This window comes from Lethenteron reissneri, chromosome 22 (assembly GCF_015708825.2).
Source record: "Lethenteron reissneri isolate LAM-NWPU_2019-01 chromosome 22, ASM1570882v1, whole genome shotgun sequence".
Taxonomy (NCBI): Eukaryota; Metazoa; Chordata; class Hyperoartia; order Petromyzontiformes; family Petromyzontidae; genus Lethenteron; species Lethenteron reissneri.
Window position 1 is genome coordinate 14731402 of NC_083800.1, and position 144179 is coordinate 14875580.

At 48.7% G+C, this 144179-nt stretch overlaps 6 protein-coding genes and 1 long non-coding RNA gene across 14 annotated transcripts; 1 reads left to right on the top strand and 6 right to left on the bottom strand.

The window, feature by feature from the left end:
- Nucleotides 1–10661: 10661 nt before the first annotated feature.
- LOC133345418 (arylamine N-acetyltransferase, pineal gland isozyme NAT-3-like) lies at nucleotides 10662–22671 on the bottom strand. 2 transcript variants are annotated; one of them, XM_061556145.1, is made up of 5 exons: nucleotides 19251–19338; nucleotides 18352–18551; nucleotides 15559–15683; nucleotides 14167–14467; nucleotides 10662–12752 (listed from the first exon to the last, which is right to left on the bottom strand). In XM_061556145.1, the coding sequence occupies exons 2-5, from the start codon at nucleotides 18520–18522 to the stop codon at nucleotides 12372–12374; spliced, it is 978 nt and encodes a 325-aa protein (XP_061412129.1). In that variant the 5' UTR covers nucleotides 18523–18551; nucleotides 19251–19338; the 3' UTR covers nucleotides 10662–12371. The 2 variants fall into 2 exon arrangements, with proteins under 2 accessions (XP_061412129.1, XP_061412128.1); XM_061556144.1 differs by lacking the exon at nucleotides 19251–19338 and adding an exon at nucleotides 22462–22671 and having other exon boundaries at nucleotides 10663–12752.
- A 9507-nt stretch (nucleotides 22672–32178) lies between these two features.
- LOC133345682 (transforming acidic coiled-coil-containing protein 2-like) lies at nucleotides 32179–83679 on the bottom strand. Of its 5 annotated transcripts, XM_061556644.1 has the most exons (22): nucleotides 83517–83679; nucleotides 80391–80559; nucleotides 78771–78809; nucleotides 74770–74981; nucleotides 70029–72116; nucleotides 67648–67755; nucleotides 59819–59946; nucleotides 55657–57145; nucleotides 48094–48148; nucleotides 47384–47585; nucleotides 46398–46453; nucleotides 44707–44807; nucleotides 44014–44140; nucleotides 43533–43622; nucleotides 41668–41760; nucleotides 40079–40228; nucleotides 39628–39704; nucleotides 38760–38803; nucleotides 37161–37321; nucleotides 35801–35907; nucleotides 34336–34456; nucleotides 32179–33059 (listed from the first exon to the last, which is right to left on the bottom strand). In XM_061556644.1, the coding sequence occupies exons 2-22, from the start codon at nucleotides 80556–80558 to the stop codon at nucleotides 32994–32996; spliced, it is 5682 nt and encodes a 1893-aa protein (XP_061412628.1). In that variant the 5' UTR covers nucleotide 80559; nucleotides 83517–83679; the 3' UTR covers nucleotides 32179–32993. The 5 variants fall into 5 exon arrangements, with proteins under 5 accessions (XP_061412628.1, XP_061412631.1, XP_061412633.1 ...); XM_061556647.1 differs by lacking the exon at nucleotides 70029–72116; XM_061556649.1 differs by lacking the exons at nucleotides 67648–67755; nucleotides 70029–72116; nucleotides 74770–74981; ... (1 more) ...; nucleotides 80391–80559; nucleotides 83517–83679 and adding an exon at nucleotides 63176–63780.
- Nucleotides 83680–95529: 11850 nt separating this feature from the next.
- Nucleotides 95530–96498, bottom strand: LOC133345716 (platelet-activating factor receptor-like). Its single transcript, XM_061556696.1, has one exon. The coding sequence runs from the start codon at nucleotides 96496–96498 to the stop codon at nucleotides 95530–95532; it is 969 nt and encodes a 322-aa protein (XP_061412680.1).
- A 10629-nt stretch (nucleotides 96499–107127) lies between these two features.
- On the bottom strand, nucleotides 107128–115194 carry LOC133345419 (proteinase-activated receptor 1-like). Of its 3 annotated transcripts, none has more exons than XM_061556146.1 (3): nucleotides 115090–115194; nucleotides 109167–109426; nucleotides 107128–108180 (listed from the first exon to the last, which is right to left on the bottom strand). In XM_061556146.1, exon 3 carries the CDS (start codon nucleotides 108159–108161, stop codon nucleotides 107226–107228), a length of 936 nt encoding a protein of 311 aa, XP_061412130.1. In that variant the 5' UTR covers nucleotides 108162–108180; nucleotides 109167–109426; nucleotides 115090–115194; the 3' UTR covers nucleotides 107128–107225. The 3 variants fall into 3 exon arrangements, with proteins under 3 accessions (XP_061412130.1, XP_061412131.1, XP_061412132.1); XM_061556147.1 differs by lacking the exon at nucleotides 115090–115194 and adding an exon at nucleotides 115026–115064 and having other exon boundaries at nucleotides 109167–109385; XM_061556148.1 differs by lacking the exon at nucleotides 109167–109426 and having other exon boundaries at nucleotides 115090–115103.
- LOC133345718 (platelet-activating factor receptor-like) lies at nucleotides 109414–122124 on the bottom strand. The gene is given in 5 exon segments (XM_061556697.1): nucleotides 109414–109426; nucleotides 112155–112260; nucleotides 120419–120493; nucleotides 121223–121703; nucleotides 121705–122124. Coding segments are annotated over 5 exon segments (1095 nt in total).
- A 9100-nt stretch (nucleotides 122125–131224) lies between these two features.
- On the top strand, nucleotides 131225–139409 carry LOC133345422 (uncharacterized). The gene is made up of 4 exons (XR_009755440.1): nucleotides 131225–131364; nucleotides 136607–136741; nucleotides 137804–138023; nucleotides 139295–139409. It is a non-coding gene; the product is annotated as an uncharacterized LOC133345422 (long non-coding RNA).
- LOC133345421 (platelet-activating factor receptor-like) lies at nucleotides 132605–139635 on the bottom strand. Its single transcript, XM_061556149.1, has 2 exons — nucleotides 139232–139635; nucleotides 132605–134352 (listed from the first exon to the last, which is right to left on the bottom strand). The coding sequence occupies exon 2, from the start codon at nucleotides 134329–134331 to the stop codon at nucleotides 133387–133389; it is 945 nt and encodes a 314-aa protein (XP_061412133.1). The 5' UTR covers nucleotides 134332–134352; nucleotides 139232–139635; the 3' UTR covers nucleotides 132605–133386.
- Nucleotides 139636–144179: the final 4544 nt, after the last annotated feature.

Here is a 144179-nt window from a genome sequence, read left to right on the forward strand (position 1 = left end):
CTGGTCTGAACAATGCATCAATGCTCCTCCACCAAACCATACTGAACAAAGGGTGGACGTTCAGGCATCGCCATCTCCACTCCGAATAAACATGAATGCTGTCTACAGGAATGGTGGAAATGCATATCCCGCCCTGGCAGTTAGTCGCCAACTCAGCGTCGCGTACGTGGGGTCAGACGTGGATGCACCAAGTCAGACCCACATTCCAGACAGTCACATAAGGGGATCCAACCAACGTGATCGAAACCCTCTGGGCCCACAGTCCAACGCCATTGCAAATGACGGCATGCTAGGCAATACAGCCAATAATGCCGCCTCACAAGCGCCAGTATGGACACACCCTGGATCAGCAGGACTAGGAGACTTTGCTAGGTACCTGGCTCACCGCGAACTAATCAACACAGGACTCGTTAAGTTTGATGACCACTCTGAGAATTATCGAGCCTGGAGATCTACCTTCAGGAATGCAATCCGAAATGCAGACATCTCTGCAAGTGAAGAATTCGACCTGTTGGTGAAATGGTTAGGAAATGAATCTGCAGAGTACGCAAAGAGGATCCGGTCAGCAAACATTGACGACCCCGCCTCAAGCCTGCATGCGGTGTGGGAGAGGCTCGAGGAGTGCTATGGTAGCCCAGAAACCATTGAGAAGGCTCTCTTCAAGAAGTTGCAGAACTTTCCAAAAATCTCTGGTCGAGACAATAAAAGGTTACGGGAGCTTGGAGATCATTTGATGGAGCTTGAATCAGCCCAGGCTGATCCCTACTTACCAGGTCTCATTTTCTTGAATACCTACCATGGCGTGAACCCCATCGTAGAGAAATTGCCATTTGACATGCAGGAAAATGGAGAACAGCGGGTTCAAGATACAAGTCAGAGCATCAGGTTGCATTCCCCCCATTCTCTTTTTTCTCAAAGTTTATCCGCAACCTGGCTAAGACTAGAAATGACCCGAGTTTCATGTTTGGCACCACGGGGATTTCCAGTCCAGATCTCCCAAAAATGGAAAGGACAACGGCGAAACGAGGAACAGCGAGAGTGCCAATTTCCGTACACAAGACTGAGGTCTCTCCTGCGACATTCGCAAACTCCGTCCAGGCAACCACCACAAAGAAAAAGATAGAGGATCCAGAGAAGCAATGCCCATTGCATGATAAACCTCACTCCCTCCAGAAATGCCGTGAGTTCAGGAGGAAGCCATTGGAAGAGTGGAAGAACATGCTGAAAGAATTTGGAGTGTGCTTCAAATGCTGTGCTTCTACAAACCACCTTGCAAGGAATTGCAAGGCAGATATCAAGTGCGAGGAATGTGGCAGCGACAAACACGCAACTGCTCTGCACACATTTTACTTGAAACCCAGTAGCACTAAGGCTTCCGATCCCGAAGCAGAGCACGGCGGCGAGCAAGGCGAGACCGCCGCACTCACTTCGTCAATCACAACCAAATGCACAGAAGTCTGTGGAGAAGGCTTCAAAGGAAGATCTTGCTCAAAGATATGCCTCGTCCGAGTCTATCCCAAAGGACATCCTGAAAGGGCAGTAAGGATGTACGCCATAATGGACGACCAGAGCAACAGGTCTTTGGCAAGGTCAGAGTTCTTTGATCAGCTAAGTGTAGGTGGGAATTCCTTTCCATACACGCTCAGAACATGCTCAGGACTGATGGAGACAGCGGGAAGAAGAGCGAGCGGTCTCATGGTGGAAACCATAGATAGCACCATGAAGCTAGCCCTTCCTACGGTGACAGAGTGCAACGAGATACCGGACGACAGGAGTGAGATTCCCACACCCGAAGTTGCACGTCACCACCCACACCTGAAACCCATAGCAGAGTTCATCCCGCCATTGGATCACGCGGCACAGATTTTACTTCTGCTCGGCAGGGACATGCTGAGAGTCCACAAGGTTCGTAACCAACGCAATGGACCTCACGACGCTCCCTATGCCCAGAGACTCGACCTAGGATGGGTCATTGTAGGTGACGTTTGTCTGAAGGGAATACACAAACCAGACCACATTAGCACATTCAGAACGAGTGTGCTCACGAATGGACGCACGTCGCTCTTCAAACCGTGCCCCAACCACTTCACGCTGAAAGAGAAACTCGGCGAGAGAAGTCAAGGCTGTACCGTGCAGACTTACGAAGAAACCACCACGACTTCGCTTGTACATCCACCGTCTTCGCTGGATTTTGTTCCTCCACGTTTCTCCAAGCCAGCCCTCACTGACAAGAGGAAGCCAAAGACGAAGCCGCTGCTCGTCGCTCTGCTGGTGGTCGTGGCGGTGGTTGCTGCGGCCGTGGCCTCTCCGTTCCTAGACCCGGAGCTGTTGTCCGAGTGGGAATCCTGGAAGAAGTTCCACGGCAAGGCCCCACAACCATAACATACCATCTCAAGGCTCGAGCTGTGCGGAGCTGTTCTTGCTACAGAGGTGGCGGAACTGATCCTAGACGAATTTGACGTCAAACTGGACGCGGTCAAGTTCTACACGGACAGTAAGGTCGTACTAGGCTACATAAACAACCAAACCAGAAGGTTCTACACCTACATCAGCAACCGGGTGGAGCGCATCAGGAGATCGACGCAGCCGGAGCAATGGAATTACGTTCCAACTGACCAGAATCCAGCAGATCTCGCAACTAGGTCTGTCCCTGCATCTCTGCTGAATCAAACCATCTGGCTGACGGGTCCAGCGTTCCTGTTATGACGTGACGGTGGCCCTTTGGACTCTTAGAGCCCGAGTCCGACAAGGAGATTCGTCCTCTAGTGACAACTTTCGTAACAAGTGTGCGACCAAGAAGTCCACTGAGTCCACACCATTTTGAACATTTCTCGAAATGGACTACGCTCGTGCGAGCGATAGCACATTTAACGCATATCGCAGACTGCTTCCATCGCCCGATGAGAGGCACCACTGGTAGCTGCAATGGATGGCATTACTGCACAGTGCCACACACTGAAGACGAGCTTTCCAGAGCAAGGAAATCAATCTTCCGCTGTGTGCAACAGGCAGCTTATGCAAGTGAGATCAAGGCCATCAACAAGGGAGAAGACCTTCCTAGGGTCAGCACCCTCAGGAAGCTAAACCCCGGGATGGACAAAGACGACTTGCTCAGGATCGGTGGTCGGCTAGGGAATGCAAAATTAGATGAGAATGAACGAAACCCCCTCATAATCCCAAGCCAGAGCCACATCGCAATCTTACTCGTGCGCCACTACCACGAGAAGGTCAAGCACCAAGGTCGGCACTTCACAGAAGGAGCAATCCGATCTGCAGGGCTGTGGATCGTTGGAGCAAAGAGGTGCATCGCCAGCACAATCCACAAGTGTATCCGGTGTCGCAAGCTACGTGGAAAACAGGAAGAACAGAAAATGGCAGACCACCCAGCCGATCGACTCAGTGTGGAACCTCCCTTCACCTCTGTAGGGATTGACGTGTTCGGACCGTGGACAGTCATCTCCCGCCGCACCAGAGGAGGGCTCGCGAAGAGCAAACGTTGGGCAGTGCTGTTCACCTGTATGAGTACACGAGCAGTGCACATCGAAGTCATCGAGTCCATAGACTCTTCGAGCTTTATAAATGTGTAGTGGTGATACGCGCTGGGGTAGGGATCGTGTGCCAGCGCGTAGTGATTGGCTGTGTATGTGGTGACGCGCGCTGACGGTGGAGGATCAGGGGTCAGCGCGGGGTCGTGGGTTACGTGGTGCTGATTGGCTGTGTGCCGGTGACGCGCTGAGAGGGAGTGATCGGGTGGCAGCGCGGTGTGATTGGTTGAGTAGTATTAACACGCGCTGGGGAAAACGGATCGTAGAGATAGCGCGTCGTCATTGGTTAACTAAGGAGCGATGCTCACGTCGACGTCCGCATCAGCTCCGTCTCCCGTGAGCAGGGGCTATAAAAGGGGATGCACACAGGCGTAAAGGCAGTATGTAACTAGCGAAGAATGAAGACGGGGATGAAGAGATAGGGCCCTGCGGTACCTAGTCCCGCTGTCCTAACGGGACCGGGACTCTGTGTAACCCAGAGGCGAATGCATTGTGTGTAGCCATAGGCATAGGGTCTACACGAGTCGAATGCATGGTGTGTAGCCAGAGGCATAGGGTCTACACGAGTCAAGTGCATTGTGTGTAGCCAGAGGCATAGAGTCTACACGAGTTAAGTGGAGTGTATAGTCAGAAGAATAGAGACCACACGTTGTATTGTGACACGTCAAGATTTAATAAAAGTGGGTTACCCGTCAAGAAGTTCCTGCCGTCATTTCCAATACTTCAACTGGCATCAGAAGTGAAACGGTCTTCCAAGCATGGATACAAGGAAGACCCGTCGGACCCACGGGATTGACCGCGGGGACAACCTTGACGACTCGGGCCAGCTGGCATCGGGGGGTGAGGACGAAGAATTGCCCACGCTGCAGGATCCGCCGACGGCGCCGGACGAGCGACGGGGGACCGATGCCGTGCTCCGCGAGGCGCACTCCCGTCTGGCGGAGCTGCTGCTCGCCGCCGCGTCCATCCTGGCGGAGATCAGCTCGTCGGGAGGAGCGGGGACGGCGGCGGACATTCTACAGGGTCGCCCCGCAGATTCCCGCCAAAATGACTTAGCGATTCCCGCCATTTCATCTGCGCCGACTTTTGGCGGGAACGGACACCACCACGTGGCAGCAGTTCTCCAAGCGCGCCCGCTTACGTCACCAACACGTGCTGCGGACCGCCATCAGACACCCGCCACTGGGGCCGCCATCTTACACACCGACGGGGCGGCGGAGAGGAACCACGAGGCGGAGGACGACTTCATCTTTCAACAGCGCCTTCCCACATTGTCAGCCTTCAAGGCGGAAGGCGGGGACTGGGGCCAATTTCAGCGCAGGTTTTTGCGCATCAGGAGATGTCCGCCTGATCCGACGCTACGGCGCTGCGGGCACTGCCTGCCATGCTGGACGACAACGCGCTCGCGGCCTTCACGTCCGCATGCAGGTCGGACCGCTCCACGCTCAAGGATGCGCTGGCTCTCATGGCCAAGGTCTACGGTCCTCCCTCGGCGTGTCGCCATCATTTTTATGCAAAGCGGAAGGCGGACACGGAGACCGTGCTCGCCTATCGCACGGCGTTGCTGGCTCTCGCCGACGCCGCGTTCCCTCGTATGGACGAGGAGGGCCAAGATGCGATGGTTTTGGAGCAACTGCTCAAGTTGGCGCAGGACCTGGGGGTCCCCATCAACACGGCCGACGAGATCGATATTTCTTCCTTGCGGGTCGCTACAAGTATACAAGCGCACGAGGTCCTTCAACGTAAACAGGGGGTCGTCTGCAACGCTGCCGTGGCCTCAGCTCCGGGCCCGGTAGTCACCGAACCCCAAGTCGTCAGCCCACAAGAGGAGGCGTTCACCGCGGGACGACCGGGGGACTGGAGGTCGGGGGGTCGTTCGCCTCTGCGATCGGCCCGCAAGCTGGAGCAACCGAGATCTCCGACGACCCTCATCACGTGTTATAACTGCGGCCTCCGGGGCCACGTGGCGTCCGGTTGCCGCGCCCCACGTCAGCGCGCCATGGGACCTCGGCTGGACGACGAACAAGGCCCCAAGTCATCTCTACAAACCCCGGCAAGTCGCGGCACCTCACATGCTCGGCCCGCATACTCGACACGCATGGGCCGTCGCGTTGCGGCGGAGGAGAGCCGGTTAGGGTTCGGGGATTCGGTTCGGCGATGGGGGCTCGGCCAGGACCGGGGAGACATTAAATGGTCGGAGTTGGGGCACAGAATAGTGGCTGCCTCAGCGGGTTCATCCGTCGTTACGGGATCTATTGATGGGGTCGAGGTCAGGGTGTTAGTGGACACGGGGGCATCGGCGACTATTATATCGGACCTCATTTACAACATTCTCCCTGTACAATGTCGTCCGCTGCTTCCAGTGGATGTGCCATTTTACGCCGCTAATGGGGGATCGTTGGGCATTATCGGTCAGATTAGGGCGTCCATTTGCATTGGAGATATCAAATTGTCGGGACCCGTTTTCGTTTCGTCCTCCCTGGCGGTTCCTTGTCTATTGGGCACTGATTTTTTGGCAAAAATGCCCATCAAAATTCTCATTGATCAGCGTTGCATTGAACTACCATCGGGTCGCCGTATTTCATTTTTGATGAACCCTACTGAAATTCGGACGGCGTGCGCTACGATACAAGCGTTAGCAACACAGACCGTGCACGTGCCCCCGGGTTCACAAATGTTAATTCCCCTCCGGTTGCGGAAACCATGGGTGAGGGAGACCTCGGATCAAGGCATGCTTTTGGGTCCTTCTAATAGGGCTGTTGGAGGTCTCGATTTGTCGGTGGCTCACACTTTGGTTGGGGCTGACAGGGATCCGTTTGTGATGGTTTTAAACGCTGGGTCGCGGCCGGCCGTCATTCAGCAGGGCACCGTGCTAGCTCACGCAGCACGGGTCCCTGCGGAAGAGCGGCTGGTTGCGCAGGCTGATCCGAGCCCCACGCAAAACGTTAAACCAAAGGAGGACCTCGAATGGGTCGATTCGCTGTGCGCGGACTCTGACGATTTGTCAGCGGGACAGATGGGTGCGCTGCGCGGGTTGCTGATAGAATTTTCGGATGTGTTCAGTAAACATAAGTATGACATTGGGTGCACGGACCTGTTACGCCACCACATTGAAACGGGCGATGCGGCACCGGTCAGGCTAAATCCCTTCCGACTGAGTCCTGCTGAGAAGGAACATGTTCAGTCGGCCGTTAACGATATGCTAGAAGCCGACATTATTTCGCCTTCTTCCAGTCCTTGGGGAGCACCTATTGTGCTCGTTAAAAAGCAGGACGGGTCCTTGCGATTTTGCGTAGATTTCCGCCGCCTGAATAAGATCTCTGTGGCCGACGCGTATCCGCTCCCCAGGATGGACGAGTCCCTCGATGCATTGTCCGGTGCGCGATACTTTTCGACTCTTGATTTATTATCCGGATTCTGGCAGTTGCCACTCGACGAAGAGTCTAAACCTAAGACAGCATTTCGGACTCCAGGGGGCCTGTTTCAGTTTAACCGGTTACCCATGGGACTTCACTCCTCTCCTGCGACGTTTCAGCGCCTTATGGAGTTGGTTTTGTCGGGCTTGCAATGGGATACGTGCTTGATTTACCTTGACGATGTCATTGTTTTCAGTAAAACGTTTGAGGAACACCTCCAGCGATTGAGAGGGGTGTTCTTGCGAATGCGATCGGCTAAATTAAAGTTTAAACCGGCCAAATGCCACCTTCTTCGTAAATCCGTTAGATACTTGGGTCACATTGTCGACTCTTCGGGGATTTCTACTGATCCCGCGAAGACGGACTGTGTCAGTTCATGGCCGACGCCCACGTCAGTCTCGGACGTGCGCAGTTTCATCGGTTTTGCTTCTTATTATCGCCGATTCGTTGAGCACTTCGCCACCATTGCAAAACCCTTGCACGCTCTAACGGCGAAAGGAGTGAAGTTCCGATGGGGACCGGAGGAGGAGGCTGCATTCTGCTCCCTCCGGGACGCCTTGGTGGGTGCCCCACCCTTGCGCTATCCTGACTTTGCGAGTCCCTTCTTGCTAGACACGGATGCTAGCAACACGGGCATTGGGGGGGTGCTGTCCCAAGTCGTTGGGGGGGTCGAACGGGTGGTCGCCTATGGTAGCAGGGTGTTGTCACCGGCAGAGCAGCGCTACTGCGTCACCCGTCGCGAGCTGCTTGCCATTGTTTTTTTCGTACAACAATTCAGACCATATCTCTATGGTCGTCACTTTACGGTCCGGACGGACCACGCGGCGCTCTAGTATTCATTGCGGGTCGCCCAGCCCTCGGGCCAATTGTCACGGTGGTTGGAAGTCCTCCAGGACTATCAGTTCACGACTACATACCGTAAGGGGTTGCGACACACAAATGCCGATGCTCTGTCGCGATTGTTGCCTTGTCACAAATGTGCGTGCTTATCGGGATCGGCGCGCTGTAAACCGCCAGTCACGGAAGGTGTGGGGGCATTGGTTGCGACCGCGGGCACACCAATTGGGGATGTTCCCGCTACCCCAGGGGGTCAGGACTCGCTGCTCTCACTGTCGCTGATTGAGTGGGGCCGTCTCCAAATGGCGGACAGCTCCCTGCTAGCATTGCGCCGCAGGACGGGGGGTTCCGAAGGGGACCAGGAACGGACTGGCTCCTACGTACTTAAGCAAGGCCTGTTAATGAGATGGGACAGTTTGTCCCGGCGGCACGCGATTGTGGTGCCTTCTGCTGTGAGGGGGAAAGTTGTCTTGGCCGCACACGAACGCCTCTTGCATTTGGGAGTAAACAAAACGCTTGCCCTGCTTCAGCGTGACTATTATTGGCCGGGGATGGGGAGTGACGTGGTGAATATTCTGAAGGGATGTGTTGAGTGCGCCAGACGGAAACCACCGCCCGTGGCAGCTAATCCACCGCTGCAATCTATTCAGGTCTCGCGCACTAACGAGCTCGTTGCGCTCGATATTCTGGGGCCTTTTCCAGTCACGCCTAGGGGTAATAAGTACCTGTTGGTGGGGGTCGAATATTTTACCTGGTGGCCTATGGCGTGGCCACTCGCCAACCAGTCGGCGGCGGCTGTGACGGACACCTTTGTCCAGGGCTACGTCCTGGACAAGGGGGCTCCCGAACACTTGCTGACCGACCAAGGGAAAATTTTTTCAAGTAAATTGCTGCAAGAGGTGTGCGACCTGTTGGGTACTAAGAAGGTGCGTACCTCCCCGTACCACCCGCAGACGGACGGGATGGTGGAGAGACTCCACAGGACATTGACTTCTATGCTGTGCCAGCAGGTGTGTGAGGCACATGTTGATTGCGACCTGCAGGTCCCTGGGGTCCTCGCCGCGTATAGAATGGCCCCCCATGCAGCTAAGGGATTTTCCCCGTTCTATCTGATGTACGGTCGGGAAGCCGACCCGCCCATGGAAACGCAGCTGGGCCTGCCCGCACCATGAACTAATTCGAAATTGGCAGAGCATATTAAATTTAATATTCATAAGCTGATGGAGGCAAGGGAGGCCGCACGGCTTAATTCGCGGGCTCGCCAAATTGCAAACGAGCGGTTGCGTGCACGGAAGGTGTCCGTGCACAACTGGGAACCAGGTGACAGGGCCTGGTTGCATTGCCCTCAGGCACCTTTGGCTACGTCGCCTAAATTGTTGAAGCCATGGCGGGGACCCGTGGAGGTCGTGCGGGTTGCACGCCCCCAGTGCGTTCAGATAAAATGGGGAAAGCGCCGTTGGTACGTCCACCCCTCCCGACTGAAACCGTTCTCGCCTCCATATGGCCTCCCCTTGTGTCGTGAGGGCCGAGCATGTGACGTGACCGACGACCCTAAGGGGGAAATGTCTTTGCCTGATCCTCACATGTCTCCGCCTGATCCGCTCCCAGGTGTTCTGGAACTGACAGCTGCCGACCACCGGCGGCCGGATCTGCGCGGCGGGGCCGGTCCTTCCAGGCCCGATCCGCGCCGTCTAGAGCTGCCGGAGCCACCGGACGGTCGTCAGCGTCCCGTCCCATACGACGGACCGGCCAGACGGACTCGCGCTAGGTCGCGCTACTTTTTATAACCTACCACGGGAGGAGTCGAGGCAGCCGGAGCGCCTCGTCACTGCGTTTAGTCACAGGGACACTTGGCGCGTTCGTTTTCTGGAGTTCGCTTTTATTGTGTTGTTCGTCGGGATGTACATTGCTTTTTTATTAAGTGTTGCTGTTGTGATGTTGTTGTTGCGTTACGGGGCACACTGGGGGGTGGGGTTTTTTTTTTATTGCGTTGACGTTGGGTTGTGTTGTTGGTTAGCAGCCGGGCCGGCTGCGAGCTATGTGGGAGGGGGTGATGTAGTGGTGATACACGCTGGGGTAGGGATCGTGTGCCAGCGCGTAGTGATTGGCTGTGTATGTGGTGACGCGCGCTGACGGTGGAGGATCAGGGGTCAGCGCGGGGTCGTGGGTTACGTGGTGCTGATTGGCTGTGTGCCGGTGACGCGCTGAGAGGGAGTGATCGGGTGGCAGCGCGGTGTGATTGGTTGAGTAGTGTTAACACGCGCTGGGGAAAACGGATCGTAGAGATAGCGCGTCGTCATTGGTTAACTAAGGAGCGATGCTCACGTCGACGTCCGCATCAGCTCCGTCTCCCGTGAGCAGGGGCTATAAAAGGGGATGCACACAGGCGTAAAGGCAGTATGTAACCAGCGAAGAATGAAGACGGGGATGAAGAGATAGGGCCCTGCGGTACCTAGTCCCGCTGTCCTAACGGGACCGGGACTCTGTGTAACCCAGAGGTGAATGCATTGTGTGTAGCCATAGGCATAGGGTCTACACGAGTCGAATGCATGGTGTGTAGCCAGAGGCATAGAGTCTACACGAGTTAAGTGGAGTGTATAGTCAGAAGAATAGAGACCACACGTTGTATTGTGACACGTCAAGATTTAATAAAAGTGGGTTACCCGTCAAGAAGTTCCTGCCGTCATTTCCAATACTTCAAATGCACTCCGGAGGTTCTTCGCCATCAGAGGGCCAGCCAAGCAACTCCGTTCTGATTGTGGAACCAATTTCATAGGAGCATGTAAAGAGCTTAAGATCAATACGGAGAATGTCGAAGATTATTCTGTCAGAAAATACCTTAGTGATCAAGGCTGCACATGGATCTTCAATCCTCCCCACTCTTCGCACATGGGTGGAGCCTGGGAACGCATGATCGGGATTGCTCGACGCATTCTCGACTCCATGCTATGTGATGTCGGGTCCACACGGCTCTCTCACGAGGTCTTGACCACTCTCATGGCCGAGGTCTCAGCCATAATTAACTCAAGACCCCTGATCCCCGTCTCAACCGACCCGGAGTCACCATTCATCTTGACTCCTGCTACACTTCTTACCCAAAAGACAGATGTGCTCACAGCACCTACCGAGGAGGCCAGCACTGCAGACCTCTACAGACGTCAATGGAGACAAGTGCAGAGCTTCGCGAACACGTTCTGACGTCGCTGGAAAAACGAGTACCTTACGACACTCCAAGTGCGCAACAAGTGGCAGTCTAATAGACCAGACATCCAAGAAGGCGACCTCGTCCTACTGAAGGACAACCAAGCCAAACGGAATGAGTGGCCAATGGGCCGCATCCTCAAGTCGATTCCAAGTGCCGATGGAAAAGTTCGAAAGGTCGAGGTTATGATTGCGAAGCAAGGAGTCGCAAGAACTTTCATCAAGCCCATAGTCGAGATAGTACTACTTCTCTCTCGCAAAGATATGGACAAATAAGTCGACCCGTTGAAGTTGTTATATACTTGTTTATGAGATAGGAAATAAATGGTGGTATCTCCTAGATACCAGACGGGGAGTGTCTTGCCTCACGGCAGATGGGGAGCGTACGTTAACAGGAAGTTCCTGTTTTTTGATGCTAATGTTGGTCACGTGACCAGGAAGTGACGATGTTAGATTTCCACTGTACCACGCGGGCGTCAGCCATTACACAGATAAGTCAAGATGGCGGCACGCATCGCATCTCAGTGAGACCACAGCCGCACTTGTCCATTGTGGGAGCTTAAGAAGCATTATCTGTAAGTTGTTTATATTCTTATAATATTGGAAATTCTGTTGTAATGTTGGAATGACCGTTATAGCAACGTAAATGCCTTTATGGTGCCGTTAAGTTGTTGTAGTAAATACGAGGCCTAGTTAGTAACGAAGCCTGTGACTTTCCTTATTGTGGATGTTACTTGTGATTTAGTAGGTCGAGTCAGACTTGTGCCTATGTTGCGATCCTGAGAGTGATGACGAAGTATCTCATCCACAGTTTAGTGTTAAGTGTAATGCTGTACATTTGGGGTGCAGTGGGATGAATACACTATTTGACTGTATGCAACGCACCAGCTTGTGCCTTTGTCTAGTTGTTCAGGGGTAATGTGGGGGCCTGGTCCTTCCAGGATCTATTGTTATCTGAGACAATGTTCTGATGCTGTGGTGTTCATTGTGTGGGTGTTTCCGAATTATAACAGATGCTGTATCTGTGTTTTCTCACCAGTCTTACCTGTTACAATCAATAAATGACGATCGGAGTTGGACGGTCATCCTGGCTTCGAGGGTTTATTGAACACATGGTTGTCTACTCGACTAGCGGTGCAACGCAGCGCACAGCGAGGCCGAGATACATGGCACCCCGACAACCAGCCCCACCACCCCGTATGTAGACCATGCTGGTCTCGCCATGCTCCATAGAACGTGTGCTTAAAGAGGCCTTGGTGGGTGCTCATCTAGTGTCTTTGTGTTTGCGTGTTTGTGTGCGTGCGTGCGTGCATGCATGATGCACGGTAACACCAGATGCACGTTGGCCTTCCCGTGTTACAATTCTAAAACATTAAAACTGATCGCACTCTTCAGGTACAATGGCACGATCTTTTGGCACCAATGGATTTTTGAGAACGACTCCAAAGACATCCCTCAACACGATGGGGATCTCTTCATCGGAAAGCTCACGGACGGCTTTGCTCTTCCTGCGGACTCGATGGTTCCGCGCCGGCTTGACGGTGGTGCTGGTGAGACGTCGGCCCATGTAGGTGACCCGACCTTGAGGCGTGTGAAGGGTGCACAGAGATTTAGACGCGGGCATGGAGCTCGGTGACGTCTGGTTGTACTGGCACATGTCTGAGAATTCCAGAAATCCACGTGCGGTTGTTGTGAACTTGTAAAGCACTGTCCAACATTCGTCTTCTCCCGCACGAGGTGGCTGCAGTTCTACCTGCAATTAACAAACACAACGAGGATTATTTTTAAACAAGAGAAATCATGTGTAATGAGAATATATCCGGCTCACTGATGTATCACACCTTGTCATGGTGATTAGCTCTGCCGGTCCTGGTTTACAGCCAATGGGGGGAAGCCTGGGGGCATGGCCCTGACGTGATGGAAGGGTGACAGCTATGGAGATTGGTTCTGCTGGCTTTGGCCTCAGCCAATGGGGAGATGAGTCAGGGGCGTGGTCCCGGCAGCTGACGAGGAGCCTGGAAGATTCGATGCAGGCTAACGAGGATTGGCTGAAGCGTACCACGTGACCCGGGGATTAAATAGGGGTAGAGAGGAACGACACGTGGTCAGAACGGGAACCAATGGAGGAAGCGCGGGGCTCCGAGTTGCCACGTGGCAGTGCGTCTCTCTCGGTCTATCTGTCCCTTCACGTTGTCTATCAGCAGCGTGAAGTAGATGTAACCCAAAGTGAATAAAAGACGGATTCCAGAAGTCGTCTCAAAGAGTCTTATTACACGTGTAAGCATCTACACTCTGAACATTGATCGACTGCGCCGTCTTGATATTCTGCCTTTGTCGTGCGTGTCAGCTGCATGTTGCACTCTGCGGCTGGATCCACGCCGAGTCAGCGATTGCACAGCCGGTCGCTCACCCGGAGATGGATTTCTGCCTCATGGCATTGGTGCCGTCAACGAGTTAAGAGCCGAGTTCCGATCGCATGCACAGGTTTGCGAACTCTGCTTGGTTACGATCCCGAACGCACCGTTTCATTATCGTTGTAAAGAGGTGGTCGGTACAAAAGTACAACTCGGCTGTCAAATTAAAATGGGGAGAGGTGGCCAATCATGCATTTGGAAGAGTTATTGCGAAAGAGAAATGTGATATATCAATGACAAAACAGTAAAAAAAAACCATTACACATGAGACGACTAAAATGGCCAGCTGTTGAAAAAAAACATGTTTTTGACTGCCAGCACCACAATTACCAGAAAATACGACACACACTTACAAATCCAGGAATTGTTTTGTACAATAACTCGCTGAGATGTATGTACTTTGAACTTCGTTCACACCGTACGTAGCTAACCGTGCTAATCGGAGGTGTGGGATATGGAAAAAGCAGTTTGCAGGTGATTAAGTTACACAACGTTGAGAGCGATACATCACCACCCCCATGCTAACTCCTGAATGGGACACGCCGCTACAAGGAACAATAGCCAGCGTATGACGCTGGCGACGGAATGGCAACCGAAGGAGGGGGAGCGCGATGAGATCAGTTCGTGTGCTGGAGTACGGTGGCTGTGGCAGCACAGCACCTTGAGGGATCGCGATGGTTAGTGGAGTCATTGTATAGACTTGCTGGGAATGTTGCAGGCGCGTGTCGCTGTGTTAGTGTGCAGCGAGCGTACATCTTTCAATTGGATCCCATCACCGCCGGCCTCCTCCACCGAGGCCTCCTCCACCGAGGCCTCCTCCAGGCTCCACCAGCCGGCAGGGCAGTCGCTGCGCAGCCGGTACGTCCCAGACTCCTGCTCGCTCTCCCGCCCACTCTCCATCTCCAGCGGCTCCCGCATGCCGTTCCCAAAGCCAACATCCACCACGAACCTCTCGAGCTGTCGCTCCCCTGAAGGAAGCGCCGATGGACACTTCTGGCCGTCCGTTGCACCCAGTTTCACGAGGATCATGAGATGTTGAAAAGGAGGCCCGTACCTGCACGTGAGGCCACATTCAGGATCTGGACACCGCCGTGGCCACGGCCGCGAATGCTTCCACCGCTACTGCCCCTTCACATTGATGTTAACATTACACAATCATTAATAACATCAACTTAATTGGATTTTATTTCATTTTGCTCTGATTAACCATCGTACACTAATTTCGTTATAACTGCTTTTTGTTTTAAAGCTAAACTATGTATTTTACCAGGTAAACCCCATTGAGCTATGTAGCTCTAATTCAGAAGCGACCTGGCCACTAACGAAGTGGCTTATGACGTGGAAATTTATAGTCGAAGTAAAATACACTAAACACATGTTTCTAAATGTGGAGAGAAAAACTGGAGGACCCGGAGAAAAATCCACGCAATCACGGCGAGACAGTTAGAGATGCAGACTCCAAATATACAGCAGGCGTCAGGGTTGGGATCGAACCCACGACCTCCTGTATACCAGGCGAGGGTTTGTTGTACTTCCCCCACACCTAGGATTAGTACGGTTGGCTACGTATGGTACATTAAACAGTTTAGCGCAATAGGTGAGGAATTTCATTCAAACAAAAGGAAATGACTGTGTCTGTTGGCACAAAGGACATCACGCTTGGACTGCTCTGAGATTATCCGAGTTGTAAGAGAGGTGCGGTCCCAGAGCAAAGCTACAGAATAACAACAACAAAGTGTAGCCTTTGTCAATCCACTGCTGGATGAAGATCTCCACGCCGAGCATACTCCCCCACGCTGGTCAGTGCAGGATTTTTGAAAGCGAGGCACCCAGGATCAGTTGAGTATCACTCGCCACTGATGTTAGCCGTGACCAGGAGTTGAACTCGGGTGGCTGGGTTCGTAGTGCGCTAACCCCTGCGCCACAGCTCCATCTGCACGTCACGTTGATGTTTAGAACGGGAGGCGTGCAGGGCAAAAATGAACAATGTCGGTAGTGCTTGTACGTCCATTGCTGGCCCTATGCCCAATTGTGGAAATTACACATTCCCTTGGCAGAGGGTCAGTGTTTGCAGAATCAATCATGTTGTGTATGGCATAGAGAGAGAGAGACCCACGTCAAGATACGCGTAAAGGTAGGCGTTACCTGTGAGTGAAGGGGCTCAGCATGCGAGCTGAACACAGGGTCACCTGGAATCCCAGCTGCCGCAGCAGCCAAGAGAAGAGGCCGTTGTTCTCGTAGCAGAAGCCTCCTCGCCGCTCCTTCACAATCTGTCGGCACGCAACGGCCTTGTCACGCGGCCCGTGAGCCAGTAGTCAGTTGCAACAACAACAAAAAATCCGCCTAAGGTTTATAGCGCCTTAGATGACAAATAAGATAAATGTGATATTTGTCAATATTTACCAATGTTTCGATTTAAAGCTTTCATGACTGCAGGGATTCATCTTCTTGGTTCTTTCGGTAAAGTCACGTAGAAGGGAAGTAATAAAATAATAAAAATGAAACATAATAAAATAATTCTCACGACATTTCGGCCACAACGCAAGCAGCCGTCCTCAGGTGAAGAATGAAACACCACCAAGCTTGGAGCGTATATTTAAGCTGTGTTGGAGGGGGGAAGAAGAGCGCCTTGACTAAAGAATTTGCATATCAAGAGGAATTTAGCATATTTATGCGAAATGCGTAGGAGGTGGGCGGGGGGGGTTTCAAAGTCATATTATGCCTGTGCATTATGCAGGATTAGCAGCATCAAAGGGAGGGGATGGGGGTAACATTAACAAAGGGGAGGAATGTTAATAGTATGTAGCTGCAGTTGCTAAACAACCACGTAAAAAAAAACGAAAGTATAAACTACATAGTATCATCAGTATACTAAATATACTCTCCAATAAGCTGAGCTACTAAAAGTAAGTAATACATTACAATTCTATGTCGCAAAAAATATAATATGCTTCCAGCTAAACTTTTTTCTCTTACATCACACGGGTCTACCCCGTACTATATACTACCATAGACAAACTCAACATTAAATTATATACTGTATTACTATACACCACTCTATACCTTCGTCTATAATATTACACTAAGTATTATTTTACCCACCCTACTATATACCACACTGCTGTATATTCACTATACAATTACGATACTGTATATTACCTTATAAATTGTATTAAACATTACAATTTTATACTATTTATACAATCTGCTATACACTATACCATTGACCGTCGCGTGAAAGATACTAAGAGGAAGCAACGAAATATGTCAATGGAAGAGTAGTGAAAGGAGACTTGCAGCAGAGCAAAGAATCCATTCCCTGTGGAGAATACAAGATATATAGTCAATGCCATTGAGTGGACTGCGGTCTGAAAGTCACCGTAAACGTGAAGACAATCAGTTAAGATCCGAAATGGTTTATTACGTCCTTCCAATGATTGCTGAGCCAGAATCAATTTTCTCGGTTGAAATTGTCTCTGTGTTTGTATATGTGGATCGCCTCATGAACGAATCTCTCATGGTAGCCAGATGGCTTGCAGAGAACCTCTGTCTTGGAGAAGTCAATGTCATGTGAGCCCACTGAATTGTAACAGTGATCTGCTACGGCTGAGGTGTTTGTCCTACCGTGTTTCAGGTCTGCTTTATGTTCACGGATGCGGTCCGAGATATGTCGTTTGGTTTCTCCAATGTAACTGCTACCACAGAGGCAACTTAGTTTGTAGATGCCACGGTACTGTATGTCTGGAACCACATCTTTTACAGACAGGACTAGATCACGGATTTTATGTACTGTGTTGAATCGGACCTGGATCTTGTGTTTAATCAGGATTTTGGAGATCTTTTTTGTGACCCCAGCAATGTAGGGTAAGGTGATGGTTTTGAAAGGCTCCTCAATACGATCCTTCTTGATGGTTGGAGTGATGGCTTTGCGGATTGTGTAGTCGGAGTAACCATTAGCCTTAAGAGCTTGGCGTACGTGTTTGAGTTCACTGGCAATGTGTTCCTATCAACTCCCCCACCTACAAACTTCTGCTTGATATGCAAATTCTTTAGTCAAGGCACTCTTCTTCCCCCCTCCAACCCAGCTTAAATATACGCTCCAAGCTTGGTGGTGTTTCATTCTTCACCTGAGGACGGCTGCTTGCGTTGTGGCCGAAACGTCGTGAGAATTATTTTATGTTAAATTTGTATTATTTTATTACTTCCCTTCTACGTGACTTTACCGAAAGAACCAAGAACATTTACCAATGTGTCCAGTGTAGATTGTATACAGAGAGAAACTAGTTGTGCGGATGAAATGCATGCAAGTGTCGGTGTAGATAAAAAGTAGATTTCGAGTTGCCCCACTACTGTGAGATTCATGAATAGGTTTTGATTTACTGTATATTCTTTAACTCCAAAAAGTCCGTAAAGTGGGCAGAAGTTGTCACGGTCAGGAACATTCTTGGAAAAGATGAGGTCGCCAAGGGATTGTCTAACAGTCTAAGGGAACACTGAAATATTCGTGGGGTTTTATATACGGCACGACAATATTATGGGCAAGGAACTGTCGTGCTCGAGTAATATCATGGCAACAATGTCCATGTTATCTGAATAACCATCGAGTCCTGACAAATACTTTTCCGAAATCATTAAGAGTCCTCAAATTAAATTAGCACATTATTGCAAACACATTTCTTTAAATTGAAAACGAATTTTTTTAAACCGCTTTTTGTGTTTAGTTTGTTGTCCTCCCCCCACACCTCCGATTAGCGCGGTCGGCTGTATATATGGTGCGAAATAAGTTCAACACATACGTACATTCCTGAAAACACACTCTGAGAGCCATACAGATGCTGCAGTGTAAATCCATCATATTGCTAACTTTTGCGTGAAACCCACATCACCGGAAACTCTCGCGCTGTGCTGATCGCAGTGCGCGCGACGTGCCGTCATCACCTTGCGGTAGATCTTCTCCAGGTCCAGGGTTATGGGCTCCCCACAGTGGATGCTGAGGGTCTCGAACGGCACGGACAGCACATGGGCACGGTGGAGGGCGCGGAGCGATGCCACGCTGGGGGCTGTGCTGCCTACGAAGCAGATCCGCTCCAGGTAAGCGCCCACATCCATGATCGGTCCGCAGTATGGCGGCTGCTCGTCTGCCGGCGTACAAGAAATGAATGCGTGTGCAAAGAAATCATCGTCGCCCGCGACCTTTGGAAAAGGTACTTCTGATTCACGCAGCAGCCTCTCCGCTCACCATGTGGCTCGCAGCTTCCCGAGGCTGTGTGGGAGGATGTGCATCTTGGGGAATTCAACCCCTGTGGAATGCCAGTGTTCTCAAAATCTCCCAAAGATCAGAGACATTCGGAGGCTATTTACCACGCAACTGCTGCTATCAAAATGTCATCTCAACATCTGAGCAGGTCCAATGTGAGCCCGAGGTCACTGTCACGACTCCACGTGGCCTACATCGACATCAAGGTCTCCCTCGACTCCATCGACCGCAACGCCACGTGGACAATTATAGTAGCCAAATACTCGAAACGCTTGATGTTGATTCTAAATGTAGAGGGAAAAACCGGTGGACCCGGAGAAAAATCCACGTGACCACGGGGAGAACATGCAAACTTCAAATATATAGCAGCAGGCGTCAGGGTTGGGTTCGAATCCTCGAAATCCTGCATACCAGGCGAGGGAGTTGACATCTTGCCACCGCGGCGCCCTGGACCGCGTCTGGAGAGACAAGCGAAAAAACCTGCCAGTGCTGCCACAGGGGAGCGAGTCGTGGACGCCGCAGTCTCGGGGTCTGGGCGTACGACTTTGTCACGAAGTCATCTCACGGCACAAGTACTCACAAAGACATCCGCGACACCATGGCAGGTAGACTCCTCTCTGTCTTCGGGTAATGTGTACGGAGACCGGCGAGCGACGCGCTCGCCAAGCCGCGCTGGACTGGCTGCTGGGAGCGCCCTCGCCCAACCCGGGAGCAGGAGCGGCTGGAGGAGCTGGAGCACGGAGCCGTCCAGACAATTCTGGCGGTCGGTGCCAACGAACTAGACTATTTGTTTTACCAAGTAAGGTCCCCTGAGCTATACATCGTTTGTTCAGAAGGGACCTGGCCACTAATGATAGCTCGTGTGGACATCTATAGCAGCAGTGCTCACTGGGCGACGCTGCGGCCCCGTGCTGGTACAGATACATCACCATCATCATCACCATCATCTCATGATGATGGTGGTGATGATTATGCACACAGCGGCGACTTGGCACAGACGCGTGAATTATTAAACGCTTTCTATTAACTCACTCTGTCTGTTCTTTGGTTTTTTCGATAAAGTCACGTATAAAAATAAAATAATAAATTAAATAATAGCATACGACGTATCGATTGCAACACAAGCAATCATCATCAGGTATAATGAAATAGCGAAAAAACCAAAGAATAATTCCTGCAGTCACGAAAGCTCCAAAATTAAGATTGAACCACTTCTACGGGGAAGTTCCAAGTTTACCTTTTTCTCTCTCTCTGGGTTTCTTGTTCTCTCTCTCTGCCTGTATATTTAGTGTAATTTTCTCTGTCTACACTCGTTTTGTATCGTTCTTAGGTTCTGCTCTGTCTGTGTGTCTCCGTTCCTCTTTTTTATGTTTTGTCTTTCTTTGGAATTTTCACACTTAAATTCTAACTTAGCAATCTTTGAAATACGTAATCGACCAGGCAATGCGTTAATTGTGTGTTGACCGACTCTCTGTGTCGTTTTACATAACATTTCGATACTTTGCTAGGTTATTTAATTTAGTGTGTTCTGTCTCCCTCTAAGCCTGCTTACCTTACTCCCCTCCCTTCGTACTCATTGACATGTAAATGTTTTCCCTACCCCCTCCCTCTCTCTGCCTCCGCCCCCCTCTGTCTATTTAAGGCCACCCCACAGAGACGATCACCTCTCTCTGTACCTGGGTTGCTCTCTCTATGTATCTTGGTGATATCTGTCTGCTTATATGTCTGTCTATAGTTTTCTGGTTATATTCTATGTCGCTATTTCATTATACCTGATGATGATTGCTTGTGTTGCAATCGAAACGTCGTATGCTATTATTTAATTTATTATTTTATTTTTATACGTGACTTTACCGAAAAAACCAAAGAATAATTCCTGCAGTCACGAAAGCTCCAAAATTAAGATTGAACCACTTCTACGGGGAAGTTCCAAGTTTACCTTTTTCTCTCTCTCTGGGTTTCTTGTTCTCTCTCTCTGCCTGTATATTTAGTGTAATTTTCTCTGTCTACACTCGTTTTGTATCGTTCTTAGGTTCTGCTCTGTCTGTGTGTCTCCGTTCCTCTTTTTTATGTTTTGTCTTTCTTTGGAATTTTCACACTTAAATTCTAACTTAGCAATCTTTGAAATACGTAATCGACCAGGCAATGCGTTAATTGTGTGTTGACCGACTCTCTGTGTCGTTTTACATAACATTTCGATACTTTGCTAGGTTATTTAATTTAGTGTGTTCTGTCTCCCTCTAAGCCTGCTTACCTTACTCCCCTCCCTTCGTACTCATTGACATGTAAATGTTTTCCCTACCCCCTCCCTCTCTCTGCCTCCGCCCCCCTCTGTCTATTTAAGGCCACCCCACAGAGACGATCACCTCTCTCTGTACCTGGGTTGCTCTCTCTATGTATCTTGGTGATATCTGTCTGCTTATATGTCTGTCTATAGTTTTCTGGTTATATTCTATGTCGCTATTTCATTATACCTGATGATGATTGCTTGTGTTGCAATCGAAACGTCGTATGCTATTATTTAATTTATTATTTTATTTTTATACGTGACTTTACCGAAAAAACCAAAGAATAATTCCTGCAGTCACGAAAGCTCCAAAATTAAGATCACTCTGTCTGGTGTTGTTGTTGTTGTTGTCGTATCCCCAAATCTTGTAACTCAATTTTAACCCACTTCCCAATATGGTATCGACTTGCAAACTTTGTATACTTATGTCATACTGATGACAATACTAGAGTCTATCATTACAAATAAAAAATAATATTTTTAAGAAATCTTTTTTATACCTTATGTTTCGGCTTGGGTCTAATAGTCCACGCTCAACTGACGTTGGCTGTAAATCACCACGGCCCCCTTACGTTGTGGCAAGCCTCGGGGCCACTTCCTGGAGTCATGGAGTTCTGCCATTACTCGTACGGTACATTTCATTAAAGGGTGTTTAAAATAAGTATTTTTAAATATTATTTTTATCATCCTTACTCAGCCTGTGTCCGCATGCAACCCCTTCAACGCGTGTGAAAGTTACAATTTAGCGGAGTTAATCATTAATAATGGGGGCGCCATGGTGGCGAAATGTTAACCATCTCGCCTGGTGGGTTCGATCTCGACCCTGACGTCTGCTGTATATTTGTAGTTTGGATGTTCTCCCCGTGGTCGTGTAGAATTCCCTCTGGGTTCTGCTGGGTTTGAGAGTAATTGGCTGCCGCTATAAATGTGCACGTGGTAAGTCACACGTGAGAGGTCTTGTGGTCAGGTCGCTTCTGAAGAAGAGCTACATCGCTCAGTGCGCCTTACCTGGTAAAACTAAATAAGTAATATTTAGAAATACTTAAAAAAACACACTTTAATGAAATGTATGGTATGAGTAATGGCTGAACTCCACCGACTCCAGGAGGTGGCCCCGAAGCTTGCCACAACGTAAGGTGCCGGGTGATTTACAGCTGTCAGTTGAGCGTGGGCAATTAGACCCAAGCCGAAACATAACATATTAAAAAGATGGTTTAAAAATATCTTTATTTTTAATGATAGAATATAGAATTGTCACCAGTATGACATACGTATACCAAGTTTGCAGTCGATACGACATTGGGAAGTTGGTTAAAATTGAGTTACAAGATTTGAGGATACAACAACAGACAGAGTGAGTTAAATAAAAGCGTGTAGTAGTAATATAAACACGTTGAGTGTAGATTAACAGCATGAGCGAGGCAGTGGGGAATGCTGACATCACGATCTACGTGTTGGCGAGCGTCGCGAGAGGTAACGAAGGGAAACGCAGCGAGCGCTCTACCTGCTGCTTCCTTGGCGACTGCCGCAGCGCTGATCCCACAGCGGCTCCCAGCTCCGACTTGAGACGACTCCCAGCTCCGACTTGAGACGGCTCCCAGCTCCGACTTGAAACGACTGCCAGCTCCGACTTGAGACGGCTCCCAGCTGAGACTTGAGACGACTCCCAGCTGAGACTTGAGACGACTCCCAGCTCCGACTTGAGACGGCTCCCAGCTGAGACTTGAGACGGCCCCCAGTGGGGCTCGTCAGCTGGGACAGGGTACGAGGAGGAGCATCGACAGCATCGCGTGCATTGTCACCGCCTCCCCCACCACCGCGATGTGCCACGGGGTAGTAGCGGTGCCGGTGGGTGGCGCGGCAGGCGGAGAGCGTCGCCTCGGACACCGCGACGCACGCGGCCCCTTGAGCCACAGGCCACATTACGCATCATGGTGTCATTGAAGTTTCGTCGTTAAAGAATGTCTACGCATCCAGCATGCGCTAATGGCTGCCCTCATGACAAGACACGGCATGTTTTTTGTCTGTGTGTGCCACTGCTGGTCGTTGTGTACCAGGGAGCAGCATCGTTGTGTTTCACCAGCCGATTGTTCCCTACTCAGCACGGGCGGAACCAGTTGGGCTGGATTCACGTCAGCTGCTTCGTGTCCTTTGGAGATAATTATAGGTGCATGCTCATTTCATTCATGAAGACTTTTTCACGTTACATTTAATCGGCATCTCCCCATACTATGAAAACAAACACATGCTGTAGAGAGTGTCGTGGGTGCTGTTTCAAACGCTGTTCCATCACAGCTGGACACAGGGATGCTGGGTATATTTTTACGACTGAAACATCAAAATACCCAACGTTTAAGAAACCCACATTTTTCTGATATCAGAAGAAGGCTGCCACTGGGGGCAAATGCGTTTTAGGGTGAAATTACATTTGATAAGATGCATTAATGTACACAGTACATTTGAACAATAAGAATACTCTACTCTTTGGTTCTTTCGGTAAAGTCACGTAGGTATAAAATAAAATAAATCACGTTTCGGGCGCAACACAAGCGTCCGTCATCAGGTGGGAAGTTTCAACGCTGTGGGCTCACGAAATAGATTTTTCCAAAACGGAGGTACTTTGCAAACCTACCGGCTACCTTCAGAGATTTGTTCATGAAGAGTATGGATTCCTGCAGTCACGAAAGCTTCAAATCAATAAGAATACTACAGCATTTATATAAAAGGGAAATTTGTGAATGTGTGTGTGTCTGTTCGAAATGTTGAGCATACTTCCCGACATGCAACAAACTTGAAATTGGGCATGTGGGTAGCTTCCAGACTGTACACAATGCAAAAAGTGTAAAAATAGACTTTTGTATTTTTTTGGGAGGGGGGGGGGCGCAATAATGCATATATTTTGCACGCCAGTGAGCGGTGACGTCACACGTCATGTCACCCGCATGCGGCAGCGTCACGCAGTGTGCCTGCTGACGTCGCGCATCCCCCCCCCCACCCTCCGCGTAGGCCGTCTAATAATCCAAGACAAGAATCCAAGTCTCGGGCGAAGCCGGGTAGTAAAGCTAGTTACTTTATAGACAATTCACCGTAGGAACACAACACCAACCAGTTAGAACACCATGACAACACAACACCAACCAGAACACCATGCCAACACAACACCAACCAGTGAGAACACCACAGGAACACAACACCAACCAGTTAGAACACCATGCCAACACAACACCAACCGGTGAGAACACCACAGGAACACAACACCAACCAGTTAGAACACCATGCCAACACAACACCAACCAGTTAGAACACCACGCCAACACAACACCAACCGGTGAGAACACCACAGGAACACAACACCAACCAGTTAGAACACCACGCCAACACAACACCAACCAGTGAGAACACCACAGGAACACATCACCAACCAGTTAGAACACAGGAACACAACACCAACCAGTTAGAACACCACGCCAACACAACACCAACCAGTTAGAACACAGGAACACATCACCAACCAGTTAGAACACAGGAACACATCACCAACCAGTTAGAACACCATGGCAACACAACACCAACCGGTGAGAACACCACAGGAACACATCACCAACCAGTGCGAACACAGGAACACATCACCAACCAGTGAGAACACCACGCCAACACAACACCAACCGGTGAACACCACAGGAACACAACACCAACCAGTTAGAACACCAGACAGAAATGAACGTGTAGAAGACCTTCACAACCAATGATTATTAATGTTTTGGTCTGATCGTGCAAGCTCTTCAATCTGCACTGGATGTACCACAGAGGACACATCATTGTGACCGCTTCTTAAAATTCAATCTCACATCACCTGATGCGAGAAGAAATCGACATTGGACTCTCTTCATTCATAAAATCCTTTTTGGCAAATGTGCACTATACTTAGCTAATTAATTTACTCCATTGTCAAACCCAGGAAAACCTAAGACGTCTAATTGCCTTCTAACTATCCCTAGGATAAGAATTGGAAGAGGCGACAAAGCCCTTGCTGTTGCAGCACCAACGTTTTGGAACAACCTCGTTTCCTATTCTCTGGGTCTTTCGGTGAAGTCACGTAGATAGGTTCAAAGAAAATAAATACGTTTCTATCGCAACACAAGCGGTCGTCATCAGGAAAAGAAAACGACCGCTTGTGTTGCGATCGAAACGTAGTTTTTTTATTTTCATTGAACCTATCTACATGAAGTCCTGCAGTCACGAAAGCTTTAAATCAAGATTTAACCTGAGTTTCCTCACTTAACATCATAAATATTCCTTAAAATATCTTGAAGCAGAAGATTGGTGCTGGAAACAACCGCATTTGCCAATGTGATTTGTAACGTTGATCCTTACCTGTGTATCGATAGGTAAGGATTTAATGTGCATTTAAATTGAGGGTGTGTTGTCTTGGTGTGCCTTGGGGCTGTTGTTTTACTGCCCTGCCCAAATTTTGATGTAGTGTTGAAACATCGTCAGGAATGTACAGAATGTACTTGTACAATATGTACTTATACAGTATCTAATAAAATATTTGACTTTTTTTTAGTGACCGGCTCACCTTTTATTTACATTTCTCTATCACGTTTGTGTTTTGTGTTTTTTGTAGTAACTTGCTTACCTGCCCCTACTGGACATCTGTGAAAAAGAGCTTCATAGCTCATCGGATTCTGATTATGAAGTGAAATGTCTCGTACAGCCTCCTCCACCTGACACAGCCGGTGAAAAATGTCGTCGTGCGCAAACGTGCCAATGTCTGACTGCCTCCGCAGCACCACAAGTAAAACTGGACATCTGTGAAAAAGTGGTAAGTAAGATTCCGACAGCTAATCGGATTCCTTCAGCTTAAACAAGATTCTGAATGTTGGAGAACAATCCACAATTATGGCAACTACCCGATTATGCTGGTTGTAACTACCAGCAAAACGCTCGTGCACTCAATTATTCAGCGTTGTGTGGATCGCTTTCCAACAACCACACCGGTGGTGCTGCTGCAATAAGAAATTGGCACGTTTGTGTAAGCGAGAGTTCACCAACGATCGCCGATCAGTGGGATAGGCTCCGCCGCCTGGGCCATCAACCAATCAGAGGGATGAGCCGAAATTCAAGGGCGGTGCTCAAAGGCCCTGGGGAGTACCCATCTAGAAGGGTCGGGAAGGGGTGTGGCTGTAGGGGGGGCTTCGTGACATAGGTCAGGGGATATAAGGGGAAGCCGGAAGGGGCTCGGGGTCAGTGTGCGGAGTCAGGGAGCGTGACCCCGTCTCGTGCCTCCGGAACGCCAGCGGCCACGTGGCGGGTCGGAGGCTTCCTCCTTGTGAGCCGCCTGTCAGCGGCGCGCAGGAGCGGGAGAGGGTGTGAGAGAGCTGGCGCGAGCGACAACATCTAACCGCGCGGGAACGGGAGTGCAGCCGTGTCAGATCGAAGAGCGCGGAGCTGTCCAGCTGTCAAGGAATTAATAAATAATAAAGAAGACACAAGTTACAGATCATCGTCGCAGTGGTTTATTACAAGTGGTGTCAGAAGTGACTCTTGAACTTGGACGAAGCAGTCGCTGCAGTAATGTCCAAGCATCTCAAGAAAAAGAACCCACCTGCACCGTTTTCGGACGATGATGACCCGCTCAGCCAAGACTTGACGGCCCCGGGTGCTACGGACCCGGTTGCCGCGACCGCGGCTGGCTCGACCAAAGGACCGGACAAGGACGTCGGCGCGGAAGACGGCTGGCGGAGCAGATCGATTCTCTCCAAGCTGTTCTGCTAAACCTCGTCACGCTGGTCGCCTCGTCTGCGGCACCAGTGCCACCGCGGGAAACGTTGCCGAGTGGAAGCGAGCAGGGCTCCCGTCTGGCGGTCTCGGAAGGACTGGCCGCCATCACGATCACGGCGGGCGCCACGTGGCGCGAATCCGCCATTTTGGGCGCGGTCGCGACACCTCATGCATCTTCCGGCACGCTAAATGTTCCTTCGGTTCGCGACGTGCGTGATGCTGCTGGGGGGCCGCCGCGTACGGCCACTCAGTGAAGAAGGTTGGCGCGCCGTGTCATCGCGGCCTCGTCGGGGTCCTCCACTCTACCGGGTACTATACAGGGGGTGGACGTTCGGATTTTGGTCGATACCGGGGCGTCGGCAACTATTATATCTGACGTCATCTTCCACCTCCTGTCTATTCCGGCTTCACGGGTGCGACCGGCTTTTGACGTGTGTATTTCTGCTAATGGGGGGAGTATGGGTATCATTGGACAGGTGGAAGTTCATATCGCCATTGGTAATGTAGCCGCATCGGGGACGGTTTTGATTTCATGATCGTTAGCGGTGCCCTACTTGTTGGGCACCGACTTCCTTCGTAGGATGCCCATTAAGGTCGTTGTGGATCAAGACTGTTTGGAACTGCCGGAGGGCCGGACAATGTTTTTTTTTAAATCACGGCTGGGTCGCCCATTGCCGTGCTTTGCCGTGCAAGCAATAGCGGATGTCACGGTAGAGGTTCCACCTGGCGCACAAATGCTCATACCCTTACGTTATTGAAAACAGTTTGGGGAAGTTAACGCATCGACTGGAATTCTGCTGTCCCCGTCTAACTCCGTCGCCAAGAGTTTTTCTTTTGTCGCCGCGCAGACGATTGTCCGCGCTGGCCAGTCCCTGTTCTTACAAGTTCTGAATGGGGGCCCGGACGGCGTAGTGGTCCCGGCCGGTGCGGTCTTGGCTCACGCCACCACCGCATTTATGGACTGCGAGGGGAGTGGTCCACATGTTTTGGCCGTGGGGGCAAGCCACAATGCTAATTCCGACGATCGGTGGATCGCAGAGCTGTGCTGGGAAAATTCATTGCTGTCCGGCCGGCAGCGTGAGGCGCTATGGGCGCTACTGATGGACTACGCCAATGTCTTTAGCCGGAACGATCTTGACTTGGGTCGTACGTCACTCTTATCCCATCACATAGATACCGGGGTGGCGAGCCCAATACGAATGAATCCGCACCGCATGAGTCCCGCTGAAAGGGACCATATGCGGGGAGCGGTGGACGAAATGCTCGCTGCCGACATATTTTCGCCATGGAATAGCCCTTGGGGTGCCCCTGTCGTGCTTGTTAAGAAGAAAGATGGCGGCCTCCGGTTTTGTGTGGATTTTCGCAAATTGAATAAGGTGTCTGCCACGGATGGACGATTCCCTGGATGCCTTGTCGGGAGCGAAATTTTTTTCCACCCTCGATCTCTTGGCAGGATTTTGGCAGCTGCCTCTCGACGAGGCGTCGAAACCAAAGACGGCATTTAGTACGCCTCAGGACCTATTTGAGTTTAACTGCCTTCCTATGGGTCTGAACGCTGCTCCCGCCACGTTCCAGCGTTTGATGAAGCTGGTGTTGGCGGGGCTGCAATGGGACACATGTCTCATATACTTGGACGATGTCAGTGTTTAGTCGCATGTTCGAAGAACACCTCCAACGCTTGAAGGTTGTTTTCGATAGAATGTGGTCTGCTAATCTAAAATTAAAACCTAAGAAGTGTCATCTTCTGCAACAATCTGTGCGTTACTTGGGTCACATTGTGAGCTCCGACGGCGTCGCCACGGATCCGGACAAAACCTCTTGCGTTTGTGACTGGCCGACCCCCACCTCCGTGGGGCAGGTGCGTCGATTCGTCGGGTTTGCGTCCTACTATCGTTGCTTCGTTCCAAATTTTGCCACCATCGCTAGGCCTCTGCACGTTTTGACGGGTAAAAATCAGAAGTTTAAATGGGGACCCGAGGAAGAGTTGGCGTTTCGAACCCTCCGGGATAGGCTGATGTCGCCAAGGCCATCCAGACATGCCCCCGAATGTGCTCGGCGGAAACCATCACGCACAAAATATATTCCACCCTTACAATCGATTAGGGTTATGCGAATTAATGAGCTTGTGGCTCTTGATATCCTCGGCCATTTCCTCCTTCCGCCAGGGGTAACAAATTTCTGCTGGTGGGGGTGGAGTATTTTTCGCGTTGGCTAATGGCCTGGGCCCTGCCAGATCAATCGGTGGCATCCATTACGGATGCGTTCTTGAACGGTTATGTGATGGACAAGGGGGCTCTGGAACGGCTGCTCACAGACCAGGGCCGAAATTTTTCATCCAAATTGCTACGCGACGTATGTGACGCTTTGGGCACAAAGAAGATACGCACTTCGCCCTACCATCCGCAAACGGACGGAATGGTGGAACCGTTCAACCGTACCTTGTTTGCCATGCTTTGTCACACGGTGCACAAAAAACAGGCCGATTGGGACCTTCACATTCCTAGCGTACTGTCCGCCTACTGTATGGCCCCGCATTTCTCTACGGGTTACTCACCGTTCTTCCTCAGGTATGGTCGGGAAAATGTGCCGATTGGCGTGCAACTAGGGGCGCCCACCAAGGAACCGGCGCTGACCCTGCCAGAACATGTCCGCGATTCGATTCGCCGAGTCACGGAAGCGCGGGAGGCGGCGAAAGTTGCTACGGCAAAGACCCAGGCCCGTAATGAGCAGTGCGCTCGTCGATCGCGACGCGAAATGCCATGAGTCGTAGGCGACCGGGCCTGGCTCCACTGTCCCCAGGTACCGGGGGTACTTCTCTCAAATTACACAGGCCATGGCAGGGGCCTGTTGATTTGATAGAGGTACGGAGTCCTCAATGTGTACGTATACGGTCGGGTTCACGCCGCTGGTACGTCCACACTTCGTGGTTGAAACCCTTCTTTGCTCCGCGCGTTGCTCCCTCATCCCCATTAACTACCCTGCCGGGGTCAGATGCGTCCGATGGGCCACCTCGGTTGCCGGTTGATCCCTAGAAGGGGTCTGGTTTGTCTTCCAGACTCACAGACCCTAAACGCTCCGGCTGCTGCGGATGACCCTGCTCCGGCGGGACCTTCTTCCGCCAAGTCGGACGCTCAACGTCCCATTCTTCCGCCTCCTGTGACATCAGGATCGGCGGCGTATCGGACTGCGGCGGGGGATGGACCTGCATCGCGTACACGCTCAAAATCTGTTCCTTTTCGTTGATAACCGTTAGACCCTTCTTGCATAATGCGTTCGTATGCATCTTATCATTGCTGCTGTCGTGTGTTGAATGTTGTTCTTACTTACCTTGTGCGCTCGTTAGGCACCCCATTATAGTGTTCTTATTGCTGCATTGTCTTCATTCTCATCGGCTCTCGTATTGTTCGTCGCTTCGTCTTCAGGTGAAAAAGAGGGGGAAATCTACTGAGGCAGGCTGTTTATAAAGGTTTAGCGATGGGCGGGGCAGCTAATGTAAAATGTAAGCTCGGCAAGGGCCAGAGCTCAGCTGGGGCCCGGAAATTTGCTTCTAAATGTAAGCTCAGCGAGGGCCAGAGGTCAGCTGGGGCCCGGAAGTTTGCTTGTAAATATAAGCTCGGCGAGGGCCTAGCTTGGCTAGGGCTTGGAAATTTGAGAGTCGGCTAATATTGGTAGGTAGGAAGGGAACATCAAAGCAGTTAAAACTTTACCTGGTTGATCACGTCTTTCCGATGATTGTTTAATTTGTATCCATCTTCTCGGTTGAAGTTGTCCGTGTTTATAAATCTGGATGGCTTTATGGACAAATCTTTGATGGTAGCCCGAAGGTTTGCAGAGTACCTTGGTCTCGGAAAAGACTAGTGTGTGAGCCCACCGCGTTTAAACAGTGATCAGCCACGGCAGAGGTATTGGTTCTGCCGTGTTTCAAGTCTGCCTTGTGTTCGCGAAAACGGTCCGAGACATGTCGCTTCGTTTCCCCAATGTAACTGCTACCGCAGACACAACTTAGTTTGTAGACACCAGGGTATTGCATGTCAGGAATCACATCTTTCACAGGTGGGATAAAATCACGGATTTTGTGTACTGTGTTGAATCAAACCTGGATCTTGTGTTTGTTCAAAATTTTGGAAATATTTTTGGTAACCCCTGCTATGTATGGCAAGGTGATGGTTTTTATGTTATGTTTCGGCTTGGGTCTAATTGTCTACGCTCAACTGATGGCTGTCAATGACCACGGTCACTTACGTTATGGCAAGCTTCGGGGCCACTTCCTGGAGTCGTGGAGTTCTGCCATTATTAGTACATTTCATAAAAGCGTGTTTAATTTTTTTTTAATATTACTTATTCACCTGAAGACGATTGCTTGTGTTGAGATCAAAACGTCGTGATCCATTATTTTTTCTACCTACGTGACTTTACCGAAAGAACCAACGAGTATGGATTCCTGCAGTCATGAAAGCTTAAAATCAAGATTAGACCAAGGGTATCCGAGGAACACAGCACGAGCTAGTAAACACTCAAGCTCCCAAAGTCAGAAAAAAGTCCAGGGAACAAGCACACAGGTATCCACAACACGAACCCCTGGAGGATTCCTCAGCTGCGCCACGGTGGTGAGATGTGATCTACCTCGTCTGTGATACAAGAGGTCATGGGTTCGATCCCGACCCTGACTATGCCTGCTGTATAGTTGGAGTTTGTATTTCTCTCCCTGTGGTCGGGTAGATTTTTATCCGGGTCTTTCGTTTTTCCCTCCACATTTAGAACCAACACACGTTAAGATTGTTTGGCTGCTATACATTTCCACGTGACGATAAGCCACTTCGTTGAGCTATAATGTGGTCAGGTCGCTTCTGAAAAAGAGCTACATAGCTCAGTGGAGGCCTTGCCTGGTCAAATAAGAAGTTTTTTTTTTTAGTTTAACACAAACACCTTGAGTCCCAGAGGATCCCTGGAGCTGCTCGTACCAGTCCAGTCCCCTTCTAGGAGGCAGAAAACAACAATAAAGCATGGCTCCTACCACTAGCACCAGGCCTGCCAGCCCGGCACAGCAGGCAGATCAACCCAGCTGCTGCCGAGGAAAAAAAACGGGTTATTGTTGTGAGCATTCAATAAATTATAACAATTAAATTGTCGACTGTTGGAAGAAGACAGGAAGGAGTTTGGCAAACGCTGCCATGGTTACCATGGGGAATGCAGTGTGATGCGGCCCAGTGGGAAACTTTGTGCAGACAATGGCATCGAAGCCCACTGACCCATACACACACACTTTCCAAGTATATCATATATTAACTACCACACACCCATGACAGTGATTTAATTCGATGTTTTATTATAATACCATATTTACACTTTTCCCAAAGACTGAGGAGAGGTGTTCAGAAATGCAATACCTTAAGGTCAAGACATTTAAACGAATGTAAAAAGCAACCTACAAATAAAAGAAGTTCAAAACACTTTTTATTATGATGCGAGATGCATGCATTAGTAATACAGAGTAAAACAATATGTCAACGGTGGCACGCCCTACTTCACCAACACATCCACCCACAGGGCTCGCAGCCCGGCTTAAGGCAAAGATGCCAGTGTGGATTCACAAAAAGCTAAATATTACCGCAGACATTTTCCACAAAAAAAATAAACGCTAAACTAAATGAAATACCAACTAACATGTATTCATTCAATCTACGACCATTAATCTTGTATAAAAGCTAGTTACAAAACGTAAACGGCAACCAGCTATTGTTACTTTACCTTGGCTAGTGCATGTGCCATTTAAAACGGCACTGTTAACGTTTGTGTAGACATCTTCATGCGAATCAGTCTTATTAGATACGAAAAAATCAAAAAAATTTGTACAAATATTCAAACCCATAACACGGAAAATCATTTGAAAGATTCAAAGATGTTTAAACCATGCAGTGCTTGGAGCGAGAAGTGAAAGTGTGGATGCTGCTGTGCTTCCCAGGGGACAAGAGAGAGAGGGAGGGGAGGCAACGTGTGGGCTGGGAGCGGCACAACAAGAATAACACGCACGAACCGGCACTACGGACGGAGTGAGGCATTCAAAAGCGTATCCTTCTGTTCTTGAGGTGTGACAAATTCTGTACGTGTTGAAACTGTACAAGTTGTTCTTTGCGCGATCATGAGGCATGATCATATTATGTTTGTCTTTGGACCTATCGAGTCAATGTCTACAATACAAATTAAATTTCATGTGAAAAAACGAAAACTCCAAATCTCAAATCAAACGGTAACTCAGCTTTTCCCCATCTTGGAGATGAGTTCATCACAGATCTTGGTCAATTCTTCAATCTCCTTGGTCTGCAAAAAACCCACAAGTTAGACAAAATTATACTTACTGTATTTTCCCGCATATAACCCACGGGGTAGACCACTTTTTACAAACAAAACTAGACCCTGCGGTGTATATGGAGGTGCGGGCTATTCCAAAAATATTTTACACGTGTGACGTCATAACTCGTTTAATTTTTCCATGGTAGGACTATCCACTATACACTTACCTTTGACTAAAGCACTGCTGAATAAACCACTCACACTAGAATTGCACATGTTATCACGTTTTCAAATATTCTAATTGTTTGTACAATGTTTACATTTGCCCATAAACTACGGTAATACTTTCAGTGGCTGTAGGGGGGTGCAAAGTTTCAGCTGAGGCTATGGATTGCACAATGGGAAGGGCCTTAACAAGCGTCTACCAGACGCGGAATCATAATTGCTGAGCCCGTTAGGCCGCTGCCATTGGCTGAGCACTATACAGTCGCGACCATGAGCTGTTTCAAACTTCCAATGGCTTTGTTGCCAGGAGGCAATGGCGTTACCGTAGTGCCGCTATTGTCTGCGCAGTGCGCAATCTACCAGTGCTAAAACTGTACAGGGGATACTACCGGTCCAGTAGCTGTAATAAGATGAGGTGGAATGCTGGTAAGCCTAACAGTACGCTTACTTACTTATCTACCAGTTATGTGTTACTTATTTATTGGATATTTACTTTTGTTACTTATTTGCTGTTTTAAGTTCACTCATTTCCAGTTAGTTTGTTTTCTTTGTGCACATTATGATTTTAATGTTAACAATTGATAGTGGAATGTATTACAAATGTAAACTTCGTATTAATATGATGGAATTAAGCTGCGGTAACGACGTTAAAGATGTGAATGAATGCGGGGTATATGGAGGTGCAGGCTATCTGAAATTTATTTTACACAAAACGCTATTTTTGCGGGGTATATGCATCTGCGGGCTATATGCGGGAAAATACAGTAATCACTTCCTTTCAGATGCATAAACAAAAGCAAACATCTGATTGTTACAACAGTTGTCGAGGGAGGTACACACATGTGCAGGGCAAGATCAGCAACCTCACAATATGTTTAAATGAAAGAAAATGACAAATGCAGATGTGAGAGAGAAACCAAAACAACGCAATTTAAACAGACAGAAGAAGCATGCAGACAAATGCACGCACGTAGAAAACACAGAGGCATGGAGACTTGATAAGCACAGATGTGAAGAGACGGAGGCAAGTGGAAAGTGATACAGCGACGTATGGTAATTCCAACGGCTGGCTTGATACCTTCTGCTCCAGAGAGCGCTCCAAGGAGTCCACCTTCATCTGCTCCTTGCGCAGAGAGGCCTGCAGCGCCGCGGTCTCCGCCTTGGCTTTGTTCCGCACCTGACTGATCTCCTCATTAGCCCTGTTACCAGCACACGCACAGTACAATGTCTCACCCTACTGTTGGCATACATTTAACCCGTGCAATCTATTTAAAACTAAACTATGTTTTATTTTACCAGTTAAGGGTCACAGAGCTGTATAGATCTTTTTCAGAAGCGACCTGGCCCCCACAAAGACGTCGTGGTTTATCACGTGGAAATTAATAGCAGACAAATCATCAAAACGCATGTTTCTAAAAACTGACGGATCCGTAGAAAAATCCACGCCACCACAGGGAGAAACACGCAAATTCCGAATATAAAGCAGGCATCAGGGTTGGGGTAGAACCCAGAAATTCCTGAACACCAGGTGAGGTAGTTAACATCTCGCAACCGTCGTGAGATCTCTTTAAGCTGTGAATTTCCTTCAGCAAACTTGTAATTTTTTTTTATCAATCATTAGAGATGATGATGATGATGATGATGGTTATGTCTCCACAAGCAATGTCTAGATTTGGGCTATAAGCAAAGAATGATCCGGAGTGGTTAGCGTTAGAGTTCAGGTCACAAAGAATCACTGGCTTTGCAATCATTTGACTAAAATATGGGGAACAAAATATATAAAAAGGGCATTGCATATGTTTTTAATAAACGTGAATGAGAATAAGGTGTGTTGTGTAAGTGAAGTAATTGCTCCGATGTCCGATTGTAAATGCGGCGATGAGAGGCATGAGAGAATGAGAATGGATCAATGTGGACTGCAGAAGTTACAGGAGGCAGCTTTGTTGACGGAAAACACCGCACTCAGACGATACGGCAAGGAACACGTTCAGTGATTTTCCTTTTTACAAAACATTCGTTTTTGCTGACCGATTTGATCTGTACAATTGTCGTAAAGTAATAATTCACTAAGAAAAAAAAGAGCACTAAATTGGTAATTAGGCACCACGTATAGTGTGCGGTGCAGGCTCCCAGTGAGGGAGCGAGAGAGAGTGTCACCCAGCCAGGGTTACGTTGGGGCATGAAAGTAAGTTTTTTAAATGTGGACCGCAGGGTTCGCGAGCCAAATCCTTCGCAAGTTTCGTCCACAAACAGACAGATAAAAAATTACGTTAACAGGAAAGATAACATACACACATGTCCATATACCAACATACACGCATATGTACCTGTATATTAAAACACGTAGTATATACCTAAAAAAACCCGTATCTACTATATAATACACACTATCACTCAAATGACGATCAATAAACATCCACGGTATTCATTTTTTCCTTGTCTCCATCGAACATCCATTGCTTCCCGGCCCACCGTCATCTGGTGAGGAAATGTAAGTTTATGATACTGGACACGAGAGAGACGTTGTACGAGAAATCACCCACTTGTCCAGTTTCTCCTCTGCATGGGCTTTGAGGGCTTGGTAGCGCTGGTCTTCCTTTTTCACGCGCGTCAGGGCATCCTGCGCACACTTCTTCAGTACCTCCTCATTCTAGCAAACGACACCAGGAACACACATATGGGAAGTCACGGTATAGCAATGAAACATTATACGGTAAGTCCTCGCTTAACGCTGTTTTGCAGCAAGGCAGTTCTTTTATTAGGGAACACTTTTCGCACAACGCCAAACAAGCATCGTTGTCATGCGGTTTCTGAGCGGTGGACGACATACTACTTTCTCAAGCTGCGCGGCTGAGCGGAATGATACAGTATGCGGAATGATACAATACACAGCGTCGTACCCTTATCTCAGTCCTGTCCCGCCATGAGATGACCGCGGGCTGATTTACAGTGCACATGCGATCGGTACAGTAATTCCTCGCTTAACGTGGCACTTTCAGGAACGCATCTACCGTGCTAAACGATGGATTCATGTACATGATCTACAAAACCAGGCACTATTCTATTCTTGCATACGGCAATATGTCCAGGAGCTCAATATGCCAATGTCGAGGTCTGATGCTGGCCATGACGAGAGGGCTTCAGTAGAGTTTTTGTCGTTTTGCTGTTCCACCTCCGTTGAAGGAGAGCAGGCGACAATCATTTACTGTATGTTCCATAGTTTGGGTTGAATGGTCACTATGGTGGCTCGTGTCTTTAATTATACATTTAAGAAGAGATGTGTGTTTGATGGATACGCCAGCAGTGTAGATGAGGAATGTCAAAGTCAGGAGGAACTAGGCACTGCGGTGTACTTTGTGGTTTCAAAAACGGTCGCTTATTTTGTTTCAAACAAGCCGCTGTCCGTGTTTACCTTTGGTGCATTCGCGCCGCAACAGGTTACTCGCTAAACAATAGACTGCGTCACAAAAGTGTCCTACAAAATCTCCGACATGAAACAACACAACTAACGACAAGCTGTTCACTTGTGGACAGGCACCACCGTCCCTTGATGACACGATATATCCGCCATCTAGCGACAAGGCAGGAGCTTTTACAACATGAGTGATGTCTCCAGCCCCAATCCCTTACTGGAGGAGACTCCGCAAAAACGGGTCTAAAGATTCAGTGAAACGCTCCTGAGTAACATGTAAATGATCACTAGCAAATGGGTAGACAAATGCTTAATTGCAGTTGTGGATTTGTTGCGTTTCTGCTGCAAAACACAACGCACGACTACGTGTGCAGCATCCGTGAGTGGCACCCTGAGTAACATGGACACGTGTTCCATGCGTGAGCCAAGTCCAGGAATAAACCACACACGTTTAGTTGAGCGTTTTAACACGCGGATTATAAAGCCTTTACCTTCTGATAACCCTCCAACACCTCCTTCATCTTCTCGTATCGGCGGAAGAGTTCTGAAAAGGACTTCTCCATGGAGCTGGAGTCGGCCAAATACTGTTCCTTCTCAGCCATCTCCTGCTGAATTTTCCTCTCCATCATGGCCTTTTCCATCTGGCTTTCCTCTACGCAGCAGCCACAAACAGATATGGGATTGCTTTGATAGTTTTAAAACAGTTATGACATTGATCAAACGTAATTAGTCGTATTTTCAAGCTGCAGAACAGCTTGGTAACTTGGCTATTATCGTTACAAATTTTCCCCATCTCTGATGTCCAGTGACTTGGGGCATAGTGGACACATCAGTGCAGTAAGTAAATGTACTGCACTAATATACCCATCCTCCTCATTGGCTGCACATGAAGGGGAACACTGTGATAGTAACCCCATTGTAATCCACACACAGCCACCACTGTACATTGTCACACACAGACAAGTCCTACAACAGTAGTTTCAAGGGGAATTCCTCCTCATCACTATGGCTTGGAATTCACCGCCCTCCTTGCAATACTCCTAACAGTTGCAACCCCCTCTTGTGGGGCTACGTAGACCATTTAGCAACAGATTAAAGACTGCATTGGTTCAGCTGCAGAAACCAAGTTGCAAGAGTGGGAAGGAACCCCAGTGAATGTGCACAGGAGACGGTGGGGCTGACTAACGAGGGCAACAACACTGGATTGCAGTGGGTGCTGTCTTCTCACAGAGCTCGTAAAGTGACAAGAAAGACGTGTCAACCACACACAGAGAGCAGTGGCCAGCACCACTTAAACCACTCTCTCTATTAAAAATAGTGGCCCAATAAAAGTAGTTTCATGATTATTAAAATAGTTTAATACATATGAAACAATTTTTATTTTACGAGGTCAGCCCCACTTAGCTACATAACTCCTTTTCAGAAGCGACCTGGCCACAAATGAGAGCTCAACGAAGTGGCTTCACACGTGTACATTTATAGCAGCTAAATACTCCAAATGCATGTTTCTAAATGTGGAGGTAAAAACCAGTTGACCAGAGAAAAATCCACGTGACCATGGGGAGAGACATGCAAACGCCAAATATCAGGGTCAGGGTCTGGATTAAACCCACGAACTCCTGTGTACCAGGCGAGGTAGTTCACATCTCGTCACCGCGAGATGCGTGTCAGAAAATAACAAGTTAATTACTCAAACTTATTATTACGTCACCATTGCATCTACAACCCGTCTCCTAGCGATCGAGAGCTTAGTTTACGGGAGACGGCTGTCACTTTGTGGGCGCGTTGCCCCGTCTCGATGCGCAAACTCCTGCAATAAAATTGCGCACCTCACAGTTGAAGGTCATTGTTCCAAGCGGACTGCGACCCTCGTGATCCGTGGATCAAACATCTCTCGAGACACTGGTATGGCAGCTCAAGCAGTTTACGCGAACGCTGTCGCAGGAGGTCACACGGTTGGCACAACGGTCCTACGCCGACTATGCACGATGCATGAAATTACCCAAAAGAACCTATAGGACTGGGCAGTTATGTTTGGGGTCTGTGACCAGGTTTAGGAGATCACTAGGTGAGGTGCACAAATAGCTTACCAATCATTTGGGCAATGGTCTTCTCGTATTCTGCCACAATTTTCCTGCACAAAAAACAAGTTGGTTACAAATAATAAAAGAACACGACGTTTCGGTCGCAACACAAGCGTCCGTCATCAGGTGAGAAAGAATGATCTGCCGTTGTGGCTTTATATAGGCACAGGAGGGGGGAGAAGGGGGGTTGTAGAGTCGTGGCTGCAGGAGTTCACGGGGCGGGGGGGAGGGTTTGTGGCGTGCAGGGACGGGTGGTCGCCCTTGCAAAAGAGGCAATGCCGTTATTTTCCGCTGCACACGCATATGTGGTGTCACGCGTTGAACCAATGTCACACCACCATCTCATCATTGTTCGTACAGCAGAACTCTGTTGTCCGGCATTCATGGGGAATGGAGGGTGCCGGTTAATCAAATATTTCCGGTTATCTGAGAGTTATACTTATAGTTCACCAAATTTTCCAAGTACATTCAACTTTTTGAGAAGGAAGTTAAGCCTACATTTTAACTATGATATAAAAAAGTATATTTTATTTTACAGAGGTGCTCACCAGTCAGTTGTAGCGCATTCTACCTTGATTGCAGAGAAGCAGTGGGGCCGTTTAAGAGTACAGGAGACAACACTGTATGTACAGACTGTCGCTAGTGCCACCACTCGGCAGCGTTCTGAGACTTCCGTAAACAATAGATCTATGAGAAGAGCACGGCAAGATGCCAGATGGCTGTCGGAATATTTCCGGATATGTGAAGAAAGATTAGTATTGCCGTCTATGACAGATGCCGGTTAATAGAGCATTCCGGGTGGTAAAATGCCGGATGGCAGAGCTTTTGCTGGACTATTACACGGGCTTTGCCGACACATTAATTTACACCCCACCTCATTTCTGTGACCTCCCGTTTGTCGTCATCGCACGTCCTCTTCCATTCTGCGATCTCACAGTTTTTCGTCAAAATCTGCAATGAGGAAAGTCCAGCTGTAAGTAAGTGTGCTTGTGACGTATACAGGGGAGATGGAGTGTTAAGAGCTGTAGTGGGAAGGAATCTTATGGGGAGTCTAGCCATGGCAAGGAGGAAAATAAATTATCTTGTGGTCTTCCATGAGAAGTAATGGACTGTAACATTTCTTTAAAAAAAGTATTATAAGAAGGGATGAACTGTGGTACGAGTTTAGTAGAAATATATTTCATGTAAAGTGCATAATCTAATGAACGATAATAAAACGTGACCGGATGACAACCAATGAACAGACAATGCGTGCACGATCAATAAAGGCAGGGTTCTGGTCTAGTGTGCACCGTGTCACCCAGCGGCATCCCGAGGGTGCTCACCTCTTCGCGGGCCCGCTGCAAAGCGCCGTCCAGGTCCGTCTGCGTGTACCGCAGCAGGCTCACGATGGCATTCTGATCGAGCATGCCCACCGGTGGGGTGTACACCGGGCCCTTGTGGGCAGGGACTTCAGGGACTGGCGGAATGTCCACCTGCAACCAGAACGGGGGCAGCGTATGACCTCAAGTTTCGCGTCTACAAATACGACGAAAACGGCCGTGGCTGATGCCGAGTTTGATGCCCTTTGAAAGTAAGTGACAAACACGCAAGCGAAGAGAACACGCAGGAAAACGTTTTGCAAACTCTCACAGAGCGACACTTGTACCACTCATCATACCAATAAGCACACAGAGTGTTAGTGTCAGTTCAGTTGCACGTGAATTTTCAAACAGCGAAAACTAGTGCTGCACTGCATGGAGGGCGGCCGCCACACCAATCGGGTAGCAAAAAGACATCTTCATCTTTCACATGCATTGTGCGGATATGTTAAAGTGTCTGTAAGTAACGTCTCAATCTCGACTGAATATCATGAAGTGCACACAAAAACGTAAATGTCCATTCCGGAAACATCATATTGCAGCAAGACATGCGTGTTCTTCTGTAAATGCGTTAATTAGCTGCTAGGCCAGCCTTTAAAAAGGAAGCCTACAATCATCACCCAACACTCCGAGGGACCCCCCCCCCAGTACAGCGACGCGTGGCCAGATACTTGTCTGCCAGACTAAAACCCGACACCTGAAATTGCACGAACTTCGTCCCGTTCCAGACGAGCGGTGACCTTCAAATTTTACCAGGTAACAGCTGCCATTTGCACAAATTAACAGAGCCGAATGGAAGCCGCATTTAAAGGACACGTAGAATGTTGAGATGGGTCCAACAATTTTCACGTAATTTTTTGCAAATAAATTGTCTGTTTAGAGTTTTTTTTCAGGATGGCACATGATTCTTTAGAAGCTGTGGGCACTACGAGTCAATAACTCGTCAAAGCCAAGTAAACATGGAACATTAATGTTGCTATGTTACAATGAGACAAAGATCTGATAACATCATCTTTTATTCCTCCTTTAATCATCTTTTCCGAACACAGTGTCTTGAAAGTTATAGTCTCCAATAATGTGCAAGATCAACCTCATGAGAAGTAAATACAACATTCACATCAGCGCCAGTGCTGAGAGCATGAATAAAACGTGTTCTTTCACAAGGAAATCCTGTAATTATACTTATTGTTGCATGTAAAAAAGTTCCAATATCGTGTATACCACACATTCATTGTGATAATGCCATGCCCTCCTACAAATTCCTCCCAATCAACTCCACCCTTTCCTTAACTGCCTGGCAGCTGAATATATTGGAGTCAATTAATTGACGACCTTTGCCCATCGCATATATACTGCCGCACATTTTCACCAGGAGATAACGGATCCTGCACGTGTCTTGTGTTAAGTGAGCGAGTGAATTACGAGTGCCACTTACAATGCCATCGGAGTTATTTCAAATCAAGCAGGGATTCACGTCCGAGTTAAAACACTCGTTATTTCGACTATTAAAGTCAGACTGCCTGCAGGCACAATCTGCGGCTGGCAAACTGTACCTGCCACTCTAGGGGGATGTTTGGGGAGAGGGTCCGTTGATGGCTGTCTAAATGAAAGGCCTCCAGCTGCACCGCAGCCAGCTGTAACTTCTCCTGCACTCCCCAGTCCACCCAATCAATAGCAGCAGCGGAGCGGACCAAGCCATCGACAGAGTGGGATGGGGCACGAGAGCAGGGCAACAGAGTATGAGCCAAAAGCGCAGAACGGAAGAGCAAAGAGGCAGGAAGGGAGAAAGGATAATGGACTGAAAATCAGAATCAAGCATCAGGGCCCAAAGGCACACGAAGAGCGAACGAAATGAGTTGGGCAAGTGAGATACTCCGCATCTCTTTGCCGAGTAGCTCACTTTTTGCTTTGAGAAGAACATTTAACATGTGACAAATGCAAAACTGAACATAAAGAATAGAACAGTGACCTCTACCAATAAATAAGGTTCCAATGCTGTTGTACATTCACATGATGCAGAAGAGAAACACTTCAACCCCATCCCTGGATGTTAAAAAACACATTCAAGATAATTGGTGAAAGATGGAAACAATACAAAGTGCCATGTTAGGTCGTTGTGACTCAATGGGAGTCCTTAAAAACATTCACAAAGGCAAACATCATTGCTATTTGCAGTTGGGAGAAGTTGGAATTTTTTTTACACGAGTGACTCAATAACACATCTGCCAGTGGTGGGTTTTATAGACCACAACACGTTTCCCAGTCAAAGAACTCTCAAATGATCTCCGCTTTTCTTGCTGAAGAAATGTACAGCTGAGAAACACGGGAGGCGATCCCGAAACGGAGGACCGTCCCCGTCAAGGCTGGCCCTCTAGTTCCAGGATTTATGGAAACCATTCTCCCCGGGGCACGGCGAGGCATGTAGAATAAGGCAGTGCCAAGTCCTATACAGAGCAGAACATCTCGCCACGGTGGCAAGATGTTAACTACCTCGTTTGGTATGTAGGAGGTCGTGGCTATGATCCCGACCCTGATGCCTGTACGTTTGAAGTTTTCATGTCTCTCTCTTTTTTATCTGGGTCCTCCACAGTTTTTCCCTCCAAATGTAAAAACATGCACTTAAGAGTATTTGGCTGCTATACATTTCCATGTGATAAGCCACTTCGTTTACCTATCATTTGTGGGCAGGTCGCTTCTGAAAAAGAGCTGCATAGCTCAGTGGGCCTTACCTGGTAAGATCAAAATAGTTTAGTTTTAGATAACAGGAGTGAGAGGGCATCATACCTGTCAACCCATACGGTTTACTCGTATTCGTGTACAGGGAAATTGAGTTTTCAGGTCCATATTGCATACAGCCAACATTTATTATCTATTTGTTTGTGTTTTTCCCTTGTGATGAGACTTTATAGGATGAGTGTTGAGATTTATAAGGGCACGGGGTGACCAATAAGGTCTGAATCGGCATGTAATAAAGTAGGGACTAATAAGGGGTTGACAGGTTTTGGGTATGCAAAATCTCTCCATCGAGTCGAGAAGAAGAAAGAACCGACCGATTCAAGAGTTATGCCTCGCTGAGAAACTGACATCTCCAACGAAACACTTGAACAGTTTCATGCACAAGCACTGTTGGTTCTGATTCATCTGTTTTCAGATGAACAGGATATGGTCTGTTTCAGCGTAAGTGTTGAGAATATCACTGATGTGTGTTTGCTATGACAGTCATTTGCTACTGGTGAACATTTTAATTAAAATGTCACATGCTAAATCAGAAGATATGAGAAGCCAAGATGATTATTATTACTATGACTACTACTAAACTTATTTACCCAGGAAAGCATCAAGTACTTAGTTGGCAGGAGGCGGTGATGGTCCTGTTTGTGTCACCGTGGTTTCACCGTTTGCTTGTACAGAATCATACCTGAAGCCTCAGTGCAAAGGCGGCTGGGTTTTTCTCTGCGATTTCTGGAAGCAACTCCTCCGTAGTTGCACTTTCCCAAGTAGATATGTTCTGCACGCACACGTACGCAAAAAACATGATCACTTTTTTGATAGACATAAAAATAGACCATTGCGTTAAAAACGTTGAAGTATTCTGACCGATGTTGCGAGCGTGAAGAGACGCGAGCGTGCGAGAGACGCGAGCGTGCGAGAGACGCGAGCGTGCGAGAGACGCGAGCGTGCGAGGGTGCGAGAGACGCGAGCGTGCGAGAGACGCGAGCGTGCGAGAGACGCGAGCGTGCGAGAGAAGCGAGCGTGCGAGAGACGCGAGCGTGCGAGAGACGCGAGCGTGCGAGAGACGCGAGCGTGCGAGAGACGCGAGCGTGCGAGAGACGCGAGCGTGCGAGAGACGCGAGCGTGCGAGGGAAGCGAGCGTGCGAGAGAAGCGAGCGTGGCCCCACCACCAGCGTGTCCGTCTTGAGCGGGGAGACGGCGAGGAGCTCCGCCACGCCCTTGCGCTTGGCCAGCTCGGCCTCCAGGGCGGCCGCCACCCCCCCCGCGTGCTGGGCCAGCGCCGCCGACGGTTCCCTGCGAACGCGGCCAACGGGAACCCCAACACGCCGGTGAGGAGCGGGCGGCGGGGGGAAGCCACCACGACCGCACTGCGAGCTCAGAAAGCAACGTGACGAGGACATTGTGTGGGATGGTGGGGAACGGGGAGAACGACGCCGGCGGCACCTCCTCCTCCCGTGCGGAACGTTATTCTGGGTGCGAGAACCTGTGGCGCTCCATCACACGCGGGACTTCAGGCGCCAGAGAACACACGCGGGGACTTCACAGCGCTAAAATAAAATCTCTCCGTGGTTTTGCTAGACGATGACATTTTTTTATTTGCTAATCTCATTATCATCATTTTCTTGGGGATCTGCATGTAACACGGAAAACAGTAGATCTTGTGGGCCTTACATTGTTGTAATTAGAAGATACCAGGACAAATAGGTGTTCCAATGTATATTGGGAAGATACATAGGAAAAACACACATGGTTATATGAATAGAAAAATATGTTCTTCAAACACAATTATTCAAACTGCAATCACGTGCACTTGGCTGCACGCACAGCACAACACCACAGCGCGTTTGACAAAGACTCACAAAGCTTCCGGTCGCTGGCAGATGCTCTTCACTGGGCTGTCTCGGAGCAAGGGATCGAACTTCAGGTAGAGAGATTGCTTCCTTAGAGCAGATTCCTGAAACTGAAACAATGTAAACGAAACACTGCTCAGTTATGCGTGCAGTGACATGTGAGAGCAATGTATCGATATTAATTGATGATTCAGCAAATTCTAAAATGGAGATAAACCAAGCATGGTAGAATTCAAAGGTATCAAAAAAGTTTCCGTGTGCTGTGAGGAGTGCACATACAAGATCAGCAGCAGTGACAAACACGAGATGCTTACGTAATGGCATATACAGGGTGTTTAAATAAGATGGACCCGATTTGAAATCACTGTATCTCTGTAACCACGAACCATTTATGAATGAAACTCTTACCACTTGAAAGGACGGGGCACAGTTTCAAATGATTACCGCTAGATGCCTCTCCCAGCGCACAAACAGCCTCTAGCCTCAGTCATTCGCAAGACACGCTGCCTCAACGTTGGATAGGTCACACGGGACCCCAAGACTTGGCGCTACACTCTTGGCCCCCAAGATCCCCAGACATCATCACACCCTGCGACTTTTTCTTGTGGGGATATGTCAAAGACCGTGTTTTTGTGCCACCATTAGCGACTGATCTGGATGACCTCAAAAACAGAATCACGGCAGCAGTGACTTCAGTGGAAGAAGACACTTTGAGAGGCATTTGGGACGAATTAAACTATCGTCTCAATGTTGTCCGTACAGCAGGTTGAGGGCACATAGAGCATTTATAAAATGGTTATTAAAATTTTATAACTCATTAAACCGTTTGTAACTTTTTGTGTAATTGTAACATGTTGCCATCGTGAAATATACCGCTTTGAAATTGGGTCCATCTTTTTGAAACACTCTGCATACATGCAAAACAAAGGTCAATGAGAGTTCAATTTCCTGCTTATCATCTGAGAACATGCACTCATTGTTTAAATGTTTCCCTTTCAAGTAAGAGATGTGTTGTCTCGGTGGGCTCTCACTGAGCTTGAAATCCATTACATCCAATGAGCCACGGAGAGGAATATTATGAAAAATAAGAATAGGTTTTACTCTTTTTGGCAATACCTTTTGCAAGGAATCAAGTCTGCATTGACCGCATGTAGTTGTGGGAAAACATTTTAAATTGATTGGCCTACACCAGACAGCCTTCTTTATGGCCCTGTCTCACCAATGTCAGACCAGAGAATGCCAAACGGCAAACAGCACAAAGACAATCCAAGTATCAGCATTCATGAAGAGGTAAAACCATTCTTATTTCTTATACTTTGATACAGGCAAAACATGTCCCAGAGGAAACTGGCGCTATCATTGGCCACAAGCTGCTCGCGGGGTGCGACCAACACGCCTCGAAGCAAGGCGGGTGGAACAACAGCCCTTCCAGAGGCCACGGCAAAGCCGAGGGCATCGCTGGCTCGGGGAACCAAGCGCCGCTCTGGCTGCCTCACGACGTTTCGACAGACACACAAATTGAGTAGCCAGCGCAGGGTATCCGAAGGCACCGGTGTAAACTAAAAACAATGGGCTGTGCTTTTATCATCACAAGAACTATACCATTCACCGCTAATGAATGAATAAGAAAATACAAATATATAAATCGCCAGCAAACATTTAACAGCTACAATGTAGTGGTCAGTGACTTTCAAACTTACAGATGATGTGGATCCAAAATTTTCAAGATAGTCTATAGGCTGGTCAAACCCTGGAACTGAAAAAAAAAATTACATAAAAAAATCAATCGAATGCATTTATACATATTGCAGAAAGATAAGGCAAGAAAGTCAATGTTAGGAGGGCACGAAAGAGCTCATTGGCACAATCATAGCAATCATAAATCAAAGACAAATCTTGGTTTATGAGATGAAGCTTGAAACTTGTGGACTTTAGAGAAAAATGCACAATGCTTAGACTTGTATTATGAATTCCATTTGATTTCTTAAGATCAAGTGTGAGAGTGCTGGCATTCATCCTTGTCGTTGAAGCATGACAATAATACCATTACCGTGGGAATCTATTTCAGAAAGCAACGCTCGCATATTGAGCATTTGACGTATAATGAGTGCATCGACAGATGGGTGTCTCAATCCAGCATACAGCTTTCTTGCTCCGACATAATACGAGCAAGTTAATATTCTACCCCAGGAGACGAGGGATAATGTTACTTACAGCATGTTAATATTACCATCCATGGTTAAGACAAATACGTTGCTTCTAACACAAATAATTGTATTGCTTTGATGAGCTTGTTATTGGGGGTGCGTTCTCATCCCATGCTAAAGTGAAACAGGGCTATACAACATAAAAAAAACACTACCAGGTAAAGCCCACTGAGCTATGGAGCTCTTTTAAAGAAGCGACTTGGCTATCACGAATGATCACTCAACGAAGTGGCTTATCACGTGGAATTTTATGGCAGCCAAAGTCTAAACGCCCGTTTCTAAATGTGGAGGAAAAAACCGGAAGACACCGAGAAAAATACACTCGACCACGAGGAGGGAGAGAGAGAGACATGCACATTCAAAATATACAGCAGGCATTAGGGCTGGGGTCAAACCCATGAGCTGCTGTATACCGGGCGAGGTAGTTCATACCTCACCACCGCGGCAACCATGAAGCTGTTCACGTCCGAGAGGCTCACCTTCTGCAGCCGACCGGAACTCGTCATCACCGATCAACGCCTCGAGGTCTGCGGCCTCGGAGAATGCCGGCTCCGGGAGAGGCTGCGAGCCCTGCGCCATCTTGTGACTGGCCGCAGCCGCCGAGGAGGCCAGCTTCTCCTCGTCGGTGGCACGGCCCGACGCGTGGATGTCCACCGGGACGTCGTCCAGGGGAAGGTCATCCTGTGGAAACATGGCACAGTTACACCCGTAAGGGTATCAATGAATGACCATGCAAGCGGCACGAAGCATCACGCACAATTATTATAGTTGATTATTATTATTATTGCCACGCTATTTCACCCAGGAAAGCCTTACCGAGTCTCAAGACTCGTTTTTCGGAGTAGGGGGGCGATGTTGCTGCTCTGTGTGATCCCAACGGAGTAATTTTTCAGCATTGGGATGTTTGGCCAATGCCAGTTACACTGTATGTTTTCTTTTTGCTATGGGAGGAAACCAGAGAACCCGGAGGAAACCCACGCAGAGCAGGGGGAGAGAGAACACAGAATCTGGAAAAAAGGTCCACGCGTCATGAATCGAACCCAGGGGCTGCTCTTGCTGCGAGGCACAAGCGCTACCACTGTGCCACCCTGCCGCCAAATTAACTGGAGCCGAGAAAAGATGACCCCAAGTACAATAGGTGTACAACATGGCGCAGGCAGTGATGTAATATAAGGGGGGTAGTGCTTACTTGAGGAATTTCTTCAGGAGAGTTTTTTGGAGATTTCTTCACCTTAAAGGTACCCCTGAAAGTGTAATAATATTCAGAATTAATGACGAATTCAACGTAGTTTTCAATGCACATCTTAAAATTGTCTACAACCCACGCAAATAATGTTCCAGCCTGAAGCATGGCGTTGACTGTGCAGCCCCACGTTAAACACAGACTGGGCCTGTACAGACTGCTCCGATAAAGCGCATCGTGAACTATTATGAACGAGCTGTGTGGCACACATGGTGCAGCCTGTTCACTCGTGAAAAGCACCATTCGCCGCTTATCCCATGATCTACAACATTACTCATCAGGAGAGCTTCCGACTATAACACGAAAACATCAGTATGTTGCCAGCGATCTGGGTGGCTGCAATGCTGCTTTTCTCGCATCTCCTATTCCTAAGATTATTTTACATTAAAACGTCTCTTGGCTGTCCTTTTCAACAAATGAAGCCCATTACTGCAGCAAATCGGACCAATGTAAACAAGCACTTGTATCTGTTAATGTAAACAATTTACATAACTTACATCCCAGGTTTAAATCGGCCCAATTTGTCCTGTTCAGATGAAACAGAATGCTGCCTGTTCTCAGAGAGTGAGGTGGCAGCTGATACCATGAACGCGGATCATGTACAAACCCCTTTTAACATAGAGTCGCCTGCAACGAGCGTCAAGAATTTCCCAGAAGAGTGATCAATGTTTGGGCAATTTTGGAAATGACGAAGTTTTGGCTGTAGGGCATCACTGAATAAGATAGAAAAATATGGGCATAATGCTCAGGAATATATGGACTGCCATTTCATGAGTATCAACGAGCCAAGACAGAAATACTGACCTCTGCACAATCCATCAACCCCACCTGAATAGTTAATTACAGAAATGAGCCACCGTGGCCACCTTGAAATAGAAAGGGCAGCAGCAGCAGCAGCCAGTACTGCCGCTGCTTGAAAGCACCAATGAAGGTGGCGGACTACTTACGTGCTCTGTGCACGGTGCTGCTAAGCGAAGGTGCACCAACTCAGGTGATGTGGCTGACACAGTGTGACCGTGTGTCAATGACACACAGGGCTTATAAACACAACACATATCGGAAGGGGGGAAATTATAATCCTCTTCCTACAGTTAAGTAAAAAAATCTGAATTCATCCCGATTGTGTTGTCGATATTATCTCATGAGGCATTATCGATTCAGGTCTCTTGCAGAGCAGTGCAACCCTTGATGTAAGCGACAGGCCCATGGAAGAAGATATCACAGAGCTACCTATTAGAGCCCTTCAAGTGACCTCCGGTCTACAAGGTAGGAAGCAGCATCTTCCCAACCGCCATGTAATAAGAGGGTTAATGTTTGTTTTATGACAGTCTAACATATTATTATTAATTCTTAAGAGCTCAAATTTGCCCGCAATGAAGTGCACAATGAAATGTTTTTTTGGTGCAGCACCGATGACCAGGCTGAGGCAACCAACCCACGACACACTGAGATTCAAGGCACCCAGCCACCTCCCTCGTTACATTTAACCATAAGAAGGAAATGAAGAAATAACAGTAAAAAATATCAGATGTGTGTTTTGTAACGTATGAGTAAGCTACACACTGACTTTGGGATAGTCAGGTCAAAGTTTGCATCAGATTACACAGCACCAGGAAGATCAAGCCCAATGTAACCATCTGGGTATATTTGAGCCCACATTCGAATGACATTGGACTGTGGGTGGAGGGTTAAGGTAGGGAAGCAGCACCCACGTCCATCTAGAGCTGGGAACCCCGTGGGAGTATCGGCTTCATTTGGGAGGAGACGTGGTCACAGACCACGCACACCTCCACTGTCCCCACCACGTACGAGGGTCGCTCACAAAGTAATGCCCAATGAAAATGTGTTATCTCAGCCAACATGTAGAGGCAAAGTGAAACCTATCCACACAATTGGCGATGGTATTGGCTACATGCGCATTACTTTTCCATATAATCCCCTTCCACCGTCAATGGCTTTACGCCATCGAGAAAAGGCGGCGTGTATTAATTGCCAGTGAAAGTCCTGTCCCGCCTCTCAAAGCCACTTCATCACCTCACTAACAACCTTGTCGTCTGTAAATGTGTACTCGTTTTACCCAGCAGCGCCCCAGTGCTTCTTCTGTTGTGAACGTTGCCCCACTGACTCGTTCTCTGCAGTCTAAAACTCAATTCCAGCCCTTTGTTTGCGATGCACATCGCTGCTCGATGGCATTTTGACGACTAATTGGTGAGGGGCTATTGGTAGGGACATTTTGAAACTGTGAAAAGTGTGAAAGTTAAATCTTACAGCTCACTGAAAGTTTGATCATTTTCCAGTGGGAATATATTTTTTATGTGTGGCATTACTTTCTGGGCGATCCTCATATTAACGTCAGCTCAATTTTTATTATTTAAAAAAAACAGCATGGCCATGAGCAGGGTGGGCTAGGAAGCACTGATTTATAGTGGCAAAACAATTGTAGCATCATGGATGTTACCAAATGCACGAATATATTTGATAGCGACACTTATGCAGCTTCAGCAGAGAGAAAACCCACGTGTGCGAGGGGGCAACGAAGCGCACGTGTAGCGAAACAAACACAGTACTTACAACATAGAACACAAATACTTCAAGCCCTCTAATGTGCCGCTGCATTAATACAAAAAAGAAAGACAAGAGTTTAGACAAGACAGAGGACATTAAGTCAATCACAGGAATTGGAATGTCGAGGTTTGAACTTTCAGAGCAAATCACACAGGTGCATGCTATACTTTAACTTAATCAAAATGTAAGGTAGCATTCACTAATTTATCACTTATTTGCCGTACGTTTAAGAACAAGCAGGCATTGGAACCCTCGGTGCATTGCGTACCTGAGGCTGTTACGAGCACTAAATCGTGTGTTTTTGTATCACGTGCAGTCACAGCTGGTGCATCTGCCAGTCATCTCAGTCAACCCATGGCACCTGAGTCTGCCCCGTGACCTCCGGTCAGCGAGTGTTCAACACTTCACGTGGCCTCTAAGTGCACCTGGCCTGGCACAGGCGCCGTGGTGACGTCACTGCCACTTAGTGGCGAATGGCGGCTGCTGTTGTTGTTGCAGTCAATGCCCACGAGCCAAGTGCGGTCCCGAACGCAAGAGGAAGCGCCACAGCGGCAATGACCTCAGTCGAGTGGGGTGGTGGCGGCTTTCTCCACGGAGCACGTCAACGTGCGCACATGCGCGCTTAACACGTGAACAACAACGTGGAGCGAGCACCCTCTGCAGCTTTCACCTTCTTACTAAAAACGACCACAATGAGTTACTGGGGCCGAGTTTCAGGTTTCGCGATGTTGATCAGGTTAAGGTTAATAAGGGCGCCATGGTGGCGAGATGTTAATTACCTCACCTGGTATACAGGAGATTGTGGGTTCGAGCCTAACCCTGACGCCTGCTGTATTTGAAGTTTGCATGTTCTCCCTGTAGTCGCGTGGATTATTATCCGGGTCCTCCAGGTTTTCCCTCCACATTGAGAATCAACGTGCCTTTAGAGTATCTGGCTGCTATAAATTTCCACGTGATAAGCCACTTTCCTGAGTTGTCATTTGTGGCCAGGTCACTTCTGAAAAAAGCTAAAGAGCTCATTGGGCCTTACCGGGTAAATAAAAGCAATTCAGTTTTTTTAAAGTTAAAAAAGTCGTATATTGCTATCCTCTTACTTTTTTTTTCAAAAAGAGCTCTTCTCATAAAGGTTGCACAGCTCTCCGTTGATGGCCACAGGACAGGAGAGGGAAATTATACAGGGAAACACATTCCTGCTGAAAGGCGTTGTGATTGTGGGATGTCATGGTGAAGAGACATTTGTTTTTGCACTTTGGACGCATTGGCTGAGGCAATAATTTTGTAAACCGGTATTGTAGTCAATGACATCGGTCTATGAAAGTTTGATCTTGTGAGTCAATTCCAATGTACATCCGCAAAAGGATCAATATCGGTTGACCACAAATGAAAAAAAAAACGTCAACGCATAACACCACATTTACTAAATACAGCCTTCTACGACCTCAAAGAAAAAATTCCTAACACTGTGATGATACGAATGACTGCACGTCATCGCATGCTGCCAAGATAATCAAGTCCAAAATAATGTATTCTTAATAAACGCTCACAATAAATGCACGTAGGAATGGAGAAAAAATAGATATAATTATTTAGTTTTTTGGAACCCTCCCCTCAAAATCCCTCACATTCCCCATCTCAGTACCAAACTTCCCAAATCTGCAATGCCCTAGCTGAGGTCTTCACGGTCAACAACCATCAACCGAACACACAAACCTCCCTCTGAGTGCAAGCGATCCATTGTAACTCCTGCATGTACATTTCTTTTTTCTATTTTACCAGCTAAGGTACCACTGAGCTATGCAGCTTTTTCAGAAGCGACCTGGCCACAAATTATAGCTCAAGGAAGTGGCTTATCGCGTGGAATTTTTGTTGCACCCAATTACTATAAACGCATGTTTCTAAATATGGCGGGAAAAACTGGAGGTCCCAGAGAAAAATCCACGCGACCAAATTTCAAATATACAGCAGGCGTCAGGGTCAGGATCAAACCCACTACCTCCTGCATACCAGGCGAAGTAGTTAACATCTCATAGCCAGCGTGGCACCCTGTTCTGCTGCCCCTCCCACATCTCCTGTTCCAGTGAATGGACTCCAACAACGTGGATGGCATTGAACAAAGAGGGGAACCAAAATGACAACTCTGCCCAAACAACGGTGCCTCTCCTAACCACACACAAGCTTGGGTTGCACCATAGAAGTTGAAAACCCTTTTGACACCGCACTAATGACATCACTGGAGGGGGGGGGGACCAAAGTGAGATTGAGGCAGGGTGTGCAGTGTGGCGAGTTTATGCAATGGCCCACCTGGTAATCAGTTTGTAAAGCTGAAATGTAACTGTATTATTTTACTCCCAGTTCATGCACGTTCCTGATTTATTGGTGTGTTTACATTTTTTGCCAGATTAGTGATTTAAGAATTGTTACAGTGTGACATAATTCCTATTCATATTCTTTGGGTCTTTCGTTAAAGTCATGTAGATAGGTTAAAAAAAAATTTTGAAACTACGACATAATTCCTGTGTATGATGTAGTGAGAATAATTCCCAGAAAAAACATGTCTTGAAATCATCTAGTCCACGAGTTCTTAAATTGTTTGGCCTATGAGCAACTTAAGAGCCACGTCAAAATCTCAAAAGCAGTAACATTCCAGTGATTAATCATTGACTGGAAAACATAATTGTGGGCAAGACATTGGACAGCCCGACACTCGGCAGGGGGATGTGGTATTTAAATTGCACCACAAGCAGCACTGGGGAACAGATAGAGTCCCTCAACAACCCCCAAGCTCCCCCCTCTCCCTCCCTCTGCATCCCCCCCCTCAGCTACCCCCTCCCTCTGCACCCCCCCACCCCAGCTGCCCTCTTCCCCTAGCCAATCCACTTACCTGAACATTGTACATGTTTCACTATTAGTACTATTGTAATATATATTTAAATAGGAACATATGTCTTGACTTGTCATTCTGATATTTAAGTAGTATTAAACACTTAATTACACATCATTTGTGGCCAGATCGCTTCTGACAAGAGCTATATAGCTCAGTGGGCCTTCTCTGATGAAATAAAAAGTTTGGTTTTAGTTTAAAAGATTTACATTATTTTATATTGATAATTGTACTGTTATATAACGTGGCATGCTTGGTGCTAGCTTTCGACAATATAAATCATCAGATACACAAGTTTTACTTTTGTAGAAAATGCATTCGCTTTTGAAAAAACCGTACCCATTACAGACATGTAGATTAAGGGATTGAATTAAAAATAACAAATTATATATAAGTGAGATCTCAAATTCCATTTCAGGCATGGTTCACGTAGCCTGGCCACCTGTGCAAGGTCAGTAACGCAAAGCCCCCTGGGGGAAGCTGCACCACTGGGGCAGGCTGCACCACTCGGGGGGCTGCACCACTGAGTCAGTGAAGTTGCACCACTGGGGCAGGCTGCACCACTGGGGGGGCTGCACCACTGAGTGACTGAAGTTGCACCACTGGGTGTGGCTGCACCACTGAGTGAAGCTGCACCACTGGGTGAGGCTGTACCACTGGGGCAGGCTGCACCACTGGGGGGGCTGCACCACTGAGTCAGTGAAGTTGCACCACTGGGTGTGGCTGCACCACTGAGTGAAGCTGCACCACTAGGTGATGCTGTACCACTGGGGCAGGCTGCACCACTGTGGGGGCTGCACCACTGAGTGACTGAAGTTGCACCACTGGGTGTGGCTGCACCACTGAGTGAAGCTGCACCACTGAGCGAAGTTGCACCACTGGGTGAGGCTGCACCACGACTGCACCACTGAGTGAGTGAGGCTGCACCACTGAGTGAGTGAGGCTGCACCACTGAGTGAGTGAGGCTGCACCACTGAGTGAGCAAAGCTGCACCACTGGGTGAGGCTGCACCACTGAGTGAGTGAAGCTGCACCACTGAGTGAGTGAAGCTGCACCACTGGGTGAAGCTGCACCACTGGGGAGGCTGCACCACTGGGGCAGGCTGCCCCATTCCAGTGAGATGTCAACACAGAGGTTGTTGTCCTCTATGTGGCTGATGGTCCCTGCTGTAGGAATGTGAAATTTCCCACCACTGACTGCGGACAATCAACAGGGATGAGCACTGCCAAATGTTCATTTGAACATGGGGGACACTGACCTAACACATTAGGCACAAAGATAAACACACGAGTCACGACTGTCCTGCCTGGTACACGGAGAAAAGCACATCTTTGGAGGTACAAGAGGAATTAATTAATGGTTGCAAAAATGGACAAAAAGGAATGGAATTATTTCTTTCAATAGCTCTGTGAAACACTATAAACTGTAGGCAGACGTCGTCCCTGAGCCTAGACCAGATATCTCATTTATCAGTCAAATGTGATGTGGCCATCAACATTGAATAACGTGATTACGTGGGTACCCACAATAATCAGCCACATAACTACATGGGTACTACTAAAGACGTGCCACTTCAGGTGGTGCCAAATTCTGCTCTGCAATGGCGTACAGCAACGATTATCTATGACGAGCAGTGGGATGGATGTGTTCATGGTTCTATGATCAAGACTATGGCATGTGTCTGCACTCCTTCTGCTGTACCACACTCCTATTATCACATCCAGCTTCATCCAACCCTTCCCTTGGCCTTCAAATGCAAAATCTGATTGGTTTTAAATAATTTTCAATTGTCAAAATTGCTTGTATGCAATTAGCCGAGTCCTCTACAATTAGCGCACATCCAGTCGACTGCACTTACATTTATAGATGCTCATAATTAAAGATTTAAGAATGCATTACAATTACAGTCTTCGCATATTCATATATCCCTTTTCACATTTTCGCATTTCAGTCCAACATTTGTGAATGCACGATGTAAGCAAACTGCTACATCCCTTTGTTTCTGCCCAAGGTGTTTGTGTAACGTAAGACGATGCTGCACGACAACAGTTCTCTATACGTACGTTTTTACTGGCTGCTTCTTCTTTTTCAGCGGAGACTTCCCAGGTGCAACAGGCGCGGTGGAGTCTTCGGCTTCCACAGAGGTCCCCATATCAGGTGGGATCTCAAAGCCAGTGGGTTTAGGTGGGGAACAACACATCTTCATGGAGGATTTGAACGGGTTCACACTTTCAATGTTGTCCGCATCGAAAGTATAGGATGTACGAGGCAGCTTGGGCGAATTCTGCATCTTTGGCCCTCCACCAAATGGATTAAAGTTGGGGTCATCGAGTTTGGAGAAGTCCAATTCGTAGGAACTTTTAGGCAATAAAATTCCCTCAGCATCTGCAGCTACTGCAGCCTCGGCAACAGGTGGAACATCGTGCACCACTGCTGGTTTCTTGAGCGTGGCCTTCTTCTTAGGCAACCCCTTTGCTCCTGGTTTTCTACCCAACCGTTTAGGTGGCGTGTGCTTCTTTTCAGGGTCATTTGCATTCTCTTTGTTGTCCGAGAAGTCAAACTCAAGCTTAACAGCCCCTTTCTCTGGTTGAGAGGTAACTACCTGTGCTTCTGGTTCAGCAAAGGCTGCAACGGAAGCTTGCTTGCGGTCAAAAGGAGGAGAATTCTGTAATTTGGATCCTCCAATTTGAAATGGGTTGACAGAATCATCGTAGCTGTAGGGATCGAATGTGTAAGAAGCTTGTGGAAGCTGTGGAGACTGCGGTAGGTTGGTTTCTGCAGGGACAGCACCAACGATGTCTGCATCAAAATGTTGTCCTCCAGCACTTGAAGGACTATCAATGTTAACTGTGGCTGGCTGATGCGGTAAGTGGTCCAAGACAAACGCGGTGCTCTTTTCCTCCAAGGGAATTGCAGGAATAGTTACCTCTGATGTCATCATGTTGTTCTCATGTACAGAACCAACATATTCTGCACTAGAGGAACTACACAAAGGATTTGCAACTGAAGAATTTTCCACATTTGGGAAATTGCCATTCAATGACAACTTCCCTGGTTCATTTTCAGCAGTGTCTGTACGAGTTTCCAGTGCAACCTCCTGTTTTGCAGAAGCATCAATGATGGCTGTTTTATCAGCTTGCGTTTTTGTCTTCTTTGTCCGAGGACTTGCCTTCAGTACCAGTGCATGAGGTTGTTGCACAAAAGTATCAACATCTGGGGCGGGGTTTTTCTCTCCGGTCAAAGAAGTCTCCAGCAGTCGGTTCAGTGCCTGGCCACACTCCCTTTCCACCTGGGATACCCCCTCAAGAAGGACATTGCTGCAAAGGTTTTCGAAGTCAAGGGCGTAGGCTCCTTTACTGGCGATGGGCTCGTTCTCGTCAAAGAGTTTCGGGCTGGTGGGAGCTGCCAGGGGGTCTTCAAGGGGAATGGCAACGTCTGCTTCGACAGGCGCTCCGCTCGGGGTGTCCACATCAGTCTCCTGTGGAGCCTCCTGGGGGAGCTGCGCACTCGCAGACGCTTCTAACGAGGTCGCAAAACACTCGGGAAACAAATCTGCAAAAAGGGAAAAAAGTTTATAATAAATGAACACCTTTTGTAAACGTTTTAAAGACAACAATTGATGTAAAGCTCATTTTGGACATTTATTAAATAAATCAGATTAGTGCATTCGTTCAACAATCAACTTTGTGCAACAAAATGTTTGTTTATGAAAAAACAACTGCACTGAAATATATCACATTGGCATTCTATTAAACGAAGGTATACAAAAAGACAGCCATTTAAAAAGAGGCTTAAGCAGTGCCAAGGTTCACGAAGGCAGCCAGATCTTTGACGGACGCAGCTTTCCAACAATAAGATGCAATATGCTATACATGGAAATTACATTAATATTTAGGATAAATGACACTAAATTATGCGTCACATCAAAATTGTCGCACGATTCATGGCTGGTCATGATGATGAATTAGCGGGTGAGTGGCGGCCTGCGAGTGAAGACAATGTTAATGTCTCCTGCTCTGCCCACCAGCAAGACACCTCGCACGCTCATCAATATTAATGATCACACAGGCAGAGTTGACAAGACAAAGATTCCCCTTTTCGCCTTGACAGAATTTTGGGGCAAGTGCTTTTAGCGAAGGTGGCACACGAGAGAGGGTGGGTTGCGAGCACCATGCTTAGCTGCATTTGTCTCCGAGGCGACGAAGTTTACACACCGCACAAAGTACTCATTTGAGGGTGAGTCGACCTAGGGGAGTCCTGAACTGGTTCAGACAATCCTTACTGGTGTTGACCTTGAGCAGGAATCGAACTCGGGTCGCCGGGTTCGCAGTGGCGCTAACCGTTACGCACCCAGTCCCCACGCTTCTCTACCCGGGGCTTGCCTCGATTCACAAACTCGAGTGAGCTCTGAGTGCCGGACTCGGGAGGTAGTTCTTGTTGTTAGCAACATGCCGATGATTGCCGAAGGTAAACAATGGGAAGGTAACCAGATGCCTAGATGTGTTTTAATCCTGTAAAGCCAGTATGGGCCAATCCAATCTCAAACGGGATTGGTCCGTACAGATCATCACCACTATTAAATGAGTAATATAAACGGGCGGTAATCGGATACTTCTGCTCTATTCAGCCAAAACTCACACTGTACCTGCACTTAAAATGTCACATTCAATGATGTCAGAGTATGCTACTTCATCCATTTTAGAGCCACCATACCATGGAAGCATAATAATGATTGTTGTCCAATATGCGAAGTGTGTGTGTATATATTAAATGCAGTCAGACAGCATACGAAGTGAAACGCAAGGACCAATGAAGTGAGTTTCATCAAAAGCTCCTCTCCACTACGCTGTAGAGAAACTGTAGAGAACCTGACGGGCGCCACGGTCGTCGTGCCCGTTCCGTGGCTCCGCACACACCACCTCTGCTTCAACAGCCTCCAGCACAGCTTCTCCCTCCCCCTGCTGTGTACCTCGCTCTCTTTTTACTTTCTCTATGGTGTCAGAAATATTTTGTCTTATTTGTACCGTGTATCACTTCATGTGTAGGGCCTGCCTCATGCATACCGTCTCGTTTGTATTGGCTGTTATTTTCACTGTCCATTTGTGCCGTCTTTCTCATTTGTGTCATCCCTATTACAGTCTGTCTTGTTTGCTGCCATATTTTGACGTATTTCTGTCGTTTATATTGTACCTAAATCTCGGATACATGGCCTGCTCATGAAATGCTTAAACAAGCTGGAGGTCGAGCTTGTATCTGAACTCATGGCATAGTGGTTGGTTTATGGTGAAACATAGGCCAGTCGATAACCCTCTCCCAATCTTTGTGCTGCCATTCGCTTATTGGAGGCTCCAAAACAAATCAGCCAAAACCTCTGTGACCGCCTTTCTCTGCAGTCCTCATCACGCTGCCTTAGAAGCTCCTCGAAATTTCTCATTAACACACCTGTAGTGAGCTCCGGCTATGGTGAGGAGTAATTTAGTTGCCACTGTTCACTTTTGGAACGAGCTCACTGGGTGGTTTCAGCTGGAATCCCTTCCTTCTCTGGCCTTCTAAAAGTATTCCTTTAGACATCCCTTTTCTTGCGCAAGTGGTTCGTGAAGCCCCCCCCCCCCCCCGCCAGTTAGCGTTACATCTCTGTGTTACCTGCTGCCAGTGCTGCTTGAGTGGTGCACGACTTGAATGTTGTTTTTCTCGAATGCGTATGCTACTCAAGTGTCTGCAACGTCGTGATTTATTCACTGTTGTAACTTGACTTTTTCTCAGCAAGGTCCTCCGCAGGACATTACTGTAAATCAGCCGAGGCCTAAATGTTTCTCAGCCATGTTAAAAATACTAATAATATCAATCCGTCTTTGGTTTTGCTATACTTACCCAAAACCAACCACTGTTATAGGTACGATTGTCACTCGTAAAGGGTCATCTGCCATCGGTTGTCATGGATCACTCCAGGGTTCCGCTACCCTGATGTTACCATCGTTGGCCTACTGGAGGCTCAACTGCTTTTGGGAGTTGTATTACCAAAGGGGTCTGTCCTCACCCTTGATAAGTCACCACTTTCAAATTATATTCCACCTACCCATAACGCTGCCACAAACAATGTAGCATTGCAGAGGCACAAATGATCAAACCAACCTCATGCCACCAAGATAACCTAAACTACTGAATTGGCTGATGGCCAAGCAAATATCCCCCAATCTCGCACTCCTTAGAGAGTTGTGATCTTACCAGTGGGGTTTCCCAAGTTGAGTTGTGCAAACTCTGCCTCAACGTCGAGTGCGTCCTGCTGAACATGTGCGGCGTGGACTGGTGTTGTTTGTTCTGGGGTTTCAAATGCGCCTTCCGAATCGGAGCTCCTGCAAAGAACGTAAGAGATCAACAGCCTTCTTTAATACAGGAATGTAGCCCAGCCTGTAGCAAAATGTTTAGGGTAAGCTGGCACTTGTAAGGACATGATATAAAAGCAACCAAAAGCAAGGACTATATAATATTTAAAAAGGTCCTTCAGTAGCAAACCAAACTATTGAAGACTGAAACAATAAAATACATCAAACAGGTCTTTAGCAAAGAGGGAAAGAATATTGAATTTGCTTGCATTTTAACTTGTCTCTTACTCTTTGGTTCTTTCAGTAAAGTCACGTAGATGAAAAAATACCAATAGATCACGACGTTTCGATAGCAACACAAGCCATCATCTTCAGGTGAAACAATACAGCAGGCGGACTGCTGAGGCAGGAGGAAATGTAGCGAGAGAGCTGCTGCAACCAGAGGTTATAGACGTTTGTGGTGGGTACAACTCACGGGTAAATGTAAGGCTAGCAAACGTAAAGCTAGTAAACGTCGGCTAGTGAAATTTACAGAGGGAACAAGGTGAAAGAGAGAGAAAAAATAAGAAAGATACCCACCACAAACGTCTATAACCTCTGGTTGCAGTAGCTCTCTCGCTACATTTCCTCTCAAATGTGGCATTCGTGCTAATAAAACAAAAGTTAAACGGTGCCATGTTGTGTTGGAGTACACAACATGCAACTTTGCTCAAAACAGTCTTGGCAAACGGTTTTGCGCCACAAGCAACACACACTGATTGGACAGATGGGGCCATGATGTTAGCATCGAGACCAGATCTAACATCGCTGAACATTTTGATGTGTATATCAGCTGTCCGTCACGGTAATAAACACATGAGCCTATTCTGTTTTCTCATTTTCCCATTATTTACTTCTCTACACGTCCTCGTTATTGATTCCTAGGCAGAGAAAGCACATATCCTCCACTTTATTATACATAGACATGGGCCATAATTAAGTTGATGGGCTTAGTATTGAGTATTGCCAACTGTAGTGGCTCTTTAGTAAGGATGACCAGAAGATTGAATACGAAATGTGCGAGCACGTGGGCGGGTCACGCCGCTGGAAGGGATGATATATCCAGTGGACGAGACTTCATGATAGACTGCTGGCAGCCGAGGAAGACGTCTGGGAGAATGCTGATCAGTTTTACCAAAATCTTCCAGAAACTCAAGGGGGGGGGGGGTGTTGGTGGCACAGGGGCCAGTGGACTTAGACTGGGAGGTCTAAACACCAGAAGGTTTAAAACCAGTGCTAAACAACGCCTTCATAGCAGGGTCAACTTTCTGCAAATGAACAGCAAGTATTACGAATGAGATATTCCTTGAATAACAAGCAAATAATGATCCCTTAGTCCACAAAACAGTATAGAGTCATATAATGATTATCAAGACTAGATGTTCGTACTCTATTGATTATTCTATTAGATGTACAGCCATGCATATGCATTATTTATGTGATTAACTATATGGTAGCAGGGCATTGCTCAACATTTACTGGTCATTGTCTACAACCTCATCAGTTCCCCGAGGTTAGGAAACACAATCTTAAAGTGCAGTATCAATGACAATTTGTGCACATTTATATTGTTGCTTATCACGTATTTATTTCAGTTTGCTATGGTAAATCCAAGCAAGGTTTTAGAGTCAAAACATCGACCAACAGAGGACATTTTCTGAAAATATCCCTCCTGGGAAAATCAGAAATACCAAAAAACGAATAAAATCACACAAACTATGCTGGCATCAAATGTAATTACTCTTTTGGTACTACCCAAGGCAACCTGCCAAATTGGAAGCGACAACTTCTCCAACAATCGGAAAACGCACAATACCGCTGGGGCCATGCCGTGTAACGTCCGCACATCCAAAGGTCAAGGGCAGACTTCGCGACATCACACGGCAACCCGATCCACTGCTGGACGAGTCCTCCCCAAGTCATCGTCATCCCTCACGGCAACACGATGCAACAATTCGCCCAGCTCCTGCGTGGGAACTTATCTCACTGCTCCATCTCCTTCACGGACACTCTCTTAAGCATCTCGTCCTCTTTGGCTTCCACTCTTTAATCAGTCTCGAGACCAACAGCCACGATCCCCTTCCAACAACAGCAAGTCCTGCCCAAACCCACGTCACTACTGGCGTTTGTTCTCCGAATCGCGTGTCCCTCTTTCTCTCTCCGTGCAATGCCAATCCCGCACCTCTCGACGATTCTTTGAGCACTCTTCAGTTTTGATTTGAAGCTTTCGTGACTGTAGAAATCCATACTCACGTAGGTAGAAAATACAATAAAATAATGTTATTTTATACCTACGTGACTTTACCGAAAGAACCAAAGAGTCTATATACACTCTTCAGTTATTGTTCAAATTAGCTTCGTCAGCGTCTACATTTCAGATCCATCCTGTACATGTGACCACTGATTGGTATCTATCGTCGACAGCTCTCTCATCTCTAGCTATTGTTTATCGCTCTTTCATCTCACTAATCTGCATCTCTTTACGTCCCAGCGGGCCACTCCAAGAGGCTCCGTGGTCAGCCTCTGGGCTGTGTGCCACCAGTTGAAGAACCCAGCTGTACTGTATGCAGTGGTTGGCTGTTCGTAGCCAGACACGGAGATACAGCAAGAAAACAAAGCAGATCTAATCTATAAAACAAGCTCTTGGCTTAGACGTGACAAGTACTAGAATGTGGCTTTTATTATAGTAACTGGAAATATTTCAGTCAGTCAAGCGATCATTCAAATTATAACCAAATTAAAAAAAGCACAAACACTGCTTTCATTGCAGAAAATGTTACATTTGAATCTTTTTTTGTCAATGTTCCAACTAAAAACATTAAAATCGAATGTATACTTACACTCACTCATCAAATTAAAATCAAGACGGTTTGCTCTTTCAATTTGAACGGTAAAAGCCTTCCCATAAAACATTGAGACGCTATTCTACCTGAACACAACGTAAGCACACAGAGACGGAGGCGACACAAATGAAGGCAACAATCCATCTCGACAGCAGCTCCGGGCAGCATGCACTACCTGTGAGCCCCACAACATTCGCCGAGTCACAAACGCAAAACACTGCACAATTTTTTTTGGTAAATAGTCTGTCAGCACAACAGCACAAAATCTACACTTCTGGCAAAACGTCTTCTTGGCTTTACAGGGCCCACACACAATCGGGGCAGCATGTGCATCTGCAGACAAGCGGGCCTACGCACACGATGCACGCAGCACTTACAGTGGCTCGGCCGTCTCCTGCACGCCTACCCCGGGGGGCTGCTGCGACTGCACGCTGCCCATCGCTGCCGCTCCGGCAGCGGGGGGCAGCGGTGCGCACGGCGGCACGACGCCCGGCCCCACCGAGCAACGGGCCCAGCACGGGCGGTTTGTGTCGTCAACGCTGCCACAGCAGCCTTGCTTCGGAGTGCTTCTTCATTGACATGCAGATGTAAACAAGTCGCCTTTTGCTTGCAACAAAAACCTCCAGGCCATCAATTATACCCACAACTGACTGGGAGGACACGCCGTTTAAAATGAAGCAGCCCAGAAAACCAAGAATCGGTATTTTTTCCCCGCAGCTACATTGTAAACGCTACGGCGGCGCTGCTCGCATGTGAGCAGTCCCACCCCGCTGGCAGGCGCTCAGCAAGGGCTCGTTGCAGTGTCTGCGCAGTTCCATTACATCATTCTCCCTTCAAGGGTGGAGCCCAGTTTTTGCCTCTGCAAATAACAGCAGCTCACTACATTTCTTTATTCCAGAAAAGCAACCGCATTATGCTTACGTGGCAGAATACGGGAGGATTGATAAAAACATCAAAGAAAACCAAATCAGAATAAAGCAGTTAAAAGCTAACACGTGAATGAGGAAGAATCCTTAATTAATTCTCCTTCCCTGCCATCTCACTGAGCTGGTACATTCCTTTCATTCCATTGGCTTCTCCCTGCTGCTTGTGGAATGAGCCTGACAGAGGACAGCATTGGGGTTGCCATGGAATTTCATTGCCCTGCTGAGCTAAACCAAGCACGTGGGTAAAAAGCCTTAACAAAGCTTTAAAATACACCACAAATCTACCTTGCTCACTTCTCGTACATTTAATGTACACAGCGAGTTCGAGCTGCGTATGCAACATGTACCTTCGTGAGCAGAATATTAACATTTTTGAAAAACAAAAATATGCAAAATGAATCAACAAAAAACGAATCAGACGTAGTGGAGCTTCCCATTATAGACGGAGGACACTGATTGCAAATCCTGACGCTGACCGACACAACAGGGCCCATCAGAGCCCTTCACAGATCACATCCGGTATGCCTTTTTTTCAGGCGGGACAGCCCTCGCCAAATTTTCGACGCAATTATGTATTATATGAATAATACACGGCTCTCAGTGGCCCTACCAAAACACAGGCCTGGCTGATATTTAATGAAAATTTGAATATTTTATGTGGAAGACGTTTTAAAACTGCTTTGTTCAGCATTCTTCATGATATCCGCAGGAAAGATGATTGGATCCTACCCAGCCCTAAAAATGTAGTCATTCACACAGCTATAATGCAATAACATGTTACCACTCACCATTTCTGATAAACACTTAACATCGTCTCATAAATTTAAAGATAATAACGCTAAAATTCGTTTCCACGTTCCTCTCTGCCTTGTGCCAATACGCTCAAGTCGTGGCCACATCTCTCTGGCACCAATCTCTTGTCGTCATCAAAACATTCGCTGTTAGGTCATCCTCTGAACAACACTTTTATTAATTTTCCTGTTGTTGTCCATCCTACATGTGTCCAAATAGTGCCACTGCCTGCATCATCAGGTTGTCTTCTTCGATGTGCAACCTTTATTTTACTTCTATGTTGGCCCCTCGTTGGGTCCAACTTAGATGGAGTATCCTTCTGTAGCAATACATTTCGAGTGCCAATATCTCATCTTTATCAGTCTTTTCAATGTACAAGTCTCAGGAGGCATACAAAGCTGATACAATTACCTTCAATATATCCAAAATTAGTATCTTTTAACTGTAGTTATCAATCATGCAGTTATGATGCCCCAGTCTCAGAAAACGAAATGAAAACTAAATGTGACACCAAAAGTCGATAATGCTGGAAAACACCACATGTGCCCCGAGTCCCTGGGCTGGATTGTGAGAATCCCCGCGTTGGGCACGCAGAGGCAGCAGTCTTTAACAAGACAGCAAGAGTGGACTTGGGCGGTTGTTTTCTACGCGTACGTTTGTCAGGATCATTGACTTTGATGAACATTTTAGATACCTCCCAAGTAACAATTATAAATAACCTACTGTTTAAATGCCACATCATATTTCCACTCACCGATTGCCAGATGCAAGTGTTGTGGAAATTAGATCACGAAAACAGCTTGGGGGGAGACACATCATCGACTTAATTTGAAGTTGTACACTTGCAGAATGAAGACATTGACCGCTCCCAGAAACGCAAGGAATCACTGTACGAAAAATAGGAATAGGTTTTACCCTTTCTGGCAATAAAACAGGTGTTAAGATGTTTAAACAGCAAATGGATACCTTTTGCAAAAAATACTGGCAAAAAAGGTTCCATAGATACAAGGGATCACTGTGGGGATCCAGAAGAAAGCAGGACAGCTGTGGGAACAACCAAGCAGCCCCATCTATGAGTGAGTTACGCAAAAATTAAACACCTCCATTGTATAATGATGCCTCTTTCATTATTACATTGAGACAAGGCGACATAGGCGATGTGAATGTACACTAAACCAATAATACCCTCTTGTAGACCATTCACGAAGAGCATAGGGACCAAAATAATGAAACATGTAGAGGACAACCAATGACATCAGCAAGTAGATATGGAAAATGTATTAGTCCTATCTTTGACTACCCATATATGATCTACCATATCCTATAACAGACAATACAATACCAATACAATACCAATTCCCAAAGCAGACCAGGCTCTATAATTGGTGGTAAATGATGCAGTCATCCAAGTTCTTACAATCCAAGGCCCTTCATAAAAATATTAGATATAAAATAAAATGTTTTGCATTGTTCAGCATTTTTCATAACCCTACCCAGCCCTAAAATGTAGCCATTTCACCTACATATGAATGTAAACCGACAGTCATGACATGAAACTAATATACGAATTGGTTCTTTCGGTAATCACGTATGAAGAAATAAATAAAAATAAATCACGACGTTTCGAACTCAACACAAGCACTCGTCCTCAGGTGAAAATGGCGTAAACCACACAGCGGGGGAACACACAGAGGGACATCACACACAGAGTACACAGAGGACGGCAAACTGCACGGAGGCAAATACAGCAAGCAGATGGGAGACGCGAACTCAGCAAACCTTAGAAACATAATGCGATGCAACCCAGTCGGCCAACAACACAGTTAGACACTGAACCTGGTTGACCACGTATTTCAAAAGGTTGAAAACACCAACATAAACAGAGGATAAGGGACTCGTGAACAGACACGAGGTAAAAGATAGCAGAGATACATACACTGAGAAGACACAGGGAAAGGTGTTATGGGCAGTACAGAGGGACACAACGAGCAACACCACACCAAGAGGCACACACACATGGAGAGGCACACACATGGACTTATATAGGCTGTAGAGGTGGGGGAAGGGAAACCGTGCATGGACATGCAAATACCAATGCAGGCAACAAATCGGAGGAAGCACATGGGAAACAAACGACAACGGGGACACCAACCACGGTAAATGAAAACGAAGCAAAATAACAATAAGTAGAGATACATACTGTGTATGCAATTAATGTTAACTGAAATAAATTACGTAAGAACTCAATCATGAAGGTTGCAATAGAGCGCTCAAGATAAACATGGGTCGCACACATCATGAGCTGTTCGCTAAATAGAATCGCCGAGTGGCTACGCAGCAGCACTCAGACTGGGTGTGTGCATGACGCACAAACCGGTTCCCCTTACAGCGAACAGAGCGAGTAGGACGGGGGGGGGGGCAGGAGATTAAGACAGTGGAAGGGGCTGGTGTGGATCAATGCATGTCGACTCACTTCAAATGTAGGGCAGGGCCACATGTACTAGGAGGATGTGTATGTACATGTAGAACTTCTCTCGCACCGTACGTAGCCAACCGTGCAATCGGATGTGTGGTAAAGTGGCGAGTGCTCGTGTGAGCAGCGCCTGTGAATGGTGAGTGCATTAGTAAGTGGTGAGCGTGAGTGGCATTAACAAAAGCGCCCGTGTATGTCATGATGTTTAGCGATTAATAATGTCAGTGACGAGTTACAGCGTGAGTGAAAAGTGTCAACGGTGCGTGTTGGTGCAATTGGTGAGTATTAGGTGCGAGTTAAGAAATACAAACATAGCGCGACAAAATGTTCTTGGCACCCGCTACACTTAATAATGGATACATATGTTGAGTAAACCCTATTTGACACCACTCAGATAACCCAGAATTCAGGGTAAGTTGGAAGAGCTACAGCACACGGAGCGCAGTGCAAGCATTGCACTCGCCCACTTCCACGAGACTGGAACCTCAGGAATGGTACACAGAGTGCACTGTGCCAAATTGGGCTGTCCGTGGTACCAAGCTGGAATGGATCAAGCGAACTTCGCAAACGTTCAAGACTTGTGAAGACAACCCAGAAGTTAACAACACATTGCAGGAGTTCATTATTAATTGCTGTAGAAATAAGATACTGAAAATACCTGTCAAATGAAGAGAGATGTTGTGAGGGATTGTCCAGGCCGGTCTGCAGCTGCTCCGGAGCCTCATCACCCGCCGTACCGGTGGTGGTGCACGGCTCACTCTCCAGGCTGAGCCACCCACACACAGACACACACACATATGGTGTAACACACACATAGTGTAACACTAAACAGTGTCACACACAGTGTAACACTGTGTTGCACACACATATGGTGTAACACACACATATGGTGTAACAGTGTAACACACACATATGGTGTAACACAGTGTAACACACACATGGTGACACGGAGTAACACGAAGGAAACACGACATCTCTAAGCAACACGAAGTAACCTTAGTTATGAAAATGTTTCAATGCTGTGTGCAGGTCAGCTAGAAAATGCAGTTCTGTACTACATCTAGATGCCCGGTTCATCAAGTCCTCTGGCTTGGTGTTAAACTACTTAATGAATGCCTCATTACTCCGCTGGCTAGAAACTGCACTATTCTGCCAGCCCAGTACTGGTCAGGTCCTGCTGCAGCTCTTGGCACAGAATCGCCAGCAATGCCCGGGCTATAGCCCCTCCCTCATGCCCCAGGAGCCCCGGGGACCCAAGAGTCAACTCTTGAACCCATCCCCACCAACTCTCCACGTCCCGGGGCTGGGAGTGAGAATATTTTTTTTATCTATAAAGTTAACTTTTTCACAGAGTTTTGACATGGCAAATGAATTGAAAATAGTTTAAATCGGAACCAGACGTCTTGCAATGACAAACACGTCTGGAAAGGCGAAAGAAGCGAGCGGTGGCACGCAGCACAAGTCTTGCTTCTACTTCACACGGGTGTCTCATTTGGTGCCGAAGCATCAATCTCTTTACTCTACAGCCACACTATGCCATTCCAAAGCCAATTGGGCGAAAGTTGTGCCACTGGGATATAACTGCTGATGTTTGCAAAAAAATTTCAGTATCAAACACCGAGCTTGCAGCAGCTGTTGCATGTGCCTACGGGGGCTGAAGAGGTTCTACAATTGCTTTTAACGTGAGAAGACCTCAACGGAGATCACAAGTCATTCGGTGAAACAGAGGCGCCGAGTTATCGTGTGCCACTTAAAGACCATCGCCAGCCGCGAGCGGCGCACCACAGCATACAGCACGCACATGAAGCGATCGCTCGCACTCTGCACTCACAATTCACGTTAACGGGAGGACAATCATAAGTTAGATTACACCTCGGAAGTACAAAACAGTCCGTTGTGCTCCAGCTGTATTCGGACCAGACGTGGTGGCACATTGCCTGTAATCCAGCAACTATGGAAGCAGTATGGGTGGATCAAGAAGAGACGTAGACTGAATGGGACAAGCCAATGAGATGGTTGCAGTGGAAGCACAGCAAGCAGGTTTACAACATATGCGTGGGATTTCAGTGGATTGTTACAAGCCCTGGAGGTTTGTTTGTCTTGTCAGTCTACTTCTAAAGGCCCTCGGATAGAGGATAGGACTCACTGGTAGGTTACAAGCCCCTAGAGCAGGGGTGGGGAACCTTTATTCTGCCAAGGGCCATTTGGATATTTATAACATCATTTGCGGGCCATACAAAATTATCAGCTTAAAAATGAGCCTGTTATATTTGGTCAAACATTTAATTAACTCACCCCTAATGTGATGGCTGAAACTGCGTCTCTTTGGCGAGGCGTGTGACGTTAGCTGGTATTGATGATGTTGCTACTCGCAACTGCTTTTCCAGGTTTGCTCCTAGATTTATTGAATTTCGAGTCCCGCCTGCGGTTGCCTTGGCAGGGCCAGATTAAATGATTTTGCGGGCCTTGTACGGCCTGCGGGCCGGACGTTCCCCACCCCTGCCCTAGAGGGAAAATCGGTTGTATATTGGGGCAGTGACATGGCTGAGCGGTAACGCCTTTGTCATTTGTTGTAGAGATTCATGGTTCAAACCCTAATGCCACCCTGGTTAATACTGTGGGTGTATTCACCATAAATACGGGCCGTCTGCTTCACACTGAGCACCACAGATCCCGTGATGTTATGTAAACAAGAATAGGCAATGTAAGCCGACACAACGCTCTAAATTTGGAAAAATCACCCTAAAATTACTAAATTTGGAGAATACACAGCAACATCGCCCCAAATAAATGCTTGATTTATATTTATTTTATTTAGCAATTATTGCAAATTATGTTTTTTAAAGACATTTTAAACCAGTATACTTTGTACAGCATGTTTGTGTTTTTTCCCTCTCTTAATTTGAAAAATTAAAAGATAATTTGGACAGCATGGCCACCAGCATGGCAAGGAAGGCTTGCGCTGGGTGCACTGTGATGTTGCTGGCACAACTCAAGCTCACACTGTTAGTGTGAAGGAACCTGTATTATTATTATTACCTCAGAGGGACCACCACACTGTGGATGCTGGAAATGGTTAAGGAAGACATCGGACTTTGGTCTTCTGGGGCTCTGTCAGAGCACGATGGCATTTCTTCACTGACATCTGCAATCCGATGTTGTGGATCAGCGAGCGAGTCGCTGCTCTCAGGGTGCAGCAGCAGCACGCTCTCTTCACTCGCGCTGCCCTCAGGGTGCAGCAGCAGCACGCTCTCTTCACTCGCTCTGCTCTCAGGGTGCAGCAGCAGCACGCTATCTTCACTCGCGCTGCCCTCAGGGTGCAGCAGCAGCACGCTCTCTTCACTCGCGCTGCTCTCAGGGTGCAGCAGCAGCACGCTCTCTTCACTCGCTCTGCTCTCAGGGTGCAGCAGCAGCACGCTCTCTTCACTCGCTCTGCTCTCAGGCTGCAGCAGCAGCACGCTCTCTTCACTCGCGCTGCCCTCAGGGTGCAGCAGCAGCACGCTCTCTTCACTCGCTCTGCTCTCAGGGTGCAGCAGCAGCACGCTCTCTTCACTCGCTCTGCTCTCAGGCTGCAGCAGCAGCACGCTCTCTTCACTCGCTCTGCTCTCAGGGTGCAGCAGCAGCACGCTCTCTTCACTCGCTCTGCTCTCAGGCTGCAGCAGCAGCACGCTCTCTTCACTCGCGCTGCTCTCAGGGTGCAGCAGCAGCACGCTCTCTTCACTCGCGCTGCTCTCAGGGTGCAGCAGCAGCACGCTCTCTTCACTCACGCTGCTCGAGGTTTCAATTCGCTCTTCTTGCTGCTGTGTTTCAATCGTGCCATTCTCATTTGCCTTGTAAATCTCCTTTCCATTTGCTGTTTCCTCAATCAAGTAATCGACGTCATGAAGCAAATGATTTGCATCACCATGGGGACCGGTTTCAACCAAAGAATTAACATCATCTTGAAAAAGGGTGCAGGCTGTTCCAATAGCAACCACATCTCCGTGAGATGCAGGTTCGTCCTGAACGGCATCAGAGAGCCAGACTTCTTCATTTATGATGGGGGCTCCGTGACGAAGTTCACTCGAGTCTCCTGTTTCCAAACGCGGGGTAATGCACTCTTCCCCATGGTCGTTCAAATTCGATGACAGAGGGATACTCGTTGTTTGCCAGGACAAGTCAGAGTTGAACTTTAATTCAGCTTGTAGTACGTCAAGTTGGTTACCCGAATCCTTCACTTCCGTTATAACTTTATTTGTTTCAGGATGACGAGCTGCATCTCTGCCCAACTCTCCAGGCGGTTCAATTTCTGCATTATCTTCAACTTCACTATCAATGCCACTTTGAGGTTGACCGACAAAATCATTAATACGGCAGTTTCCTTCAAGCGGAGCGTCGTCTATGCTTTCGGCACACGTGTCGGAACGATCTGCATGGACAACACTGAGACGCTCAATGTCCTCTTGAGGGTCACGAGTAACGTCATTCTCAAGGCTACATTCTTCTTCAATTGTGTTGTAAGCCGACTTGTCAGAAAGATCTGAATGTGCAGCATTGTAACTCTCATTTGTGTCCTCAATTTCACCCGAATCATTTTCATCATGTGCATCGGTCGCAAATGTACAAAACAACTCGGTGTCAGAATCCTCATCAAGTGATAATTTACTGGTGTTCTCTTGGCAGTCGCCCGAGCCAGGATTGAAAATAAATTCAGCACAGGTGGCAGATCCCACATCGTGGCTCTCTTGGTCATCGGCACCTACTGTTGTAAGCGTATCGTCTGCACAACTTGTACATGGAGTATTAAGCTGTTCTACAGTCACCGATTCTGATGTACTGTTTTCAATACGTTGTTCATGTGATGTGGTAATAGCTAGTGAATACGTTTCATTTCCTTGCACATCATTTGGTTCCAAAGTATCACTCCCATCTCCAAAGCAGAGATTTTCAACTATTTCTCCTTTGTTAGGAGGAAAATTACTATTTTGTATTTTCAAGTGACAATCGGAAGCCAATACTTCTTGAGATTCGAGCTCAGAAACGCCTATGTTATGAGAGGTTATGCACTCCATATTGAGAGGTTCTTTTAGTGCAGTGGAAATGTGAAGAAGTGGATCGCTGCTAATGGTGTCACCATCAGCAACGACACTGTAGAGATAAAGACACACGTTTTAGTGGATGCAAAGGTATGAGGACACATTTCAAGACATATAGAAGAAAGCAATGTTAACAAACAGAAAGACAAGCAATCTAAAGCAAGAACATAACAATCAACACAAGAAGCTTCTCTCCATACAGGATTCCTACAGCAGTGGTTCCCAACCTTTTTTAATTATGTACTCTCTGAAGTCCCCATTGGAATCTTAGTCTCCACTGCAGTGAGGGCTGTTGTATCCCTGCAAACAGCACTCCAGATAAGCTGCTCGACAGGAATTTTATGCATTCAAATATTACATTTGATGCACAGTAAAACACATAGCAGTTTTTCTGTAGAGCTTGAGTTGACAAGAGAAAATCGTGGATGCCTGTACTTTAATACTGCAACCCTGTACACATCATATTCCGTTATGAATCCCCTTAAGTCTAATGGTAGAATCTGTTGACCCAAGGTTGGGAAGCACTTTTCTTACAAGGCAAGCAGTCGAGATAGAAATGACATTGGAAAACTTGGGTTATGTGAAAGTTGTTACATGAACAGAAGACAATCAATAAAGGAAAAAACATAAATGTCGTATTGCAGTACAAAATCTATTTTAGGTCTAACATATGAAACAATTTTTCCAAATTTATCTGCCATTCCTGGAACAACTAAGTCATTTACCTAAATTCTATAACAGTACTGCACAGAAATTGAAAACCTCCACTCCAAAATAATGTTTACTGAAATACTCGGTAATTTCTATAAACACTGTCCATTGCAACACACACCACCTCCACTGTTTAATCACACTTATAAATAGCCACGGTTAGTGAATGGTCTCATCTGAGTCACCATCACCGTGAAGGGGAGACGGTGTTTTTGGTGTCCTTTCGGCAGGGCCATGCCCAGCCACAGAAAGCCATTTGCTAGCGCTTGACAAGGCCCTACACTTATTTAAGGGCCAGTTAACGGCCATACACTTTGCTTGACAAAAGGCGTTTGGTCAGGATGGTGTGCGAGGCCAAGAATAGCTGGACATTCTCAGACAATTGCAAGCAGACTTTGTAGATTCAACAGGTACACATAGGCTCAGGATGCAAATCTGCTTTTTTCTGAGACCCACTGCATAACTTCAATGTTAAATGTTGCCCACTAAAGAATGGCACTTTGTCACAATGCTGTTAAAACTGATTACAGCTATTAATTTATAATTTATTCACCTGACTAGTTCCAATGCATTTTCCTTATGAAAGGTCATAACAGAAATTGGGCTTAAAATACAAATCAATTATGAAGAATAACATTGCCTGCGAATTCCTACATGTTAAATAATCTTCATTGTAAGGGAACGGTGCCGACGACAAGACTAGGGATGCATTGTCAATGTGTGAGCTCAGACGGGGCAGATCAAGTTATTCGGAATGATTTCAAGGTTTAAGGGAATATTTCATGGGTGATTTCAAATTTATTTACATATATAAACAAAAACATTCCCATATAACTAAGTGTATGAGATGGGGTTTCCTACCTCCTTGCGAGAGCAATGAAGATGCCAGATAGGGGTGATTGTTTGAGCATTACAAAGCATGGTAAAGGTATCGACGGTGACGCTGTAATGGACACAGCTGGCTGCACGGGTGACACCCTCTGCTGCTCCTCGCTAGGCGGGGGGGTGGAGACTGCTCAGCAATCAGCCAGCACGCTTCGTGTGATTGTACTTAAGTATTTCTGGGACTGTGGGTAATTATATAGTTCATATTCTTGGTTCTTTCGGTAGTCACGTAGATAGAATATAAAATAAAATGAAAAAAAAAATAGTTCTGATTACAATTATATAGTTCTTACAGGAGTGGCAGCGACAGCAGGGAAAGGATCATCTGCAGTCCTATTCAATGATTTTTTAAAAATGTAATTGTGCACTAAACCACAATTTCAACATCGTGCAACTATATTTGGTTAATAAAACCGGTATATTGAGGATGTGTTTTCTTTTTCTTTTATTACCACACTTGCTTACCCAGGAAAGCCTCGCAACTGTTTTTTCAGGAGGGCCTTAGCCAAGAGTTTGCAGTCCAAGGGATGATTGCTATGCATAATCCAAATTGAGAAACTTGCTGGTAATTTTTCAAATGTGAACCATGACGCCAGCACATAATGGCCTATTCTTGAGAATTACATCATGGGATCTTTAATGTCAACTGTGAAGCAGACGGCACGTATTTTGGCAGTTATAACAGACTTAGTATTAACTAGGGCAGCTGGTCGATTTGAACTGTGAACCTAAATTAAAACTTTATTTTTATTTTTTATACCAGGTAAGGCCCACTCAACTGCATAGCTCTTTTTCAGAAGTGGCCTGGGCACAAATGAAAGCTCAACAAAGTGGCTAATGTGGACATTTATAGCAGCCAAATACTCTAAAAGCATGTTTTAGAATGGGAGGGGAAAACCGGAGGACCCAGAGAAAAATACATGCAAGTGGGAAGAGAGAGACATGCAAACTCCAAATACACAGCAGGTATCACAGCGTCGGGACCGAACACACGACCTCCTGCTACCAAACGAGGTTGTTAACATCTCGCTACCTCCACGACAAGCGGCAAACGTGCTACCGCCGAGGCAACGTCATCGCCCCACGAGCATCACCGAGAGAGATCTTACCCGGCTCCTGTGCTTTGCACCGCAGCAAGGTCTCCCCCTGCCCCCAGCAGCAGCAGCGGCGGCGGCGCAGGGCTGGACTCTACGAGCTGTAGTGGGGACGAAGGGGTCTCCTCCTCGCGCGCGGCAACGGGGAGGCCTCCTCCCCACACGCCTTCCGCTGGAGACAGCGGCTTCTTGGTGACAGGGTCGCGTCGAGGTGTCTGAAACGTGACCTGCGTTGGGATAAACGCGCACTCAGTGCAGCCGCCCCCCACGTGTGCACAATTTCATTTAGGTGTATCGTGTGCACATGTTGTAAAATGTAAACATTGTTATAACCACGTCAACCATGTACACCCGAGAAACCATTCAATAAAGTAACTCAAATTTCTATAAACTTGTGTCACGAGGAAGGCCTAGATCACCCGCTATGTAGCAACAATTACTATTTTATAGTTTTGGTAAACTTATGGGGTACATTTAACACGTTTTTTGCTATTCATTTAAATGCCAAACAATTAAATTAGGTATCCAGCCAGACATTATATCAAACCCAAAGAGTAGTCTTAAGAGATGTAGACAATGTTAGAGAAGTGGTGAGACATATATTGACTATAAGAAATACAGTAAAACTTTGACAGCCAGACTCAGTAAGGAAAGAATGTTTCCATTTAAAGGGGACATCCAGCATACCACAATTAATAATTATACAAGTTACATTTCATTTATAAGTAATACACACCTCACACATTTCACTGACATGTGATTAGTTAATAAATAAATACCACATTTTTTTACTATTTTATGTTTTACTGTTTAATAACCCCTCTAAAATGACGTGCACCGTACAGTTTAAGAGTCTGAGAGTCGTGTACGAGTGCAATGTTCACCTAACGCCATACAACGGATATCAGGGGAGCAATTGTGGAGCACTTTACAACTGATAGTACACTTGCGCGCCAATCGAATATGCTGTATTAAATGGTCACGGATGGCAATTGCCTGCACAAGATGAACATCGCGCTTTTCCACGGTGCTCTACAGCCTGTATACCGCGCAAACAGTGCTGTGATCAGAGGGTTTTTGAGGGGGTTCACATTTTTATTTGCTTTTCAGTAGCCTTCCCGGCGTACCCCAAATCCCAGTTAATCCGAATAGGACCCCGAGAGGTTTTACTGGATAAACTAAAGAAACTTATGAAGTGAGATGAGAGCTATTGACAAAGTACAGATGTAGTGAGATGGGAGTAGGTGTAGACAGGATAGACGCAGAAGTGAGATGTGAAAAATAAACTAATAAACTATTTTTATTTTACCAGGTTAGACCCACTCAGCAGCTATACAGATATTTTTCAGAAGCGACCTGGCCACAAATGATAGCTCAACGAAGTGGCTTAGCATGTGGAAATTTATAGCAGCCAAATACTCTAAACGCATGTTTATAAAAGTGGAGGGAAAAACTGGAGGACCCGGAGAAGAATCCACGCGACTACGGGGAGAACATATAAACTCCAAATATACAGCAGGGGTCAGGGTTGGGATCGAACCCACGATCTCCTGTATACCAGGCGAGGTAGTTCATCTCGCCACCGTGGCGAGATGAGACAGTGGTACTGAGATAAGAGAACATGTTAATGTGAGATAGATAGACAGACAGACGTGTAATTAGATGACAGAAGATAGATGTAGACGTGACAGTGATGAGATGTAGACTTAGGGCAAATGTAGTAAAGTAACAACTTGGACCAGACAGATGCAGTAAGATGAGAGGAAAGAGATAGATGACAGGTATGTGGAGATGAAAAGTACACGAGAGAGAGAGATAGTGGCTTGAGCAGAGGCAATAGCGGTGGTGGGAAAAGAGGCGTAGACAAGTGACAGATGCAGAGATATTCTTGGTTCTTTCGGTAAAGTCACGTAGAAGGGAAATAATAAAATAATAAAAATAAAACATGATAAAATAAAATTCTCACGTTTCGCAGCCGGCTGCTTGCGTTGTGGCCGAAACGTCGCGAGAATTTTATTTTATAATGTTTTATTATTTCCCTTCTACGTGACTTTACAGAAAGCACCAAGAATATGAATCCCTGCAGTCACGAAAGCTTTAAATCGAAAAAGATGCAGAGATGTAAAAGACACGCTTGGATAGAAGACAGCGAGAAAGGGTGAATATGTATTCAGGATTGATCAAAGATAGGAAGCATTTCAAACAATCTATGAGATGATCGACAATCCATTGAGATATGAGAAAACAGAAGTGGCAATCAGATGAGCTAGAAGAGACATGTGAGAGGTACTGTTTGACATTGCTGAGCACGGGTCCAAAGGGCTACGATACAAAGTGTCCAGCGACGGAAGACACGAAGGAAAATAAAGCAGATTTGAATAAACTCTCTCGTTGAATTCAGCAAGTTTATTTGGGACTTGCGCGGTGCAACGAGTTACAGCGTTGCGCAGTTCGTCAAGCCCTGTAATGATGCATGCGAGCACAGTGCGGATGAGGAAACCGTCTAAATTGTCAGAATGAGTTGACTGATTAACACGTAGGCTTTCGCGACCAATATCATATAAAATAGTTTTTTTTGGGTTAGATCGCATAAATATGAATGTGGTGTTAAACCCGCTACCACCCGCCACAGCCAATTAGGAAGGTTTGTCACGTAAACAGAACATGCCAATTCATTCGAAGTACAGCACACTGGTGTGTTGGAGAGCAAATACACAACAATAACAATCCGAGTATGACGTTTCACCAGTAATTACAACTACCATCATCAGGCAGACAGTCAAATATGGCTAACCCCCCCAAAAAACCTGTATTATGGATGAGTTGACTGACATTTTCAGAGGTATCAAAATACGAAGTTCAAAAGGAACAAACGCTGTGCTAGTAAGTGGTAAAACAAGAGTGATAAGGAAGCGACAGGCATAGAATGCAGCCATTCAAGAATTACCTGTGAAGATTAAAGTGTGTTCACACTTTAACTGTGCAACCGATTTTTTGTGTTTAGTTTGTTGTCCTTCCCCTGGACCTCCGATTAGCACAGTTGGCTATGCAAGGTGCCAAAGAAGTTCAACATACAACCGTGCAACTCGGCAAATATATACTAGGGTTGCCGTGATATAGCAATACATCTACGGGCCAATGTTATGCCGGTATCATAAGATACAGTCCTAGGTTATATTGTACGATAGAATGCGCACAATAATCGTATTGTCCATTTTGCTAAATATCGCAATTTCATAAAAATTTGAGAAAAATGTGATTAAAAGAATAATTAACATTAAAGTTACGAAAAATTATATTACTCATTAAATTACCTTATTATAACACAATTGACAGAATGTCGATTGTATATTATTCCTGACAGCACGTGTTTTGTAAGCATCAAAGATTGCAGTTACCATCATGATTAGAATACTTATGGCAGGCTTCAATTAAGTGAACTGCCAGGGAATGACGATTTGGCAATTTTTTCATATTTCTTATCAATTAGAACAAAGCACAAAAACAAGATGATAAAGACATAAAATACAAATGACAAAGTCAAGGTAAACTGAGATCGTGAATCATCACACATTGCGAAATTTAATATCGTATAACCTGATATTGCGGCAACCCTAAAATAAGCACACTGACAAGAAGCGAATAAGAAAGTGTTACAAATAAGTAAATGATAGGGGTTACAAAATGTATTTCTGCTTCCAAAGTGGCCACCTCGATCAAGCACCGACATGTGAATTCTCCAGTGGTGCAACCACACAAGCAAGTGCTGGTAACAAACATTATTCAGCCAAGTAACCTGCACAAACGCTATCGAATTGTATGCATCGGTAACTTTTTAGATGATATTAAGAAAATGTGGAATAGGATTTCAAGCATTAATGTGCAATGTAAGACGAAGCTGGCGTGCAGGCATTAGGAAACCTCAACAACAGCAGCAGCGCACAACCGCTGACAATCTCGCTTGTTAAGAACACCGCCACGCAGAAGCAGCCGTGAGCAGGGTGCTCTCGTCCTACCTCACTTTGCGGACTACTTTCTTCATTGCCCATTTTTGTCTTTGTGAGAAAACGTTTTGGGTGGGGAAAAAAATAGAACACAGTTCATAATTTAACAAAAGCAAAACTTTCATTTGGTGTCTGTACTAATTTAAGATCTATCAGTGACAGGCAAATTATAAAACCATTGATGTGTTTCATACGGAATATGTTCTTACAGGAAAGGAACTGAGAAGGTGGAACTATTAATCAATTAACAAACTCTTTGATCACGCAAAAGTATATTTTTTATAATTCATTTATTTTAATGTATCGATTCATTCTAAAAGAAGGCAGCCATCCCGACTGGATCAGGATACTTCTCCACCAAATTTCACCTTTGACTTGGTAAGTATTAGATACTTCCAATGACACTAAAGACACAACAGGGTGATGTCATTAACGATATCATACAAGATGCCATGTGTACACAAGACATCACAAATGCTGTCACACCACCACACCCCTCTGATCGTAAACTCATGGAAGTAACTGACACGCGTGTGACTGTGGAAGTAACTGACACGCGTGTGACTGTGGAAGTAACCAACACGCGTGTGACCCTTCATCTAATTGCACGTTATGAAGACCGTCCTTTCTGAGGCCTCGGAACATCAACAGGAACAAACAATCCACTGCCGCGACAAGATTTCGCATTATTCTAACCTTTGGCAGGACAATACTAACTATTTCAACAAAATCAACTCGAATGATCTAATACGCATGTAAAAAAATTAGTTGGTATCACCTCCCAATAATATCCCAAAACGGCAATCTGCACTTTTGCGTATATTCGTTGACAGCCTATTTAGCTACCCTACAAAACTGGAAGTATCAAGAAACTGCTGTACTGTCAATTTTGACCAGAATATTAGAGCACCTCAGCTACTCCATGTGAAACAAAATTTAAACATACTTTGGCACCCGAGCACCCTTTACAATATCATCTCTAAAGAGTCACGACTGGCCCAACTTTGAATGGATACCATCACAAAGTGTGTGACAATACCTAACAACACACGTACAACAGAAACCATCCTTTGGAAACGTAAAAACAATATTTTCAATCTATTGCTGCAAATCTGGCGAACTCTTAACCTCGATCGTAAATAGAAAACTTTACATCGTTTTAGTTGAGCTTAAAAGTTAAAGAATTACAATTTAAAAAATACTTCATAGGATTGTTGCGCGTACATCACTGCTAGACTGGGGTGGCAGCGTGGTGCAGTGGCATCATGTATAGCTGGAGAACTCCTTCCAGACCGATTCTGACATTTCAATGAGGTGACAAGTGAAAGCGTATATCCCAGTTATGTGAATTCAGTTGAAATTGTCAATAAATTGGACGTTTGACCCAATAATTTGGCCAATTTGGCTTACAAACCCGAGTGTTATTTATCTACTCTACCATTTACAATAACGTGGCTCGTGATGCGAACACATTTAAAAATTATATAACACGTAGGTTTGTGCTGCTTGGGAGGGGTACACACACAGGGGTAATGTGGGGATGATGAGATACCCACCTGGACCAAGTAATTTATTATGGTCGATTATCAATGGGTCCCTGACCTTGCGTGATAAAAAGGAAACAAGTATCACCTTATTGGGTTTGGACGGAAATAAATTGTCCTTTTGAGATGCCTTCAGAATGGACGGTTTTAAAAAACAAGCTCCAGCAACGGTCTTCTCCAAAGTGGCAGATGAAGTTGTTTTGATTTCATCCAAATCTCCCCAATCAATGAGGTTTTCCACGAATGAAGAGCTCATCCTGGAAAAAAATAACGATACACACATTTACAAAAACCATTAAATGACAAATAATCAACACGCATCCCTTTCCCAAGCATCACCACCACCACCCCTCGCCAACTCAACATCAGAACTCTTATCCAGTGGCGCTGCTAGCCAGGTCTCAAACACGCTGGTCCCTGCAGACAGTGAAGCATTGGTCAGAGCTACTAACCTTTAACGATCCTGACCAGTGCGAGTGCACTGCGTGTATGAGGCCACTTAAGGTAAACAAAGATTTATATTATTGCACACACTAGTTCTGTACTCACCACCAATGCAATGCAGCTGTGTTGATCCCTTTGACAAGACCACAGGGGTGTCCTTGTATAACACTTAAGCTTTTGAGAAAACGAAACTCATGATACAGTTTAGTAAACTTAACATTAACACTCACTGTACATCACAACACCTCACAGCACACTTTGGTCGTCACACTCATGACGTTGGCTGCGCGCTGTGGGTGCGCGCCAGAGTGCCGGCCTGGTGGCTGTTTGGAATTGTCTAAATGTGGGCTGGATTTTTGGCTCACTGAATTTTTTTAATTTTTCCAGACACGGTCTGGCTCAGTCAAAAAATTCCAGATACTTGAATTCCAGATAGCTGGAAGTTTACTGTATGTAGCAGAGTGCAACCAAATTTATACCTACATTTGAAGGTAAGAAAAAACACTTACAATACTTAACATTTTTACGGTTCGAAGGTTAAAGATGAAGATTCAAAGGCTTTACATAGAATTTACATTCTCTTTTAGAGGTCTGGCATGCAAGGGCAAAGTTTACTTTAAAGATCACCTTTTTTATTGCATGGGCGGCCCTCAAAATTGTTTAAATCTCAGGGTGGACCGGTGGCTCGAGGGTTCGAGTACTGAACCTGGCACTGCTGAGGTCCTGGGTTTGATTCAGGGCCAAGGTCCGTGATGAAACCGCAGTGTTCTCAGGTGAACAGTTGACATTTTGGCATTGTCACCAATGGCTGCACAAACTTTGACACCACATTAAATGTAGTCTTACACATTTCAGTTTGATTGACATGACGACCGTTGTGCAAAGCAGAGCAAAGTGGTCTCCTAAAGAGGATCAAGGGTTCCATGGAAGCGACTTCAGCAGTTGGTTTGCGATAGCATCTTTCAGTCTCTGACACAAGGTGGTTGCGTTACCAGCTACCCGTATGTTGTCCTTCCCCTGCACCTCTGATTAGCACGGTTGGCTGCGTATGGTACAAAAGTAGTTCTAGATATTTCACTCGACGGTCAATGGTATAGTGTATAGCAGATTGTATAATAATTAATAGTATAAAATTGTAATGTTTAATACAGTGTATAAGGCAATATATAGTATCGTAATTGTATAGTGAATATACAGCAGTGTGATATACAGTAGGGTGGATATAATAATACATAGTGTAATATTACACTAAGTATTATTCTAAGGTATAGGGTGGCGTATAGTAATACAGTATATAATTTAATGTTGGGTTTGCCTATGGCAGCATATAGTACGGGGTAGACCCGTGTGATGTAAGGGAAAAAAGTTTAGCTGGAAGCATATTATATGTTTTGCGACATAGAATTGTAATGTATTACTTACTGTTAGTAGCTCAGCTTATTGGAGAGTATATTTAGTATACTGATGATACTATGTAGTTTATACTTTAGTTTTTTACGTGGTTGTTTAGTTACTGCAGCTACATACTATTAATATTCCTTCCCTTTATTAATACTACCCTATCCCCTCCCTTTGATGCTGCTAATCCAGCATAATGCACGGGCATATGACTTTGAAACCCCCTGCCCACCTTCTACGCATTTCACAAGTAGTACTAATCACATACCTGCATTTCCCATAAATATGCTAAATTCCTCTTTATATGCAAATTATTTTGTCAAGGCGCCCTACCCCTTCCAACCCAGCTTAAATATACACTCCAAGCGTGGTGGTGTTTCATTCAGACGCTCTCCCCCGACAGACCTGGTCTTCACCCGAGGACGGCTGCTTGCGTTGTGGCCGAAACGTCGTGAGAATTATTAAATTTTTATTATTTTATTATTTCCCTTCTACGTGACTTTACCGAAAGAACCAAGAATATAGTTCTAGATACATATAAACATACATGGAAATGTCTGTGTCAAGTGAAATGATACAAAACCACAACCGGAATGTAATTTTAATTAAAGAGAAAACAAAGTTGTTAAAACTGATAGAATCATAAGGAGAAAGTAGCCAAAACACAGACAAAAAACATATCCCAGGCATGACACCACATTACAAAACAAACTACAACGGCGAGGCTCCACAAGACTATCGTGCAAAAATATTATTCATATTAATCAGTATGACTGATCGAGACTGCATAAAGTTTACAGACACAAGACTCCTCGACCCAAGAAAGTAACTTTACAATGTTTTGCTTTTCCTTCTTCGGTGGATGCTCACAGCTGTCCACACTGCACGGCAAGAGTGCTGCTATTCTCTCTCAAGCCAAAACCCTCGAGGTCAGGTTCACCTCGTGGCGGCGGATAACTTCTGGCGCACACTTCCCCTGCATTCGCATATCGTCACCCACAGCTCTACTCCCTCCACAAACGATACCGTTTAAACATTCAAACGTTTTCAACACTTACATATTACCAAAGCTCTGTATTAAAGGCCAAACAAGTTTTATCATCTAAAGATCATTACAATAGCATCAATTATATTACCTATATTACCTACTTTAAGAAAATAAACAATTCGCAAATCAAATATTAAACTTTACATGGTTTAAACTTCTTCACATTGCGAAAGTTCACGTCACACTCTCAAAGATTACATTGTGTATGAAAAGTACCGGTTGAATGTCACACCGTATTATATACTATGAATTGTAACAGATGGCACAAAGTACGTTTTTAATACGGAAACTGACATTTCCACAAACTCGGTTTAAAGCACCTACCACGATGAGCGACGTTCAAGCCACTGTGGTAACCGCAAAGAAGAGGCCAGACCCACTTGACGAGGCGTATACGGTGTGCTAGAAGTCGCTAGAGGTACTGCAGCTGTGAGTAAGTCGTCCAAGAGGCACGGAGGCACTCACGGGAGCTGCGGAGACCACGCGGGCGCACGACGCACTGGGTCCCGCGCCTGCAACACGCCCTGCCACCCCCCCCCCCGAGCAGCCGCCCCCCTCTCGGTTTACTCCTCCCACCACGCGGGCCGGGGGGGGGACGAGCTCCCAAACTCGACACCCTCAGAAGACGCGCACACACACTCACTCACACTCCGTCTCTTGCCAAACCCGAAGTCACGTGGAACTACCTCACTCCTCTGGGCATCCAGGAGGGACTGAGTCACGAGGTGCCCGGCAGCATGGAAATTTAAAGGGCGTTTGTTTATTTATTTTCTGTCACTGCCGGTTACTCAGGTTTAAAAGTACCTTTTATGGTCAATCATGTAGGAGGGAATGTAGTGCAAGCCCAGGAGAGGCATTAACTCCCTCAGGAATCCTCGTCCCATTGTCTGCCCCCGACGAGAGTAGAAACACGTAAGGTAGCACACGTTGGCCATTCCAGACAGAATTATTTGGCCACTCCCTAAAATTAGACCACTTCCTCCAACTGCCACCCCCTCCCCCACCACCCAACACGCATTATCGTCCACAAGACTGCCACTCAAATTGGCCGAGAGGTTACAATGTGTCCGTATCGTTTTCGAGAATCCCAAGGCTGGATATAATACAATTCATAACGTTAATAACAGGTTTATCTGGTCATTCATGAGAACAAAGTGTCTACACCATAGATATCACGGACGACCAAAATGCCAGTTATTATAATATAGCTCCTTTAGAAGGCATGAACTCGTATCGCAATGTTATTAGTGAATATATCCATATATTTGCACCAGATGTTATCGACTTATTTGTGAGTAGATAACCATCCATTATATACACAGATCACCGAGAACGATACAAACAGATAAAACCCCATTTAAAGAAGTCATCACTTAGGCAATTTTGGGGATAGAACGAATTATTAAAAACACTGGAAAGAGTGAGTAAAGATCACGATACAGATTGTTTATCCCAGCACACAGCACTGTATGTTGCACATAACGTGCTGTTCAGCTCTAAATTGAGCATCAGGGATACACTTACTGTAGTGGATGCCAGTGAAATATTTATAGAAGTGGGGAGCAGGTCAGTAAAACCAGATACGTTACGGCACTTTAAACTCTCCCCTATTCTGTATTCATGCATGACGACACTAATTAATATTTTGGTGTAAATTGTCAACCAAAGTTAACAGTACACCAGCGTATCTGCCAATGAAACCCCTTAACAGCCACACAGTGAGGAGTTGTACCAGCATCAACATTCTTGGAGCTGGTTGGAAAACACCTCCAAACTACCAACTAACTAGCCGATTGTGATTTTTGTATTAATTAAAGGTATAATTTAATGAAAATGGTTAACTTATCAGCATCCTTCTTGGCATATCTTTCACCATATTGCAGTGCTGTCTTTCATAGTCTTATGTATATGGGTATCTCTGTGGAATCCAGAACACTTAACAGGTGGGCAAACAAGAGTTCAATCAGTCAAGACAGAAGCATGGGCACTGCTGTGTCCAGCTCCAGAAAATGAATGATACTACAGTGGCATGCAAAATGATCTCAGTGTTAAAAAAAACAAAACCAGGTGACATTCTTAATCCAGTCAGGGCTGTCCTGGCTGACCAGCGTTTCGCCGTAGCTGCACCAGCACCCATCTGGAACTCTATGCCACTGCACATTCCCAGGGCCCAAGCACCATCCACCTTCAAGTGACATCTCAAGGCTCTCCCCTGTTGAGACTCGCATGTTCTACCACCTCAACCTCTTTCCTCCTTCCAGGACTTGAGACCTACTACTATAGGAGCCCAATTTGTACTTCCATAAACTTTGTATTCGCAAAGCTTGCACCATAAGATCCCAGTGTTCTGGCCCCTATGTCTAAGACCTCAAACAGCTGCACGGCTCCTGACTGACCAAGAAACCGCATCGTCTGCACACTCCAAGTGCCACACATTCATATCAGCTGCATTGATTCCTGGGTTTTTTACGTTGTTAAACCCATTCATGGTATTTGTGAATACACGGTCAAGGCTACGTACAAAATATTAATGAACATTTATTTTATAAAAGACGGAAAAGATACAATCCCATTGCACGATGCAACAAACAACACACGGGAAGACCGGAATACACCTTCTATGAAGCTATTCAGTGACATTTGCACGTTTTCCGAAAATTGGAGAAAATATTAACAATCTCATATTTTGCTAAATGTTATATCTGATATTATACAACCAATGGCAGGGAATGACAGACAATTATCATTAAGGAGATTGCAGAGCTGGAAATAGATGTTTATAGTTAAACTAGCGGGAAGTACCTGGCGTTGCCCGGGGGAAAATGTATTTTAAAACTTATTTTAAAAACATAACAGAAACATACACAAATACTAAGCTATTGTGAAAGCCCGGCGTGCCGTTTGCCCATTTGTCCATCAACAAAATTATAAGAGGCTTGCAGAAGTCCAAAAAAAATATAGAAAGGGTTTCTGAAAATTGTCGACCCCAACCCCCCCTCGAAAAATATTTTTACCCCCGTGTAGGCATATACACCTACACACCCTACATACTATCAAGCAAGTAGTATCTAGTGACTCTATCGTAGTATTTGACTCTACAGTAGTATCTGGCTCTACAGTCGTATCTACTGACTATAGTAGTATCTACTGACCCTACAGTAGTATCTGCTGACTCTATAGTAGTAATTACTAACTCTATAGTCGTTACTACTGACTCTGCAGCAGTATATACTGACTGTAGTGGAATCTACTGACTGTAGTATTATCGACTAACTCCATAGTAGTATCTGCTGACTCTATAGTAGTATCTACCGACTCTATTGTAGTAACTACTGACCCTACAGTAGTATCTACTGAATCTATAGTAGTATCTATTTACTCTTTAGTAGTATCTACCGATTATAGTCGTAACTACTAACGTTATATTAGTATCTGCTGACTATCGTAGTATCTGCTTAATCTATAGCAGTATCTGCTTAAATCTTGACTTAAATCTTTCGTGACTGCACCGATCTTACATTTTACATTGACATGTTAATCTCTCATAATACAAGGGCCACCTCCACAGCTGAATCTTCATCGTAGAGCTACATCACCGATCTTACATTCACATGCAAATTCCACCTCTAGCCCCGCCCACTTACCCTTAAATTTATGGTGCTATGAAAAAAGCGCCGAGATTTATTAAATTTCAAGTCGTGCGGTTGCCTTGGCAAGGCCAGACCAAATTATTTCGCGGGCCTTATACATTCCCCACGCCTGCCTAAACGCATGTTTCTAAATGTGAAGGGGAAAACCGGAGGACCCGGACAAAAATCCACGCGACCATGGGGAGAACATGCAAACTCCAAATATACAGCAGGCGTCAGGGTCGAACCCACGACCTCCTGTATACTACGTTAGTTAACATTTCGCTACCGCAGCACCCCAAGATGATCATATGGCAAGGGTAATCGTTGAAGGTGGACCAGCGTCTAAATGGTGGCATAAACAGGAGGACGACAGCAGGTTGGAGTGCTTTTGTAAAACTAAACTTGGCCACGAAAAGCAACGTACATATGTGACGAAATTATTATTTTAACAAGTGTCTTTTTAAAATAGTGATTTGTTTACTTTTCCTAAACTTTGTACTCCTGTCGTGTTTTGTATATTTTCTTGTCGTAACGTTCTGACTCGCTTCTACTGGACATCTGTGAAAAAGTGCTTAATATCTCATCGGATTCCTCCAGTATAAATAAATATTCTGAAATGTTAACTGTCATTGCGCATGAATACGAAACATGGGCATTGGAAAATAAATTGGAGCAGGACAGATATGAGTTCATGGTCAAATAACACACACACACACGTTAGAGAGAGACTGTTAAGACAGTGGCTTTACAGGTGGCCGAGGTCAAGGCATTGAACTGCACCGTGGAGATCCTGGGTTAGAATCGAGGCAGCCACCTGTGATTACACCGCGTTCTCAAGTGGAGTGACAGCTGGTGGTATCAACACGGTCGTCGCCAATAGACGCACAGACTTAGTTGTGGTTTTGCACTTACTTTGGCTAAATTCCAGTGGGGAAATGCTGCCGCCTACTGTAGGATGATGGCTAATGCTCAACAGTAACGGTGCCACAGAAGCCAAAGGAGCAGGCACAAAGGACGTAAAGCTGGGAGATGGAGCGATGACATAGGCTCGCATGTCGTCGTCGTTTAATGGATTGTCACATCGCGAGACACCGTGTGGGAGATGGCTACGGGTTGGGAAAGCCTTCAAACAGCAGTGGATTGATTATGGCTGAGTATGTCAAAAATGCGACGTCCACGTTTGGCTCCTTCACGTTACGATGGACTAACACCGACGGTAAAATATGTACCACTTTGTTGGTAAATACTACCTACTGTATTCTACCATGAGCTGTATAGCTCGTGTTCAGAAGCGACTGCCTATCACAGATGACAGCTCAAAGAAGTGGCTTAACATGTGGAGGACCTGGAGAAAAATACACGCGACCTCGGGAGAGAGACACGCAAACTCCAAATATACAGTAGGCATCGAACCCATGGCCTCCTGCACAACAGGCGATGTGATTAACATCTCGCCACCGCGGCGCCCCAACACTGGTAACGCAATTGAAGTACTTGCCCCCGTCACAGGAATGTGGAGTTTGCACCACTGTCTAAGAGGGCACTGGAAACAAATCAGCAACGCCGCGATGACCATTTGAACAACAAAAAGTGAGTGTAGTGGTGAGTGAGTGTGGTGAGTGTGGAGGTGAGTGTAGTGGTGAGTGAGTGTTGAGTGTAGTGGTGAGGTGAGTGTAGCGGTGAGTAGTGGTGGTGAGTGTAATGGTGAGTGTAGTGGTGAGTAGTAGTGAGTGTAGTGGTGAGTGAGTGTAGTGGTGAGTGTGGTGGTGAGTGAGCATAGTGGTGAGTGTAGTGGTGAGTGTAATGGTGAGTGAGTGTAGTGGTGAGTGTGGTGAGTGTAGTGGTGAGTGTGGTGGTGAGTGAGCATAGTGGTGAGTGTAGTGGAGAGTGAGTGTAGTGGTGAGTGTGGTGGTAAGTGTCGTGGTGAGTGTAGTGGTGAGTAGTGGTGGTGAGTGTAGTGGTGAGTGTAGTGGTGAGTGAGTGTTGAGTGTAGTGGTGAGTGAGTGTGGAGGTGAGTATAGTGGTGAGTAGTGGTGATGAGTGTAGTGGTGAGTGTGGCGAGTAGTGGCGAGTGGTGGTGAGTGTGGTGGTGAGTGTAGTGGTGAGTGGTGGTGAGTAGTGGTAATGAGTGTGGCGAGTGGTGGCGAGTGGTGGTGATTAGTGGTGAGTGTGGTGGTGAGTGTGGTGGTGAGTGTGGTGGTGAGTGTGGTGGTGAGTGTGGTGGTGAGTGTAGTGGTGAGTGTAGTGGTGAGTGTGGCGAGTAGTGGCGAGTGGTGGCGAGTGTAGTGGTGAGTGTAGTGGTGAGTGGTGGTGAGTGTGGCGAGTGGTGGTGAGTGGTGGCTAGTGGTGGCGAGTGGTGGCGAGTGGTGGTGAGTGTGGCGAGTGGTGGTGAGTGGTGAGTGGTGGTGAGTGGTGGCGAGTGGTGGTGAGTGAGGAGTGCGCGGCAGTCGTCACCTCGCTGTCGGTGTCGCCTCGCGGTTTCAAACATCAACGGCTCCGCTTTCAAAAGCGCGCGCCCACCCTCTGCGCATGCGCGAGCTCGCGCGCGAGATGACGTCGCGCGCATCGGTTAATTGCGATGGCGTCATAGCGCGAGTATCGCGATGACGTCATAGCGCGGGTATGGCGATGACGTCATAGCGCGGGTGACACGAAACTATTTTGAAAGTTTCATTTGAATGAGGCCTCATCTTGTGGTGCAAAGTGCAGCCGCGAACTATTATTGCCCCCGTCTTTGTGTGCCACGAAGAAAGGCCATTGCCTGAAACATCGCCTATGACCATTAGCTGTCAGCCCCTTTTATATCAGCGCCGAGCTCATGACGATGTTGCTTTAGCCCCACTGTGTGACGCATGCGCTGTGTTTGTGTGGCGTGCACCTAGCCTGGCACAAGCGCCGTGGTGACGCCGCTGAGTGGCGAATGGCGGCTGTTGCGATTTGTGTGTGCAGCGCGCATCGCCACTGGCGGCCACTCCACATTGCTGTGCCGGGGCCACTCCACCCTTAGTGATACCACACAAAGCGGCACGAGCTTTATCGACCGCAGGCACGATGAGCAGCTGAGTTCAAGCTGGCATCCAGCTGCCAACCCAGTTGTGAATGAGCCTCCTTGCCGCACTGCCACCCAGCCAGCCGGCAGGTGGCGAACTCTGCACACAGCGCCGTGGGGGGTGGGGGGGGTCACACGAGGGGGTCACCAATCCTCGTCGTGGCCTCCGCAGTGCTGGGTGCGCGTACAGGAGCTTATAGTAAAAGCAGGCCACATTCTTTGTCCACTCGGCTACTAAATGTTGGTGTGGAAGCAGAATGCACAAATGGAGATTTACAAATTCGGAAACTGCGGTCACCGCCCAGAACAGACTCACGGATCATGCAACGTGACAACAGCGATGATTCACCACCCCGCTACCCCTGCTGCAACTATCTGACTAACCACCTCAATATAGAACGAGAGCCACACAGCTTATAGATTCAAGACAGCCAGTCAAGGAACCCCGTAAATATATAAATATATACATAAAAAACTAAAATATGACATGTGCAAGGTACTGGTGTGTTGAGGTTTGTTGCTAAAAATTGTTCGGTCAAATGCTTAGACAAAGACCACAACCCTTTTAAACGATCGTGCCCTTGCAGTGCTCCGATGCGTGATGCCACACGAAGCCAGCCGTCCCGGCCGTGGCCGGGCAGCTCGTGGCGTTAGAGGCACTGGTGGTGACCTTTACGCACGGAGGTCACGGTGTCACTGACGTGGCGGTGTGTCGCGTGGATGGCGCAGCGCCGCTGGTGAGTTGTGTCGCAGCCACGGCACGCGTTGGTTGGGAGTGGGAAGTCTGCGACATGAACATCAGGTCGGCTATGGGAGCCTCCAACGTGGCCACCCACCGGGTCTAGGGGACATCTCAAGTGAGGGTCGTCACCAGAGGCGGAGCTAGGATATTTTGCGCCCGGGGACGAACTATAAAATTGGCGCCCCCCCCCCCCCCCCCCCCCCCGTTTAATCACATTTTCCTATTACATCGAATAAGGAATAACAATTTAAATTTTAATGAAACATTGTTTTTAAAGAAGCAAATTTATAGAAATTATATTACATGGCTCACTCAGTCACTGTCGTAGACTGGTTGACATAGTCTACAAAAGATGAATTTTTCTTGATTTCACTGTCGCAAACTGGTCAATCACGTAATCAAAATCAGTTTTTTCCAATGTTTCTCTTTCAACGCTAAGAAGAGCAAGATCGCTGAGACGATCTTGTCCCATTGAAGCAGGCAAATACGACAACATAAGTTTCAATTTGCTGAACGACCGCTCACAGCTTGCAATTGAAACTGCTATTGTTAATCAAATTTGCAGTGAAATTCGCAAATTCGGAAATATGTCGTCTCCATAAAACACAATAAAACCAAGAAGATCCAAAGGAGTTTCTGGTAGAACTTCATTCCGGTTACTGAGCAGCATTTTGCAATCTCCAATTTCTGTGAAAAGTTCGTGGCCATTGACGTCGGTGTCATAGAAATTTCCAAAATCTGTGCAATTTCGACGAATTGCATCGACATCTGTGTCGGATATAAAGAGTTTTGACATCCAGCAGAAATCAAAATTTTGTGTTCAGGTTTTTTAGTCGTAAAAATCGTGTTGACATCTCCTGTTGAAGTCGATAAAATACGCTCTTCATAACGCGCACAATTTCTTCTTCTGCTGAAAGTCCTGCATCTCTTGCCAGTTCTCCTGGCATCTTCCGACGTCGCCTAATTCTTCTGTCCACATCGATCCCCCAGGCTGTGCATCTTGTTTTGGCGTTTTCTACAGCAACTTGGCTCAAATCATCACGAAGCTTGACAAATTCATGCTCCAAAGATTCAAGATCAGTTGCTGCTTCCTTGAAATTCATAGTAGGATCCTGTAAGCGCTTCTGAACACGATCAATTTTTCCAGAAATGTAATAAAACTATGAAGTAAAAATTTAAAACGCATGCCTGTAACTGTTCTGCATCACTTCTGGTTTCAGGCGTCATAGTTACGTCCTCCGATAGTTTGTCTAGCAACCCTACTAGTTCATCCAGTCCTTCATAGATAGCTTTAACAGCTTCTGATCGTGCACTCCAGCGTGTTTCAGGCCGTCGTAGTTTCCGCCACCAAAAAACAGGCCACTGACTAAGGCTGAAAGACTGCGCCTGTCTGTTGTTTGGAACGTTCTTCCATGTAAGTTCTTAATAGGCGCGCACATGTAGGCTGTGTGTGGCGGAATATATAAACTTTTAGGTTGAGGTGTAGATTTGTGCAGTAGTTTCAGGCTGCCGCGACCGCCGCAATAAGTTCTAATGTATCGTTGTCAGCCTCATTTTGGCGCCCCTTTACTTTGGCGCCCGGGGACACATGTACCCCCTGCCCCCCCTAGTTACGCCTCTGGTCGTCACTCGTGCGATGATTGGGGCACTTTGGTGGCGAGATGTTAACTACCTCCCCTGGTATGCAGGAGGCCGTGGGTTCGATTCCGACCCTGATGCCTGCTGTTAATTTGCAATTTGCATGTCTCTTTCTCTCTCCCCGTTGTCACGTGAATTTTTCTCCGGGTCCTACGGCTTTTCCCTCTACATTTCTAACACTGTGTAACAAAAAAAAAATCCTGGGTAGTGAGTGTTATTACCTAATTGCTTAGGCCTCAAAAGTACAGAAAATGCCGATTATTCTCCACAAACTTTGCTTTTGTGATTCAGGACAGTGATATTTTGAAATTTACCTATTTTCAATGAGAAAAGTGTGCATTTGTGTCATTCCTTAACATAAAGCCCTGGTCACAAAAGCAAAGTTTGTGGGGAATAATAGCCATTTTCTATACTTTTTAGGCATAAGCACTTAGTACCCAGGAACAAAAATTGTGTTACATAGTTTAATCAATGTGTGTTCGAAGTATTTTTCTGTACATTTCCACATGATAAGCCACTTCCTTGCGGCCAGGTCGCTTCTGGAAAAGATCTATATAGCCCAGTGAGCCTTACCTAATAAAATAAAAAATAGTTTAGTTTTAGTCTGTCCCCCTCCCTCCCCCCTCCCTGCCCCAGTGCTGACAGGGCAGGATCAACTCCCCTAAAGTGTATGGAGAAGATCTCACATCGCGTTGTAAACCATGAGACGTGGTGTACATACGAGTTGAGGATTATAGGTTCAGTACAGCAGGGGGAAAAACAACATTTAAGAGTATGCAATTATTGACGTAATATTACATGTTAAGTCATTAACACCTAACAAAAGGAAGCGACATGTGGTAAGTTAATAACGGATAGCAAAGCTTTGCATCATCCTCCAGTGCCATGTAGTGTACGAACTGGCAACGTTTTCTTCCAATTGCAATGGCACGCGGCAGGACACGGGGACCGGGACAGAGGCTGTGAGGGCCCCGCTGTTGGCCTGGGAGGCCCTCTCCACTTCGAGGCGTTGTAAAAGTCGCGGCTGCAATCTTGTGGTGTACAGCTGAGATGTGTAGATGAACATCTTCCAGATTAAACGTGTCGGCATTGTTCCGAGTTGGCACGTTGCGCTGGGACGGCCTTGTGTGTTTGTGTGGTGTGTGTGCTGTGCACCGGCTCGCTCGGAATGAACACCCCGTCAGTCTCGCCGGGCACTGGTGGCTCTACACGTGGTAGCCTGTAAGCTCGCGCTGTGGAGGAGGCGAGGGTTAGCGGAACACCTCATTGATGTGATGAAACTCTCTTCTCGTGGGCGTCGATGAGGTGCCATACTCTGGCTATCCAAAAGACGGCAGTACAGCAAGTGGACTAATGGCCATCTGTTTCCATCTGTACGGGGATAGAGTGTTGCCCCATCACGCGGGTGTGCTCCCCCTTCCTCCCAATTGGATAAGTAACTCTATATTGGCTAAAAACGTCTCGAAATGAAACCTCAATATAGCAGGACCATCCTACGACTCGATGTACAGTGAGGGAAAAAAGTATTTGATCCCCTGCTGATTTTGTACGTTTGCCCACTGACAAAGAAATGATCAGTCTATAATTTTAATGGTAGGTTTATTTGAACAGTGAGAGACAGAATAACAACAACAAAAATCCAGAAAAACGCATGTCAAAAATGTTATAAATTGATTTGCATTTGAATGAGGGAAATAAGTACTTGACCCCTCTGCAAAACATGACTTAGTACTTGGTGGCAAAACCTTTGTTGGCAATCATAGAGGTCAGACGTTTCTTGTAGTTGGTCACCAGGTTTGCGCACATCTCAGGAGGGATTTTGTCCCACTCCTCTTTGCAGATCTTCTCCAAGTCATTAAGGTTTCGAGGCTGACGTTTGTCAACTCGAACCTTCAGCTCCCTCCACAGATTTTCTATGGGATTAAGGTCTGGAGACTGGCTAGGCCACTCCAGGACCTTAATGTGCTTCTTCTTGAGCCACTCCTTTGTTGCCTTGGCCATGTGTTTTGGGTCATTGTCATGCTGGAATACCCATCCACGACCCATTTTCAATGCCCTGGCAGAGGGAAGGAGGTTCTCACCCAAGATTTGACGGTACATGGCCCCGTCCATCGTCCCTTTGATGCTGTGAAGTTGTCCTGTCCCCTTAGCAGAAGAACACCCCCAAAGCATAATGTTTCCACCTCCATGTTTGACGGTGGGGATGGTATTCTTGGGGTCATAGGCAGCATTCCTCCTCCTCCAAACACGGCGAGTTGAGTTGATGCCAAAGAGCTCCATTTTGGTCTCATCTGACCACAACACTTTCACCCAGTTGTCCTCTGAATCATTCAGATGTTCATTGGCAAGCTTCAGACGGGCATGTATATGTACTTTCCTGAGCAGGGGGACCTTGCGGGCGCTGCAGGATTTCAGTCCTTCACGGCGTAGTGTGTTACCAACTGTTTTCTTGGTGACTATGGTCCCAGCTGCCTTGAGATCATTGACAAGATCCTCCCGTGTAGTTCTGGGCTGATTCCTCACCGTTCTCATGATCATTGCAACTCCACGAGGTGAGATCTTGCATGGAGCCCCAGGCCGAGGGAGATTGACAGTTCTTTTGTGTTTATTCCATTTGCGAATAATCGCACCAACTGTTGTCACCTTATCGCCAAGCTGCTTGGCGATGGTCTTGTAGCCCATTCCAGCCTTGTGTAGGTCTACAATCTTGTCCCTGACATCCTTGGAGAGTTCTTTGGTCTTTGCCATGGTGGAGAGTTTGGAATCTGATTGATTGATTTCTTCTTTGAACAGGTGTCTTTTATACAGGTAACAAGCTGAGATTAGGAGCACTCCCTTTAAGACTAATCTCAGCTCGTTACCTGTATAAAAGACACCTAGGAGCCAGAAATCTTTATGATTGAGAGGGGGTCAAATACTTATTTCCCTCATTAAAACGCAAATCAATTTATAACATGTTTGACATGCGTTTTTCTGGATTTTGTTGTTGTTATTCTGTCTCTCACTGTTCAAATAAATCTACCATTAAAATTATAGACTGATAATTTCTTTGTCAGTGGGCAAACGTACAAAATCAGCAGGGGATCAAATAATTTTTTCCCTCACTGTAGCTTTCCTAATTCCTGGGTATGTAAATAATTAACTAATTGCTATAAATGTTCACGCGTGGCCGTCATCACATATGCATCAATGGACTGACCAGCGCCCAAGAGCATTCGGAGATGCCGTCTGCCCGGGCAATAATCTCGCGCTCCGCTGAGCCTAGAAGCGCTGCGGCTAAATATGAATGGGAGACACTTGATTGGCATTGCCTGTGCATTTTAGAATCCCTTGGAGCGATTTACGAAACGAAGACGACCCGGTGTATACCAGCAGCGGCTCAAAGATGCTGTTCAGCACACTGAGGCACAGGGTGATGTCTCTCAGGAGGGCGATGCTGTTGAGAGAGAAGGCGTTCGTCTTGCTCTCAATGAAGCCGATGACGTGCGTGCAGTTGTACGGCGTGAGACAGACGATGTAAATGATTAAGCTGACGACGGTCATCTTGGCAGCTCGGATTTTTTTGTTTCGACTCGTCGTGAGTTGCCGATGTCCGTTGAGAATGAGAATTTTTAGAACATTTCCGTACGAAAACAACGTTATAACCAGCGAGGTGTAATATAGTGAAAAAAACACGTAGAGTCTGTACGGGATCAGGAACTCCACATCCTTCTCCGTGAATTGTTCGTAGCATCTGATGGACGGAGCGCTGCCACTGCTGCTGTTGTTGCTGCTGCTGGTGGTGGTGACGTTGGCATAGCTGAGCACGGTGACGGTGCTGACGGGGATGATGCTGGAAATGCTGATGAGCCAGATGAGGAGGCACAGAAGCCACGCTGCTCTGGGCTCGCGCCACTGGGAGGCCACGAGAGGATGCACTATGGCCATGTACCGGTCCAGGCTGATGGCAGCCAAGAACATTGGCGTCGTATAGGCGTTTGTGAAGAAGACGACGATGTACATGCGGCACAGGAGGTCCTGCAGGGTCCAGTTGTTCATGCGGAAATGATAAACGATTTTCATTGGCAAACAGAGCAGAAAGGAGACGTCCGCGGCAGCGAGGTTGAGCATGTAGACAGACATGGAGTTCTTCTTACTCGTGCAAAGCACCCATATGGCGAGCGCGTTCAGCGGGAGGGCTATGATCACCACGATGGTGTAAATGATCGGGATAACGAGGAATTGAATCGTCTCACTGCCGCCCATTCTCCTGATATATCAGCAACAACAACAATCTCTGCTAGATCAACGACACGGTCCGGGCGCGGTGGCGCGAGTGCGCCGCACCCCAAGGAGCCGCTTGCGCTCACGCGGGGCTCGCGGTCACTCTGCCTCGCTCAGCCGCAGGAGCCCCGTGCCGGGGACGCGGTCCCATCCCCCGCGTGGAGCGACCAACGCGTGAGATGATGGCGCTGTCAGCATGGAGACACCTGGGGTCACACGCGCAAGGGGATGATCGCGCGGTGCAGGCATGAAGAGGGACATTCTGGAGTCTACACCTCGGCTTGCCCGACCAATATTCACGATTCCATTATTTATTTCTTATGGCTGTCATCTAAATATGTATGTTGGAGTTCTTTCGCACCGTACACAACCAACTGTTCTAATCGTCAAATCAAGTCATCAATTTGGATATTTGCCCACGTGGAAACTCAGACTTAGCCGAGTGGAGGCCCAGGCGAGTGGGCCTATTGCCACTGCCATCGAGGTTGCCCAAAAACCACTGCACACGCTCCGATTGCTCATTTGGCTTTGCAAAGCAAATATTTTACCGGCTCCTGCAAACGAGTTTTGGAAACTCATAATACGTCTCCAATAGATGCCTTTAACCGAAGTGATTTCCCTACTCATTTTCAGATCTAGTCTCGGCATAAAGGCAAACCCGACTGTGTTTGTATTCAGCAAACCAGCGCACTCACCGTCACAAGTCGCCCGCTCTCTCCCACGTTGTCCTCCCACCTGGTTGGAGAATATTTTGCTGTCTGGCTCGTGTCCACTATTTATATACGAATTCGGCGTAAGACCAACACGCATTGTTTTGTGATATTATATTTCCTGTTGTGGTATTATATTTCATTACTCTAAATAGGTAGAGAAGAGGCACCTGCTCGCAATGGGGCGAAGCGATTGTTGTGGCCGTGACTGGTTCCACGGCACGTTCAGACCGGCTGTGGTGTTTTGCCGCCAGCGCACTGCGCAACCGTCGGGGTCACACGCGGCGGCGGCGGCGCAGCCCGAGAGCGCATTCACTGACTTGCCGAAAGCTGAACTGGACTCGTTTGTTGCTGGCAACATGAAGTGTGACTGGCCCAAAGGAGTAAAACAAAGCAAATTATCGTCGAGGTGCATTTTAAATGAAATCTGTTTGTGGAATCATTCTACATGAATATTAAATAGTTTTTTTTTTAAACACGCATGCCCGCTCATAGAGAGGGGTCATCTCAGTGCGTCCCGAGACCCGAACATTCTCATGGCTCTGGAGCGTGGCGCCTGGAGGGTTACGAGGGTGGCACCTGGAGGGTGACGTCACGATGGTGGCACCTGGAGGGTGGCACCTGGAGGGTGACGTCACGAGGGTGGCACCTGGAGGGTGACGTCACGAGGGTGACGTCATGAGGGTGGCACCTGGAGGGTGGCACCTGGAGGGTGACGTCACGAGGGTGGCACCTGGAGGTAACGTCACGAGGGTGGCACCTCGAGGGTGGCACCTGGAGGGTGACGTCACGAGGGTGGCACCTGGAGGGTGACGTCACGAGGGTGGCACCTGGAGGGTGGCACCTGGAGGGTGGCACCTGGAGGGTGACATCTGGAGGGTGACGTCACGAGGGTGACGTCATGAGGGTGGCACCTGGAGGGTGACGTCACGAGGGTGGCACCTGGAGGTAACGTCACGAGGGTGGCACCTCGAGGGTGGCACCTGGAGGGTGACGTCACGAGGGTGGCACCTGGAGGGTGACGTCACGAGGGTGGCACCTGGAGGGTGGCACCTGGAGGGTGGCACCTGGAGGGTGGCACCTAGAGGTGACGTCACGAGGGTGGCACCTGGAGGGTGGCACCTGGAGGGTGGCGTCTCGAGGGTGGCACCTGGAGGGTGGCACCTGGAGGGTGGCACCTAGAGGTGACGTCACGAGGGTGGCACCTGGAGGGTGGCACCTGGAGGGTGGCACCTGGAGGGTGGCACCTGGAGGGTGGCACCTAGAGGTGACGTCACGAGGGTGGCACCTGGAGGGTGGCACCTGGAGGGTGGCACCTGGAGGGTGGCACCTGGAGGGTGGCACCTAGAGGTGACGTCACGAGGGTGGCACCTGGAGGGTGGCACCTGGAGGGTGGCACCTGGAGGGTGGCACCTGGAGGGTGGCACCTAGAGGTGACGTCACGAGGGTGGCACCTGGAGGGTGGCACCTGGAGGGTGGCACCTGGAGGGTGGCACCTAGAGGTGACGTCACGAGGGTGGCACCTGGAGGGTGGCACCTGGAGGGTGGCGTCTCGAGGGTGGCACCTGGAGGTGACGTCACGAGGGTGGCACCTGGAGGGTGACGTCACGATGGTGGCACCTGGAGGGTGGCACCTGGAGGGTGACGTCTCGAGGGTGGCGCCTGGAGGTGACGTCACGAGGGTGACGTCACGAGGGTGGCACCTGGAGGGTGGCACCTGGAGGGTGACGTCACGAGGGTGGCACCTGGAGGGTGGCACCTGGAGGGTGGCACCTGGAGGGTGACGTCTCGAGGGTGACGTCTCGAGGGTGGCACCTGGAGGTGACGTCACGAGGGTGACGTCACGAGGGTGGCGTCTCGAGGGTGACGTCTCGAGGGTGACGTCACGAGGGTGGCACCTGGAGGGTGACGTCACGAGGGTGGCATCTATTTAACTAAGCTGTGAAGCAATTTGTAGAAGCGACCTGACCATTAATGATGTCTCAACAAAGTGCCGTATCACGTGGAAATGTATAGCAGCCAAATACTCGAGCCGCGTGTTAATAATTGTTGAGGGAAGAACCAGAGGACCCAGACAGACATTCACACGACCACGGGGAGAAGATGCAAACTCCTAATAGTCCAGAGGTGGGACAAAGTCATTGTTATGCAAGTCCAAGTCGAGTCTGAAGTCATCAAATTCATGACTCGAGTCTGACTCGAGTCCAAGTCACATGACTCGAGTCCACACCTCAGAGGTGGGACAAAGTCATTGTTATGCAAGTCCAAGTCGAGTCTGAAGTCATCAAATTCATGACTCGAGTCTGACTCGAGTCCAAGTCACATGACTCGAGTCCACACCTCTGCCAAATACTATAGAGCAGGCGTCAGGGTCGCGATCAAACCCACGACGCCATCTATACCACGCGGAGTAGTTAACATGGGGGGGGGGGGGCTACGTGAGGGATTGGGGGGGGGGCTACGTGAGGGATTGGGGGGGGGGGCTACGTGAGGGATGGGGGGGGGGCTACGTGAGGGATTGGGGGGGGGCTACGTGAGGGATTGGGGGGGGGCTACGTGAGGGATTGGGGGGGGGGCTACGTGAGGGATGGGGGGGGGCTACGTGAGGGATGGGGGGGGCTACGTGAGGGATGGGGGGGGGCTACGTGAGGGATGGGGGGGGGGGGCTACGGGAGGGATGGGGGGGGGCTACGTGAGGGATGGGGGGGGGGGCTACGTGAGGGATGGGGGGGGGCTACGTGAGGGATTGAGGGGGGGGCTACGTGAGGGATTGGGGGGGGGGCTACGTGAGGGATGGGGGGGGCTACGTGAGGGATTGGGGGGGGGCTACGTGAGGAATTGAGGGGGGGCTACGTGAGGGATTGAGGGGGGGGTTACGTGAGGGATTGGGGGGGGGGCTACGTGAGGGATGGGGGGGGCTACGTGAGGGATGGGGGGGCTACGTGAGGGATTGGGGGGGGGCTACGTGAGGGATGGGGGGGGCTACGTGAGGGATGGGGGGGGGCTACGTGAGGGATGGGGGGGGGCTACGTGAGGGATGGGGGGGGCTACGTGAGGGATGGGGGGGGGCTACGTGAGGGATGGGGGGGGGGGCTACGTGAGGGATGGGGGGGGGCTACGTGAGGGATGGGGGGGGGCTACGTGAGGGATTGGGGGGGGGCTACGTGAGGGATGGGGGGGGGCTACGTGAGGGATGGGGGGGCTACGTGAGGGATGGGGGGGGCTACGTGAGGGATTGGGGGGGGGCTACGTGAGGGATGGGGGGGGCTACGTGAGGGATGGGGGGGGCTACGTGAGGGATGGGGGGGGGCTACGTGAGGGATGGGGGGGGGGTGCTGCCCCACGTGGCTGTGCGCTGCGCCGTCTCTCTGTGGTCTCTGACAAGTTGGATCCCAGCACCCGGTTCTCTTCACTGCTTGCCACGCTCCCCCGCTGTCGGCAATCATCCAGCCCCCGCTGTGCTTCAACCCGGCGTCCCCACGTGCCCTCAACATTGCCGCACTCTGCTGCTGATGCTGCTGCTGATGATGCTGCTGCTGATGGCTGCGGCGGCGGCGTGGCCATGCACCTGGGCGCGCTCACCCGATCTGCCCCCTGCGTGTGTGTGTGTCTGTGTGTGTGTTAGTGTGTCTGTGTGTGTTAGTGTGTCTGTGTGTGTGTCTGTGTGTGTGTGTGTCTGTGTGTGTGTGTTAGTGTGTCTGTGTGTGTTAGTGTGTCTGTGTGTCTGTGTGTGTTAGTGTGTCTGTGTGTCTGTGTGTGTGTTAGTGTGGCTGTGTGTGTGTCTGTGTGTGTGTGTGTCTGTGTGTGTGTGTGTTAGTGTGTCTGTGTGTGTTAGTGTGTCTGTGTGTCTGTGTGTGTTAGTGTGTCTGTGTGTGTGTTAGTGTGGCTGTGTGTGTTAGTGTGTCTGTGTGTGTTAGTGTGTCTGTGTGTCTGCGTGTATGTGTGTCTGTGTGTGTGTTAGTGTGTCTGTGTGTCTGCGTGTATGTGTGTGTGTTAGTGTGTCTGTGTGTGTTAGTGTGTCTGTGTGTGTTAGTGTGTCTGTGTGTCTGCGTGTATGTGTGTCTGTGTGTGTGTTAGTGTGTCTGTGTGTCTGCGTGTATGTGTGTGTGTTAGTGTGTCCGTGTGTGTTAGTGTGTGTGTACGTGTGTCTGTGTGTGTGCTCGCTAACAGCACTTGCCCCTACAGTATGTTAAGGCTATACGGGGATCTTTGTCTTTGTTGTGTGTGTGTGTCTGTGTGTGTGTTAGTGTGTGTGTGTGTCTGTGTGTGTGTTAGTGTGGCTGTGTGTGTCTGTGTGTCTGTGTGTGTGTTAGTGTGGCTGTGTGTGTTAGTGTGTCTGTGTGTGTTAGTGTGTCTGTGTGTCTGCGTGTATGTGTGTCTGTGTGTGTGTTAGTGTGTCTGTGTGTCTGCGTGTATGTGTGTGTGTTAGTGTGTCTGTGTGTGTTAGTGTGTCTGTGTGTGTTAGTGTGTCTGTGTGTCTGCGTGTATGTGTGTCTGTGTGTGTGTTAGTGTGTCTGTGTGTCTGCGTGTATGTGTGTGTGTTAGTGTGTCCGTGTGTGTTAGTGTGTGTGTACGTGTGTCTGTGTGTGTGCTCGCTAACAGCACTTGCCCCTACAGTATGTTAAGGCTATACGGGGATCTTTGTCTTTGTTGTGTGTGTGTGTCTGTGTGTGTGTTAGTGTGTGTGTGTGTCTGTGTGTGTGTTAGTGTGTCTGTGTGTCTGTGTGTATACGGGGGATCTTTGTCTTTGTTGTGTGTGTGTGTGTTAGTGTGTGTCTGTGTGTGTGTTAGTGTGTCTGTGTGTCTGTGTGTGTGTTAGTGTGTCTGTGTGTGTGTTAGTGTGTCTGTGTGTGTGTTAGTGTGTCTGTGTGTGTTAGTGTGTCTGTGTGTCTGTGTGTGTGTTAGTGTGTCTGTGTGTCTGTGTGTGTGTTAGTGTGTCTGTGTGTGTTAGTGTGTCTGTGTGTGTGTTAGTGTGTCTGTGGTGTGTGTTAGTGTGTCTGTGTGTCTGTGTGTGTGTTAGTGTGTCTGTGTGTGTTAGTGTTTCTGTGTGTGTGTTAGTGTGTCTGTGTGTGTGTTAGTGTGTCTGTGTGTGTTAGTATGTCTGTGTGTCTGTGTGTGTGTTAGTGTGTCTGTGTGTGTGTTAGTGTGTCTGTGTGTGTGTTAGTGTGTCTGTGTGTGTGTTAGTGTGTCTGTGTGTGTTAGTGTGTGTGTACGTGTGTCTGTGTGTCTGTGTGTGTGTTAGGGTGTCTGTGTGTCTGTGTGTGTTAGTGTATCTGTGTGTCTGTGTGTGTGTTAGTGTGTCTGTGTGTGTTAGTGTGTCTGTGTGTCTGTGTGTGTGTTAGTGTGTCTGTGTGTGTGTTAGTGTGTCTCTGTGTGTGTTAGTGTGTCTGTGTGTGTTAGTGTGTGTGTACCTGTGTCTGTGTGTCTGTGTGTGTGTTAGTGTCCGGCAAAACAACCTCCTACCTCCTCGCGGTGCCGGACGGGCAACACTGTCGTGGGCAGTGCTGTGGGGGGAGGGCCAATGCCCATTGGCCTCTCCCCTCATGGCGTCTGTGACCACCACAGTGGCTAAACGGGGGCTCTGGACGGGTGTGAGGGGCTGGTAACCCCTCCACCTTCAATTCATTACCACTAAACCACGAATTAAACATAAACCTGTAACAAATAAGCTTGTGCCGGAGGCCCCGGGGGGTCAGGCTTTTATGACGTCTCCTGGCCAAACCCCATTTGGCGGAGCCAGGAGATTGAATTTTCACCCTCGGGGCTCCTCCAGAAACAACAAAAAACCATTGCGGATGGCCACGTGGAATGTTCGAACGCTCACTGCGGAGGAGAGGCTGCCACTCCTCTGTCGGGAGCTGGACCGGTACCGCCTGGATCTCTGTGGCATTCAGGAGGTCCGGTGGACCGGTTCTGGCTCCTGCCACCATGAGGGGTGGACAGTCCTCTACTCGGGGCAGGAGACTGCCAAACAACAGGGTGTGGCTCTTCTTCTGAACAAAAGAATGAAGGGGGCGTGGGAGCGTGGCGGTGAGGTGTGGGAAGCTGTAATCCCCAGGATACTTTGGGCTCGCCTTCCCATCAACCAGAGGCGAGGAGTGGTGGTCGTGGTTACTTATGCCCCCACCGAAGACGAACATCCGTGGAGGGATGCAAGCAAAGCCGATGAGTCAGACGCTTTCTATGACCTCCTGTCACAGGTGCTGGCTAAAGTGGCCACTCGGGACAGAGTCATCTTGTTGGGTGACTTCAATGCCCGAGTTGGTCATGATGCTGACACCTGGTCTGGAGTGATTGGAAGGCATGGGCCAGATCAGCTCAATAATAACGGTAGGAGGCTGCTAGATTTTTGTGCAGCCCATGGGCTTGTAATTACCAACACGCTCTTCCGGCATCGGCGCATCCACACAACATCATGGATACATGCCGGGTCCAAGCAAGAACATCTGCTGGACTACATAGTGACGGACCAGCGGATGCGAACCCATGTCCTTGACACCAGGACCTACCGTGGAGCTGATCTGTCCTCTGACCATCGACTAGTCATCTGTAAGATGCGCCTGCCTTTCTTCCACTCTGGTGGTGGGTGTACACCCAGGATCCCATTCCAACCAAAAGTGGCCTGGTCTCAGTTAGCTGATGAAAGTTGCAAGCGAGAATTTCATCATCGCTTGCAGCTGGGGTTGGCATCGTCCCCCACTCCACCTGATGTCGAGGGTAAATGGGCGAGGTTTAGGACTGTGACTCATGCAGCTGCAATGGCTGCTTTGGGTACGCGGTCCAGACCTCCCCAGAAACCCTGGCTGACAGAGGAGGTGTTCAGGTTAATTGAGAAAAAGCGACAGGCCCACTCTCATCGCCTACAGCATCCCACGTCAGAGAATGAGGAGGTTTACCGCAGCCTTCGCTCGGAAGTTCGGAGAGCCGTAAGGCGTTGTAAGGATGGGTGGTGGTCGCGGGTTGCTGAGGAGATGGAGTCTGCCTCAGTGGCCCGTGATCACAAATCACTATTTAACTCCATCAAAAAAGTAACCTGCAGCGCCACACCTATTACCATCATTAGAGGAAAAAACGGTGATCCAATCTCCGACCCCCAGGAACAGGTTTGCAGATTTGCTGAGCATTTCTGTGAGGTCCTGGGGGAGGGAAATTCTCTCAACCAGGAAAACATCATGGCACAAAGTGGGGATAACCCTGCTGAGGCTGCGGTGCCTCAAATATTGGAAGAGGTCACCCCCTGTGAGTGGCTGGCTGAGGTTCCAGCTGTTGAGGAAGTACTGAGGGCGATCCGGAGTCTGAGACCAGGGAAGGCACCGGGCAGAGATGATCTCCCAAGCGAAATGCTGAGGGAGGGTGGCGTTTGTGCACAGACTGCCCTATATGACATCATAACAACAGTCTGGACCACTGGACGGGTTCCGCAGGACTGGAAGGATGCCCTGGTGGTCCCCCTCTTTAAGAAGGGGGACCGCACAGACTGTAACAACTACAGGGGCATCTCACTCCTCAGTGTGCCGGGTAAGGTCCTGGCAAGGATTATTCAACATCGCCTTGCTAGGCACGCTGAGGAGGGGCTTGCGGAGCCCCAATGCGGTTTCAGGAAAGGGCGGTCCTGCACAGATGCCATATTTTCTGTCCGTCTGCTACAGCAGAGGTGTAGGGAATTCCAAAAAGACCTACATCTCTGCTTTATTGACCTGGTCAAGGCCTATGATACCATCAGTAGGACTGGACTCTGGGTTATTCTTCGTGCTTTCGGAGTCCCTGACCCTCTGCTCACGATCATTAAGGACCTTCATGATGGTGAGCGGGCCCGGGTAAAACTACGTGGCCGGGAGTCGGAGCCTTTCCCTGTACACCTTGGGGTGCGACAGGGATGTCCTCTGGCTCCCACATTATTTAACATCTATTTTGACCGCGTAGTTCGTGAAGCCTTCAATAGCTGTACCGGGGGAATTTCCGTTTGGTACAGATATAATGGGAGGCTGATCGACGCCCGGGTGCGATCAAGGGATGGCTCCCTATTGGTCAACCACGTTATGTATGCCGATGATTTGGTAATAGCTGCTCATTCAGAAGAGGAGTTGGAGGCGCTGCTGCTGAGACTGGAGCGTGCCACTAAGAGGTGGGGCCTTACCATCAGCCCCACCAAAACCAAGCACCTGCCTGGGTATTTTGTACCATCGGACACTCCACCCCCACAACTCCCAACTGGTGATGGGGCAGTTGTGGAGAGAGTGGAGAGTTTCCCATACCTGGGCAGTGTGCTTATGACCGGCTCCAGTCTATCAGCAGAGGTCTCACTCCGAATCAGTCGAGCGGCAATATCTTTTCATCGGTTGCGTAACGCTGTGTGGAAGCTACCTGGTCTGTCGCTCCGCACGAAGCTTCAGGTCTTCTCGGCCACGGTCATTCCCTCCCTTCTCTACGCTTGCGAGACGTGGACCCCCCTGGTGGAGCATCTTCGCCGGTTGGAAACATTTAGGCTGGCCTGCCTACGATCCATCCTGGGTTTAACCAGGCTGGATTGTGTGAGGAGCTCACAAATCCTTGAAAGATCTGGGCAAAGTCCCATCAGTGAGCTCCTCCGGCAGGCAAGGCTGCGTTGGCTGGGTCATGTAGCCCGCATGCCCAGCCACCGCATGCCTAAACAGCTTTTGTTCGGCCGGATCGAGGGGGCTAGACGGGCGCGGCACGGGCTGGAGAAGAGATGGAGTGATGTGGTACAGGAGGACGTGGAGCTGAGTGGACTTGCCGATGACTGGTACCAGCGGTGTCAAGATCGGCCTCAGTGGAGGAGGCTCGTGAAGGACGCTACTGGGCAGTTGGAGGCAGTCGCCCTCCAACAACAACGGAGGGCGGAGGAGCGACGCTCACAACAACGAGCGGAGCGCTGGGTGGCTAAAGCACAGCAAGTTGGCACAGTAGGGGGCACAGGTGGTGCATCAGCCAGTCATCTCGGTCATCTCGGTCAGTCGACCAGTGGCACCTGGGTCTGCCCCGTGACCTCCTGCCAGCGGGCTTTCGACACTTCACGTGGCCTCAAGGTGCACTTGGCCTGGCACAAGCATCGTGGTGACGTCACCGCCACTTAGTGGCGAATGGCGGTTGTTGTTGTTGTTGTTGTGTTAGTGTGTCTGTGTGTGTGTACGTGTGTACGTGTGTCTGTGTGTTAGTGTGTCTGTGTGTGTGTTAGTGTGTGTCTGTGTGTGTGTCTGTGTGTGTGTTAGTGTGTGTCTGTGTGTGTGTCTGTGTGTGTGTTAGTGTGGGGAGCGGTAGTGTAGCGGTTAGCGCACTGCGCTACGAACCATGGGACCCGAGTTCCATTTCCGCTCACGACCAACACCAGTGACGATTATCTGAATCGGTCCTGAGCCTCCCCTACGTCGACTCAGCCTCAAATGAGTAGCCGGTGCATTGTGTAAACATCGCCACTAGGGAGATAAAGGCGGTTGAGCGTGGCGCTGGCCACCCACCCCCTCATGTGCCGTGCCGACCTTCATATGTGTCACTCAATAACAGCACTTGCCCCAACAATCTGTCCAGGCGATACGGGGGACCTTTGTCTTTGTTGTTATTCCGCTGGCCCACTCGGCAGCCGAGCCGCGTGCGCCCGGAGAATGCCCCAAGGCTGCCACACGTCGCAGTCCGCATCCACAGGCAGCAGCCTCAGACCACCGGGGCACGAGCCGTCTGAGTTAGAACCTCACTTGACAACACGAGTGCTGTTGTTATGATTACGTTTTTTTGTTTGTAGATCTGTAATTGTGGAATGCTTTGACGTTGTCTGCCGGCCGAGTCGCCCCCTCGAGAAACACGCTCCTGACTCTGAAGGATTATTCACACCACGCTTTTACTCCAGAAGATTCCACATCGTCATTTAAATTGCGTTATAATTATAATAGACACACACACATAGACACACATAGACGTGTTGTATTGATCGTTCGCTTGAGTCCGCTGGCTGTCGCTGGAGTGGCCGTCTGGACAACGGTGCGTTCAGACGCTCGAGGAGGACACCTGGTTGGCAGCCAAACGGCAGCTGAATATGTTCTTGACGGACGAGCGGAATGCAGACGACGCGATGTAGATGATGAGCGGGTCGAAGAGGCTGTTGAGCGAGCAGAGGCAGAGCGTGATGTCTCTGAGAATGGAGATGGCGTGATAGGAGAAGTTGCTCATTTTGCTCGAGGCGAACGCGACGAGGTGCGTGGCGTTGTACGGCGAGAAGCAGAACACGTAGATGAGGATGCTCACGACCGTGATCTTCGTGGCGCGAGACTTCTTCTCCTGGTTCGACTGCTGACTCGTGACTAGAACCCGAATGATATTCCCGTAGCAGAAGAGCGTCACCACCAGCGAGGTGAAGTAGAGAGTGACGAAGAGGAAGAGCCTGAACGGAACGAGGAAGTCGAGGTCCGCCTTGGTGAACGCTTCGTAACATACAATTCTCGGTGGGTCGCTGCTGTTGTTGGTGGCATTCACGACACTTAATATGGTGACGAAGTTCGATGGAACAGAGTGGCTTACCGCCAAACTCCAGATCACCACGCTCACGATCCACGCCGTCCGGGTCTTGCGCCAGCCGGTGACCCAGAGCGGGTGCACGATGGCCAAGTAGCGATCCATGCTGATGGCGGCCACCAGCATGGTGGCGGTGTAGAGGGTGGAGAAGAACGTCATGGTGTAGACGCGGCAAAAGAACCCCGGCAGAGCCCAATGGTTTCCCTTCAAGTGGTAGACGATCTTCATCGGCAGCACCAGTAAGAAGCTCGTGTCTGCTGCGGCGAGGTTGAGCATGTAGACGGACATGGAGTCTTTCTTTTTCGAGACGAGAATGCAGACAGCCAGCAGGTTGAGAGGCAGCCCCAGGATGACCGAGACGCTGTAGAACGTCGGGATGATGACCGAGGGCAGTAACTGGGAGAGATCCATCCTTGAGCAGCAACTGGATCTGCACGCGACAGCCGGGTAACAAACTTGATTTGGAGCTTTCGTGACGGCAGGAATTACTCTTTGGTTCTTTCGGTAAAGTCACGTAGAAAAAAAAATAGCATACGACGTTTCGATTGCAACACAAGCAATCGTCATCAGGTACAAATTAAAGAGAAAACAAACCTAGTAAACTTAGAAATATGATGCAAATATAATGCAACCAAGTAGGGTGTTGACTGTTATGTTAGCCGACTCTCCGTGTTGTATTGCATTGTATTTCTAAGTTTACTAGGTTTACTAGGTTTGTTTTCTCTTTCATTTGTGCCTGATGATGATTGCTTGTGTTGCAATCGAAACGTCGAATGCTATTATGTAATTAATTTCTTTATTTCTACGTGACTTTACCGAAAGAACCAAAGAGCCGGGTAACAAGCTTGTGCGCGCGTGGATCAAACAGTTGGGATGTGTGTTGCATTACACATTGCTGTGAATTGTCACTATGTTGTCTTGAATAAGACGCGTATTGTACCTACCCCTAGAGCGTGCGGTAACTTAAACTCGGGAATGGTTACAATAATATGTCTCGTATTGGTAACTGGGGGGGGGGGGGGGGCACATCGATACAGAGGTCCTCAACACAGAGCCGAGCAGCAGCAGCGGCCCTGCCCCCGCTGAGCGTGCGAGGGACGCTCGCCCGCTCAGCTCATGCGAGAGTCGCGCCACCGTCACGCGACGTCACAAAGGCGCACGTCAGGTGACTTCCTGCTCAATCGAGCACGCGGCCCGGTTCGAAGCTAAACATGCATAACACGCGGCACGCGTGTTCAATAAGGGAAGGGGGGGATGTTTGCGAATGACCGCGTGGCTCTGTGGCCACGAGCACGATCCACGCGGTGCGGGAGTAACTTGGTGGTGGTGGTGGTGGCAGGCGTCTGCTGCTGCAGCCCCATCTCCACGGAAGTTCAACTCGGCACAGAGAGCCGCCCTGTGACGCTCGCAACCCACCGGGAGGAATCAGCCGCGTGGGCCGACAGAGGGGCGCGCGAGCGGCGCCTGGCGAGGGTGGCGCGCGGAAGGAGAGACCGCGACTCCGGGGGGGGGGGCGAGGCGCGCCGAGGCGACTGGAGCCGTCGCGGTCTCTGCACTCTCGGATCTGCAGCTCCACCGCGCGTTGGCTCCACGCAGCCGCCATCACCAGCGCATGGCGGCCCCACGGAGCGGCGTCTGCACAGAGCGGCAGACTGTGACGCCCTCACTCCTCGTTCCTGTGACGCGCACACCGCAGACGGAGCGATGGAGCGAGACACGCGCCACCACGCGCGTAGCTCGCGGATCGAGGTGCCAAGAGGCATTCGTTGCATGCATTCATGCTGAACTTATTTCGCACCGTACGTGGCCAACAGTGGTCGTCGGAGGTGGTTGAGGCGATCGAAGGACGCTGGGCGCGTTCTCTGCAATGTCGATGTTGTTGTCTTGGTGTTGTTGCCGCTTCAGCTGAGCTCACGCACCACGGGTCTCAAGTGGGAAGTAGCCCGGCTATGGGCCAAGTGGGAACATCCGTGTACCAAATCAACTTTGACTCGCCAAAAATAGCTGTGTGTGATGAGGGCTACACAATGCTAGCTGTGTGTGATGAGGGCTACACAATGCTAGCTGTGTGTGATGAGGGCTACACAATGCTAGCTGTGTGTGATGAGGGCTACACAATGCAAGCTGTGTGTGATGAGGGCTACACAATGCTAGCTGTGTGTGATGAGGGTTACACAATGCTAGCTGTGTGTGATGAGGGCTACACAATGCTAGCTGTGTGTGATGAGGGCTACACAATGCTAGCTGTGTGTGATGAGGGCTACACAATGCTAGCTGTGTGTGATGAGTGCTACACAATGCAAGCTGTGTGTGATGAGGGTTACACAATGCTAGCTGTGTGTGATGAGGGTTACACAATGCTAGCTGTGTGTGATGAGGGCTACACAATGCTAGCTGTGTGTGATGAGGGCTACACAATGCTAGCTGTGTGTGATGAGGGCTACACAATGCAAGCTGTGTGTGATGAGGGTTACACAATGCTAGCTGTGTGTGATGAGGGTTACACAATGCAAGCTGTGTGTGATGAGGGCTACACAATGCTAGCTGTGTGTGATGAGGGTTACACAATGCTAGCTGTGTGTGATGAGGGTTACACAATGCTAGCTGTGTGTGATGAGGGCTACACAATGCTAGCTGTGTGTGATGAGGGCTACACAATGCTAGCTGTGTGTGATGAGGGCTACACAATGCTAGCTGTGTGTGATGAGGGTTATACAATGCTAGCTGTGTGTGATGAGGGCTACACAATGCTAGCTGTGTGTTATGAGGGCTACACAATGCTAGCTGTGTGTGATGAGGGCTACACAATGCTAGCTGTTTGTGATGAGGGCTACACAATGCTAGCTGTGTGTGATGAGTGCTACACAATGCTAGCTGTGTGTGATGAGGGCTACACAATGTTAGCTGTGTCTGATGAGGGCTACACAATGTTAGCTGTGTGTGATGAGGGCTACACAATGCTAGCTGTGTGTGATGAGGGTTACACAATGCTAGCTGTGTGTGATGAGGGCTACACAATGCTAGCTGTGTGTGATGAGAGCTACACAATGCTAGCTGTGTGTGATGAGGGTTACACAATGCTAGCTGTGTGTGATGAGGGTTACACAATGCTAGCTGTGTGTGATGAGGGTTACACAATGCTAGCTGTGTGTGATGAGGGCTACACAATGCTAGCTGTGTGTGATGAGGGCTACACAATGCTAGCTGTGTGTGATGAGGGTTACACAATGCTAGCTGTGTGTGATGAGGGTTACACAATGCTAGCTGTGTGTGATGAGGGCTACACAATGCTAGCTGTGTGTGATGAGGGCTACACAATGCTAGCTGTGTGTGATGAGGGCTACACAATGCTAGCTGTGTGTGATGAGGGCTACACAATGCTAGCTGTGTGTGATGAGGGCTACACAATGCTAGCTGTGTGTGATGAGGGCTACACAATGCTAGCTGTGTGTGATGAGGGCTACACAATGCTAGCTGTGTGTGATGAGGGCTACACAATGCTAGCTGTGTGTGATGAGGGTTACACAATGCTAGCTGTGTGTGATGAGGGCTACACAATGCTAGCTGTGTGTGATGAGGGCTACACAATGCTAGCTGTGTGTGATGAGGGCTACACAATGCTAGCTGTGTGTGATGAGGGCTACACAATGCTAGCTGTGTGTGATGAGGGCTACAGGCTGATAATTTGTGTAATTGCTCTTATAGCATATTGTATAATAATAATAAATAGCATTAAAGTGTAATGTTTAATACAATGTATAAGGTAATATATAGTATCGTAATTTTATAGTGAATATATAGCAGTGTGGTATACAGTTGGTTGGGTAGAATAATACATAGTGTAATATTACAATGTATAGTCTATAAGCATATTAGTTGCTGTGGCGCCATATTATTAACATTCCTTCCCTTAATTAATTCTAACCTTACTCCCTCCCTTTGATACTGCTAATTCTGCATAATGCATAAACCCCTCGCCAAACCTCCTACGCATTTCACAAGTAGTACTAATCGCATATCTGCATTTCCCATAAATATGCTAAATTCCTCTTGATATGCAAATTATTTTGTCAAGACGCTCTTCGCCCCTCCATCCCAGCATAAATAGTCGCTCCAAGCCTGGGGCTTGTCATTCAGACTCTGCCTTCTCGACAGACCTGTTCTCCACCTGAAGACGGCTGCTTGCGTTGTGGTCGAAACGTCGTGAGAATTATTTTATTCTGTTTTATTTTTATTATTTTATTATTTTCCTTCTACGTGACTTTACCGAAAGAACCAAGAAGATGAATCCCTTCAGTCACGAAAGCTTTAAATCGAAAAATGTATATTATGTTCTCATGAAGGAACGCAAATCATCTCTCCATTTTCATGACGTCAAAGTCTGATCCGCCTCCCTCCACCCACCGCCCTGGTCTGAGACGCGCGATCCGCAGCGAGGCGATGAGCGACGCAGCATCGCTCATCGCCAGCCCCGACCCGGGGTCGTCTCGGAGCCGCCTCGCACCGGCACCTGGGGATGTCGAATAACGCGACGGGAACACTGACCCCGACACCAATCCCCTGGCTCCCGTGTGCTGGCGAACATTCTGCCACCAAATATGCACAGAGACGTCGCGCGAGCTGCAAGGGGGTCGACGAAACGTTTTCTTGCCAACGACAAGCACCTGCCTACCCTTCAGCCGACACCTCAACCCTGCCCCTCGCCGCCGACTCGAGCCCCGATCTCCCTTCTGGGATGGCGCTGCTGCTGTCATCATCCTAGAACCTGACCCAGATGCAGAAGAATGTTGGTGAGTGGAAGAACACGGACGTTCATAATGAACTCCTCGTTCGAGACCCAAACATCGCACCTCCTGCCGTTTACTTTCTTGTTCTAGAAAACACTGGTGATGTAACCATCAACTCACTCACTCAGCTACTCACTCACTCAGCTACTCACTCAGCTACTCACTCACTCAGTCAGCTACTCACTCACTCAGCTACTCACTCACTCAGTCAGCTACTCACTCACTCAGCTACTAACTCAGCTACTCACTCAGCTACTCACTCACTCAGCTACTCACCCACTCAGCTACTCACTCACTCAGTCAGCTACTCACTCACTCAGTCAGCTACTCACTCACTCAGCTACTCACTCACTCAGTCAGCTACTCACTCACTCAGCTACTCACTCAGCTACTCACTCACTCAGCTACTCACCCACTCAGCTACTCACTCACTCAGCTACTCACTCACTCAGCTACTCACTCACTCAGCTACTCACTCACTCAGTCAGCTACTCACTCACTCAGCTACTCACTCAGCTACTCACTCACTCAGCTACTCACTCACTCAGTCAGCTACTCACTCACTCAGCTACTCACTCAGTTACTCACTCACTCAGCTACTCACCCACTCAGCTACTCACTCAGCTACTCACTCACTCAGCTATTCACCCACTCAGTCAGCTACTCACTCAGCTACTCACTCACTCAGCTACTCACCCACTCAGCTACTCACTCACTCAGCTACTCACTCACTCAGCTACTCACTCACTCAGTCAGCTACTCACTCAGCTACTCACTCAGCTACTCACTCACTCAGCTACTCACTCACTCAGCTACTCACTCAGCTACTCACTCACTCAGTCAGCTACTCACTCACTCAGCTACTCACTCACTCAGTCAGCTACTCACTCACTCAGCTACTCACTCAGCTACTCACTCACTCAGCTACTCACTCACTCAGTCAGCTACTCACTCACTCAGCTACTCACTCAGCTACTCACTCACTCAGCTACTCACCCACTCAGCTACTCACTCACTCAGCTACTCACCCACTCAGCTACTCACTCACTCAGTCAGCTACTCACTCACTCAGCTACTCACTCACTCAGTCAGCTACTCACTCTGCTACTCACTCAGTCAGCTACTCACTCACTCAGCTACTCACTCAGCTACGCACTCACTCAGCTACTCACTGACTCACTCAGCTACTCACTCACTCAGTCAGCTACTCACTCACTCAGCTACTCACTCACTCAGTCAGCTACTCACCCACTCAGCTACTCACTCACTCAGCTACTCACTCACTCAGCTACTCACTCACTCAGTCAGCTACTCACTCACTCAGCTACTCACTCAGCTACTCACTCAGCTACTCACTCACTCAGCTACTCACCCACTCAGCTACTCACTCACTCACTCAGCTACCCACCCACTCAGCTACTCACTCACTCAGCTGCTCACTCACTCACTCAGCTACTCACCCACCCGCTCACCACTGGTGGAAAACCATCAACCGCATCAGAACATCAACAGGCCGATGTGCACATCTCCTTCATGAATGGAAAATTAAAGACACAAGCCACAATCCAAACTATGGACCACATAATAAGCGTAATAATAATCTCATACAGATAGACATAGACTCAAAGAAATACATAGAGACACATAGAGACTAATTTAAAGACAAACCTCAGTCGTGCTGTGGTTGAACTATCGCACCGTACATAGCCAACCGTGTGGCCCTGCAACCAAAACTCTGGACCAGATCGTCAACCACTGTCGCCTGCGCTCCTCCAACGGAGGAGGAACAGCAAAACGACACAAACTCACTCCAGAAGCCCTCTCGTCATGGCCAGCAGCAGCTCCTGAACGTATTGCTTCTGCCTCATGGGCAAGAATAGCCTAGCAAGGGATAACGCGATAGACCAACTGTGCAATACGAATGATCTTGCTCATCTCGTCATGGAGCATGAGCCATCACGCAAACTCCGGTCATCCTCGCCGCGGCTTCTGGCTAACCATCGAACAAAGACGGTCGCTGCATCGCGTGGCGCTTTCAGATGCGCTTCTGCGGCCGTCTGGAACGTTTTTCCGAAATTAGGAAGCCACGAGTTTAATCATCTAGTTTGAAAATTCATTTTTTTAGAACTGCTGTTTGTGTTTAGTGTGCTGTCCTTCCCCCGCACATCCGATTATCACGGTTGGCTACGTACGGTGCGAAAGAAGTTCAACATACATCTGTAATTGTCCATGAGCCTAGAGCAGATATCTCACTTGTGGGTACCACCTCCGCTGGCATAGCTTTAGCCAACACCAGTGGATCGCGTGATAACCGTTGTAAACGAGCGGTTTTATCAAGTAATGAACTCGTTACGACAAGCGTCGCGATACATGAGCTGGTCCCGATGTCAGCTGTGGCCCGTGGGCTCTCATTGGGCTTCTCCCGCTGCTGTGCCACCCCCTCCCCTGGGAGCCAGAGGCGCGATCTGCTCCGAGGGGCTCGACTCACAGACGGCGCCGCAGCAAGTCTCCCACGCGTCCCAACGTCTCGCACCGTCGCTGCTGGGACTCACCGCGAAACCGCGCGATCGACGATTCGCCTCTTCGGACGCCGTCTGCTCACGACTCGCACGCCCACGCGCGCACTTGTGGCTCTCTGTCTACGGCTGCCACGTCGCTTATATCCCAAATTAGAAGTCAGCAGCCTTGCGCGTGTGTGCTTAACCGTTGTTTCAACGCCAAGTGCCGGAGCGCTCGGCTAAGCAAATATTGACACTCGTGGGAGAATCACGGCGGTTGCTCAGAACTTGAGGCCGAAGGGAAATTTCGCGTGGTATCTGCAGCGATCAGCAGATGCGCCACGAGGCGTTGACAACTCGAGTGTCATCTACGGGACGCGTTCTTCAGTGGCGAAAGCAGCTTTCATCGCAATGCAGCTTATTGTCGAGTCCCGTGCGAGTAATGAGCTATTGTCCCGTGAGTGTCCATTTAATTAACATGTCAGAGCGCCAGAGTGCTAAGGAAGAGGCCATTGTCTAGCACGGCTTATTGGGTCCTGCGTGCCGCGTCAGGGCCGGCTGTTGTTTTTTCTGAACCCAGATGTGGATGGCTCCTTTGTGTGGAGGGAGCGTTCGGACAGCTGCTGAGGTTTCTAATTTATTGTCGATTCATACAATTTGGTTATTTCGGTAAAGTCACGTAGGTAGAAAAAATAATACATCACGACGTTTCGATCGCAACAACAAGCGACCGTTTGCAGGTGTCCTGAAGTTGTTGTTGCGATCGAAACGTCGTGATCTATTATTTTTGTATACCTACGTGACTTTACCGAAAGAACCAAAGAGTGTGGATTCCTGCAGTCACGAAAGCTTCCAATCAAGATGTAGTCGATTCCTCTGCAAATGAACACGCACTGGAGCCCTTTGCTGCGACCCAGGCGAATGTTGTGTGACCCCTGCGTGGTCGCACGTCGAGACGTCCACCCAAAGTAGCTAATGCTGCCTCGATGCGAATGGTGAAACGGGAGCTGCCTGCAGGTGGCCCACGGTGGGGGGGGGGATGTTGTTTCCGCAACCTCACTGAGTCTCAGTGCGCGTTTTAAGGAGGCTCCTGCCAAGGCTACCCCCTCCGTGAGCCGGCACGCGGAGATGCTGGGTCCACGCCATCATCGTTAACCGTGATCAATCCACTTTTCGATGAATGCCTTCGCCTTTCCAGCTGATCGCACGGCTCCATTCGTGGTCTCAGGCGGGATGTTTCCTTTGGTTGCCATTCCATGGCCAGTCTCGACGATTGTCCATCACCCGCGCTCTCGTGATGTCCCCAACCCCACGTGCTTCCCTTCACAGTCGAGACGATGATGACGATGGCTCCACGTTTGCTCCCAGATCCGCGTTTCCCTCTCTCTCTCTCAAGTTGGGTGTCATTCCAGGAGCCTCTCTTTTCGTGCTCCTCATTGTCCGTCCCTCTGATTGATTGCCATGCTTCCTCGTGCAACTTTCAGCCTTGGTTCCATTTCGTTTGCTATTGTCCGTGGTTCGTATCCTTGGGCCCATGTTGGGGAATGTGCACTGATTGTAAACGTTCTTCTTCAGGCACGTTCGTTGTGTTGCTTCTTTATTATCTAATTTAGTTTCCCAAAGCCACTGCCCCACGCTCTCATTAAACGTGTGTTAAAGAGGAGCGAGAGGTCAGAGTGAGGATTGCATTTGAAAGGTGACCGATAGCCCCTCGTGTCCCGACCGCTTCATTGTCCCGCGTGTCTGCGCCCATGCCCGTTGATGACGAGGCTCTGTGCAGTCGAAGCTGCTGCCACTCAAATACTCTCCAAGTCGACTGAGAAAGACGAATCTTCGAGGGGCCATGGGCCAGTGGTATCATGATCCACTTACTCTCTCTGAAACGAAGTCAGCCTTTGGTGTAAACACGCCTTGTACTTCTCAGAGCGCACAGGCAGAGCGCACGCATTGCACACACACGCGGCAGGAGTCTTTATGATTACACGAACACCACCCCGCGGTGATCAGAACAAACAGTAACGCGGGCTTGCTAATGACACACGGGGCGAATGAACCTTTAGACCGTCACTCTAAATGTAATGTACTCCCCGGATCGTTTAACCTGAGTCACCACATAGCGGCGTAGCTCAGTGCTGAATTGCCCGGTGCTACTTTCTGCCTTGCTCCTACAATAAACATGCAAAGTATGAACTCTGATCTCACGATTCACGCGTTCACGATGAGTGTTTGCGTGCGCATTCCGAATGCACTCACACTGCACCTGTAGCACTGCACGTAATCTCCCGCGTGGTCCGTGTGGTCTCACGTGGGCCCGTGTGGCCTGTGTGGTCTCACGTGGCCCCGTGTGTCCCCATATGGGCCGTGTTGTCCCGTGTGGTTCTTGTGGGCTGTGTGGTCCCGTGTGATCTCGTGTAGTCTCGTGTGGTCTCGTGTAGTCTCGTGTGGTCTCGAGTGGCCCGTATGGTCCATGTGGTCCCGGGCACGGTAACAACATTATCCAGCGTGGGACACAGACCCTGATGTTCACAAAATGTAACGCAGGGTGGCGCAGTGGCAACACTGGCCCCTCACGGCAAGAAGCGTATCTGTTGCATTCTTGATTCGGGAGGTCGCGTTCTCTCCACCTGTTCTGCGTGGGTTCCTCCGGGGTCTCCGGTTTCTCGTCCCATAGCGAAACACAACCACACAGTGTCACTGGTGTTGGCCAAAACATCCCAATTTGTTGTAAAATAACCTGCAAATCACTCAGCAACATCGCCTGCTACTGCGAAACACTTGGCAGCATCCTCCTCAAAGAGGGCCTTGAGACTTGGGCAGTCCCTGGTGACCAGCTGGTGTCTCATTCTACTCAGTTGGTGTCTCGTTCTGCTCTGCTTTGTCGGCTCCGGGCGTAGAATTCCACTCCGTCGAGCAGTGGTTCTTAACACGAGGTGCACACTGCACCCCCCTGGGGTGCGAGATGCTCTTTCTGGGGGTGCGAGACGTGGCCAGGTTTTTTTAGAAGGTAAATCATCGAAACGCAAATTAAGCACGGGCACGTAAAGTACAACTACTTAGTTTCATCAAACATATGTTTTATTAACATTACACATGTTTTGCCGATTGAGAACGGGGTACAAGGCTGCAGTACAAGAACCGCTGCCGTCGAGTGACCGTGAATGAAGTATGCCCTCTCACGTCGAGCGCGTCACATTTCACGTGCACAGAGGCTCTGAGCAGGAGGGGAACTTCTCAAATGTATGTAGCGAATGTTGAACTGATCTCGCACCGTACGTGGCCAACCGTGCTAATCTGAGGTGCGGGGGAAGGGACATAAAGCGGAGGAATTGCATCGCTCTGTAGGCATTGTGGTGCCATGGGACTTGGCGTGCGGGAGAAGAGCACTCCCCACGTCACACACGCCGACAGACTCTGCTCTTCTTTATCGTGCTCGCTCTCCCTCTCTCAGCATTCTCACAGAAGTGGTGTCGGGGCTCCCGCCAGTGGTGTGCAGCTCGGGTTCTGGACCCGCCTGCACACTGACCCGAGCGTGACGCAGCGCGGCCCTCGCAAGGACCTTCAATTCATCGAGTCGGTGTCCACGCGCACGGCAGTCACAGACTCATCGGAGCACACGAAGCCCAATTTGAACTCGAGGGTGGTGGTGTTGCTGTGATCGTAATTGTCTATGTGTGTGGATACCCACTCACGGGCAACACCGGTGACGAATATCCTAACCGGTCCTGTGACTCCCCTAGGTCGACTCAGCCTTATGGCTCACGCACAGATCATGTATTATACTGCATGCATAGGCAGTACAACAAGTAGGTCACGGCAGTATTCTGAGTGCGCCTTCCACAGCGCGTTATTTTCCACCCACATAACCGTTGGATAAACATCCCACATTCAGGGAGAAAAGTATTTATAACGACTTGTATTGTTGTTAGTTAAATGTTGATGCTGTTTTTCTCAATGTTGTTGTGGCAGCTGATATTCTAAGAGATATCTGTCATTGCTTTTGGTTACAGTACGTTGTACAATATTAATGGCAATATTCGGAATATTGGTACCAGTAATGTTACTCATAGCAACGTTATCAATAAACCAGGATTTTATTTCAGCCAGGTCTGTCCCTGTTGGTAACCCGGAAAACTCTTCCACACCCGGCATACCACATCCACCAGGCCTCTCGCTCTGCTGTGGCTTGATAGCCACGTGCCACCTTCTGGAATATTGCCACGTGGACAAGTATTCAATAAGAAATGAATGGGATCTTTTTGCTATCAAATTATGAAAAAATAAGAATAGGGGTTACCCTTTAAGGCAATAAAACAGGTGTTAAGATGTTCAAACACCAAATATAACCCTTTTGCAAGGAATAGTGGCATAAATACTGGCATATACAAGTCGCTATAAATACAGTTGCACGACGATTGCTGGGCATGAAACTAGGGGGCCTATGTGGGCGATCACCTCTCCATCCATTATTAATCCTGGGGAAATATGCAACAAAACAAACGCCAAAAAATCCATCACAGCTGGTCACGTGGTCGCTCTGGGCTGCCCGGGGCAATCGTTGGAGGCGTGCAGGCGGTGCCAGGCGCCGCGGGCAGCAGTAGCAGCCTCAGGCCGTGAGCGCCTTCTATACCGCGTGGCTGCCGCTGTTTGCGCAGCAGCTGCGACCTCGTTGATGGGGCTTGATGAGCCGTAAGGCTGCGTCGCGAGTGGCGGGGAGTGGTGCTTCTATGGCTGGGCGACCGAGCTTCAGCCAGGGACTTTTATTTACAGCGAGCGACTCGTGATGAATTGAACAAAATATAGAAATAAACAAAATATACAGGAGTATTTAACGAAAAAGTGATAAATTCACCGCACGTCGGACGTGACATCAGTGCCGTACATCAGACCTCAACACAATGTAAAGGGCACCCCCAGTGGCAGCTGTCCCTGTGGGCTCAAGGTTACGGAGTAAAGGGGCATTCGTCTGCCGGTAGGGGGAGGTTAATGGCGCTGGATGTAAAATCCTAAATGCAACAAAATGGCCTACCCTTGCGAATGGCATCACTGGATCTTTAACCACCAAAGTGACCTTTGGTCGTGAATGGGTCCGCCCCGGTGCCACGTGGTTTCTGCACCGCAGTGGACAGCGATGCACCTCCCATGCAGGTCGCTCTCGCGAATTTGACTGTTCCTGGCCTCTTTGAGTTCTCTCGCCTGGTTGAACAAAATCACCTCGAATCGGCTCCCATTCTGACAACGGCGCACAGGCTCCATGCAATTCTAACCGCCATTGAGCATTTCCCAGCGTTGTGCCGTGGCATGCATGTTCCCTTCACTGCTATACTCACTCTCCTTCACCATCACCGCTAGAATCACCATCGTCACTGCACGCATCCACACGCACAACAGCACACCTCCAGCCGGTCCTGCTCACTCGTGGGCCGTGGGGGCAGAGCCAGCAGCTCTGCCCCCACGGGGGCTGCCCGCACGGGGCAGGGGGCAGGGCAGGGCAGGGCGCGGGGGGAAGCCAAATGACAGCCCGCGGGCCACAGCTGAAATCGGTACCCGCTCAGGTATCGCAACTCTCGTCATATCGATTTATTTAGACACCTAATACGAGTTGATTACTTGATGACACCGCTCATGTCCTACGGTGATCACGCGATCCACTGCTGTTGGCCACATGGAGGGACTGGAACTGCTAAAGCGATGCCAGCTCAGGCGGTACCCACAAGCCAGACGTCTGGTCTGGGCTCATGGACTAGTACGGACGTGGTCAACCGTGCTAGGTTAAGACAACAAACTAAACAAAAAAAGCAGTTCTAAAGGAATTCGTTTTCAATTTATATTTGAAAGTGCATAGCTCCAGTGGCTTCCTAATATCGGAAGGAAGATCGTTCTAGACGGCTGCAGAATCGCATCCGGAAGCGCGAGGTGCAGTGCCCGTGTTTGTTCGATGGTGAGCCAAAAGCCGCTGCTGTGGGAATGAGTTCGAGTGATGGTGTATGCTCCTTGACGAGATCAGCAAGGTATCGTGGTCCATTTGTGGCAAGCACTTTGTGTGTAATGAGTGCGACCTCGTAACGTATTCGTTCGGCAAGGGGAAGCCAACGCAGCTCAGCGAGCACTGCGCGGGCACGTTGGGATGTCGCAGCGAGAGTGTTCGCGAGTTAAACCACTGCGGCTGCTACGCGATTGTTGCTCCGGCCGCACTTCCAAATGTTCTTGAAGGATTCTCGAAACGTGGTGGATGCGATGTAAGCGATGAGCGGGTCGAAGAGGCCGTTGACCACGATGAGGCAGAGCACGACGTCTCGGAGCAGAGCCAGGCTCCTCCACGAGAGTGTGCTGGACTTGCTCTGGACGAAGCCGATGACGTGGGACACGTTGTACGGAGTGAAGCAGACCAAGAAGACGACCAGCACCAGGACGGTGAGCTTGACGGCGCGTTTCTTCTTGTCCCGGCTGATGGTTTCCGTCCGATTCCTCACTTCGATCAGAGCCTTGATGACGTTGATGTAGGAGAAGAGCATGACGGCAAGGGACGTGACGAAGAGAGAGAAGAACAGGAACATCCGGTACCTGATGAGGTAGTCGGTCTCCGCCTGCGTGAACGTCTCGTAGCACTTGGTGAACGGCTGCGAGCTGCTGCCGTTGGTGGCGTTGATCTGCGTGGTGAACGTGACGCTTGTTGATGGGCGCGATCTCGGCGATGGTGATGACCCAGATGACCGCGCACACGATCCACGCCGTCCTGGGCTCCCGCCAGCGCGACATCTCCAGCGGGTGCACCACGGCCTTGTAGCGGTCGACGCTGATCGCCGCCAGGATCATGATGCTGGCGTAGATGTTGGTGAAGAATATGAGGGTTGTCACGCGGCAGAGGAACGAAGGGAATATCCAGTTACCGCCGTTGCCGATGTACACGATTTTCATCGGCAGGACCATCAAGTAGAATAGATCAGCAATGGCGAGGTTCACCACGTAAATGGACATGGAGTTCTTCTTTGTAGGGCCTAGCACCCAACACACCACCATATTCAGCGGTAAGCCGATAGCTACCGTTGAAACGTAAATCGGTAGAATCACAAAATCTGAGAGAAAATTCATAGATTCCATTCTCTAAAACCAACAGCAGATAATCCCCCATTCACACAAAACAATCTTAACTTTAAAATAAAACACCCCAGGGTAATACCCCTACGTGGCCGTGGGGCATCTGCCAGCAGGCGCGTCCTGTGGTGGCCGCGCGTGTCTCTTGGCAGGTTGCTGCTGCCGCGTGCACGAGGAGCCACAGCGGAGCTGCTGCTGCTGCTGGGGAAGCCGCCTGAGCTCGAGTGCAAGAACGAGAAGCACGGGGGGGGGGGGCTCTCGCCACCACGTGGCGTGACGGTGTGGAGCTCGGCCCGCAGGCCACCGCTGCTCCCCGGGGGGGGGGGGGCGGGGGGGGCTCCCGGCAGACTACGCTCTGCCCCAGGGCGTCCTCTGCGCGGGCGGCAACTCGTGCAGGGGGACGAGCGTCTCTTTGTCACGCCGTGGGATGTCGTTGTGCAATACAACCGGTGATGGGCAGATGCGGCTGCTGTGGTGGTGCCTGTGAAACGATTGACCGGAGGAAACAACAACAGTTTAGCATTGCCCACGGCGAAGTTCCATCATCCTCGCCCGGCAGGTTCTGTCCATGGTGCATAGCCAGGAGGAGCTGGAGGCTCCCTCTCGGCCCCGCCTGCTGTGGTGTTCAGAGCTGCACTCTGCAACTCCATCTGAGCGCCATCCTGCAGCAGCACGACTCACAGCACCGTGCACACAACGAGTGGCAACAGCAGCAATGATAGCAAAGCTCACATCAATCGCGTCAACAAATGATAGCCGGCAGCGCGCTGGCGAGACACGCTGCGATGGTGATCATTTGTTCGACATCAACTCTGCGTCGTGAAGCTGTGTCCTCGTATGCCTCTGGCTTCTCTCCGGGCTGGAACGGGAACTGCGATTCGTGAACACGGAGCACACGGGCCTGAAATCAATCGCTGCACAGAGCCTGTTGTGCGTGGAGGAGAATCGATGCTTGTAGCTCCGGTACATGAGAGAAACACAAGACTGTCGACGGAGCTGGGACAAACAATAACTGACCGTGGCATTTGATAAACTCACTGGTGTGGTTTTAGATACGGAGCCAAACATCTAAAGAGCGGCGCAGGTCCCATGGACGAACTGATCTGGCGTGAGCATCGTGTACCGTGAACTCTAAGCCCACGTTCACCCTTCTGAAGGGACATTTCCCGCTCTGTGTACGTGAGTGGACTCACCATACGAAGTGTGTCTCTTGTCCTCGGTGAGTCGGCAGGGGAGGCCAGCGTGTGAGATCGGTGATGTGGGAGCGAGTCTGTGGGACAAGCTGGACTCTCTAGTATATATATACACGAGGGCACCAGGGGGAGGAGGGCCCAGCCGGGCGCGCGAGTTGAGTAATGATGCTGCCCGCAGCAGCTGCTGCTGCTGCTTTGAATGGGAACAACTCAACAAATGAGGCATCATCACCACCACACAGAGGAGGGCAAATGCACAACTTACAACAACAGCGAATGTGATGGCGGTCACCCAGCATCACTGCGCGGTGTCACGCTGCACTCTGGATACAGCGCGGGTGCGCCACGGTGGCTAGGAGATGTTAACGACCTCGCCTGGTATACAGGAGGTCGTGGGTTCGATCCCGATTCTGACGATGCTGCTCTATATTTGGAGTTTGTGTGTCTCTCTCCCCGTAGTCGTGTGGAGTTTTCTCCGGGTCCTCCGGTTTTTTTCCCTCCACAATTTGGCTGCTACAACTTTCCACGCGATAAGCCACTTCATTGAGCTATCATTTGTGGTCAGGTGGCTTCTGAAAAAGAGCGAAATGGCTCAGTGGGCCTTACCTGGTAAAGTAATTAAAAAGTTAATAGTCTTATAGTTTATTGCTTTCAATGGCCAGTGTCGCGGCCGTGGTGGCGCCAAACGGACACGAGGCGGACCGCGTGGAGCAGACGACATGAGTGAAGTAATCGTTCAGGTGGCGAGTCGAGCCCCAGTGTGTCGGCACGCGCGCACTCTGCCCGGATAGTATGGACTGTAAGTTGAACGTATTTCGCACCGTACGTAGCAAATCATACTAATTGGAGGTGCGGGGAAAGAACAACAAACTAAACACAAAAAGCAGTTTTAAAGAAACGAGTTGCTAATCAAGATGTAAAGGTGCGTAGCTGCAGTGGCTTCATGATATCGGGAATTCCAGACGACGGAGAAGCGCTTCTGAAAGCGCGCGATGCAGTGGCAGTCTTCGTGCATTGACATTCACTCGTTTTCTTCACCAATTCTCATCGCATTGGCCTGAAGGGGTGCACACAAAGTATTCAAGAAGTTGGGAAAAACTGTAAAATCACTTAAGGCGAGCTCATGAAACAAAGACACGGACACTTGAATCACCACAACCGGGCAACATCACACAATTCTGAGCTAGCGGCCATCATGAACACGGCTGGCTCACTTGGGACGTCCCAAGGTGGCTTCGCCTTTTATCTCACTACTAATGCCGCCCCCCCCCCCCCCATGTGTGCAGATAGTACTATAGACTCTATTGCATGTAGGGTGTGTCGGCATATATAGTAAGTAGATAGTAGATACTACTGACTGTTGTATGTAGGGTGTGTAGGCATATATATAGTCAGTAGATACTACTGACTGTTGTATGCAGGGTGTGTAGGCATATATATAGTGAGTAGATAGTAGATAATACTGACTGTTGTACGTAGGGTGTGTAGGCATATATATAGTCAGTAGATAGTAGATACTACTGAATGGTGTATGTAGGGTAAGTAGGCATATTGATCAACAACATACTTTTCTTTTTTGGGGGGGGGGTGAAAATTATTTTTTGGTTGGCCGCGACATTTGTGAACCTGTTGGATCAACGTTTCACCCCCACATCTGGTGGAGGGTCCACTTTCTATAACATTTTCATTCAGGCCTTCTTAAAGACCCTGGTCATTTAGTTGATGGACAAACGGAACGCCGGGCATTCATAATAATCAGACATATGAGAAGGAGCCACCGCTGTGAACATCTCTCGCAAGCTTCCCTGCTTCTATCGCTCGCAGTCGAGCGATTCGTGTGCAGCTGAAGTTCGTGTGTCTGCCACACGCTGCTGCTACTGCAGCTGCGGCTGTTGCTGTGTGACGCTCCCTCGCTTCTCGGCCTGAGTCCGCAGGGGGCCCGTGGCGGTCTCGTCGCCGCTGTGTTGTGGCTGAGCTTCAAGCGACGCCGGCCTCGGGGTCGATCATTCAGCGGCCGTGGCGGTGCGAGCCTCTGCGCCAAGTGCGTCGTGGTCGCCGTGCGCGAGGTCGTGACGGTGACAGCGATGCAACGGAGATGGGGCCAATGACGGTTGCGTCATTGTTTGTTGTGATCAGAATCAGGATGTGTATTTAAACTGGAGGAATCCGATGAGCTAGAAAGCTCTTTTTTCACAGATGTCCACTGGGGGCCGGTCAGGACGTAACGACAACAAACAGTACAAAGACACGATCGGGGTGCAAAGTATAGGCAAGGTAAACAAAAAGCTTAAAATATACAAATAAAACTGCGCGATGTTGTTGTATCTTACCAGGCATCGCCCACGCGCACGGCGTCGTCACCAATCGCATGAGCAGCCGGGCGAGGAGCTGCCCAGGCGCGTGACCTCGAGGCGGGCAGGGCTCGCGTGGAGAGGATCGCGATTGGCAACTCCGCGTGTGACCCCCCTAGGAACCGGGTCTGGCAGCCAGAGGGGCCGCTGCGTCAGGCGGGAGAGGGGCCGTGAGCCTGGCGCGCCGTGCAAGTGGACAGGAGATGTTGACTCCCTCGCCTGGCACACAGGAGGGCGTGGGGTTCGATCCCGACCCTGGCGATGCCTGCTGCTGTATATTTGGAGTCGGTGTCTCTCTCAATTATCACGGTGGCCAGGAGACGTTAACTACCTCGCCTGGTACACAGGAGGGCGTGGGAATCGATCGATCCCGACCCTGGCGATGCCTGCCGCTGCTGTCTATTTGGAGTTCGCGGTGTCTCTCTCTCCTCTAGAATCAATTATCACGCGTGCAGAGTGTTTGGCTGCTGCTTTACATGTCCACGTGATAAGCCACCACCTCGTTGAGCTATCGTCTGCGACAGCCAGGTCGCTTCTGAAAAAGAGCTGTACAGCTCAGTGGACCTCATCTGGTCGAATAAAACAAGTAGCTTAAAACCACAGGTATTGTGGTTAATGCAAACATGATCTCTTGTAAAAAGGTGTCAGTTTTGTGTCAGATAAAAGGGTAAAAAACCTATTATTATGCTTCAAATCGCTTTAAACTATTGTCATTGTAGTGCGCATTTTATATGGCGCTGCACTTTGATGTTGTAGGAGAAAACTTTTATTAAATAGTCTATTTAATTAAGTAGAACGTGTTGTCTATATTTATTTAAAGTTGCGCATTTTGATGTGACGTCACATTTCTCACCCCCCCCCCCTCGTCACACATCGTCGCAAATGTCTGACCCCCCCCCCCACCCCTAGGTGCGTGACGTCATTTATGGACGGCCCCTAACCAGCGAGCGCGACCAAATTGCGTCATGCAAACAGAGCGTTACAAATGTTTGATTCGCTTGCAAGCTACTCGCTAATTAGAATACCTCACAAAATGGACAATAGGTTAAGATAATATAATTATAATTCAAATGTGTAATGTGCATTCCATCGTAGGATCCCAATGCGCAATGCATGGAAATCAGGAAACAAAAACAGAACCAGGGCACGGGAACAAACTCAAGAGGGAACGCCACTTTAAATCGACGCGTTTTCAAAGCAGACTTCAATAAAATATTAATGGTCATTTTTCATACATTTACTTCTCAGAGTCATGTTGGGTCAGGACAATGGGCGTAGCTCGGTTGAATACAAAATGCAGAAGCCAACGCAGAAGTTGGGGACCAACTTGCCCCAATCGCCGTCTGGAGACATCGCGGGCGGCCCGTGGAGACCAAACAGGCGCGTGGCGTCTCTCTCGGCACGCGCACCGACAGAGTATCAACAGCGGGGTTCCCTCCCCACCCATTGTCCCTGTGCGCGCGGTGTTTGTGTTGAGCCACGAGGACGCCGCGTGCGTTTGACTCGCGGTGACCTGCGATGAGCGGTGGCGCAGTGGTGAGCGCACCGCGCTACGAACCTGGCGACCAGAGTTTGATTCCTCGCTCACGGCTACCAGTACCAGTCATAGCGATTATCTGAACTGGTCCTGGGCCTCCCCTTGGTCAAATCAGCCTCACAGGAGTACAATGTGCGTGGTATAGTGTGTAAAAAATAACAGCAATGGGGAGACAACGGCGGCGGGATGTGGTGCTGGTCACCCACCCCCTTGTGTGCCGTCCCGGCGTTTGTAGGTGATCGCTTGCAGCACTTTTCCCAATAGCCTATGTAGCCTCAACAGGGGACCTTTGTCTTTGTGTCCTGTAATTCTCGAGTGTGTGGGGGTCGCTAGCCCCCGAAATCCCTCCCTCGATAATGCTAACGGCCGGGCTAGCATCATCAATCGCCCCCCCGCTGCTAAGCGAACCGCTGCTGAGTTCCTCACCCATGGTGTGGGAGCCGTCGCCCGAGGATTCCCCTCCACCGCGGGTCCGCGTAGCAGGCATGGTTAATTACGTACGCGCACACCCACACACACAGCTCTGCACGGCACTCACTCTTGCGCCGCTCTGCGCCGCGCTGGCCGCTCACGTTACGATCGCGCACCTGGGGTACGCCGATTTCGCACGACGAGAACTTACGCATACACCGTACCACACGCGTTCACACTTATAACACGTAACGAGCACACGCAAGCGGGGCACACGCCGACACAACGACTCAAGTTGCCGCCGCCGTGCGCGCGAGATAAACCGTACAACAATGCGCAGCCGATTACGCGCTCGAGCACACGCAAGCTCGCACAAAGCCAACAGCTTCACTGCGCACCGCGGTTTCGCACACGCGAGTGGGGTGCACGCCGACACGACGACCCGTCCCCTCCCGCACTCGCGCGTGCACGTCAACACAAGTATCGTGCAAGGACGACTCTCCTCTCACACGGCTGCGCAGGCACGCCAACACACAAAAGTGCTCTCCCCGGGCGTTAACACACACACCTCCGTACCCGCACCATCGTACAGAGACCACGGCCTTTACGCATACAACGACCCCACACCCGCGAATGCAGTGCACGCCAATACCACGTTCAAAAACACCCAACAACACGGTTTTGTTACTACGCTCGAGACTTTATTAACCCTTGTTAACCCACCGAGCCACCCGTGTGTGTGTACGAGCCAGCAAGGCGCTTCCAACCCACTCTCTAGTGGCGTGCAGCCCTATTCTATGCTGCGCTCTCTGCTACACCGTTTTCCTACTCGTCCTTACCCCGAACTAACCTTCTCCTACGGATCCCACTCTCCGCTCTGAGGTGTTGTAAGGCGCGCAATACGATACCGTCTGTAGTCCTAGGTGACCTTGCGGCGCTCAGGTCGTCCTGCAGACGATCCTGCGGCTCGCCCGATGATTCGCTCGTCGTTGACCCCGTGTCACTACTCCAGAAGAAGAGAGTCCCCTACTGCCCCTGCGTTTTCTTTTAAACTATCCACATCAAAGCTAGGCGCCCCCGTCCCGACCGCCTTGGTCTCTCGACCAATCCTGAGCCTAGGATCTCCCGCCCTTTTGCGATCCCGCCGGCCTTTGACCTTTTTGCTAAGCAGCAGCCCCGGGTCCTGATCCCAGCTATCTGCCTGGCTGACCCGTGTTTGTGTTTGTATGCGTTTCTAACTGCGGGGCTCTCTGAGCTCGCCGTGGTCGTGCGATCTCAAATCCGCCCACGGCGCCGCAGTGTTACTTAGCCTGGGAAGGGTCCTGTCCAATTCCCTGGCCCTGAGAAACCGTGGGGTAACCCCCCGAGGGGGCCCTCGGGTGAAAACTCAGGGTAGGTGACCCGACCACAAGGCCCTACGTGGGTGCGGGTGCGTGCTTATGTGGGGGGGTGATGGGGGGCAGTGCAGTGGTGGAAGCCGGGCGGCTCCCTGGCTCGGCAGAGCGGCCCCGTCGTTGTGGCACCACAAGTGTCTTCTGTTCGCGTGCTCGTGCTCACCGTGATCACCTTGTTCACCGTGGACACCGTGTTCATCGTGGTCACCGCGTTCATCGTGGTCACCGCGTTCACCGTGTTCACCATGATCACCGTGTTCACGTGAGTGTCTGCGCGAGGTTCGTGTCCACGGCGTCACGACGTCTGCCTGGGCTGCGCTGCCCACTTTCTTCCCTGTGGCTAAATCGAGAGAAGCATTTGCCCCGTTTGTAGCGAGTGATGAGGGTTATTTTTCATCATCTCATTGTTTCTATTCTAGCATCACTCGTTTCTAAAACAGCCGGATTCAGATAGTGCGGGGCCTGTAGCATCTTACCTATAAAAGTAATTGTTAAATAAATATACTAATTACTAATTGCTCCTGAATTCATATGAAAGCGAACTCAATATTATGAAACATTTTACAGTCTCACCAATCTGTTTTAATAGAAATCATACTTTACTGTTACAAATTGCATTTACAATCAACAATTTTCGACAGATCTCCATCTCCATAAAAGGCAAAGTTGTGATTATGTGTCTGTTCAAAATGTTTAGCGTACTTCCCGACATGCAACAAACTGGAAATTTGCCATGTGGGTACTTTCCAGACTGTACACCATGCAACAATTATAAAATACACTTTAGTTTTTTTTTGGGGGGGGGGGGGAGCTCAATAATGGGTAGATTTTTTTGCACGGAAAGTGAGCTGTGACGTCGCATCTGTCATGTGACCCGCGCGTGTGGAAGCGTCACGCATTGTAGTGTAGTGGTTAGCGCGCTGCGCTACGAACCCGGCGACCCGAGTTCGATTCCCGCTCACGACCACCACCGGTGACGATTATTTTAACCTGGGCCTCCCCTAGGTCGACTCAGCCTCAAACGAAGTAACTGCTGTGGTGTGTGAACATCGCCACTGGGGAGACAAAGGCGGCTGGGCGTGGTGAATCCAAGTCCCGGGCGAAGCCAGGTAGTACAGCTAGTTCTATATAAAACTTTCGTGACTGCAGGAATTCAAATTCTTTAGTTCTTTCGGTAAAGTCGCGTGACTTTACCGAAAGAACAAAAGAGTATGAGATCCTCTCTATTTGCTTTAATTGTTGTCAATTGCTCGAGTTGACTGCGATTAACCACATCAACGCTGTGGTTGTCATTGTAACTATGGAAATATCCCAAACTACCTAAATGTTGGTGTACTGCAGTACGTATCTGATTCATAATGAGTTGCTTTTGGGTTAGATCGAGCAGGAGGTGTGAAGCCACGTTTTAACGATAACCCTTCACCACCCGACAGAGCCAATACAATCAAGTTGTTACGTAGACAAATATGCAAATCAGCTTAGTTTACGCGATTTAACCCACAAAAACCCTCTATTATTGATGATATTGCTCGCGAAAGCCTACGTGTGGTTTTCCCACCTGATGATGATTGCTTGTGTTGCAATCGAAACGTCGTGATTTGTTTTATTGTATTTCTACCTACGTGACTTTACCGAAAGAACCAACGAGTATGGATTCCTGCAGTCACGAAAGCTTCAAATCAAATTCTAGATTTGAAGCTTGCGTGACTGCAAGGATTCATACTCTTAGTTCTTTCGGTAAAGTCACGTAGGTAAAAACTTAAATTAAAATAAAAAAAATAAAACAATAAAATCACGACGTTTTGCTGCAGCAAATCTGGCTGTGACGGTCCCACCTGATGACGGAGACTTGTGTTGCCTCCGAAACGTCGTGATTTTATTGTTTTATTTTTTTTATTTTAATTTCATTTTTACCTACTTGACTTTACCGAAAGAACTAAGAGTATACTTCAAATCAAAAACAAAACCGGAATGTTGAAGGGCAAGCATTATTTTTGACAATTTATATTCGACGTTTCGCTGAGTATTACCTCCAGCGTCATCACCACCACCACCAACCACCACCACCACCACCAACAACCACCACCACCACCAACCACCACCACCAACCACCAACAACCACCACCACCACCAACCACCACCACCAACCACCACCACCATGACCAGGTGACGCTTCTGGCTGAGGCTGGTCCCGGTTGTGCGACCGCGGCCTGCGCTCCTTCCCACCACGTGGGGCGGACTCTCTGAACGTTCTGAGCAGCAGCTGTAGGTCACGTGAAACGAGCCCAGCTCAGCGACAACGGAAGACACGAGGTGGACAGGGAGCAGGCGCGCTCGCAAGGCCGCCACGGGTGGGTGACGTTCACTGACTGCGTGGCGGTGGTGGTGGTGGTTGGTGGTGGTTAGTGGTGGTGGTGGTTGGTGGCGGTGGTGGTGGTTGGTGGTGGTGGTGGTTGTTGGTGGTGGTTGGTGGTGGTTGGTGGTTGGTGGTAGTTGTTGGTGGTGGTGGTGGTTGGTGGTGGTGGTGGTTGGTGGTTGGTGGTGGTGGTGGTTGGTGGTGGTGGTGGTTGGTGGTGGTGGTGGTTGTTGGTGGTGGTGGTGGTGGTTGGTGGTGGTGGTGGTTGGTGGTGGTGGTGGTTGGTGGTTGGTGGTGGTGGTGGTGATGGTGGTGATGGTGGTGGTGATTGTTGGTGGTGGTTGGTGGTGGTGGTGGTGGTTGGTGGTGGTGGTGGTGATGGTGGTGGTGGTTGTTGGTGGTGGTTGTTGGTGGTGGTTGGTGGTGGTGGTGGTTGTTGGTGGTGGTGGTTGGTGGTGGTGGTGATGTTGGTGGTGGTTGGTGGTGGTGGTGGTTGGTGGTGGTTGTGGTTGTTGGTGGTGTCCACAGGCCCTCGTCGTGCAACGGCGCTCGTCACTGGAAGTGCCCCATTCCGTGGGAGCTCCTCTCCTGAACGCGAGGTCGCGTGCTGTCAGCTGCAACAGCAGCAGCAGCAATCTTAGCCAACGGTCCAGACCAATGATAATACCAACACAGGCGCCATTCGCCACGAAGTGACGGTGACGTCACCACGGCGCCTGTGCCAGGCAAGGTGCACTTTGAGGCCACGTGAAGTGTCGAAGGCTCGCTGGCAGGAGGTCATGGGACAGACCCAGCAGGTGCCACGGGCTGACTAAGATGACCGGCAGATGCACCGACTGTGCCCCCTACTGTTGTCCAGACCACGAGGTCAATCACCCACTACCTCCCGTCAAAAGATACTTTTAGAATACTTTTAGGACTCGTTCGGTGCTTACTTAAAGGATTAACCCATAAATAAAGGCGACTGCATTGGACAATACTCATGTTTACCACTATAACAGTGGGTGTGCTTCAAAGTGACATCACGAACCTTGCAGGAGGGCTGCCGACACGCAGTAGCGCCTTCCGTGTCCGTCCCACGGGAGGCGGCGAGCGGCGCCGTCTCGGACCGCCCTGCTCGAGGCTGACCCTGAGTCACTTTGCCATGGCATGGGACAATCTTTGCCATAGATCAACCTCTTCTGACCTCCCACAGTCGTACTCATTTTATACAAATAATAATATTAATAATACCCTCACTGCTGTTAAAGTTCAGGTGCACGACTTTGCTCTTTGCCGATGAACACTTCCCTATGAAACGTCTTAATTCAAAACTCACCGTACTATCACCTCCTCTTCCTCTGCCCTCTAAACCTCTACCCTTCACACCCTCCCTTCTGGAAAACAAACATCAATCTGACGTCAAACTCCCAACTCTTTTCCAAGGCCTCTCCACGCACACATCCCATATTCGTAAGAACATTCATTATCCATTCACGATTGTCCATTCATCAGAGCCCCTCCCTCCAATCACTGTGTCCTGCACTCTTTCTACAGCCCCCTCTTCTTTCGCATAACCCTATCTCAACCATCTCCTCGTCTCTCCACACCACTCGGACCACCACGACCTCTCTCCACACCCAGCATGAGTCCACTCGGCCGCTCTCATCACGACCCTTTCCATCGGTGCCGTTGCCATATTCATTCTCTCCTCCTCTTTGCTCTCTTCCTGACAGTCCTGACGTCACCGCTCTTTCTGACTTTGACCTGCAACTTTCCGACACCACAGTCAACAAAAGAGGGCTTGGTCTCTGCATGTTACAGGGACCACGTTCGCGGTGTCATACAGGAGCAACTTCAATTCCTCAGTCTGTAGTTCCTTGTCTATCTCTTGTATATTCTACACAAGGAATGAACGACTAAGGGTTCTAGAGACATATCCAGACTCAGAAGGATGTTTGGCTTCAGCTCTAAGGCATGGTGGTAATGGTGCAGATGTGCTGTTTGTGTGAGCTGTGCAGTTTGCGATGCGGCTCGGTCAAGTTGCTGCATCTTCTATGCGGTTTTTAAATAGTCTACACTTGATGATACTTTTGCACGAATTCCTAAATGAGGACGATGCAACGAAGGCAACCACGGGGTCGAAGAGGCTGTTGAGAAGGCTGAGGCCCAGTGCAATGTCTCGCAGCAGAGCCAAGCTCTCCCAGGACATGCTGTTGTATCTACTCTCGATGAAGCCGATGATATGGGACACGTTGTAGGCGGTGAAACACACGAAGAAGTTGCTGATAACCAAGACGGTCAGCTTGATGGCGCGGATCTTCTTGTCGCGTTTCATCACCTCGACCCGATCGTCGACTTTGAACAGAGATTTGATGACATTGATGTACGAGAAGAGCATGGCGACTAGCGAGGGGAGGTAGAGGGAGAAAAACAAGTAGAGTCTGTAAACGGTCAAGAAGTCCATGTCACTGGTTGAGAACTTCTCGTAGCACTTGATGGTGGGGGGAGCACTGCCGTTGGTGGCGTTGACCATCACGGTGAACGTGACGGAGTTGATGGGCGCGATCTCGGCGATGGTGATGACCCAGATGACGGCGCACACGATCCACGCCGTCCTGGGCTCCCGCCAGCGCGACATCTCCAGCGGGTGCACCACGGCCTTGTAGCGGTCGATGCTGATCGCCGCCAGGATCATGATGCTGGCGTAGATGTTGGTGAAGAATATCAGGTTGCTGACGCGACAGAGAAATATGGGGAAAATCCAGTTGTTTCCGTTGAAGGTGTAGCCGATTTTCATCGGAACGACGGCCAAGTAAAATAGGTCTGCGATGGCGAGGTTCAGCGCGTAAATGGACATGGAGTTTTTTTTGGTGCGTCCCAGTACCCAGCACACCATGACGTTGAGGGGAAGCCCTGCGAGAAACGCCACTAAATAAATTGGGAATACAAAGCAATATTTCACCAACTCCTGAGGATTCATTTTTCAAAAGCCAAAGGAAACCTGAAAAAAAGGAAATTAAGCAAATTTTACGATAAAAAAAACGAATTAAAATAAAACAATTTGTGTATACAACAGTGCACGTACATAAGTGAGACCATGTGATCCATGACTTCACTCCCTCCACAATTTCAAGATCCCACTCACTGCTTTCAAGATCTTCCATAATCACCCCTGCCTCCCTCTCTTCTCTCATCTCACTCTACTCTCCTTCACGCATTCTCCTACTTGTCCCTTCTCATCTCACTCTACCCCCCCTCCCACCATCTCCTCCCTATCCCATCATCTCATCTCACTCTACTCCCCTCCACACATTCTCCTACCTCTCCCCTCTCATCTCACTCGACTCCCCTCCATGCACTCTCCTACCTCTCCCCTCGCTCTACTCCCCTCCACACACTCTGTCTTCCAGCAACCAAGACTTAATTTCTTTCTTCCAGGCAGCCTTCGCTCAGTGGAAGGTCGCTCATTCTCCTTTTCTGCGCCCACGGCCTTGAACTCATTTCCTTACTGACCGTGTGCGGAACGCTCTGTGGGTGCTGATGGAGCCACACGTTCCGCAGTCGATCCACACACACGAGTTCTGCTGGTAGCGACGTCCCTTCCCACGTGGGATATTATTCTAAACAAATTAAATTATGTTTAATGAACATTGGCATTTACACGTTTAATTAATCAATTAGTATTTTTTATTGGACATTTATGTTGGCAAAGAAACTGACTGAAAGGTATTCATCAGAGTACCACGTACTTTCGAGACTGTCCGACTCGTTTACAGAGCGAACTGCAGATCTGCCAACCCACTGATTATAGTAAAATCTCGCAGATCGTTCTATGCTCTGCGCACCAACGAGTCGTCTCGCGACCTCCGTGCTCTGTGGCGCGTTGTGCGGGGTCTGCTGCACACCAACCACCCATCAACTAGTCAACGAGGTCTGTGCACAGTATATGCGATGTACTTCGCCAACAATATTCTTAGGTTTTTTCGTTAAAGTCACGTAGGTAAAAAAAAAATTAATAAAAGTAAAATAAAATAAAAATCACGACGTTTCGAAGGCAACACAAGCTTCCGTCTTCAGGTGGAACCGTCACAGCCACGACAGCTGTATCAAGTAAATGATAGAGCTGTACGGCACACAGTGTGCCGTACTTGGCCCTTCCCCTCTTCAACCATTATATATACGGAGTGGTAGCTCTTGTAATCTCTCATTTACTTGATACAGCTGTCGTGGCTGTGACGGTTCCACCTGAAGACGGAAGCTTGTGTTGCCTCCGAAACGTCGTGATTTTTATTTTATTTAACTTTTATTAATTTTTATTTTTTTTACCTACGTGACTTTACCGAAAAAACCTAAGAATATGAATCCTTGCAGTCACGAAAGCTTCAAATCTAGAATCTTCGCCAACAAAATAGTGACGATCAAGACGTTTCTAACATGAAGGCAACGCATTCTCCTGGTCTGCCATCTGTGTTGGATCAACGTGGGAACAATGCAAAACTCGAGACCCATCGGTGGTAGAGGTGTCCATGTTCATTGCACCGCTGCCGAATAAGACATCGCCACTTGACTACATCCACAAGTCGATTCTCAAATCATGCTTGGACGTTTCTTGTGACGCAGATTGTCCACCTGGCATGTATTTCATTCAGTGAGGGCCGTTTCCCAGACCGGTTCAAAATGGCGCGGGTTACAGCGCTCCTAAAAAAAGTTTGCTTGAGCCATAGTGACCCCACAACTATCCCCTGATCTCAGAATTGAGTACCATTTTAAATGTCATAATCTTCAAACATTTCGGTTACAAATACCATCCTGAGCTCCTGGAAGAATCACGTGGCCTCCTCGTTCACCCTGTGGCATAACTCCCTACTCGCCCTAGCAGCCTTAGAACATCTGCGTCGTAAACTGAGGAATAGGGAAGGGGAATCCACCGAGATCTGAGGGGCCCTCGTGAGAAGTGCCGCGTCCAGGCACTTCAAACCAACCCGCGTGGTACAGCATCAGCCCAATGCCAATGTGCATGTTGTAACATTTCTCTAAACATTCAAACCCTGACTAACACGTAGAGTCAGCCTGCTCATTGTCAGTAGACAATTCTAGCTCCAATTATTAACGCTGATTGCCAAATATTTTATTTTATTATGCGGACATTGCTGCTGCTTGCTGCTGCGATGATAAATTTCCTGGCGTGTTTTTGTGCAGGAATAAAATGTCCCACCGAAATGGAGCTGTTTTGGGTCTTTCTGCTGTGAAAACAGAGCAGGCGACTCGGAGCGCGGCATTTATCACCACCACCACCGCCTCCACCTCGCGGACACCCACCGCTTGTCATCGCTGCCATTTTGCCGGCAGCGATGACTGCGTTAATACAACAGAGCGGGAGACCCTGCCAGGTGAACAACCTGCACACAGCACACACCGTGGGACGCACCACAGAGTGGATAACACGTGGTGTATGAACGAGAGTGTGGGACACACCACAGGGTGGGACATACCACAGGGTGGGACATACGTGGTGTATGAACGACAGTGTGGGACACACCACAGGGTGGGACACACCACAGGGTGGGACGCACCACAGTGTGGGACATACGTGGTGTATGAACGACAGTGTGGGACACACCACAGGGTGGGACACACCACAGGGTGGGACACACCACAGGGTGGGACGCACCACAGGGTGGGACGCACCACAGGGTGGGACACACCACAGTGTGGGACACACCACAGGGTGGGACGCACCACAGGGTGGGACGCACCACAGGGTGGGACGCACCACAGTGTGGGACACACCACAGTGTGGGACACACCACAGTGTGGGACACACCACAGTGTGGGACGCACCACAGTGTGGGACACACCACAGGGTGGGACGCACCACAGAGTGGGACACACCACAGTGTGGGACACACCACAGGGTGGGACACACCACAGGGTGGGACGCACCACAGGGTGGGACGCACCACAGGGTGGGACACACCACAGTGTGGGACACACCACAGGGTGGGACGCACCACAGGGTGGGACGCACCACAGGGTGGGACGCACCACAGTGTGGGACACACCACAGTGTGGGACACACCACAGTGTGGGACACACCACAGTGTGGGACGCACCACAGTGTGGGACACACCACAGGGTGGGACGCACCACAGAGTGGGACACACCACAGTGTGGGACACACCACAGGGTGGGACACACCACAGTGTGGGACGCACCACAGTGTGGGACACACCACAGGGTGGGACGCACCACAGAGTGGGACATACGTGGTGTATGAACGACAGTGTGTGACACGCAGGGTGTGTGACCCACAATGTACACACCACACAGTGAGGTATAGATCACAGAGTACAGACCACCGTATGATGTTGTATAGAAGGCGGTGTGTGTGTATATCACTGTGTTGTTGTTTATTCATTTCCCTGCGCCCTTCCATTAATCATCATGTCGAGGCTGCCCCTTCGTGAGCTGCAGATCTGCCCTCGCAGTGCCACGGTCGTTGCCTGCTGCTGCTGCCTGGAAGTCGGCGTCATCAGCAGACTGGCTGAAGAAGCGAGGAGCACGTGTGGCTCGCACACCCAGAGCGGCTTCTCCTCACTGAGATGCGCTCCCGTGCGAGTCCGAGAGCCGTCGCATGCTCACGCCAGCTCACATAGTTCACCCCAACTCGGTGTTAGTCACTTTTAAATTACCGCACATTTATTAGAATTTTTAATTGCAATCCTAACCATGTTTTTTCATGCAAGTATCGAAATAACTTTATACGTAGACTTTCACGAACAATATTATGATTCCTAATTCGTATTTTTTGGGTTAGATCATCGTGTAGGTATAATGTAAATATTCAACTCTACCCTCCGCCAATTGTAACAAAGAAAATCCTTTGGCTTTTCAACATTTCTCCGGTTTGCTGACAAACCAAATCAAGTGGCACATTTACCCACGCGACAACTTGATTTCACTTACTATGTCGGGTGGTGGAGCGTGCAGCTAAAATTTGGCATTACAACTCCACGACCTAGTCCAAAAGAAAGGAAATATGTATTCAATAAAACAGATGTGCACTGTAAAAAAAAAATACTTTATCAGTAACGCTGGTGCGCACTTAATCAGGTTTCACATTTTGACTTAAAACTTTCGTGATTGCTTCTTTCGGCAAAGTCACGTAGATAGAAAAATAATTTAAAAAATAAGTGAATAAAAAATAAGTTTGGTTAGTGTAAGAACCAGGCTACAGTCTACATTATAGACTGACAGTACGCTCACCGAGGTTAAGAACCAGGCTAGAGTCTATATTATAGACTGCCAGTACACTCACCAAACTTAATAACCAGGCTACAGTCCACATTAGTGTTTATTTTTTTTATTCACCTTTTATATTTGTATTGTTTTATCTACGTGACTTGACCGAAATAACCCAAGAATACAGGTTTCACATATCACGCTTGTTTCAGAGATATTTGTAAAATAAACGCCAACATTGTAATCTTGATTTGAAGCTTTCGTGACTGCAGGAATCCATACTCTTTGGTTCTTTCGGTAAAGTCACGTAGGTAGAAAATAAAATAAATCACGACGTTTCGATCGCAACACAAGCGGTCATCCTCAGGCGGAAAAAATATAATCCAGCAGTGGAACTTCTGATCCAACATTGTAGTGGAGCACTGAGAAAACAAAACCCCGTTGCCTCGGCTGGACACCCAAACGGGAAGTAAATAGCTGAGGGATAAATATCGCCTGGCCATCCACGGGATGAAAATAATCAGCTGCGTGTTTACATTCATATCAGCTTATAATAAAGGCATGTTAGAGGGCCGCAACTGGGCACCTGCTCACTGCATTGTGTTTGCAGTAGGAAATAATGAAGTGTAAACACTTACCCTTGACTTCATTTACCAATGAGTCCTGCAAACTTCGTTCTCTCCGTGTGTGTGGAATCGCAGTGGGTGGCCCTGTGCGAGTTCCTCTCTCAAACCCTCGCTCTACTTATACCGACGGGGGAGGAACCTTCAACTGCTGTGGCCCCGAAGTGTTTGAACTGCACTAATTGCTGAACTTTGGCGGTAGCAGCTTAAAGGTTGACGGAGCCATTACGCAGACGGTACGTACGCGTGCGCCTGTGTGTCACAGTATGTCCGCACGCAGAGTTCAGCCATTGCACCTGTCCACAGTGTTCTGCCCCTCGAATAAATACATACAAATCATCATCCATTCTTGTCCGATGCTGACCGATGGAAATTCTTTGCCACAGCATACTCCGTCAGACGGCAATAAAAATGGTCGATCCTGGAAGCCAAGTTAAGATGTACTTGTCTGTGTGTGACTTAGATCAAGTTTGTACAATATTATACAATCATGTACAATCATCCAATCAGCTGTAATCACACGTGACACGCTGGAGAGGGAGCAGTCACGCGAGTGATCACTCAATTGAGATGCCCCCCACACCTGCGGGATGGTCACGTGGGGGGCTCCCATGGCCGCCCTGATGTTTGCGTCGTCTCCTTGCGCTCTCGCGTCGTCTCCTCGTGTGTCGCAGACTTCCCACTCCCTACCAACGCGTGCAGTGGCTGCGACACAGCTCACCAGCGGCGCTATGCCATCCACGCGACACACCGCCACGTCAGTGACACCGTGACCTCCGTGCGTAAAGGTCACCACCAGTGCCTCTAACGCCACGAGCTGCCCGGCCACGGCCGGGACGGCTGGCTCCGTGTGGCATCACGCATCGGAGCACTGCAAGGGCACGATCGTTTAAAACGGTTGTGGTCTTCGGCTAAGGATTTTACCGAACACCTCAACACACCAGCACCTTGCACGTGGCATTTCCAGAATTTCTTATGAAGACTTATATTTGCATGTACAACCTGACTATTTAAATAAGTGTTTTGTTATTTCGACTTCAGTTTAGCAAGATATTTCCTTCCGATGCCTCATTCTGCCATGCAAGTGTTCTGTGTGAGGGTTACACGCTCTCTCCGATCCACGCATTCACGTCAACTCGCCGAGCTTTTAGATGATCCATTGTCCTCATTCCCGTTGTTGTCATTTTACATCATTACCCAAAAACAGGAATGTATTTTCCCGACATTTCATCCTGCGCTGTGCAAACGGAGCACAGGGACGTGGCATTATTCATGTGTACGGTGGCCTCCCGCACTAGAATGATTCCCTGCACTGGGTTGACAGCCATGTGTTTGTTGTGCCATGATATATCGCGATCTAAATGACCGCTCAGAAATAATAACGCGTGCGACAGACAATGCGTGCGAGTCGTTTCGCAGAGACAACAGCAGCAGCTGATCGCGGCTTTGGCGTGGGTTTCTAAGACGCCGCCTCCGCCATACGCAAGGGAACATGAGATCTCTGAACTCGTCCAGTGCAGCTTTGTTTTGATGCTGCACGTAGGGTCCAATTTGATCGTGTTTAGCACGACCCAAAATGTAGGTTCTAAAATAACTGTGAACATTCGTACGAAGGAATACACGATGGGAACATGGCAGAGCCTCTCCAATATTTTGAGGGCCACTTTGTAATAAGTGTACGGAATTCATGCGCGAGACACTCGCATCCTCTGCAACACAGCCAGCACCGTGTATGTGGAATGATAAACTTGTCCGATGTCAATTCGTGGGAAACATATTAATGAGAAACATTCATCCACTGGCCATAACCTGATTGTCAGAGTATTTCCTTTCGTTAAACGAACCTGCTTCCCTATTTATCTATTTAAATGCAATTCGATAATTGTTTTTTTACCCTTCTATCTGGCAACAAAACTGACACCTTTTTACAAGGAGTCATGTTTGCATAGACCGCAATACCTGCAGTCATAATACAAACAAAAGAACATAACTCTGATAATGTGCACTGTCCTTGAAGTTGATTGGTCCACACCCGAGACAGCTTTCCTTAGAGCCTAGTCTCACATGGGTTGGACCAGATGACGCCAAAAGGCGCACAACTCAAAGACAACTCCTTGTAAAAAGGTGTCAGTTTTGTTGCCAGATAGAAGGGTAAAAAACCAATTATCATATTTTTACTGGCAAATGAGGTTCCCATAGTGTAAATGCAATTCATTCACTATTCTTGAATATGGCAACGTGTTCAGGAGCTATATGGCAATGCCGAGGTCTGCTGGCCACGATGAAGGCTTCAGGAAGAGAGTTCGTGTCTTTTTGCTTCTCCTATGAAGGGGCGTTCGCCCCAACGGTCACGCGTTATTTTCGCGTCACCTTACACACAAGTAACGCCGTCACCTGGGCGAAATCGACGTCATTAATGAATTCACCGTTGGGGCAAAGGGGCTTCACGTGGACAGGAGATGACCCCGGCTCACGCCTGGAGTTGGATGTCACCGGAACATTGCGTCCGCAGTCGCTTCCTCCTCACCCCTCCTCCTGCTCCTCGTGTGACCAACACTGCGATTGTTTACGTGGATGCATCGTCCGTTTATGTATATTCTCGACAATGACCCGAATGATTGTTTTGTGTTTTATACGATAAAACAGAATTGGTCAAATATCCCAGTGCAGGAAACGTCGTGCGTCAGTGCCGCGACTCGGCACGAACCAGACTCGGGTTGTTCGGGTGACCCGGGCGAGGGGGGGGGCCGTGACGCACGCAGCAGCACCGTGGGGGGACAGGCAGAAGCTGGACCGCACCACGTAGAGGGAAAGCACCTCCATGGACTCGATATGCAAATCAGTGTGGATATGGCATCCCTTGTCCACACATTTGTTTTTGTTATTTTACTCGGCGCTGCCGATGTATGTTGTAGAGCGGATGGCTGTGATTGTTCCAAGGGGGTGACCACGAGCCTGATGACTGCGCCACGGGTGGCGGAGTGAGTCGCTGCGATGAGGCCGCCTCCGTGTTTGTGAACTGGGCAGATTCGTTCTGTGCTGCGTGGAGTATTCTGGATGAGCGCAGGTGCAGAATGGAGTGTTTAATTTTCCATTTGTGCATCAAGAATCCGCAGTTGCCGTGGTTTGTGCGGATACGGTTTAATATTTGTGCCCAGGGATAGTCTTCAATGCACGCGTCACAATGATAGACCTTCTGATACATTTTACAAAAGGGAACATTCACCAAGTACACACATCTTTTAAAATTACATGTCAAGAAGCTCGACATTTGTTCTACAAACTGCAAGTCGGCCACTGCTTAGGGGTGGACCTTGGATGACAACAGCGGTTGGCAGTGCGCGCTCTGTTGACGAGGCCGCGGCGTTTGCTTTGGAGGGCACGGGGAGCCAGTAGCGCCGCGCACGTGGTGGCCGCATTGAGCGCAGTGGAACGAGAGCGCCTCGCTCACCCACAGCGCCCTCTCTTGACGGTGGCCACTGGCCCCGTGGCCCCGATCCAGGCCCCGTGCTCGTGGGCTCCGTGCGGCCCCCCCCGCCCCGGGGAGCCGGGGTTCACTCGGCAGCGATGCCGCGCTGTGGTCCGCATGGCGCCGTGCGAATGGTCACCGCTGCTGTTCACCCTTCGTCTCGGTGGAGGGGTGAAGGGACGCGTGGTGGCGGTGTCGGCGCTATGCGACACCACGGCATGGCCTCAGTTGCCACAGCAACCAAACGACAGGGGATAATTATAATACTATTGATGATTTGGTGCCGTGGATCCTCGTACCTTATGCGTGTCAACATTTTAAGTGTATTCATAATGAAGGTTTTTGGGTTAGATCGCGTTATTTATAAATGTGTCGCAACCCTCCACCACTCGACACGGCCAATCGGTAAAAAAAGGTGTCACGTTGACAAAAGACAAATAGTTCACGACTTCAGCCCACCGGTGTGTTGAAGAGTGAATCCACATTTACAATTTTTGAGTACTGTGACGTTTCCCTGGTATCCAGCATCATCGGGCAATTTGCCAGAATGGTGACGCCCTCCACCTGCTCCCAGTCTTAAATAGAGCAGCAGCAGCAGGGTGACGCCATCATTTAACCCAATCAGGTGCAGAGATCAGAGGCGGAGGGGGGCTATTGTAGCTATATAATAGACTAGTAATCAGCGAATTACTCTTTGGTTCTTTCGGTAGTCACGTATAAAGAAAATACATTAAATAGAATACGTTTCGATTGCAACACAAGCAACCGTCATCCAGTAGAACTATATTGGAGACAAAACACAGACACGGAGACAGACACACAAGCAGAGAAAGACAACACAGAGACACACAACATAGACACACAGAGACCCAATGCCTCTGTCGAGGCCTTAAATAGAGAGAAGGGGGGGGGGGGTCTGCTGGAGCAAACTCATTTCTCTCTCGCGAAAGCCTACGTGTTAACTGATTTTAAGTGTAGTTTAATCAGGAAAAGTCTACGTACGTTTTAAGTAGTTATCGGTATTTTGTACTTGTCTCTCACAATCTTGGAATTGCTCGTGTATCTGTGCCCCGAGTGGCTGGGTGCGGACATTCAAGGACGTCGCGGTAGCAAGACGTTAACCACCTCCTCGCCTTGTATACAGGAGGACGTGGGTTCCATCCAGACCCTTGACGACTGCTGTATATTTGGATTCTGCATGTCTCTCCCTCTCCCCGTGGTCGCGTGGATGTTCTCCATGCACACCAGTTTCCCCCTCCACATTTAGAATCAATGTGCGTTCGGAGTATTTGGCTGCTATACATTTCCACATAAGCCACTGCGCGTTGTGGCCAGGTAGCTTCTAAAAAAGAGTTGTAGAGCTCAGTGGGCCTGACCTGGATAAAAAACAATGCTTAGAGTTCATAAGAGGCGAGGCAAAGCACTCATTGCTGCTACCTTAGACACGTGCGCAATGGGCTCCGTGTATAAACCCAAAAATGATATCTAGTTCCA

Bases quoted from the DNA above. Each gene is read 5' to 3' on its own strand.
- LOC133345418 (XM_061556145.1), bottom strand. From the start codon at position 18,522: ATGGATGTGGGCGCTTACCTGGAGCGGATCTGCTTCGTAGGCAGCACA. The intron at 15,684-18,351 runs GTGATGACGGCA...GCGTGCCGACAG, and splicing joins TGGAGAAGATCTACCGCAAG to ATTGTGAAGGAGCGGCGAGG. The intron at 12,753-14,166 runs GTACGCTCGCTG...TGTTAATTGCAG, and splicing joins ATGGGATCCAATTGAAAGAT to GTAGAACTGCAGCCACCTCG.
- LOC133345682 (XM_061556644.1), bottom strand. From the start codon at position 80,558: ATGAGCTCTTCATTCGTGGAAAACCTCATTGATTGGGGAGATTTGGAT. The intron at 67,756-70,028 runs GTAATAATAATA...TGGGTGGCTCAG, and splicing joins AGTGTGGTGGTCCCTCTGAG to CCTGGAGAGTGAGCCGTGCA. The intron at 41,761-43,532 runs GTATGATTCTGT...TGGGGAGTGCAG, and splicing joins CCTTTGCACTGAGGCTTCAG to GAGAAGTTACAGCTGGCTGC.
- LOC133345716 (XM_061556696.1), bottom strand. From the start codon at position 96,498: ATGGGCGGCAGTGAGACGATTCAATTCCTCGTTATCCCGATCATTTAC.
- LOC133345419 (XM_061556146.1), bottom strand. From the start codon at position 108,161: ATGGATCTCTCCCAGTTACTGCCCTCGGTCATCATCCCGACGTTCTAC.
- LOC133345421 (XM_061556149.1), bottom strand. From the start codon at position 134,331: ATGAATCCTCAGGAGTTGGTGAAATATTGCTTTGTATTCCCAATTTAT.